The sequence below is a fragment of the Phragmites australis genome, chromosome 9, assembly GCF_958298935.1.
Source record: "Phragmites australis chromosome 9, lpPhrAust1.1, whole genome shotgun sequence".
Taxonomy (NCBI): Eukaryota; Viridiplantae; Streptophyta; class Magnoliopsida; order Poales; family Poaceae; genus Phragmites; species Phragmites australis.
In genome coordinates, this window is record NC_084929.1 from 3,332,284 (window position 1) to 3,473,791 (window position 141,508).

General features: G+C 43.1%; 11 protein-coding genes across 15 annotated transcripts; 6 read left to right on the forward strand and 5 right to left on the reverse strand.

The window, feature by feature from the left end:
- Positions 1–16,464: 16,464 nt before the first annotated feature.
- Positions 16,465–20,546, forward strand: LOC133928415 (uncharacterized). Its single transcript, XM_062374737.1, has 10 exons — positions 16,465–16,693; positions 17,165–17,234; positions 17,427–17,558; positions 17,642–17,705; positions 17,957–18,035; positions 18,136–18,220; positions 19,021–19,077; positions 19,321–19,437; positions 19,603–19,673; positions 20,155–20,546. The coding sequence occupies exons 1-10, from the start codon at positions 16,593–16,595 to the stop codon at positions 20,474–20,476; spliced, it is 1,098 nt and encodes a 365-aa protein (XP_062230721.1). The 5' UTR covers positions 16,465–16,592; the 3' UTR covers positions 20,477–20,546.
- Positions 20,547–20,783: 237 nt separating this feature from the next.
- On the reverse strand, positions 20,784–25,364 carry LOC133928414 (uncharacterized). Its single transcript, XM_062374735.1, has 5 exons — positions 25,094–25,364; positions 24,740–24,962; positions 22,981–23,431; positions 22,215–22,286; positions 20,784–21,561 (listed from the first exon to the last, which is right to left on the reverse strand). The coding sequence occupies exons 1-5, from the start codon at positions 25,157–25,159 to the stop codon at positions 21,066–21,068; spliced, it is 1,308 nt and encodes a 435-aa protein (XP_062230719.1). The 5' UTR covers positions 25,160–25,364; the 3' UTR covers positions 20,784–21,065.
- A 2,049-nt stretch (positions 25,365–27,413) lies between these two features.
- Positions 27,414–31,230, forward strand: LOC133928416 (DNA replication complex GINS protein SLD5-like). Its single transcript, XM_062374738.1, has 6 exons — positions 27,414–27,779; positions 27,890–28,012; positions 28,113–28,195; positions 28,300–28,409; positions 30,686–30,761; positions 30,841–31,230. Exons 1-6 carry the CDS (start codon positions 27,429–27,431, stop codon positions 30,938–30,940), a joined length of 843 nt encoding a protein of 280 aa, XP_062230722.1. The 5' UTR covers positions 27,414–27,428; the 3' UTR covers positions 30,941–31,230.
- A 15,219-nt stretch (positions 31,231–46,449) lies between these two features.
- On the forward strand, positions 46,450–51,460 carry LOC133928417 (mitogen-activated protein kinase 14-like). Of its 2 annotated transcripts, none has more exons than XM_062374739.1 (10): positions 46,450–46,829; positions 47,210–47,618; positions 47,814–47,941; positions 48,028–48,087; positions 49,024–49,173; positions 49,257–49,412; positions 49,519–49,730; positions 50,213–50,314; positions 50,418–50,557; positions 51,008–51,460. In XM_062374739.1, exons 1-10 carry the CDS (start codon positions 46,806–46,808, stop codon positions 51,286–51,288), a joined length of 1,662 nt encoding a protein of 553 aa, XP_062230723.1. In that variant the 5' UTR covers positions 46,450–46,805; the 3' UTR covers positions 51,289–51,460. The 2 variants fall into 2 exon arrangements, with proteins under 2 accessions (XP_062230723.1, XP_062230724.1); XM_062374740.1 differs by having other exon boundaries at positions 46,450–46,683.
- A 4,484-nt stretch (positions 51,461–55,944) lies between these two features.
- On the reverse strand, positions 55,945–56,698 carry LOC133929622 (uncharacterized; the record flags this gene model as incomplete). Its single annotated transcript, XM_062376417.1, has 2 exons — positions 55,945–56,167; positions 56,250–56,698. Coding segments are annotated over 2 exons (528 nt in total), but the record flags the coding sequence as incomplete, so codon positions are not given.
- On the reverse strand, positions 56,583–60,247 carry LOC133928420 (membrane-bound O-acyltransferase gup1-like). The gene is made up of 5 exons (XM_062374746.1): positions 59,473–60,247; positions 59,344–59,392; positions 58,774–58,877; positions 58,614–58,678; positions 56,583–56,721 (listed from the first exon to the last, which is right to left on the reverse strand). Exons 1-5 carry the CDS (start codon positions 59,592–59,594, stop codon positions 56,705–56,707), a joined length of 357 nt encoding a protein of 118 aa, XP_062230730.1. The 5' UTR covers positions 59,595–60,247; the 3' UTR covers positions 56,583–56,704.
- Positions 60,248–60,292: 45 nt separating this feature from the next.
- Positions 60,293–70,671, forward strand: LOC133928418 (LEC14B homolog). 3 transcript variants are annotated; one of them, XM_062374742.1, is made up of 10 exons: positions 60,293–60,423; positions 60,642–61,150; positions 61,276–61,395; positions 65,713–65,790; positions 65,927–66,109; positions 66,907–66,984; positions 68,195–68,367; positions 68,463–68,618; positions 69,677–69,737; positions 70,120–70,669. In XM_062374742.1, the coding sequence occupies exons 2-10, from the start codon at positions 60,794–60,796 to the stop codon at positions 70,336–70,338; spliced, it is 1,425 nt and encodes a 474-aa protein (XP_062230726.1). In that variant the 5' UTR covers positions 60,293–60,423; positions 60,642–60,793; the 3' UTR covers positions 70,339–70,669. The 3 variants fall into 3 exon arrangements, with proteins under 3 accessions (XP_062230726.1, XP_062230727.1, XP_062230725.1); XM_062374743.1 differs by lacking the exon at positions 61,276–61,395 and having other exon boundaries at positions 60,323–60,423; positions 60,535–60,647; positions 70,120–70,671; XM_062374741.1 differs by lacking the exon at positions 60,293–60,423 and having other exon boundaries at positions 60,621–61,150.
- Positions 70,672–70,777: 106 nt separating this feature from the next.
- On the reverse strand, positions 70,778–75,710 carry LOC133928419 (ribosome biogenesis protein NOP53). The gene is made up of 11 exons (XM_062374744.1): positions 75,370–75,710; positions 74,734–74,912; positions 74,576–74,647; positions 74,326–74,412; positions 73,872–73,982; positions 73,409–73,491; positions 72,481–72,600; positions 72,267–72,389; positions 71,955–72,021; positions 71,810–71,886; positions 70,778–71,164 (listed from the first exon to the last, which is right to left on the reverse strand). The coding sequence occupies exons 1-11, from the start codon at positions 75,587–75,589 to the stop codon at positions 71,152–71,154; spliced, it is 1,152 nt and encodes a 383-aa protein (XP_062230728.1). The 5' UTR covers positions 75,590–75,710; the 3' UTR covers positions 70,778–71,151.
- Positions 75,711–79,093: 3,383 nt separating this feature from the next.
- On the reverse strand, positions 79,094–92,678 carry LOC133928421 (probable ATP-dependent DNA helicase CHR719). The gene is made up of 13 exons (XM_062374747.1): positions 92,189–92,678; positions 91,337–91,472; positions 90,428–90,492; positions 87,511–87,705; positions 87,272–87,421; positions 86,342–86,737; positions 85,273–85,532; positions 84,953–85,171; positions 83,459–83,660; positions 83,093–83,246; positions 82,233–82,832; positions 81,304–82,136; positions 79,094–79,430 (listed from the first exon to the last, which is right to left on the reverse strand). The coding sequence occupies exons 1-12, from the start codon at positions 92,468–92,470 to the stop codon at positions 81,460–81,462; spliced, it is 3,336 nt and encodes a 1,111-aa protein (XP_062230731.1). The 5' UTR covers positions 92,471–92,678; the 3' UTR covers positions 79,094–79,430; positions 81,304–81,459.
- Positions 92,679–110,445: 17,767 nt separating this feature from the next.
- Positions 110,446–117,343, forward strand: LOC133928423 (serine/threonine-protein phosphatase BSL1 homolog). 2 transcript variants are annotated; one of them, XM_062374749.1, is made up of 14 exons: positions 110,447–110,871; positions 110,975–111,035; positions 111,750–111,828; positions 111,904–111,983; positions 112,093–112,187; positions 112,643–112,742; positions 113,312–113,381; positions 114,791–114,892; positions 115,115–115,196; positions 115,273–115,440; positions 115,992–116,175; positions 116,253–116,478; positions 116,951–117,121; positions 117,191–117,343. In XM_062374749.1, exons 1-14 carry the CDS (start codon positions 110,658–110,660, stop codon positions 117,341–117,343), a joined length of 1,785 nt encoding a protein of 594 aa, XP_062230733.1. In that variant the 5' UTR covers positions 110,447–110,657. The 2 variants fall into 2 exon arrangements, with proteins under 2 accessions (XP_062230734.1, XP_062230733.1); XM_062374750.1 differs by lacking the exons at positions 116,951–117,121; positions 117,191–117,343 and having other exon boundaries at positions 110,446–110,871; positions 115,992–116,158; positions 116,253–116,415.
- A 2,818-nt stretch (positions 117,344–120,161) lies between these two features.
- Positions 120,162–124,336, forward strand: LOC133929624 (uncharacterized). The gene is made up of 14 exons (XM_062376418.1): positions 120,162–120,390; positions 120,504–120,626; positions 120,713–120,840; positions 120,955–121,230; positions 121,449–121,524; positions 121,939–121,993; positions 122,128–122,195; positions 122,505–122,576; positions 122,673–122,810; positions 122,891–123,015; positions 123,089–123,370; positions 123,465–123,598; positions 123,814–123,852; positions 124,010–124,336. Exons 1-14 carry the CDS (start codon positions 120,162–120,164, stop codon positions 124,068–124,070), a joined length of 1,806 nt encoding a protein of 601 aa, XP_062232402.1. The 3' UTR covers positions 124,071–124,336.
- The last annotated feature ends 17,172 nt before the right edge of the window (positions 124,337–141,508 follow it).

The window sequence follows — 141,508 nt, forward strand, 5'->3', positions numbered from 1 at the left end:
ATCTGACACCAAGAACCTTGCTCTCACAAGGAAGCAAGCTCATTGCCAACACATGAAGGCAAGGATGATGAGACAAGAGCAAAAGTCAAGCTCAAGCGAAGATGTTGATGATCAAGATGAAGAGAGCTATGAAGAGGATGATCAAAGTAGATCAAGTGATGAAGAAATTATTCATAAAATGGCCAAGCTCTTCTCAAAGTTATAGAAGAACATGAAGAATGCCAAGGTTGATCATCCTATCTCTATTGAAGACTTGGTCAACACAATTGATCATATCAAGAAGGAGAAGAAGAAGACCAAGAAGAAGAGGGAGACAAATGGAAGAGCCAAGACACTTGCTAGCATAGAAAGATGGGTGAGTGATGATGACGATTCAAGCTCAAGTGATGAGATCATCACCATCCATTCCTCCAAGAGAAGCTCTTCCTCAAGTTCGTCATCGTGTAAGTCATCACACAAGTGTCTCATGGCCAAAGGTATGGTTAGCAACGTAAGTGATGATGAATCTGATGAGAATTCTCTCTCCTATGATGAACTCATTCATTTGATCAATGAGCAACAAAGGGCCCTTAAGAAACAATCAAAAGAGCTTAATAGATTCAATGCACTTAATGACATTAATGCTACCTTTGCTTCTAATTATGAAAAATTATTGTACAAATTCAATTTGTTAAACAAAGAGCATAAATAGATCAAAGCTAAATTTGAGTGCATTGAATCTCAAACTAAGGTCCCTTTAAAGCAATCTACCTCTCTATTTAATTACAATCATAAGGTAAATGCTTCCACTTCTTGTGATGATTTAATCGATTTATCATGCTCACCCCTTTGCAATGAGAAATGCATTAAGAATATTTTTGTAGAACCATCTAATGACCTCATTGCACAAGAGAATGATGAGCTTAAGCAAGAAGTGGAGAAGCTCAAGAAGGACTTGGCGAGTTTAAAGGGCAAACATGGTAAAGAAGCTTGCGGAGGGCAAACATGTCCAACGTCCTCAAGATAATCGTGCTTTCATGGTGAAGAAGCTTGCGGAGAAGTTCACCGTGATATGCTTAAAATGCCATCAAGAAGGCCACAAGTGAAGAAAGAGACGAAGGAGAAGAAGAAGAAGATAGCGAACCTCTCCAACAAGATCTCCAACCTCTACACCAAGCTCAACTATAAGATCAAGACCAAGAGCAACCACTACAAGCTCAAGAAGAAGGACAATGGCAAAGTGATTGCACACGTGGTTGGGAGAAAGGACCGGAGGTGGAACCAACCTATTTGGGTGCCCAAGAAAGTCATCACCAACATAAAGGGGCCCTAATCGATTTGGTTCTAAATAAGACTTGAAGCCCGAAGTAGCTTTGGGGATTTGGAGGCTTGGCTTACAAAATGAAGTGAAGATTCAAGCAAAGAAGGCAAGTATATAAGATGAGGTATTGATGAAGATCATGATCACCACATACCCAAATCCCCATCTAAATGTAAAAGAGGTAAATGGTAGCTAGACTTATGTTCATGCGTTTTTGCTTTGCATCTAGCTCATTTACCTTGTCTAGGATTGCATATGCTTACTTCAATCTATTGCAATGCCTAGTGTAGGTTTTCATATGGTAGGTTGCTTGTGTTTATCTCCAACCCATGAGCAACCTACATGGTTTCTTAGTTATAGGTTCATTTCATGGCACTAGTTTTTACATTTAGTATATTTTATGTGCCATGATCCAATCTATAGAATAAATCCTCATTGTTATCGATAACAAATGCATATATATATACATATATATATATATATATACACACACATCTCACAAGTATAACACTTTTATGCTTATATTTATGGGGAGTATATCCTATATGTTGTGATTTTGAGACTAACATATGTTTCTAGTGACATCTTTTGTAGTCTTATGGAGCAATCAACATGTCCCTAGAGGTATGCAATACTTAAATGCTTAAATTGGTATCATTATCAAATCTTTTATTTATTTAAGCTATCTTCATATATAATATAGCTTAAACTTGCTATCTTTACATATTGTCTAGTTGTGCATATGTTTCTTTCTCATCATATGTATGCACACATATAGGGGGAGTTCAGACTATATTATATGAGTTTTATAAATTATGATCCATGTACTTTCTTAGCCTACAATTAGCATCATTCTTTTGTAGTAATATCCATACAATTGGTATCCTTTTATTGGATCATGATTTGTAAAACTCTCTCCCATGTGCTCTAATATTTTTCCCTTGAGTTCAACATGTGTTTATAGCCCTTTTTGGGAGATTGTTGACAAAGAGGGAGAAGTTTGATGACCAAAGCAAGATGAACAATGCGATGAGATTGTAGCGGCAAACAAGACATCTAGGAATGACAAAGTTCACAAAGGGAGAGCCACAACAAAGGGGGACTAAGTGGTAAGAACATGCATCGAAGCAATGTGGTAAGACTTTATGCTTGCTTATGATCTTTACATTTGGTATCATTTATTATTCGCCACTTGCTTTGGTTGTGTTGTCATCAATCACTAAAAGGGGAGATTATAGCAAAAATGACCCTATTAGGCTGTGATTGTGATTTTGGTGATTAATGACAATATAGTCAATGGGACTAACATGTTTGTCAAGAATATATGTTAGTAGGTCTCATGGATGCAATACATGAAGAAGCCACCTCAGTCGGGACAAAGTTGGACTGAATTGGAGAAGTCCAGGAAGATTTGTCTCACCGGATGGTCAGGTGCTCTGTGTGTTGAACTCATCGGAGCTTTGGTTGCTTATCAAGATAGAAAGAGGATAACTTCACCGGATGCTCCGATGTATAAGTTGATGATATCACTGGATGAATTCTTGGGTGACACGTGGCCAAAATTGTTAGAAGTGCTACAACGGATGGTCTAGTGCTAGTGTTGAAAGTGCACCAGAGCATATTTAGCAAAGGGGAGAGAGGCCTGAAGACCTCACCGGAAGGTTTGGTGATCAGAGAAGAAACGCATCGGACTAATTTCAGCAGAGGTGGAATTGCCCAAGAAATAGTGAAGTTTAACTCACTGGATTATCTGGTGATGCAAAGATGACTGCACTGGTCTAATTATTCCAGAGGCAATTCCAAGGCAAGAATTTTGAAGCTCAGTTCACCGGATGGTCAGGTGAAAATGGTATGTACATCGGACCAATTCTTGCAGAGAACAATTTCTTGTGGCAGAACAAACTTCACTCACCGGATGGTCCTGAGATCAATGTGTTGCACACACCGAACAATAAACAGTACAAAGAGGCAGAACAAAGTTCAATGCAACGGATAGTCCAGTGATGAAGATTGTGCACACCGGAGCATTATTTCCAGAGAGGGTTGCATTGGCTTGGTTGGCTGAAGCTAACTCACCGGATAGTCTGGTGATGAAGTGATGTGCACTAGATACTTACACCAGAGCAAATTACACAAAGAAGAAGTGAAGGCTCAGATGGATGAAGTTAACTCACCGGATAGTCCAGTGATGAAGTGATGTGCATCGGATACTTACAACGTAGCAATTTACACATATAAGAAGAAAAGGCTCGGATGCCTCAGGATAACTCACCGGATAGTTCGGTGATGGAGATGAAGTATACACCAATGTGCCCGGTGTTCACAGAGGCTTGAGTGGGGTTCCCACAGCTAGTTTGTGGGGGTGTACTCATCGGATGATCCGGTGTTAGTACTATTGTTCTCACTGGATCATCCGGTGTTAACAACTTTTCTGAGATATTGGGTTAACGGCTAGTGCGTGGGTTTGAGGCTATAAATACCCCTCCACTCGGCCATTTGAAGTGAGTGGCATGCTACTGGAGTCTAGAGTAGTTCATGTACACCTGAGAAGACATTCAAGCCACCAAAGTGCTTAAAGTGATTATCCAAGGTGATTAAGCACAAGATTAGTGAGTGATTAGTGCTTATAGGCCTAGAGAGAGTGTTTCTAGGTGATTGCTGCATAGAGAGTGGATCAAGAAGTGATCCAATCTTGTACCAAGTGGTACGTCGACACCTTGGAGCCTTGGTGACTCGTCAGCAAGCTTGTTGACCCTCTGGCTTGGTGTGGAGCGGCGGCAAGGTGATTGTGCGGGGATGCGAAAACCCTTACCTTGGTGGCTCAAGTTTCGAAGTGATCACGGTGGCAAGGAACCAGAAGAGAGGCTAGCGATGGGACCTTGCCTTGGTGGCTTGGTGGCTCATCCGGGTGGAGGCCTTGTCTTTGTGACTTGGTGGCTCAGAGTTGTGACCAGGTGCCGATCGGGAGCATATCCTTTGTGGAGCTCCAACGTGGACTAGTGGTGGCATTCATGCCATCGATACCACGGAAAAAATCTTTGTGCCAAGTTTACTCTCTCTACCTTATTTATGTTTCCGCATTTACATTCTTGCAATTTACCTTCTTAGATATGTTGCAAGCGCTTTGATCGGTAGAGTAGATACACTATATAAACCTAGAGCACATTTAGATAGAAATTGATATAGGTTTATCTTGTGTTGTTTTGGAGCTGAAATAGTTCTGAGTGTCCTAATTCACCCTCTCCCCCTCTTAAGATGTCACTGATCCCTTCAGGCTTGTCTGCCTCTTTTGACCACTCAAACTTATCATGTTATCGTAGTAGTTTGAAGAAAGGAAGTCCTCGATCTTCGAGTTAGAAAATAAAATTACTAAGGGCTACCATGCACCCGGTTAGTCTTTGAACATCTCACACTAACCTAGGAGGTTGCATCTCTCCAATTCCTCCATGACATGCCCATTGTCCTCAAAGAATGTTGATGAACAGCTTCAAGGGAACCTTGAGTGAACTCAAATTTTCCTTGAAGCATCCTCCACAACATATATTTCATTTCGGGGTCCAGCCGATCCACCTATCTAATAAAATATAGTGATGGGACATGGTCCTTAGAAATTACCCTGCACTGAGTCTGTTATGTATCAATATCGTTCCCAGGTTGCTTTGGCCGTTGGATAAGCAACGATATCATGATGTACTTCTGCTTTATACACAACCAATGAGGTAGGTTATAAATAATGAGAACAACTGGCCAAGTGTTGTGCCGATTGCTCATGTTGCCAAAAGGATTCGTTACATTCATGCTCAATGCGAACCATATATTCCTTAGTTCCGCATAGAAGTCTTCGAAGATGATCATGTATTCCTTAGTTTCTTAAGGTCAATGCTAATTATTTAAATAACCAAAAAGAGCCACATTACTCTACATTTTGAGCTTCATACCTAGATCTATATCTCAAGCATCATACATAGAACAATTATAGATCATTATGAAAAAAATATAGATCTAAACTAAAATAGAACATAATGCTCACCTTAGACTAACAAATACCAATGAATATTCGAGTTTCCACTAAAATCTACCAATAGTTTGGTCAAAATCGTCGGCCCCTTCTCCAAACAGCATAATACAGACAAGCTCCTCTATTTTGCTCGAGCTTTAGGTGGGGAACTGGTATAGACACACTATAGATAGTTCCTGTTTGGAACGATTTGTATAGTTCCTTTTGTACAAATAATTATAAATAGAAATTGTTTGTACTATTACTAATTGCGTACAAATAGTTTTAGTTTGGAACTATTTATACTATTACTATCTTATAGTACAGACTATTCCTGCTGGGAACCGTCTGCAATAGAGCATCTCACTTTATTAGAACTGCTCGTTGTCATTGTTTCAGATAGTTCTAGTTTGGAGCCATCTGTGATATCTTTTGTACAGATGCCTTCATAGATTTTTCTGTATAGGGACATCCTAATAAATAGAATATGTAGTGGTAGTATATATTGTTAATTAATCCGTAAAGTAGACACGTTATATATTTCATGCATGCAACGCGTGCTCATCATCATCTTCTCAGAAGCTGGGATAAAGCAAGCATGCTGCACGCTCCTTGCTAAATAATTCAAAAAAGCGAAAACTATATAAGCATCTCGAATCTAGCTAGCCGGACTCACAAAAGGAAAAGTTTGGATGTAGTCCATGCTCCTTGCTAAATAATTCAAAAAAGCGAACACTATATAAGCATCTCGAATCTAGCTAGCCGGACTCACAAAAGGAAAAGTTTGGATGTAGTCCATGCATGTCCCAGATCACCTTGATATAAGGTAGCCGGGTAGGTTTACCCTAAATATATTCCTCTCCACATATGTGTACAAACGTATTGGGTTCCCATAGGTTGTCAAGAATGTTCATTAGCATGTGTGATGAACTGGGTTCACGCCAAGTAAACAGAGTAGTCGAAGAGAAAGGGCACAACTTATAAATGTGTGAGAGTACTGGCTTGTTATAATAGCTTTTTTGGAAAATGGCTCAAGTATTACTTCGTTGTTGCCCCCTTTCTTTTTGCGAACCTCTTGTTGCCTTGTTGCTGGATTGGCTTATGCATCACAACGAAAACCTGAAAACAATACAATTATTTAGTTCGATTGGACCAAAACACTCATTTAATTTAATAGTTCAAATGTACTTATTCAGTTGGATTCGAACAAAATGCTCATTTGATAGTCCGAATACGCATGTCTCAACGCACGCAGCGTAAGCTATAACTGGTATGAGAGCCTAGGTATTCTTTTACATAACTCCTATGGTTCCCAAGCCATCTCCACTTAGGGGATATCAAGGTTGGGATAATCTCACGCTTATGTTTGGAAGCTAAAACGTGGTTGGATGGACTCTAAACTTGATGGGCACATTCGAGCGCTTCGGTGTGGTCAGATAGTTCGAAGGTTGGTTGATTAGAGCACCAAATTTGTTAGAGGTTTAGCCAGCTCAGCTTGCAGTGAGCAGAGGTGCGCATTCAGTCTTGATTGATGATTAGTTTGAGGAGTAGAGCCTATAACACCAAACTAGTTTCCTTTTTGCCAGCAAGCTGAAACAAACTGTTGATAATAATTAATTACGGGTCTGTTTGGCAGGGCTTTCATAAAACGGGTCATTTCTAACTTTAGAAATTTTTGAAGTTGAAGCTATGGATAGATTGAAGGTATTTGATTTAAACATCTTATTCTTATTTTAGATTGAAAATAGAGATTCAAACTACTTTATTTTTATCTATAAACTTCAAATTTTACACACACATATATATATATATATATAAGACCTTGAGCTCTATCAAACAGAATCTACATAAAAAAATAGAAGCATCGTACAAGTATACATTATTGGAAGATATTTATAAGGCCACTACTCATAGAACTGTATAAGAAAAAGAAACATGAGGTACATGACATTACTAGACAACACACTAGTTCCCCTGATCGACCACAAGTTCATGACAAATTACAAATGCACGTAGGGTATCTAATAAGTATATAACTGCATGCGGGATGGATGGATCATACTGAACATACTACTATAAAAATTATTTTTCAAAACACTCAGGAAGTTTTTTTCATAGGCATATCATATAGTAAACTGTCTGAGCGATTTTCAGAGACGGACAATAAGAAGCTGCTTGTGTAAAGATCATTTCTATAAATGAGATGATTAATATAGGTAGTTCACATAAGAAACCACATCAGTCATTTTCAAAGTCGGTTCTTTATATGAACCGTAGGTAAAAATAGGGTGTCATTTTCAGAGGTGGTTCACACTAAAAATGGATGAGAGGTTATTTTAAAAAATTTATAATTTTTTCATACGAATTCGGATGGAGACAAACTTTATATGAAAATTATAGCCCTCGACGAGATCTACAACTTTATAGTTGAAAACTTTTTTATTTAAAGTAATTTAGGTGTCAAAATAATCAGTTAAAGTTTTATACATAAGTTTCAAATGCTATTGTTACCACAAGTCCTTAATACAAGTAAACTCAAGGAGAAAAAAAATACTACCAACTCAAACATCTCCAACAAAATTAACAAGAAGAAGATCAAAGACCTCCACTATCAACAACAAGATATTACAAAAGTACTAATGATAACAATAGCAAATACACTCATTTTGATCGATATCTTATGTTAAAATTTTAAATAATTATTCTGATACCTAAATGACTTCAAATAAAAAAAATCAATAACATAGCTGTAGATCTTGTTGAGAGCTATAATTTTCATATAAAGTTTTTTACCATCCGAGTTTGTATGAAAAAGTTATGAATTTTTAAGATAAACTGACATCTATTTTCAGAGACGATTCCTTATGACCTCTATTTCCACATAAGGTTTCTTATGTGAACCGTATATGATATTGGATTATATTTTATATTAAAAACTTAATAACTTTTTCATAAGAAGTCGGATGATGATAAACTTTATATGAAAATTATGATCAGTAGTAGTTCTATGGTGGAATGGTAGGAGGGTTCGCGCGAGCTGAGGGATTTCAAGTTCAAGTACCAAGAACCGCACACATGTGTATTTCGCGTGAAAAGCACATGACTTGTGACTTACGATACCATGACTGCGGGAGTGCCTGGTTGGTCCAAAAAAAGTCATTTTTTTTTTGCCAAAAAATGTCGATTTGGGGACCGATTATTGCAGGCGGTCCGCTTAAGGAATGCATGTGGAAACTTATTTTCGCATGTGGTTCCTTAAGTGAACCGTCTGTGGTAATAGGTTTTCACATGTGGTCTCTTTTGTGCCTGTGAAAATCGTTTATTTTCACATGCCTTCGATCACAGGTGGGTGCGCTAAACGCCTGTGAATACAGGTGCTCTAAAAATAGTTTTTATAGTAGTGACGCTATGTCCTATATATTGGCATGAGATTTGGATGCCCACACACACGCATACCATAATCAAATGCTCACAACCTTTTGACCTTGATCGCCAGTGCCCACACTACTACAGAACTAGCCATACGCTCACGGCCTTTTGACCTTGATTGCTTGTACCTACGCTAATATAGAACCAGTCATAGATGATGGTTCATCATTGCCAGTTGTGCAGGAATCGACAGTGAAAATATATCACTGCTGGTTGTTAATCTACCAGGCCCGAACCATGATGGAGCCGTTAAGAACCGACACTGATAGTTGGTATTAGTGCATGTTCGTGTTACACACTGGCATTAGGTACTAATACTGACTATCAGTGCCGATTCTAACCACAAACTACCACTGATAGTCCGTTCGGACTCAGAATTTTGATCAAGTCTAGCTTTGGCTCGGCCTCACATCCAGCTTCAGAGATTTTTCACAACGGTGAGCACCTCTGTCTTATCTCCTCCACCATGCGTCTCTCTCTCTCTCCCTCCCTCTCTCTCTCTCTCTCTCTCTCTCTCTCTCTCTCTCTCTCTTATCACCTCTCCTGCCACCTCCCCCACCAGCCTCCTCCTCCCCTCGCGAGATCCACGGCGGGATCCAATGGGGATCCACAGTCGGATATAGCTATGGATCTCGCTAGCACCAAATTACAATACAATCCATGTTTCCAACAAACTTCATATAACAAACTCACTAGCACCAAAGCTAATACAATCCAGTTCGATCGTAGCCTAATAGTTTACCACCGGGTCGGACAAGTCCTCCTGTCATGACCGGATTGCTTGCATATTTTGCACCTACGTAGTCCATCAACAGCATCTGTTGTATCCATGTCACCTTCAAGCCTCGTGGCTCTAGGCCTTCCAGGATTCATGCGTTTGGCCCTGGGATAAGGTACCCACTGAGGCCCCTCAATTGCTTTGTAGCTGGATCCAATGTTAAACGAACGCATCTTTGGAAGCCATGTGCTCCTCAGTGCATCGATCGTGAAATAGGGTGATACGTATTGTGATCCGTCGTTCCCGCCCATGTCCTTGCAAGCGGCCAAGACATGGGAGCACGGGATATGATGCAGTTTTGACTTATTGCATGTGCACTTCATCTCGTGAGGACCAATTTGATATTGTTGCACGGTGTCCCCCGCACTGTATCCAGAAGTGTACCGACGATGACACATGATCTCAAATTCATTATTGGTCCGGTTGTAGATCCTAGTCCAATGAAAGTGTGCCTTACTCCTCCTTCTGGATAAGATTTCCTCCACCTTAGGTGCGAACCGCGTGCTACACTCCATTGCAGCTATACCACGGTCTCGAAAGTAGTCAACCGTCCTATAGAATGTGAGCTCAATTATGGCACACAATGGGAGGCCGCGTACACCCTTTAGGACATTGTTGAACGCCCCAGCTATATTTGCTGTCATGATCGTATACCTATTATAAGAGACAAAAATTTTAGATACGATATTTTCGTAACCAAAAGGAAAATACGATCTTTCAAACGCTATGTTCTCACCTGGAACCGTGAGTATCATGGAATAGGGCCCAACGCTCCGCCAACTTTCCCGCTATCCACTGGCTAAACGTACCACGTGAACGACTAATGATGATTTGGCCCCCCACCATTTGTGTCTGCATATGGTCCTCATGTGCTTCTTGCTGTGCCATCATCTTATGAGTGGTCTCATTTAACTCTCACCATATCTCGTTGAACTTCGCCTGCTGAATCTGAAGACATAACCCTTTAAACCTCTTCACAAGACCCTTGTTGTGGTACCTTAAGTAAAGGTTCGCACCTAAGTGTCGCATGCACCACCTTCTCTCCACATCAGGCCAAGCAATGGAGGGGTTCATGCTATCATGCAGCACATCCAACGCATGCAAGAGGCCCTTATTGCGGTCTGATATGATGCAGACTCGTTCCCTATTGCCAACGACATGTGTCCTCACCAAGGTGAGGAACCACAACCAACTATCATTGTTCTCACTCTCAACCAATACATACGCGAGAGGAATGATCTAATTATTTGCATCCGCCGCCATCGCTGTCATTAGGTTACCATGGTACTTGCCGCTAAGAAATGTGGCATCCACACATACCACCGGCTTGCAATACCTGAAAGCTTCGATGCATTGGCCAAAGGACCAGAAAAACCTAATGAGGTATCGATCAGTGTTGCTGTATGACCCATCATCCAGCCTGATCGGCTCATCCGCCATGGCCCACTGGGTCCCGGGGTTGGTCATGGCAATCTTCTGCAGCAACCTCGGTGCATAGTGGTACAAGTCTTCGAAACTTCCAAACAACATCTCCAATGCCTTCTGCTTCGCTCGCCACGCGGTGTTGTAATTGATCAGCATACCCGTCTTAGTCTGCACCTCCTCCATAATGGATTTTGGTGACAAACATATGTTTGTGCCAACAAGGGTGATGAGTAGTTGGGCTATGAACCTCGCATCAACCGTGTGGCTCACATTCCTAACAGCCTCTTCGCTGCATGTATGTGGGGTGTGTCTACTCAGCACAAAATAGTTCTCGTGCTTTGGCTTATGGGCTCGTACGAAGTAAGGACAAGTCGGGTGCTTCGTACACCTAACCTCATACTCTGTATGGTTAGATTGGGCATACTTGTGGTCCCTTCTTGTGATTACAGCATAGTTGCTGATAAAGTGGATGACCTCTTCCCTGTTCCGAAACCGTTGCCCCACCTGGATGTCGCTATTCTGGTATCCCCAATTAGACAGGGTGTTATACTCACTGATGGTACAATTTAGCAGCCCAGCACCATGAAAGTACTGGATCGCCGGCACCGGTTCATCATTGTCAGCACCTTCTTCGTCGCCACTACCCACCAGCTTCATCATCCATGCATCGTGCATCTACCTCACCATGGTCCACTTCGGGTCCATCCGTACCCAAAGTGTCCTCCCCGACATTCCCTCCCGCCTCATCATGCATCACATTATGGTCTGATCCTTCCACGGTAGCCACCTCTTCACCATGCACCGGTGGTGATACTATGTTTACGTACACTCCCATTTCAAAGTTCTCATCTAATGCCTTGCATGAGTACAAGGCCCATGTGTTGTTCCTTCTCAAATCGAACAACATATGGACAATGAGCGAGCTGTTTGGTACAGGCCGTGACCTAACACCCTCTAGGACAACATTGTAGGACTGCTGGTTTAGACGCAAAAGGCTCATAACATGTGTTTGTAAGCATTCTGGATCAATTGGTAGCTCAACCGTACTCTCTACGTGCTGGCAGTTCTGAATGGACACGAGTCTCCCATGCAAAACAGCGGGACGTTCTCCATAATAAATATAGATAGTCATAGCGTCTTTGCTAAACAAACGTAAATGGTCAAATAACTAATTAGATGTATGTTACATACCTACTCTATTTTAGCCAATGTATTAGTACGGAATAAATACTATACTTGCTCTAATTATATTTTCTAATCTAAATATTACGATTAATATTACACTATAGTTGCTTCTGTTGCGCAATCATACAATATGCAAATATTGTACCTACTCTATTTTTCCATCTTAATATTATTTATCCAATGTATTCGAACAAAATAAATACTAAACTTGCTCTAATTATATTTTTTAATCTAAGTATTACGATTAATGTTACACTATAGTTGCTTCTGTTGCGAGATCATAGAATATGCAAATATTATACCTACTCTATCTTACCAACTTAATATCATTTATCTAATGTATTCGAACGAAATAAATACTCTACTTGCTCTAATTACATTTTCTAATCTAAATATTACGATTACTATTACACTATAGTACCATCTATTACGAGATCATACAATATGCAAGTATTACACTACTCTATTTTAGCAACTTAATATCTACATGCTATAATTATATTTTCTAATCTAAATATAAGTACATACATAATCTATGATCCAAATAACTAGCTGATTCTGTTACGACATCATAAAATATGCAAATATTATACATACTATATTTTATCAACTTAATAAATATAAGTATTTACTACTAAGAAAGGCTATCCTGCTGCACCGCAGCTCCTCGTGCTCGACTCGCTTGCGCTAATCTGCTGCTCTGCTCGCCGTCGTGCTCTGCTCTGCTCGCAGCTCCAAACGCAGCAGCTACACTACCATTTATATAGCGCGCTACCATTTATATAGCGCGGCCGGTAGCATACAAACTATGCGGGAAGACATGAAAAAGCGAAAAGCAAAAGGGAAAGTAAAAAGGAAAGCGACAAGAAAAAGAAAAAGTAAAGTGCGACGCGACACGACGTGACGCAAAAGCGTATTTCGGCACACGGTACTCCGAAAATTTGTTTTCGGCACACCGTGCACCGAATACATGTGCTAAATTCGTAAATACAAAAAATAATTATCTATTTCAGTAAATACGGTCACGTATATTATACAAAATCGTATTTTTTTCCCTATAGAAACGTATACGTACTTAGGCACGAAGTTGCTGAGAAGTCAAGAGAGTCGTTTGGTTTCCGAGTGACAGAAAAAGGAGTGGTTGGAAATGTTGGCTTTGTTGAATTAGCGGACCCAGCTAGCTCGGAAAATATGTTCGACTTTGATCGGTTCCTTCCTCTCGGGAGAAATGTCTCGAGCGAGTTTCAGGCTTTCAGCTCTTCATACATTGCGGCCGGAAGATGTACTGGCTGAATGCCGATTTCCCGGCAAATGGAAATGGTACCCGTTTTTCATCTGATGGTGGCGTTGGATTTCTCATAGTTATACCTTTCATCAGCATTTTCTTCGCGCGCTTGATGTGGATACGGATCTACACAAGTATAATAGGATCTTTCAGGTCCTGATCGACCCGAAGGCTAAGAAAGGACCGACGGAGGCAAAAGAATTTTTTTTTGTTGGAAAAAACCTTAATCAGCCACCTTTAAAAGGACACAAGTCATGTTTTAATTCTCAAATTCAGGGAAATTACATTCTTCCCCTACAATGAGTACAAAAGAAAAGGCCCATGCCTCGTCTTTGAGGGGAGGGGGTTACATCTTTGCCCCATATAAAGAGGGGTAGTTCTATCACTAACTCATCAATAATATCTCAGGGACTATAACAAGCTCGGAATATCACTATAACCAACCTACAAGGCTTACGAAGCTTAAAGGAAAATTTTCAGCAGCACCTCCATTGTGTATTGAGGTATAGTTGACGAAGCATCACATAGAGAGATAATCAAATATCATCACACTAGTAGCAATAAACATCCTATCATGATAGGTCAACTATACAATAAAAGCGTCTAAAGCACGCTAAAAAGATATCACAATAGATAAATCAAATATGAAGGTGTTTGTGCAAACGACGTGTAGCTACGCATCCCGTATGCTCTCCATCAACTCAATGTGCACCTGCAAAGATAGCAAGAATGAGATTCGAAAATCTCATCAAGCGAATTTCTTTAACAAGTTATTTAGTTACAGTTGATTAAGTATTCATCTTTAACAAATATAATAAACGGAATAGGGTAACAATATATGAAAAACATGATTAAGCTTGACAATACAATAACGACCATATGCTATCATCTGCTAGCTATGTTTCACCATAGCAGTAACAACCTAAAACAGTATTAAAGACTTCCTTGTAACATAAAAACAACGTCAAAGCGATTAAAGTAAAGTCATCCGCAACATAAAAATGACATAAAAAAATTAAACTAAAGATATCCATATAAATGCATATGTGTGCATATGATATGCTCTTACTCACCCTTACCCCTCCTCGAGTAACGTAAAAGTGAGTGTCGTACCTCTCCACGAGCAACGTACGACGCTATACCGGAACGGTCACGACTATAACATGATAAAAAAAACTTTCAATGTAAGATGCTATGCTTATGATATGCTTCATACATAATCAATAACATAACTTCTAAGACATGTATAATGTAATAAATAGGCAACTTTAATGCGACAAATCTCGCTTACTTCACTTCTTACTTTAAGAATTCAAGTAAACCTTAGAAAGTAAATATTAAGACATCATGCATAATCGAAAAACATAATTTCAAAATGGGTATATACATCATGCTTCGCATTTGAGGAATATAAATAACTACAAGAGAGAAGACATATCTCACATCCTTTATCTCATAATCCATGGAAAACATCAAACCTTCATAAGGTGGAATGTAAGTGACATGCTCATATTTTATTTGATAAATTATTAGTGATTGCGGTAATTAAAAGATGTAGGTAACCAAATAATAAGTTAAAACATAGTCATCTGCTGCATTCACTTATCTTCATCGACAATGAAGGCAGGCACTAGCTGCGACCTGAAGCAGCACCACCTGAACAAACATGTCATTAGCACCAAGACGCCGCAACAACAAAACAAAAGATGGTACACGCTTCTATGACTCAAAACCCCGCAAACCCAACAACCGAAGGCTACAGAAAGATATTCACCAACTAGCTCGCTAGACGTCGAGCAAAAACTTCCACTAGCTTGATCGAAGACTGAAGAACAAGACACAACGTACGGACTAATCCTCGGCAGGCACCAACACCAATTAGCCAAATGCGCCTAAACCGCTTACCCAAAAAGAACAACACCAACACCATCAGAAAGCTTATGACAAGAACTACAACTTCTATTATAATCCTACGATCGAAACCAACACCAATTAGGCCTTAAATTGAATTGATATGCTACTCGCTAACTGGACAAACAACGCATCCAACCAACGACGTGGATGACCGATCTCAACCTCCTACAAGCATCTAAGGACTACGGAGAAGTCACCTTTAGAGTGGAGTCACGAATTGGCGAAAAAAACCGGTGAACTCACAGAAGCCCTCCTCCTACCTTCTTTTTCCTATTTCCTCCCTTCCCTCTTTCTCCTTCCTCCTCTTCCTTCTTTCCTCTTCTTATTTCCTCTTTTTTTCTTTCCTTTCTTCTTTCCTCTTCCCTTTCTTTTCTTTCCTTCCTCTTTTCTTTCTTTTCTTTCTTTTCTCCTCTTGGCCAGCCGGCCAACTCCTCTGCTTCTCCCCCCCCCATACACACACACCCTTTGCCTGGCCTCCCCTAGCGAGCAGCGCATCGACAACAACCAGCGACGACCAGGTAGGTGCAGCACACAAGAGGCCGACGAGCGCAGCACGGAGGAGGCCAGGGCCAAGCGACGGCGATGGTCGGGTGGCAACAGCCTGTGGCGACCAAGCGGCTAAGGCTAGAGGAGGCGGCAAATGGGGGTAGGTCGGGTTAAGCAAGCTAATGCGAGGTGGGATCGGATGGGACCCAAACCCGATCCCACCTAGCTTTACTTTTTTTCAATTTATCTAGCGATCTAAATTCATCGAACTTGCTACGAACTCACCAAATGCCCAAACGTGACGTTAGATAGTAAAATGAAATCATCTCGATAAGATCTACACATCTTGCTGCCCGATCGTTTATCTGAGCAACGTTTCAAAATGTTAAAATTCGTACTACTCACGGGTCCCACAGTCACAACTGAAAAATAACATTTTTCGTGTATTACAATTGCCCTTCCTAATTCTAGTTGCAGGGGCCTAGCAAACCTTAACCCTAATAACAAATCCCATTCTAAACCCATAAGCGGTAAAATCAACGGGTTCCTGAACTTTTTGTAATTCCGTTTTTGGAATTGTCTATTTTTCAAAAAAAAAAAGAGAATAAAATAGAAAATAGAAAGGCGCCAAACGGCCCAGTCTTTTTCTTCTTGAGAGAAAACGGCCCAGTCTGTGTTGTTTCCCTTCACCCTTGCAAATCGGCTGTCCGCCGCCGGCTGCTCCTCCCGTGCGTGTGCAGCTTTGCCATCCGCGCGCAAATCTGAAAAACAGCAGGAGCCTATCGGGTTGCCGATGGCTGCCGCGGCGGCGCAGGACGCCCACGAGCAGCTGCTACACCTGAAGCTCGCGTTCCTCGCCGGGGAGCCGCCCGCCTGCGTCCTCGCTCTCGCCAGGTACGCGCCACTGTTAGCAATCAGAATCGCAGCTGCACCCAAAGATCTCATGCTCTGCAGAGTTCGCTCCCGATTGGTTGACATTTCAGAAAGTAGTGGCGATCGATTGGTACAGCGTTTGGTCAGATACTGGAAAGGCTGCCTGCTATGCTAGTATTGGTGGGGGTGGCTGCTCGTTTCTCACCTGGTCTAGGTTGAACTGCAGTTGAAATGGACTAGTGGATATCCAATAAACCTGCAAATCATGCAATTGTAGAGGTCATGGCCTCTTTAATTGGTAGACACACTTTTTTCCACTGATAGGGGACATCCACAGTTGTGGTGTGTCACACTTCCTTAGCACTGCACACCTATCTTAGATGCAAATCCTTACCAAGTTTAGGAGATATTGTTCTTTGTTTCCATTTTTTTTAATAAAAAATGACTGTTGATATATATGTATTCAAGTTCCTTATATTTGATTTTATGCAGGAAAGCTGGGGGAGGTTCTGTCACACCAGACGTTCAAAATTTTCTTTTGGAGAGTTGCATTGGAAATAAAGTAAATGCTTTACTTTGTACTCATATATCTCACCAAATTTACAACTAACATAACCAGTATATTCCGCAAGCTACGGAACTACAAGAGAATGGATATGTAATTTACTTGAGGATAGTGCTCTTTTAAGTTTCCCGTTAATCAGTCTGTTCTCATCTTATTGGCTATGGCCTTTCCAATTGTGTACTAATGCAGGCAGATGGACGTCAAAACTGTACTTATGCAACAACTATTCTTAAAAAGATTATAGCTGAGGTTGAATTATCGTCGAGTGTTGTTATTGATGGACTTTATGAGGAATTTGTAGAGCGGATGTTATCAAAAGCAGTATGTGGATTTTTTTTTGTACTATGTCTCAATAGTTGGTAATAGTTGACACTGTATACTCAAATAATTCATGTTGCGTGCAGAAAGATTCTTTGCTAAATAGGGCAGATCATATCTATAAAGATATATCTTTTCTTTCTTCTACACGTGAGTTGTCAATTCAAACTCTTTCCTCAGAAAAATATCCTCATCATGTTGTTAATTATAAGGGGCATCTGCAAATACCTCCCTGGTTTTTTATTTTTTGCAAAGATGCCACTTGAATGACAGTTTTAATGGTATTTTTGCAATTTTCTAATGGTAAGCTTGCAATAACACCAGGAGTAGTGATTTCTTTGCAATTATCCCTAACTATAATGGTCTATATTTTGTAGTGACAACTTTGTTTATATATGTAGATGATAATAATTCCCCAAGGTTACTAAGTGTGGTTGCTCGATTATCATGCTCTTCTAATATGCTTGAAGGTGATACAGGGTATGATGCCATTATTCACTTAAGTGATGTGTGCCATAATATTCAATTCAGCTGTTTTCATAAGTTATTGATTCATTTAGTGGACATTTTACTATTTCAGGTGCTCTCTTTGGCCAGCAAGTCTATTCTTGTCTGAGTTTATTCTTTCATACCCAAAAGTTTTCTCCAAAAAATGTTGCTTTGAGGTAAAAAAATTAATTTTGGTATTGAAGTGAGATATATGGACACGTTAGACTCATGCTAGAATATTTACATAAATATGTTCAGTCTTGCATAGGCACTCCGAGAACGCGCTTCTAGCGCAGAGGTAGTGCATCCAGTTGAGACGCCGCCGGCCTGGGCTCGAACCCCGACTCTCGCAAAAAAAGGCATCGCGTTGTGTGTGGCCTCTAGTGTGGTCCTGGACCACCTTGAAGCGGCTTTCAGCGATGCCCCTAGGCCGCCTACCTTCTGCGCCTTTTCTCGACCTATAGCTGACTAGCTGACAATGCCTTCAGGACGTCTCTCCCCTAGGGTCTAGGGTTTTTTTTTTTGCATAGGCACTTCTTCCAATAATTTAGTTCTATAAAATAATAATATATATTTATTCAACCCTATACTTATTGTAACTATTTATTTTCCTTTCATTTGGTATGAGTCTAACTGTGATTTTATAGGAGTGTTAGTATTTGTATATGTGTCATTATATGTTGTTTGATCCTTTTATCTGTAAACATGCGTTAAATGGGCTTACACCTCATGAAACCAATTTTATATTCCTTTCATATTTTATAGTAGTACACGATACATGATAATAGTGGCAAGCTACTTGAGAAACAAACTTGTATTTTTACCTTGGAATTAGATAGGTGGTGATGTTTGTCATTGTTAATTTAGTGTGTGTTCATGTACCTGAATTGATTTGGGGCACACTTACTCGTTGAGCCTTTTAGATAAAAGTAATTCTTAAATGGGATTATTTCTCTAATGTTTGTGTGATAAGCAGCTAGGTTCTGGTGTTGGTTTGGTCGGTGTTTGTCTTAACTATGTCGGTGCCTCTAAGGTATGTAAGTTTATAATGCTACTCTCCATTCAAATAAATGATTATCAGATTATCTATGTGCCAAAAAGTGAATCATATATTCATTCCTAGTGAATTAACTTGGTGAAGTTGAAACGCTTTTATGTACTTATTTAACTGTTCAATTTTGACTATCTGTGGAGCAACTATGTTCACAAATTTCTTCAGAAGTCAAAGATTAGTTGGAAAATAAATGTCATGCGGAGTTCATGTATGGTGATGCAGGTTATTCTTACTGATGGTGATGCATCTACACTAACAAACATGAAGGCAAACATGGAACTGAATAACTTATGCATTGAGCAGGAAGATTCTACAATATTAAAAGAAAGCACGAATAAGGTTTGTCACTTTCCTCGTATAACTCAGCGTATTGTGTGCAGATGTTCTCTTTCTTTACAGGCGGTACATAGCCAACATGCAACAGTTGAATCAGATGGCTTTCGTTGAGCTTTCAATCAATGCATTGTTAGATAGAAATTAATGATAATATATTCTGGCACGCAGGTAGAGTGCAAATATCTTTCTTGGGAAGAAGTGTCTGAAAGAGATTTGTGGGGCTACCAGCTAGACATAGTGTGAGTATAGAAATATACTTTTGCAATATTATTTTGTTAAGCTGTGAATTTATGAAAATATTTCGATATGTTTTACACCTGAAAATAATTAAAGTTCATGCTGCGCAATATTAGGCACTCCCTCCAATATTAGGCAGGAACATATCTTTGTTTGATATGTTTTGGTTGTATATTTCTTAGCTCAGTTGCTATTTTTCTATTTTCCTGTTAAATGTTAAGCATCCCATAAACTTGTTTTGGCTTGACCAGTGTGTTAGTTGTCCGTTCAATGGTTTTGCACTTGTTGGAAACTAGATGTTGAATTCATGCAAGTCTTGTGTTGTGTCGTTAGTGGCTTCCCACTCCTGCGGAAGGCAAGGTAACAGGACATTTTAAACTGCAGTAGCCTGTTTAATCAAGAATTATCTTGCAAAGTGGGTAACAGAACGCATCACTGCTGTTCATGCTGTTTCTTTCATCTAACATATGTCTCCTTTGCAAGTCTTGGCGCAGATATCATTTATGATCCAGTCTGTGTGCCACACCTTGTTCGAGTACTCTCAATGCTGTTAAGAAGAGACGGTAAACATGGGAAAACCAACGCGAAAACTGGTGATGAATTTGTAACAGAAGCTCCGGTCGCCTACATTGCCACAGTTGTTCGAAACGTGGACACTTTCAATTGCTTTGCCAAAGCAGCTGCTGATGCCAAGTTGTCCATTGTGAATGTTACAAGCAGTGCGGCTCCTTCAAATTTTCTCCCTTACATGCTGTCATATGACAGATCAAGTGTACAACTTCTTAAAATTTCATTATTGTCATAGAACATTGACAAAGTTCATATACTCTTTTGAAGTATTCATCACTGGACTCTCATCGTGAGGACATCAATCATATCGTTTGCATGTCAAATGTTCCCTCAATGTTCTTTTCTACTTTGTTTCGATGTGGAGTCACTCTTGAAGAAAAAAAGTAGTGCGGAAATACAATCACATTGGTTTTCTTTTTCTTTTATGCTATGAAGTATACTGCGAAATGGAATTCTTTAAATTTCAAAACGACAACAGAAATTTTTTATGGCATCAAACAACAAATAATCAGGAAAACAGGTGAAGCAGCTAGGATATAACTCTCTGACAGAAATATAAATATGATCTGGACAATCACATTATTCAACGTTCACATAGATAAGCAAAATCCATCTTCAATATACACTGAGCTCCCCGCAAAATTCTGTACAATTTACAACTTAGCTCATTTTCTACAACATCAATGAGAAATGAGAATCATGATTCCGGCATTTTGAACTAAGTCCTACAGAAGCAGTACTGCAGCAATACTCTCTCCTGAACCAAAAAGGTGAATTATATATCACAGATGGGTCGGGAAAACTAAAAATAGCACGGTGACAGCTCATGCAAACTTCAATGCAGTGATAGCCAAGAGAGTTACAGCTGTGAAGAGAACTTCGTTCGTGCTTTTTTGTATTCTCACTGCTACCTCATCCTCAAAGTTCATGTTACTTGGGCTTCTGAAAATGCTGGCGATGGTGTCTCGCAATCTGTTGACTGCCCAGGAGAGCCAAAAGAGCCCAAATCCAACACTGGTGCTCAGCAGTCCAGCTGAAGCAAAAGGTGTCCTCATGCCGGTAGCCATCTTGCACACAACTGATAGAAGAATAGCCAAGCCAGTTCCAGCAATACCAATAGAGCATTGTGCCAAAAGTTCAGTGATCTCCGGACCAGACTTTTTCAGTGAGAGAATTGTTGAGCTGTTTTTGTCCTTGTCCAGTAGGATGGATAAAAATGCTTCGCTAGCGTGTATATAGTTCTTCTGATACAAGTCACGTTCTTTGATGTTTTTCCCTTTCTGTTTCTTCTTTGATGAAGATTTTGACTTCACATCAGTGCTGCACATATAAAAATAACTATATTAATATGTGAAAATGATCTTGGCTCCTGTTTGATAAGATGCAAACAGTAATTTGATTGTAGCATAGCATAAGTTGAATGTCCAAGAGTTCCTGGATGTATATTTAAAGAATTCATTCTGAACGTGCCAGATTTAAGGTTAAATGGTGGCCTTCCAGCTAAGGTTTTAACACAATCGGTTAGCCCCAAAACAATGTCCAAATGACCGGACATCCGGGCCTGGGGCACAAGAGATGAGTTGGCACAATGTCTTTCACATACCACTGGCATAATGACCATACTAGTTGGTGCATGAAACAAAACCATGGTACTCGCTAGTACAATATAGTAATAGATAAAGAAGAGTAGATTTTTAAAATACTTGGTTCATTTTATAACCTCTTACAAATGTTTAAACAACAACATTGAATGTCTGCTTGTAACGTGCAGCACAAAGATTATTAAAAAATGCCAGATACTCTTTGTGCCTAGTCTATGGTGCAAATGATTAGATTATATCTTTTAAATAGTAACCCAAGTGAGAAAGTAGCACGGAAGTTGCCATAATACCTATGTTTAGAAAGCAGAAACATGAAATAACATACAACTAAAGAAAAAGACTCCAGCAAAGGGAGAAAAATTAATGCAGTACCTTTTTGAAGCATCAGCTGTGGTTAGTAATTTTGAATGGGATACTTGGCTGTTAACCCGGGCACGCCTTTTCCTGTTTATGTAAAAAGACGCATGTCATGTAAGTGACACAAAAGAAAATGGTACTAGTAACGATAAGGATAGCTGCATTAGTCAAAAAATGAACCATAAGGTTTAAAGATGACAACTGAAACAATGCATGCTAGTTTGTTAGTTACAAACATATCATTGGAAGGTAAAGGAAATGCATCCTTTGCGTCAGAGAAAGAAAGGGGAAATGCATCCTCTAGGATGAAGGGTAATACTAAGATATTTTCGTATTCCGCGTGTATTTTACTACCTACTTCTGTATTGCTACTTTCCATGCTTCTTGCTTGCCAATTGATGCAGGGATCTATAATGCTATACTAATCCATACATGGGTTTGTTAAAAAGAGAATAGATATATCATGTAATCATGTATCCTATAAACCAGACGTGGTTGAAAATGCCCAGTTACTAAAATGCCACTTGTGCAGCTGACCAAGGAAGATTTAGCATACAACATAGTTGCTATCCTGTCATAATTAATGGGCAAGCTGCAGCAAGATAATAGTTCACACTGTATATCTTTGACAGAAAAAAGCTCTTGCAACAAATCACAAGCAGAGTCACCAACAATACTCTGCATTTGCAATCTTACTGACATTATGTGTATGCATGAAACTAGGCAAACTCTTAAATAACAGTTCAAGGATAAACATAGTGATGATGCTTCACAGTATTACCTGCCAAAGTATGGAACTAGAAATGCAGCCTTGCAGCCAGTTGGTTCTCGTTTAGACATGTTGAACTCTAGGAAAACTGAGAGTAAGTCTCTCATCTCATCGCCATTGCCAGTGAATAGGACCCAGCCATTTTGATCGAAAGTAAGAGCCGAACCATGGGACTGAACAAAGTCAACAAGAGGATCAGGGATGACAAGTTGTTTCTCCGGCAGATACTGTTGGGGCTCATCCATATCCAACCCAAATTCATAGATAGATAACTTATCATCCGGTACATATGGTTGACTTCCCATGTTCATTGCCAGAGTCTGATGTCCTGTGAATTCAGCTAGCAAAGATTCATCAAGTTCTTTCACATCAGACCCTGACACTAGAAACTTCAGGATTTTCTCTTGCCTTGCACATTGCTCAGCAATCCCAAGGCTAAGTCGAACTGAGTCAGGGTGAGAATCTGTTCCAAAGACATTAAGATGAGAAAATGAGTGTCTCAAGAGGCCGTAACATAACTTTAAACATGCTACTCGTTACTCCTAAACTTTGAATTGTGCAACGAAGAATTGAAGGAATGTGACATGTGAGTGTTCAGAAAGTAAGCGTGGCATAGCATGGGCAACTGTCGTACGAGTACCTTATTTGTGCAGTATGGAAGACATCAAGAGAGCCATTTTTGTGTAAACCAATAGCTTTTATCCCCTTTTGTAGAGTCAAGCTAAGCCTAAAGCATGTTGCTTCTATTTCTATCAATGAGCAAACAGCAACCTAAGTTTCACCGATACGTGATACGCCGATACGGACACAGGTACGGCGATACGGCGATCATCCAAAAACAAGGATACGCCGATACGGCGAGTATATATAAATATATATTTAATTTTACTAAAATGTAAATAACTGAATACGCTGATACCTCTCTCCCTCCTTTCCCTTTCTTTTCTCCAAGCCCGAGCTCACTAAACCAAGGCCGGCCTGCTCTCCTTCTCTTCTACAGGCCCAACTGGCCCCTACTTTCTCCCCCTGCACAGCAAGCCCAGCTGGCCCACACGCCCTTCTCCTTCCTCCAGCCGAACCGCACAGGAGCCCCTCCTCTATCTCCATGACTGAAACGAACCAAGCATCCGGCGCAGAGCTAGGCATCCGATGGGTGCGGCTCGCGTGGGCAAGCGGAGTCGGGTGGCGTGGGCCAGAGGCCCTGGTGGTGGAGTGCTCGCATCTGCAGGCAGTCGACCTGTCCCACTGCGTGGTCGCCGGGGGCTGGGAGTTAGAGATGGCCGCCCTAGCCATGGCGGCGGGGCTCAGGGAGCTGGTGTTGGACAAGTGTTTGGCCGTGATAGATGTCAGGCTGGCGAAGGTGGCCGTGGGGTGCCCGGGGCTAGAGTCTAAACATCAAGTGGTACTGCAAGATCTCTGACATTGGCGTCGAGCTGGGCCCAAAGTATCGAAAGGAGGTATCAGCAAGTTGACGAGCGTATCGCGAATTATTTTTTTATTTTTAGATCGTAATTTCCCGATACTCCCCAATACCCGTATCGGATCGTATCACGCCGTATCCGCGTATCGCGACGTATCGGATACGGGTACGTCGGCCTCTACCAAGTATCGGTGATACTTAGGCAGCAACCTTTCAAAACTCTTTTCATGGCTTTCACTAAAGCAGGTTTCTTTGCAGAATAGAAAGCGCGGGTCTTTAATCAAAGTTCTTGGCTCATAACAAGGCAACGCCAGCTGCCGCAAGAAACCATGAGAATCACAATCCACAAACCTTGCACGTCTACTAGTGTCGCCTTGTCGGGCACTGCGAAGGCCTGGTAGGCAGCCGGAAGGGGCCGGCCCTGATGGCCGGTCACCATAATCTGCACGGGCAGCCCCTGGAAAGGCAGCCCCTCGAGATGCTGTTGCTGATGCTGCAACGGCGCGCAGAGTTGCCTCGCGGAGGCGGCGTCCTGCGGCCTCTTCCCCTGGAACGGCAGCACGCCATGGAGCTCCTGCATCGTCACAACAGAACACCGCAACACGTCACGCAGGCAGGCACCATACATTGACCATCCGCCGCAACGATTGCACACAACCCGGAGCCAATTCCGCGCAGGAGGAGGTCGGGGCTAAGCGTGTGTACCTTGGATGGCGGGAAGACGACGGGGGAGGCGGAGGCGACGGCGAGGAGGGACAGGTCGCCCACCATCCAGGCTCGCTGCGGCGAGAGGAGACAGGGGCGACGAGGAGGCAGGCGAGCGAGAGGTGAGAGAGGGTGGGGGCACGGATAAACGGGGCGTTACCGGGGCGAACGGGTGGAGGCGGCGGTGCCGGGGCGGCGTGGAGCGACGGGGGCGTCGGAAAAACAGAGGGAAACCGGGTGGTTTCGCCCGTCCGCGGCAGGGGAAAAGGGGGATTTTGGACCTTTTTTTTTTGTCTGTGTTGTGGGAGGAAGATTCGCGAACCGGTCTCACGTGTAGATCTGTGAGGCGTCACACGTGTCCTCACCAGTTAGGTACACATCGTTGGATAAGAATAAATAGTACGAAATCTTTCTTAGACGGGTTATATAAAATTTGTTTCTGTCATCCGGACTCCTTCTGGAGCGTGGGCCCAAAGGTGCGGCAGCCCAACCGTAGACTACAGGATGTGGGACGCCGGGGCGCCTGACACGCACTATGCTAAAAGGGGCTATCCCCACCATACCATTATAGAATTTGTATTTTATTAAGATACCACTGAGTATATCAATAATACGTGAGGATGTTCGAATACCAGGAGGAGGCTGGAGACAACGACGAGGATGTCCTTGGTGTGCTCCTGCACAAACGAGGTGGCTTACACGGAGGAGAGGCGACGGGAAGGGCCTCGCGGTGGCGGATCTGGAGCAGCTGGTGCGGCCGAGGCGGCAGATGTGGAGAACAGTGACAACGGTGGTGGTGAAGGGGGGAGGGGGATGGAGTTGGTAGGGTCGGGTTTGGGCCTGGAAACGAAGGAGGAGATGAAATGCGTCTGTGCGTGGTCGTACGGACACCAGGGGCGGCAGTGATGAGGGACATTGTCGCGACGACAACGAGGAGGAGAAGGCTAGAGACGGAGGTGATGGACTTCGTGGTAGATTTGAGGAGAATGGGAGGGTGTCGTGGTACGCCCTGTTTGATGAGGTAGAGCTAATAGTTATGTGCTAAAATTAGCTCTAACTGATTTAAACAAATTTATTAATATGGTAGTTAACTATTAGTTAATATTTTAGCTAATAGTTATCTCATTAGCGGATCTAATATAGCTAATTATAGCTGATAGATGATAAAAATATAGTATTATTCTCTCATCTGACCCTATCTTTTTAAAAGAGTAGTACTACACAAGTATAAAGCAGTCATTTAGGACTTGTTTGTTTCAGTTGGAGATTCTGAAAAGCAATTTATAGAAGCTAGATTGTGAAAAGCTGGATTGTAAAAAGCTGGATTGTGAAAAGCTTTTAGATTGTAGATTCTAAAAAACTTTGATGGACTGTTTAGTAAAATGGACTTTCACAATCTATCAAAAGCTGAGAAAAACTAGCTTCTCAGATTCCCACAATCCAACCAGCAGATTTTAAAAAGCTATAAAAAAAACTATCTGTTTGTTTCAGCTTCGAATTGTGACTCTTACTCGCAACCCAACCATCTATTAGCTAATATATCTAAACAGGTTCTTAGCTAACTATTAGCTAGCTAACAATTCACTCTAGTTATTAATCAGCTAACTATTAGTTCTAACTCATTCAAAGAGGGCCTTAGTTAGGAAAAGAAAAATACGCATGGGAGGATCGCGGAATGTGGATGGGAGAGTGGCAGGGCTAAGCACGGGAGGATGAGGCATTGGGCAGCCGGCCGCTAGCGCGTGGGACTTGGATAGGGGATGAGAGAGAATTTTTGATCCTGGATTGCTTGATTGTGCATTATATACTATAAAAGATCATCCGATTCTATTCTAACTCATATATTTAGTACCCACTCCGTTTCGTAATATTAGTTTATGATCTTGAAAATATCTGTCTCAAATTATTTATCCATTACAGTAAATAAGGATATTTTATAGTTTATTTTTCTGCTATATCTTTAAATGTATATATGTATTTACTCCAATGCTAATGAATTACTTGCTATTATCCTTGTATTGATTAGGGATATCATGATCATTTCAATGCATTTTTTTACTTGATTTTAGTATTTTTTGATTTATACGTAATGGTATATGTGGATAAATATTACAAAACAGAGAGTATATTTTATAAAAGTAGTCACGTCATAAATTGAGTTGAGAACGCATGAGACCGGATCTCGTGAGATTATTTTCCCACGTGCATCCGTCTCACGGGGCACAAGGACTGATTGTGAGTTTGGGCTCATCCGCTTGTGCGCGGGCCGAAGGTCGGATCACGGGCCGAAGCTGATGGGTCGGACCAGGCAGGAGTACACCGTTCTCAGTGAGCAATGGAAGTCGCGTCTGCTTTCGCAGAAGTTATCGCCAGTTTCCCGCGGTTTCCCCGCGAACGCAGCCCAAAATCCCGCCAAAAACCGCGCGTGCTGAGAAGAGACAGGCAGCGCCACCGCCGCCGAGAGCCGAGTAGTCGGCACCCCACACGAGCCAGTAGCGAGCGAGAGGGTGAGGGGAAGATGTCTTCTTGGGACGACGACGACGACTCCGCGGCGTCGGCAGCGGATGCGGCGACCACGGACGTGGAGCTGCTGAAGCGCGCGTGGCGCAACGAGAAGGCGGCGCCGGAGATCCTCCGCTTCGACTCCCCCCTCGTCTCCCGCGTCCGCGAGCAGATCCAGCTCCTCGTACGTCCATTACTTCTTCTCCCCGTCCCCGCTCCTCTCTCGATTCTTTGCCGCAGTCGATCAATCCTTGGTGTTTGATGCGAGCACGCCCTCGTTCGTGATGTGACAAGGAGGAGACGCTTGACGACTTCGCTGACAGCGGCGTCGACGACCTGGTGGTCTCGCTCTACCAGATGGACCTCGACCGCACGCTCTTCCTCCTCCGCTCCTACCTCCGCCTCCGGCTACAAAAGGTCGGATCAAAACCCAATCTTTGTACGCTGCCTGCAGGGGACCGATTTTAGTTACCGGATTCTTGCCATGGTCTTCACCTGATTGCGTTGCTGGCTGCAGATCGAGAAGTACACGATGCACATCTCCAGGTCCGACGACCTCCTGAGCCGGTTGTCGCAGCAAGAGCAGCGGTTCGCCAAGAGGTGTCATCTGCGCGGCTAGGCCGTTTGCCCCAATTGTTTCTGCTAGCTTATGAACTTTGGTGGTTCTGATGGGAACGAATTTCTTGTGTTTGTTTCGTTGCAAGTTGTGCGGATATCATGGAGAAGCATCTGGAGCAGTCAGTGCTGTCGAAGCTGCCGTACGGGTATGACTCAGTGACGAGGCAGTCGCTGTCAAGCTCTGAGGATGATATGGGTATACCCTTCGCTTGATCTTCCAAATTCCGGTTTTCTTTTTGCGGTGCTATGCTGCTTTTGTTGATTGCAGCTTCAGTCATTACATATATTGCACAGGCTGCTGAATGTGAATGGTTGGTAGAAAGTTTCGCCATTTTAATTCAAGTGGGCGGCCTGATATATATCTTTGGGGATTCTGGTCATTATATATAGTCAAAAGTTGAGTTCCTACATGACAACATTTCGTTATTAAATTCATAGCATCTCTGGTATAAGCATGTCTTCTGCACTTCTCATGTGATGATTCTTGTTAGACAGACTGTAATGCTACATAAACCGCGTCTTGTGACTTTCATCCCCAAATTATGCCTATGCTCCCACCAGGTTGCTATTGGAACATGAATCATGGCGGTATTGTTTAATTTAGAGCTATTTTACAGTACCTTCTACACCTAGGAAAGATGGGAGTATAAACTAAATCTAACCCCTGATTTTTCATGGGTATTTTATAGAATTTTCTCTGTCTAAAGTATTTTTGGTAGGACTAGCCGGGTAGGGCCTTTTGTTCGTAGTCTACTGCAAATCCCGTTCCCTTATGTTGCGTTGCCGCCGCCGCTCGCACCACACAGGATCAACGGCACAACAAATAAAGGCTTGGGCTAACAAAATCCGTCATCTCCTCTCATATCCTGCCTCGTTTAACCCTGCTGTGGCCATAGCCGTACTGCACGACCACACAACTGTGGCCGTCATAGCCACAGGAGTCGGCGTCCTCAGGCGTTGGCCACGGAAAGTTGACATCCCTTTACAACAACAGCAGCAACAGCTTTTGTCCCAAGCAAGTTGGGTAGGCTAGAGATGAACCCATAAGATCCAGCTAAAAAGATGAAGTCGGCATCAAAATAGCTTAGAGCTTGAACAACCATTGATGCTTTAGAACCATCCAGAGGTCCATGCACAGGCATATGAATAAATCGTCCGTTACATTCTTAATTGTTAGGTGGCAGAAAAGTGATGCGTACCTGAGACATCAATGGCGTTAACTTTATCTATGGCAAGCTATGATAGGAAGAACTCGATCTTTTGTTCGTTTTGAAGAACTCGATCTTTATCTAGACATATTTTTTGTTTCATCTCCGTTTCAATATTCATCAAAGTGATCCCACACCACCCTCATCCGGATCAGAGGGCATCATAACCTGATGGTCGCGAGGAATGGGGGGTAGTTGTTGGGATTAAGGATATATTTACCTTTTAAAAATTCTTAGTTACAAGTTTGCCCTCAGACTTCGTTACTCCCTGCTACTTTGTGGTGGAGTAATGTGTATCTGATCCGTTGGATTGAAACAAAATGGGCGATCCACAGTAATCTAAAGGTACTGTAAAGCAGCTCTTAATTTAGAATCTTGGACTGTTCCACACCCGAATCAGGTTGAAATTTGCCCTTCTAGCAGTGTGTTTATCATTCTCTTCCATGGATGCATAAAAAGTAATGCTGTTATGGGCAACCTATTTTGAAGGTCTACCAAGTTGTTTTCTTTTTGGTCTCCAGCTTAGTCTTTCGATCACTACTTAGAAATGCATTTCTGCTGGATTCATCACATTTGGAAGCTTATAATATTGGATTTTAATAGTCTAATGGATTAAGAAATGAAATGGAAGTCCGCGATGATGCCACAATTTGGAATCTGCAAAAGCGCAAGGTACACTCCAGAGGGTGACAACTGACAAGGAGTTGACCTAGGACAAATGTCAGTAGTGCATCACTGCATCTTTCTAGAATAATAACTAGGTTCCCATGAGCCCCCATTGCAGCCAAAGATCCATGTTCGTAATGTTTTAATCTGTAAATTTGTTAGCTGTTTGCATGATGAAGATCCCCAATCCTCGAATGAACTTTGGTGCATTCGGTCAAGAATTAACTTATCTTTCTTAGCAAAGAAGTGGAATTAACCTATCTATAATAACAAATAATTAATGCAGAGCTTCTGGCGCTGATCAATACTCAACAAAGGCATTAGCTGCAGCAGCAACCTTAGCTTCACTTTTTTATAGACTAGCCTTTAGCATCACTTTAGCCAAGGTTCAGGAGTAAAGAAAGCTCGAAAAGTATGATTTTCTATGTTGATAGCAAATGCAGGGACATATTTATGGATTATTCATTCACATGCTTCTTATTTCTGAAAAAATGAATGCTTTTGAATGGCAAAGATGTGGAATAAATGTGCTTTTAGGCATGTTCATGTAATTGACCAGTAGGCACCATCTGATTCGGTTTTCAAATGCTTTGTTCAGTTCCAGAGCCTCAGCTTGACACATTTGTCTTCTGCAAGACTAAGAGCGACGTAGGAGCATTCCAGCTAGATGACATGTAAGTGCCCAAGCACACTTCAATTCTTGCTCTGCACTTGTTCAAGCTCTGCTGACCTGTGATGCTTACTTCCATGTAGAGGAGAGGAGGTTGTGGACTTGGTTGCTGACGACTTGTATGTTCTTCGGTACAAGTCCATCAAGGGACTTGTGGAGGGCGGCCGGATCGACCTTATCTGACGTCAATCACAAGTCAGGGCCCGCAAGAAAGCGTTGAAGATGTAACAGCTAAGGCTTAGAACATATTATGAACATTTTGGTCCAAGATTCTTCTGTTTTCCTGGAAAGGAAGGAACCAAGGGTAATTTGCTTAGTACCATCGCAAAGATAACTTGAACTGAAAAATATCGTCTTGTGTCATTGGCATGTGGCCTAGGCACCATATATAAGCCTCACATTGGATGGTATGTTGTAATTTGTACGCATGATTGTGATGGTATTGAATTGAGTTTCTCTATTTTCATTTTTTACTCAAATCAGCATCAATCAATCATACATTTTTGCAATTGGATGCCACTGAGTGAGCTTTTAGAATTGTTTTGGTAGTGCACAATTTCATCTCCTTTTTTTTTTGGAAAGAGAGTTTTATTAACTTTTATCATTATATCAAGTCGTTGGTCTCTGCATTACTAAGATGTACATGACAAGACACAAAAGGACTCACCCATATTGTTACATAAGGCCCATTTCATCTGTAGTCTGTATTTTATTTGGACAATAAAATACATGGGAAAGAGATATTGTATTGGACATCTCTTTGCTTTAGTAGACGACATGATAATCAGGCTGTCAATGGCATCTGTCACCATGTATTAGTGAGAGATCACAGCCACATAATGTAATTCCCACTTAACTTTGTCCTAAGGCTCTTATAACTTCAGGTATTTGCTTTTGTGAAAAAAGTAAATTCAAAGTACCATCAGAAAAAAATAATAATAAAAGAATGCATACTCAGTTCAATCAGCTATGCATACTCAATTATTGTCCGCCCATAAATCTTTCATTTTGCAGTCCATCGCCCATTCGCCCACATTCTCATGGTCAGCATGTGGAGGAAATAGGTAATAATCGAAGTAGATGCCTTCATGGTCATAATTGTGTGATTTTTTATATCTTTGGGAGGTATCATTATGTATTGGTACCTTTCCATCAAAATAGAGGTACCTTTCAATTCCAACCGTAGATTTACATGGGTAGAGTCGATATTACACAACTAATGAGTAATGATATCATCAGGTACTGGTATCTTTCCATCAAAATAGGTAATTAATTAAAGTAGATGCCTTTGTGATCATAATTGAGCAACCTTTAGGAGATATCATCATAATTGAGCAACCTTTAGAGTCCTTAGGAGTAAAGGAGCAAACGGTTTAAAAACCACAGGTTTGGAAGGCTATCTGGTTGGTGCCATGATGGCATAAAAAGCCAATCATTTTAAATGGAAGGAGTCTATTTTTGGTCCTTGAATTATCACCAAAGTCCGATTTTAGCCCTCGAACTCTAAAACCGGATTTTTTTTCTCTCGAACGTGTAGAAGAGCTGCGTGTCATTATATTAAGAAAAGAGCAAAGTCAAATTCGAATACAAAGCCGTACCCATGGATGGATTAGTTTTCAGAACACACACGCGCCTGAGACTAAACTACGACCAAGGCCTAAAAGACTCAACCCAACAAGGAGCGCAATGGTGTCACCCCTCCGAGACACCAAAGGCGTGCCTCCTCGTTGATCTCTCTTAGCAGTCATGCGACCGAGGGGCGATCACCGTCAAACACGCATCGGTTGCGGTGCTTCCAAATGGACCAAGCCACTAGGATCATCCAAGAGTTCATCCCCTTACGGAATTCCTTGGATACTCTACGCTGAACACGCCGCCACCAGTCTTGGAAGATGGTGTTGGAAGGCCCCAGAGCCAGGACATGCAGCCCAACTCGTTGGAGGGCCTTGAACCACACCTCCCTCATGAAGACACAATCCGTAAGAAGATGTTGTACCGTTTCCTACGCCTGATCGCATAGCAGGCACCTCTGCGAATGTTGCAAGCCCCAGCGCGTGAGACGGTCTGCAGTCCAACATCTATTCAATGTGGCCAACCAAATGAAGAAATTAGCATGTAGTGGCGCTCGTGTCTTCCACATTCTCTTGTAGGTCTCAAAGCGGATAGCACCGGTGAAGAAACGATGGTACGCAGAACGAGTGGAGAATGTGCCAGAGGCCGAAGGTGCCCACACATGCTGATTAGGACCTCTTGGATGCAAAGTCATGCCATCCACTGTGTCCCATACCTGAAGGTACTCCACCATCGCACACGCGGTCAGATTGCCACTGATATCTTGAATCCAAGCCCAGTTTTGCAAGGCTTCAAACACCGTCTGTCGAGTGACAACCCTCTTCGCGACGAATGGAAGCGAAGCCGGCGCCATATCCTTCAAAGAGCAACCAAGCAGCCACCTATCAGACCAAAACAAAGTCAAACGTCCATCTCCCACCTCAGACGTCATAGAAATCACAAGCATCACCTGAACGTAGAAATCACAAACATCACCTAAACGTTGGCTTGAATTGGAAAAGAAGCTGATGCCCAAGGGCGGTCCGGTTGCGTTTTCAGCAGCCAGAGCCATCGCATCTGAAGCAACCAACCGAGGAGCTCGAGGTTGTGGATACCAAGCCCTCCAAGGTCTATTGGCCGACACACGCGCCTCCAAGCAACGACGCAGTGCCCTCCATTGACTTGATTTCTTCCCTTCCAAAGAAACACTCTCCGTCTCCTATCGAGGGCTTTGATCAGCCACTTCAGCGCGTCCACTGCCAGGAGGGTATAGATAGGCAAAGCCATGAGCGTGACCCTCACTAGGATGGATCTCCCCCGGAGGATAGCAACCCTGCTTTCCATCCTGGTAACATGTCATCAAATTTGTCCACGAGCGGCTGCAGATCAGCTTTGCAGAGTTTGTGGATGGACAAAGGCAAGCCGAGGTATTTGCACGGGAAACTAGCGATCGTGCACGGCAGCACCGAGCTCACCAGCTCCAGGTCAATGTCACGGCACTGGATTGGAACAATTGAGCTCTTTTGCATGTTGGTTTGCAGGCCAGACGCATCACTAAAGGAATGGAGAATGGCCATGGTCATTGAAAGATCCCTTTCCGTGGGCTGGATAAATAAGACGACATCATCCGCATACATAGAAAGATGGTGATTGATGTTCCTATTAGCCAGCGGGCACAACAGACTTTCTTCAACAGCCTTGAGAAACAACACATTCAACACATCCATTACAAGGGTAAAAAGCATCGGGGAGAGAGGATCGCCCTGACGGAGACCACACTGATGTTCAATAATTTCCCTTGGGTAGCCATTGAGAAGGACACGTGTTGAGGAAGATCCCAATAGCAAACAAATCATGGACCTCCATCTAGGCCCGAAACCCAGATGAACAAGCACCTCCAACACGAATGACCATGAGACCGAATCAAAGGCCTTTGTGATGTCAAGCTTGAAAAGAATCTGTGGCAACTTTCGATTGTGGAGGAACTTTGCCATTCACTGGATTAGAAGAAAATTATCATGAATGCATCGCCCTTTGATGAATGCGCTTTGATTCACATACACCATAGATGAGAGTCTCGGCGCAAGACGATTAGCCAAAATCTTGGTGACAAGCTTTATAAAGCTGTGGACCAAACTGATTGGTTTGAAGTCCCGCACCTGTTCATTGTCCGGCACCTTGGGAATTAACACTATGAAAGCTGAGTTCATGAGATGAAGCTTCCTGCCATCACCGTCGTGCAAAGCATGCATCGCCTCTATGATATCATCTTTGATCAAAGGCCAGCACTCTTTATAGAGCCAACCCATGAAGCCATCTGGACCCGGAGCCTTATCCGGCGGCAGCTGCTTTATGGTTTGCCACACCTCAGCCTCGGTGAACGGCAAGTCTAAGGCATCGAGATCGTAGGATGCAACATGGAATGCTTGGAGGTTCAGAGTGTTATTTTGAGGATGTGGGGATCCCAACAACTCGCTATAAAAATTCCACATGGCCTGTGCTTTATCCTGCTGGGATGTCAAGAATTGATCATCAACCTTGAGCCTAGCCACGAAATTTTTTCGCTTCCGATATCTGGCATGCAGATTGAAGAAGGAAGTGTTGGCATCTCCATCCCGCAACCAAGAAATCCGCGACCTAGAGCGAGCAATTATGCGCTGGAGGGAGGCCAAAGCGAGGCCAATGCTTCTTCAGACGCTGTCGCAGCCAATCTTCTAAAGGAGATAATGGCCGTCCATCCTGCGCAATGTCTAGGCGATGAAGAAGTTCCCGAGCCAAGGTGAGCTGAGAGTTCACATTACCAATCTTCCTTTGACTCCCAGCCCGCAACCCCCGGGCGAGACCAGCAAAATTCAGAGTGAGGCGGTGGATAGGACAAACGACATCCACAGGCGATGACCAAGCTTGCAGTACCGCTTCCTGGAAACCCTTGATAGTCGGCCAAAAACTTTTGAAATGAAAGCGTGCCTTACCCCTGGCATTATTGCTAAGCCCCAGGTACAGAGGGCAGTGATCCGAAATCCCTGCGGCGGAGCTCTGCAATAGACAATCTAGAAAGAGATCCTCCCAGTCGACTGTGCAAAATACCTGGTCAAGCCGAACCAGAGTCGGTGAGGAGCATTCGTTCAACCAGGTGAACCGTCTACCTAGAAGGTCGATCTCATGGAGCTCAAGGTCGTCCAAAAGGCGACGGAATCGGCCCATCATGGCACAGTCCACATTGGAATTGTTTTTGTCAGCTGTTCTATAAATCAAGTTGAAATCCCCGACCATAGCCCACGGCCCTGAGCAACCTGCGCAGACATCACAGAGTTCCTGAAGAAAAAGGAGCTTATCTACATCTTGCTGTAGGCCATAAACACATGTGAGCCACCAGAGCCGACCGTCAACACTTGCAAACTGAACCGCACAGAGTGGGAATCCACCCGGGAGGAAATAGTAGTGCACACACTCGCCCTTCAAGCCACCAAGATCCCCCCACACGATCCATTGGCTGAAAGCACAACATGGTGGCTGAATTCGGGGCCTAGGGTGGAAAGGAGAATTCTGATCGACATAACCACAACCTTTGTCTCCTGAAAACAGACGACGTCAGGTCTTGCAGCGACCACAACCACATGAACCGAATCACGGTGCGAAAGCTTATTCAAACCGTGTACATTCCAGATGAGTATATTTGCAACTTTCATAGGTAAACATTCATAAAAGGCGACCACAGACCAGCAAAGCGAGCGATCGAACTCCTCAACATCTGGCGTGGCCCACCAAACAACACGGCCAGAGCAACAAGGTGGGCACGAGAGAGGGGTATCTCAAAAGACTTGCGTAAACGTCTTGTGCCTCAAGGTCAATGCACTCCCCATACGGGATGGTCCCCAATTTTTTCATGAGAATAGCTTGCGCCCGACAGACGGCGTGAGACTGGGGCGCACAACCAGAGGAAACCGTTTACTCCTCCTAGAATGGACCGTAATCAAAATAGAAGTCTTCAGCCAGTGCTTGGGCAAAGATGGTGCCTGGAGCACCGAGGCTGTGGGCGATGTCACGCGATCAAGGAAAGCCGCCTACACCACCTTGGAAGGCGACGGCTGCACGGGTGGAACAAGCGATGGTGATGAATTATTAGTTGTGGGCAGAGCGGGTGCATGTGGCGCACACAAACAATGCCTTCTGTATACCAGACAACATGATTTTGAGGGGTAAATGCAGAGCGAAGAGGGGAAAGGGGCGTCCGCACGGCGGCCATGCACGATGCTACAAGGTATGTAGGCCTTGACCACGGAGAGCTGAAGGGCCAGTAGAGGTGTTTCCAACTCAATATTCCCTGATGAGACATAAGGCCCAGGCCGGTCCACGCCATGGGGCAGGCCTGGATGGGAGTCAGCGGAAGCCCCGTTCACTCCTCGAGCACTTGACGCCACCTCAACAGTAGTCACACACAAGGGCGCCAAAGGAAGTGGAGGCATGAGGGGAGCGCATATTACCCCTGAGAGATTTGAATCAAGCGCGGGAGCGTTGTCTATCCACAGCAGGGCCCCCCAGCAACCTTCTCAGAGGCGGCCGAGTATGGGCAATGCAAGATTCCCGCCGGCTTGGGAGTCAGTAGGGACGTGCAGAATAGATTCACAACGCGAGTCCCTAGTGCCAGGACCGCCAAGAAGCTCTCCAGCACCATCAGATCAATGACCAACGGCCAAGGGGCAACATGGCGACCGCACGTGGGCTCTAGCTCCAAGGATATCGTGCGGCCCAAAGGCCAGGAGGTGAGGGAGCCCTCCGTGACCATGGGGTCATGAACAAATGGAGGTAGAGACCGATGGACCAAGAGATCATAGTCCTGGGGCACCTTTTGATGTGCCCTGGTACGCCCATGACACTCGGCACGCAACCTGATGCTCAGACGTCCGAAGCGCAGAGGGGCCAGCTGGGACCAGGCGAGCAACGTCACGGGCGAGCGACCAAGCTGTACTAGCCACGCCGATGGTGAGGATGGGGACCCAGTAATGCCAGTGAAGGGAGACATGGAGGCTCCACCCATAGTATCGAGGCCACCACCTCCTGCACCGCCGGCAGCATCCCCTGCTGGCATATCTTGGAATCTTGTGCGTTTCGGCCAGGGATTGGACTGACTGTGCTGCTCGAACCTGGGATACTCATCGTCATCACTGTTCCAATTGTCCGATGATGTTGCACCGTCAGAGGAATTGAACGGCGAGTGCCAATCCTGGATTTCCATGAGATGAATGATGACCTTATAGAGAAGGAACGGCTGCTTGGAGTGGACGATTTCCTCTGGACGCAGAAAGATCCCACACTCCACGTACTCCTCCGTTGGCTCGGGCACAATCAGGGTGACCTCCGTCGGGATGAGCTCTGAATCAACACACCACGTGACCATGCAGAAACAACCCATGTCTTCCATGGCGATAGTGGCCAGAGTTGGTTGAAGGACGGAACTTGAAGAGCTCAAAATGTGCTCCACCGTGGAGAGACGCCAAGCATGAGCTGTGATCCCATGGAGCTAGGATGTGAAATAGCATTGACCCCCAGCCGCCGAGGATTGGCGCGTCCACAGCCTAAAACGTAGTTGAAATGGCAACTCCTCAGGCAGGGTGGAGTGAAGGACGAGGTCACGAGTTCTCATCTCACGTAAGGTGATTAGAAAGTCCTCTAGATAGCCACGTCGAACCGAGAAATCGCCATCCACAATATTGAAGGAAGCCACCAGGAGTGACTGCACTTGATCCATGTTGACAGATAGCCTAGTACCCATAACCATTGCCACCAACGCACGGGAAAGATCAGCCTCATCCCGAGTGAGGTCTGATGAACGGGGAATGAGACAAAGTTGATGGCTCGGTCGATGCTCAAGAGGCCCAGGATTCAACCCAGGAGGCGAAGGAGTATCCCCAAAGAACGACGGTGTCGATGATGGTGACAGAGCCACACAAATAGAAGGTGGAGAGAAGGTGTGGTGGTAGACTTAAATGTAGCCGACGGCGTGGTAGAGGGCGCTCGTGGCACAACCGCTGTTGCCGGAGGAGGAGGGCGAGCGCCAGGAGGCACCCGGGACGCTCGCCCTGGTGTGGGCAACCGGGAAAGGTGTGACCTTGGGACAGCTCCAAGCTGGGCACGGGGCCTTCTACAATGACGTGCCTGGTGCCCTTCCTGTCGACACCTCAAATAGTGGGACGGATTCCGGCAAGCTACCACAACGTGGTCATTGGTGAGGCAGTTGAAACACCTGCTCACCAAGTCGTCCAGCACTGAACGTGATGACAGAGGCGGTTGGGGTCATGGGGCATGAGGCCTTCGTCGCTTCCGCTTGATAACCTCTTTCCAGCCATCATTGTCAGTGACCATGCGATGTGATTCCCTGTCCCCGGCAGCAGAGATGCCAGAACGCAACACCTGAGGCTGAGCGCTTGGTGGTGTCGGCGCCCGGGGCAAGGGGCGAAGATGCTCCGCCCATCGGGCCGTTGCAAGAAGACTAGGGGACGACAGGGATGGCTGAGGCGACGGAGGAGTGCCTCCTTTTGCAGCGACCAGGAAGGATGACGGCATACTCGACGAAGGCCCGCCGAAGAGGGTGGTTGAGGCGGACGAAGGACTAAACAACAACCACTCTGGCAAGTCCGTCGCATGGAGAGATGGGTCAATTACTGGGCTAAACGGGGCTGCGAGAGGGTTGAGAGTGGACGGTGAGGCCGGAGAGGACGACGTTGGGGGAGTGGAGAGAATGGAGAGGCGGATCTCGGGACCGCCAGGCGGGGACACCGTACGGAACGAGAGCCCTCCCCCCGCTCCATTTACTAGGTTTTGTTCTGAATCTTGTGAGGGGTAAAAAAACCGTTTACTTTTCACCCTTTTGTTGGTTTTATAGGTTGTTTTAGATGACGTGGTGGCGGTTTCACACACCTGGCAGGCTAGTCATAAAAAAAATGAAGAAAAAATTAGAAAAAATAAGGAAAATAGAACAAAAACCGAAGAAAAAATTAAAATTAGAAAAAATAGAAAATAGGGAAGACAGAAAAAATAGAAAAAATAGAAAAATATCTGTGGTCATTCAACTGTCACAAAAGTCTAACTGTCAAGCGACTAAATTTAGCCATTGTTACAATTGATCACTAGGGTTAGGGTTTCGAGATTAGGTGGTTAGGGATTGAGGAGTTTCCATGGATATCAAGCTTAGAGGGAGGTTATTAGAAGGCAGTCAGCCTGACGAGGGAGGGGGACAAATGTACGTATAACTCGCAGATATCAGTATGTACAATATTAAATAATACAAATATACATGCCAGAAAGAATAATAATTTAAAGAGTACATACGATGTGTTACATGTGGTCTAGTGACATATGCTATACTGCCAGTTAGCAATAGAGTCACTCGTAGGTTCCTTCCTAACTCTTTTTCTGATTTTCTTCTTTTTCACTTTCCTGATTTCCCCCACTTTTCTTGATTTTTTTTTTCTAATTTTCTATTCTTTTTACTAATTTTTCTTTTTTCTGATTTTTAATATTTCTGAAAGTTTCTATTATTATTATTATTTTTAAAAAATATGTTTTTTATTTTCCTGATTTTTTTCTATTTCCTGATTTTTTTTTCTTTATTTTTTGCTGACTGGTCTGCCATGTGTGTGAAACCGCCACCACGTCATCAAAAACAGCATATAGAACCAGCAAAAGGGTGAAAATTAAACGGTTTTGGAAGTTTGAGGTGTAAAATTTCCTGTTTTAGAGTTTGAGGGCTAAAATCAAACTTTGGTGATAGTTTGAGGACCAAAAATAGACTTCTTCCTTTTTTAGAACCGAGTAGTTCGAATCTAAACTCCTATAAAATGCACGAGTTGTGGCATATTTGATCGATCATTACCATCCACCCGAGTTGATCAAACGATCACCTTGCAAAGTTAGGTATTGTTTCTCCTTCTAAAAATACATTTAATCTTGAAAAAAGTTTATTTTTCGTCCCTCAACTATTGACACGGTTTAATTTTCGTCCCTGAACTCTAATACCAAAAATCTTTCATCCTCCAACTTTTAAAACTGTTCAGTTTCGGTCCCTAGTCTTGTTTTAGAGTGATTTTGCACACATGACGTTGTTGAATCAGTTATCTCATTGCTTGGGGACCACCCGTCGGCCTTATCAGCTCATTCCTCCCTTGCTATTTGTTTCCCCTCATATTTCCATGGGGGATGTCACTATGAGTGAAAGGACAATGATGTCGCCTAGAGGGGGGGTGAATAGACGTTTTTCTAAAAATTCGTCCTTTTTTACCGTTGGTCTAAACTTGCAGCGGAATATAAACTAACGGATTTTTCACAAACGAAAAACCTAAATATGTTAGGCTCAACTAGTGCACAATCAACCTAAATAAGTGTGAAAGTTACAATTCTAGGGTGACAAAAATTATTCAATTTTAACAAAAGATATGCAAGAAAATATTAATTGAAAAATGCTGAAAACACTATTCACCAGAGTATCCGAGTTGATCCGGATACTCCGGGTTGTATAGTTCTGGAATCTCCAGGTAAATACGAAATCTCCGAGATCTGAACAGAAACTAGCTCGAAACTAAATTAAACAGCACCTAAAGAGTTCTAGTTCAAACCAAATGAAGTCGTGTGTTTCAAGTGATAATTCCAAGTAGGTCCATGGAGAACCTACAATCAAATTCACACATGCAAGTAGATCAAGCAATATGTATAAATATTGAGTAAGAACACAAGAATAAGGAAACAAAAGAGGAGACACAATGTTTGTTTCCCGAAGTTCGGACACCTCCTCTAGAGGTTTCTACGTCTTCGTTAAGGGGCTCGGTCACACTTGAGCCGGGTCTCTCTCAACCCTTTTCCTCTCCAAGCTCGATCACAATTGAGCTTAGCTTTCACTCTTGATTTCTTCCCTTGTGGAGATGAAATCGAAGCCTTCACAAACTTCCCGCGGCACACCACAGCCTTGGGCGCTCGCCGGCGACGTCTAGCCGCCTAGGAGCTCAAAGCTCCATGAGTAACAAACGCGACGATGAACTTCTTACCGATGAACTCGAGTGCTCAAGAATGGATTTTAGCTCACTTGTACTCAATCTTTCAATCTCTCAACCCAACTCACTTTTTTTCTCAAATCTCACACTAAAATATAGTGGGAGGGATTTCTTTTGGCTCTAAAAAAGTTCTCTTTCGTGCCCTTGCAGCAGCCCCAAAGGATGGGAGTGAGGGGCTATTTATAGCCCACCGCAAAAAACTAGCCGTTACAGACTTTTCTGTACTGACCCGGAGTATCCGGGTCAACTCGGAGTATCCGGGTTGGCATAGGAATGCTAAACCAAGAACCCCCTGTTCGGAACTCAACCCAGAGACTCCGGAACCCGGAGTACCCGGATACTCCGGGTGAACTAAACAGCCCCAAACTGAGACCTCCCCTCGTAGCCTTACTCGGAGACTCCGGACAACACGGAGAATCCGGGTCAACCCGGAGTATTTGGGTTTAGCACAGCTGACCCTCTAAAAATGGTCATCAGTTTTGATCCAGAAATCCGATTTCGACGATTTTAGACTCTATGGAAAGATTATTCAGAGGGCTATACATCCCAACTGAATTCATGACCTCAAACACATTGGATCAAAATAGGAACACTCCAACCCAATTCGGTCACTTCCACACTTTCAACATCGGGATTTCTAAAAAGAACTCTCACTTGGGTTTGGTTAGAAACTCTTGAGCACTGAGACACGATAATTAGGTCTACATTGCATCCCTCTTAATAGTGCAGCATACCTATACTCAAATTCAAAGATAAAACTCATTTGAATCACTTTGAGCATTTGAATAACTTTCAAGTACCGCTTCTTTCATTCAAACTTTGAGGGTTGCCAACTTTCATATATTCTTCACTCCATCTTTTCTTGATTCTTCTTATGATTGATGCGAATCACTCATAGCTTCCCATGGACTCACATGGTCCATTGGCGCAAAGCCTTCACTTGATCTTCACCACCACCTTGGTTCTTCGGCGCCAAGCTATTTGCTTCCCTTCACCACCGGATGGTCCATCGTTGCCGTGTCTTGCTTACCCTTCACCGTCTTATCATAGAAAACCACTTTGTATTTGACATTTTCAAGGAATTAAATTTATCAAATATAGAGTCCATTCTTGTTCTTTATTCTTGGCATATATGATTTCAATTCAACTTATGCCTTCTTATGGATCCTAACCTCAACTCACTCTCAAGCACAAAACACATAGGTTAGTCCATAAAACCTAATTAATAACTTTTGTATCTTAAGTTACTTGATCTTCGCACGTAACTTATTAGCCTTCATGCATATTGTCAATCTTCATATAGAATCTAACCCCACTCATTCTTAAGCACATAGAACACGGGTTAGTCCATAAAACTCTATTGACAATATCATACATTTAGTTACTTGATCTCCACAAGTAACTTAGTCTTCAAGTTTATTGCCAATCTTATTGAGTTATTGCCAAGTCTATGCGTCGGTGGCACACCCACAGAGCAACGAACATGTCGAAATGACTAATGGGATGATACTGCAAGGGATCAAAACCCAAGTCTTTGATCGGCTTAAAAGCTATTCAAGACGCTGGGTGAACGAACTACCCACAATACTCTAGTCGCTGCGAACAACTCCCAGTAGGGCTACGGCCGAAACCCCTTTCTTGCTTGTTTTTGGCGCAGAGGCAATGCTTCCCTCCGAGATCGCCTTTCAATCGCCTCGAGTGGCCAACTACTCAGACGACGACCAGGTGGCGTGACGAGAGGATGATGTAAACCTGATCAAAGAGTTTCATGAGTGTGCTCTAATTCGAGCTACCCGATATCAGCAAAGCCTCAGATGCTATCACAACTGCAAGGTGCGGGAGCGGAGACTGGTCGTATGCGACCTCATCCTTAGGCAAATTCAGAATAAGGCCGGTCGAAATAAACTCTCCCCCAAGTGAGAAGGGCCCTACAGAGTGGTCGATGTCACTTGACCTGGTGCAGTCAAGCTAGCCATGAAGGATGACCGTGAATTATACAAATCCTGAAACATCGCCCTGCTGCGCGAGTTCTATGTGCGGGTTTGCTCGGAGATGAGCATGTTTCTCTATTTTGCATAACCTTCCGGACGAGCGTGGAATATAACTTGTAAGTTTTTAAAGTTCAAAATACCAGACTATCTGTTTTGCAGGATTTACTACCAACAATGGATCCCCATCAGATTGGCTCTCTAACCACAGCACGCGACAACGCTCGATGGCCACTACGGGACCTGGCGACCAGGAGGTTAAAATGACTAGATGGTCGAGGGCTCTTGAACAGCGTGGGATCGCTGCTCGTGCAATGTCAAAGGTACAAACGGCTCGAGATAACGACCACAAGGCCACAAGTCCCCACTCGGGTCGGGCACTGGTCACCACCGAGGGACTTGTCGTGCTAAGAGCTTTCCCACACTTTGAAAGCCTAACTAACGAGCAGGGCGGAACAGTCAGAGCCTACTCATCAAGACAGCATAGGGAAAACTCTCTGAACACTCCAAACAGTGGTTCGGACCAGATGGTCCAAAACCCGTGAGGCTTCCATATGGTCAACCAGCCATCGGCGAGGCCATCAGAATGGGTCGGAACATTTTCATTCATGGAAAAGATAGGTTACAGACAGGCTGATTACATTCAATTGGGCTAACTATCCTATTACATGCTTGTTCTTTCCCTCCCGACTCAAGTGACTAATCCAAAGGTTCCGTCTAACTCTTGCAGATTATAAAGATTCCCCACCTTCAAGAATTCAGAAGTATATGGACCCCTACTTGCCCTTGAACGAGTCGAGAAACCTCTTATACTCTTCCTTGGGGCAGCAGCTGGTCGCCCAGGGAGGGTGGCTGGCACGAAGACCCTGCTGGAGCTGCTGACGGTGCTGGCGAACCCAGCTGACCCCTCTTTCTACTCCTCCTCCGTCTTCTCCTCTTCATCGGTCTCCTTCTTTAGAAGGTCCCAGTCGATCTCCTCCTCATCGTCGGAGATGTCGATAACCTCGACCGGAGATCGAGCGAGAGCAGCAGGGGAGACCCTCTCTGTAACGAGGGGATCACAATGGTGACCAGCTCCAACCCTGCGAGCAGGACCTTCAGATCGTCTGTCCCCCGGGGGCACCATAGCAAGCAGAGCCGACGTCAGAAGTGACTTGGCCCTTGCCAAATCCTCCAAAATCATTGACCTTCTTGACGAAGAATGGGAGGAGGACGCTATGATCCACGAGAAGAGTAGCCTTCTTGCCTTGCAGAAAGCATCGATGAGTGGCCGATTGGGTAAACTCCTGCTTTTATAACTTGGCCAGCCATTGATTTACGCCTGGGGTGGAAGGCAGAACTGCCGTGGAAAATGTCCCCGATCCTATCATCTACTACCCAGGGGGCTCATGGCCGCTTTTCGGTCAAAATCATGCATATGTGGCTACGTCTGGACACCAACACCTTCGTTTTTTATACATATCTCGTCATGACACATCACTCTCGGAAGTACTGAGAAACCCTAACCGGTGTGGCATCCGAATCGCTCGAAATCTAAGGGGCGTGCATGGGGAATCGAAAGTCCCTCGGGCCTGGCGACAATCAATGTTTTTGTCTCTCTCTTTTTTCATGACGCTTAACCTCCCCATGTGACGTGAAGTTCATAGTCAAACTCTAAAAGCTAATGGTGTCGACGACCACTCTCTGGGTGGACTATGTTCCCTCGGGGCTCAAGTGGTGCGACCAGACCTAACCACGACAACGGGGAAGCTTGGTGGCTACTATCAGAGTATTAAGCAAGGGGGCATCCTGGCTAACAGGCCCCACGAGGGATATGGCGACTAACGGGGGATATTTACTGAACCCTGACCTATTGCGTGACCAGGTCAAGGCTCGCACGACCAGCACGAGGCTTACGCAACTAGCCTCCTTGTAGTATAATGTGATCCCGCGACTAGCTCTTGCTGATCACGGGACATCCATACCTAACCCGTCTAATCATATTTATTGATATCTACTCAAGTGTTTTCTTCCTAAGGCACCTCCTTCAGCGAACAAAGTCATGAGCAGCGCAGATGGGCAGTGCCCTATCCCGTAGCATTAATTGCTATGGAGTGGGGTGTTGTGGACCGACTTAACGTCATGTGACAGATGGGTCAGGGTCTGCAGAATGACCAGGCAAATGGACGAGTTTGCAGGCGGACTCACGGAGGGCTGGGACGGAACGGCTTAGCAGATGAGCTTGCGGCGCATGGCGAGGGGATAGGTAGGGCTACCGAGGTAAGGTAAGAGTGGAGGTGTTCAAAAGGATGGGATGGGTCCCGTAGTACCATCGACCAAGGTGCAGCGTGCATGCTCGCGTGATGATAACCTGAGAAAAGTATATCTAACTAGATATGGGTCAGCGAAAAAGGGGTTCACTTGTAAGTTCTCCTTCTCTTGTATATAAAGAGGAGAACGGGTCTAATATAGGGGGACTGATTTTTAACCAGTTCATAAACACTGATAACAAAATACACAGGATATATGGTTGCTATCTTTTGGGAGGCTTGAACCTGGATAACCTCTGTGTTCTTGAGTTTATCACAAACATACGTACACCGCAAGCGTTGTTCACGCGTCCATCGACCAATACACCTAAAATCATTATAAGAAACTAACCCTCGACAATACCTATCTTATCCAAGCACTCACTCACAGCTAGCAAAAAAACTTATCCAACTTTATAAGGAAAGATCATAGTCTGCACGTGTAACAAAGATGCTCAATGCACAGTCTAAATTTGGTAAAATTAGATGGATATCATCGAAAAATATCCATATTCAAAAATTATATTGGCAAATTGCCCCTCCTAAATTACCATCGATATTATTTTTTAACTTTTATGATTTTTATTTTTATGGTACTTAATCAATTATCCCTCAGAAATTAATTTACTCACGGAAAGAAGCAGCTGGCTGGCACAACTGTGCAAGATGGGGACAGTTCCAGGTGGCCCCACGTGCTCCAATCCTTTTGCCATTGCTCCCTCAGGATCACACCAGCCAAGCAAATCCTGGTGAAATTGACAAGAAAAGGAAAGAAACCTGCAGTAAAACAGCTATTGGCAGCTGAAATCCCAGTATAATTGGAAAACCAGGGGGCACTGGTGGTGGTCTCCCTCACATGACTCCTCAGCTACCACCTGCTTCCCCTCCCCCCTCCATTTTTTTCGAAAAGGCCCCTCCCTCTCCATGTGGGTGGCCTTGAGCTTTGCTTAGATCACAGCTGTGTTCATTGGTTGATCCCCACCTTGTTCCAGCTCTGAGCTTTGGAGGATCCGTGCTGTCACCACCTGGGGATATCTGTGTGTGGACGCTGAGTAGTGAGCTCCTTTCATCAGCTTTGTTACCCCCTTCTTGCTGGATCTGGCTTACAAGATCCAACCTTTCTTGCCCCCTTTTGCAAAGATCCTCGCTTTGGTGGTTCTTGGATATTGCTGGGAGGATGCAGCACGACCAGAAGAAGAAGGTCGGAGTCTTCTGTCTGATTTCGTGGTGGTGTTGGTCCTTCTTGCTTTCTCGGCTCGAAATCTTGGTGTTTAGGATTCTCTGTAAATTTATACTGTTCTGTATTTGGTTCTGTTTGCTAGGTTTGTCCTTGCTTTGATTTTCTGATGTTTTGGTGATTAGAATAGTTTTGCATTATAGAAATCTCCATGATCTTTAGTATCTGATGTAGCCATTTTCTTTCCTGATCTATGGACGATTAAAGAATACTCCTTGTCACCCACAAAATGTGGTCTTTAGTTCTTTCCCCCCTCTCTCTTCAGGTGTCATCGTTGTCATCCTAGAAATCCTCTGGACACCACATTTCCCAGCCTAAGTCATTTGATATCTTTTGTGATACAGGCACCTTCGGAAATGGATTTTTTCACAGAGTATGGTGAGGGAAGCAGGTACAAGATAGAAGAGGTCATAGGAAAGGGGAGTTACGGTGTGGTTTGCTCTGCGCTAGACACTCATACTGGTGAAAAGGTTGCTATAAAGAAGATAAATGACATCTTTGAACATGTGTCTGATGCAACACGGATACTTCGTGAGATCAAGTTGCTTAGACTCCTGCGGCATCCCGATATTGTGGAAATAAAGCATATTCTACTTCCTCCATCAAGGAGAGAATTCAGGGATATATATGTTGTTTTTGAACTCATGGAGTCTGATTTGCACCAAGTTATAAAGGCTAACGATGACTTGACCCCAGAGCATCATCAGTTTTTCCTGTATCAGTTGCTTCGAGGATTGAAATATATACATACAGGTAATTGATTTGTTTTCACAGGAAATATGGTTCCTGTTGGATATTCCAACAGGCAATAGCTTGCTGGTTGTTCTCCATTTACAAAAAAAAAAACCTACAATTACCATGAGCAAATTGTATTGTTTTTCAGAGAGTCCTATTTGTGAAACTAACATGCCTGATATGACTGATGCATATTTCAATAGCCTATTGCAGCAAATGTATTTCATCGAGATCTCAAACCAAAAAATATTCTGGCGAATGCTGATTGTAAGCTCAAAATATGCGATTTCGGCTTAGCAAGAGTGGCTTTCCACGATACTCCAACTGCCATCTTTTGGACGGTGTACCACCTTTTCTCCACTATGTTGTTCAACTATTGTAGCTAGTCAAGCTCTAGCATCGGCTAATTTCTTACTCTGTTTTTTAGGATTATGTTGCAACTAGGTGGTACCGAGCGCCTGAGCTGTGTGGATCTTTTTTCTCCAAGGTTGGTGGTCTTCTGAACATATGTTGGATTTTATAAGAATCATGATACCGGCAAGAATATTCATTAATGCCTTTTCTCTTTATTGTTCCAGTAATATGATTTAATGTGGTCAATGGTTACTTTTTAGTAATGCTGTAACTTTGGGTCAGAAAAAAACAATCATGTATAACATTTCCTTAGTAGTTCAATTCCAATAGATTTATATTCAAAGATTTAGTTGGTTTAGGATAAACCAGTACTAGTCAGATATCATCGCTAATAAGTAATAAATGATAATTAAAGACAAGTTCCTACATGGTTCTTATTTATCTCGTCTGCTGCACTTAGCTTTGGATCATAAACTGATCAAATGAAACATTAGTTGGCTAACCAAGCTGTCATGGTATTTATGGTGCTTCAATGCCATACTGTATTAATCGACTTCCTAGCTGTGCGCCTGGTGCCTATTTCTTTTGTTATTTGGCTGCGGACAAAACTCTACTTGGCTGAAGCAATAGTTGAGTTTGATGAACCTAACGATTAAACAGACACAGAGAAAAGAAGGTAGAAGGCCCATATGTCTAGGATGGATAAGTCAACATAGATTGGGAGTTGGAACGTAAACACCTTGTCTGACCACCTGACAATTAGAAGTGTATGTAACTCATCAGATGGTTCATGTATGAAACTCAGAATAAGAGTGAATATTTTTAATTCCGAGTTTTATACATGGACCATCTGATAAGTTGAGTTACATACAAATCTGCTTTCTTTAACCTTTTCTTTTTTCCTGATGTAACATCATGTGGTTTTAGTTCTGTAACTATTACTATAGCATGTTCTTTGTTCATAGAATGGAATGGTGCATATTTCCCTCTCTCTCACTTGTTCCATGGGCTTATATATTTTGCAATCTCTGGAGCACTGTTGAACATTATGTGTTTTGATGTGTTGCAGTATACACCTGCGATAGATATATGGAGTATTGGCTGTATATTTGCAGAACTATTAACGGGGAAACCTCTTTTCCCTGGGAAAAATGTGGTACATCAACTTGATATAATTACAGATCTCCTGGGAACACCTTCTCCAGAAGCAATATCTAGGGTAGGTATGGTTTGACATTGAAATAAGTATTATATTGCAATAAAATGGTCTAATGCTTCTAGCTACATGTACTTATCCTGTAGATTCGAAATGAGAAGGCCAGGCGCTACTTGAGCAGTATGAGGCGGAAAAAGCCTATAGCGTTTACGCAGAAGTTCCCAAATGCAGATCCACTTGCACTAAGTTTGTTAGAGCGAATGCTAGCTTTTGAGCCAAAAGACCGGCCAGGTGCTGAAGAGGTGATTTTACAAACATGCTTTTTAGTACTGTATTATAGTGTTATCAACTTCTCAAGCTAGTAACCTGAAGTGCCAGCACCACCAGCTAATGTCTACACATTGCCAGGCTCTTGCTGATCCGTATTTCAAGAATATAGCCAGTGTGGATAGAGAACCTTCTGCACAGCCTGTCACAAAGCTGGAATTTGAGTTTGAGAGGCGGAGAGTTACAAAGGAAGACATAAGAGAGCTCATATATAGGGAAATTCTGGAGTATCATCCGAATATGTTGAGAGAATTTGTTGAGGGAACCGAGTCAAGTGGTTTCATGTATCCAAGGTTTGTATCTTTATCATTCTTGTTCGACTGCCTGTGTAGGTTTATGAATCAAAAATCATATTTTTATGCATATTATTGTCTTTTCATTTTGACTGCCGTGTTAATGCTGATTAGTACATAAAGTATGGGATAAATGGTTTTGTTCGGTGTGTATTGAGTAATGATTACTTGTTTATTTGTTTTGTTTTGTGGAATGGGAACCAATGTTGATTAGCCTAAGGCCCTGTTTGTCTCCCCCTGGATTCTGGATTATGGATTGTGGATTGTAGAAGCTCACCTTGAGTGTATTGTGGATTGTACTATAATCCAAGCATATATTTGCAGAATCTACTTCCAGAATCTAGCCGTTTATTTGCAGAATTCACAATCCAGAATATCACAATCCAGGGACAAACAAACAGGGCCTAAGCGGTCAGGCACTAAATAAACTTGAAGACTACATTTTCAAATAACTGAAATGAATTTCTCAATTATGTTTTCAGTGCAGTAGACCATTTTAAAAAGCAGTTTGCATACCTTGAAGAACATTATGCCAAGGGATCTACAGGAACTCCACCTGAGAGGCAACACAGTTCATTGCCACGGTGAGATATCACTCTTTGTTCTCCATGTCTTGAATTAACTGACAACACTTTTAGGCACGAGAGAATATCTGGTTCCCGACTATCTACTTGTTTGTTATAACAGGCCTTCTGTTATCCATTCGGATAGTCGACCGCAAAGCACAGCCAACATCACTGAGGATCTTTCCAAGTGTTTAATCAGGGAAAATACACAACATTCTTTTTCAGTTGGTTCAAATAAATTTCCACTCCACGTTCCTCAAGGTAAACACCCGCAATTCCCAAGAAGAGGTTCTTCTTTTTGACGGAAAAACTCCCCAAAAGTCTTTTTTCTTTACCGAAAAACTCCCAAGAAGACATTGTGTTAAGTGGTTAACTGTATAAACTGATGTGTTGTTACTATACCTCAATCTAGTCCACAAATACTTCCATTGGAATCAGTGACAAAGATGCATTGTATAATAAATTTCAGCTAAGCAGCAAGTTTTTGGTTTACTATCTGTTTTTGTCAATTAATGTCTGGTTATTTTGTACAACTGATACCTGGCAATCTGGAATTGATGTTGTTGGGCAACAATGGTTTTGATTTTGGTTTGTCTGCAGGCAAGCCTACTCTTTCTGCCAGATAATAAACCTTTGAACCATCCTTATTTAGTTTTCCTGCATATTCTTAACTGGTAACTGTAGACTAATTGTACGCATCCCTTCTGACAGGTGCTGCTGCGAGGCCTGGTAAAGCGGTTGGTTCAGTGCTGCAGTACAACTCCTGTCCAACATCTGCTGCTGAGCAATATGAGCAACGAAGGGCTGCTAGACACCCAGCAGTTGCTCCAAACAATGTCCCTTCTGGAAGTTCATTCCCCAGAAGAAATCAGACATGCAAGAGTGAGACAGGGGACGCTGAAAGGATTGACGCGAACCAAGCTAGGCAGCCAAAGCCGTATGCAGCAAACAAACTACCTGCTACAGTCGATGGCCGTGGTGGCCATTGGTAGATTTCCACAGTGCACCATAAAACCCTTTCTTAACATGGCATCAACATGGGTTACTTATGCTAAGTCCTACATTCTGACAAATTCAGAGATGTAGTTCTGTACAGACCTGTATTCTTTCCCTAGATTCCTAAATTCTTAAAGGCGGTAAAACTGTACTTGAATTTGCATGGTTTGCACTTCTCATCGTGGTTAAATCACTAAAAGACCTGGTACAGAAGATTCATTATACTGAACTGAATATATTCAGTTCAAGGATTATAGTGGAAACTCTGTACCACTGGAGACATGGGGACCTGATTCATGCTGTTAACGAATTTATTCTTGAATCCGGTAACTTGTACCACTGAAGAGTTCATAGCTGCTGATCATTTACACGTCAGGTGTTGAATATTGTTCTCCTTGGAGAGCTATGAGCTGCAAGTATGTACACTATCAAAATATTTGATGGTCGATGTAATCTGCAAGTTATTGAGTTAGAAGCATGTTACTCTTGCTAGTATTTTCTATATTTAACTGTAATATTGAAGTATTTATTTACATTTGTATCAACACATCAAGAAGAAACTATTATCTTGAGAGTACTTTTCATTACATTAGTCCATCGATCCGTCCAACTGCAGGGTGATTACACTAGTCCATCAACCCGTGCACCGTAGGAGAAAACTTCCAGCAAACAATGAAAACTAGGACAACTCTAGTTTACTAGCTACATAAAACAGGACTGATATCATGTCAAACATTAGAATAAGACCATAACAACAAGCTTTGTAGGAACAAGAATACTATTAAACCAATTTAGGTCCATGTTGCGGTATCTTGCAAACTAGAAAGTAATAGATCATTATACACAGGAAAGACTTAGTGAACCTGTTGGCCATCAAAATAGGAAACAAGATGTTCCATGGTATAAGAACCAGAGAGATGTTACAAGTTGAAACCATCTAGACTTAGAACCCTATTATAATTTTTAGTTACTTAGTGTGGGTGGAGGGAGGAGGCCACCCTTATTTATACTTGTCCTTTGGTGCAAGACATTTGGAATGTTGCCATGTGATACATTCCATACACTTTTTACAAAATATCCAAAAAAATTAAATGCATAAATATAGAGAAATCACTAAATAAGTTTTGTATATGATATATTTATGACATGTTACCTTTTAACACTATATGGTGAAACCATCTAGACTTAGAGCTCTATTCTAATTTTTAGTTAATTAGTGCTGGTGGGGGAGGAGGCCACCCCTATTTATATTTGTCCTTTGGTGCAAGACATTTGGAATGTTACCATGTGATACATTCCACATAGTTTTTACAAAATATCTAATTTTTTTAAATGCATATATACGGAGAAATCACTAAATAAGTTTTCTATCTGATACATTTATGATACGTTACCTTTTAGCAGTACATGGTAAAACCATATAGACTTAGAGCTCTATTCTAATTTTTAGTTACTTAGTGCTGGTGGGGGAGAAGCCCACCCCTATTTATAATTGTCCTTTGGTGCAAGACATTTGGAATGCTTCATATGATACATTCCACATAGCTTTTACAAAATATCTAATTTTTTAAATGAATATATACGGAGAAATCACTAAATAAGTTTTCTATCCGATACAATTATGGCACGTTATGAAAATATCTAGACTTAGACCCATATTCTAATTTTTAGTTACTTACTGCTGTGGGGGGAGGAGGCCACCCCTATTTATACTTGTTCTTTGGTGATATTGCTATGTGATACAATCCACACACTTGTTACAAAATATCCAAATTCTAGAATTTTTTCATTTATTTAATCTAAAATCTAGGTATTTCCTACCATGTAAAATATCTATGTTCTACACATCTATTTACTTTGCCATGAAGCATGGCAACTCTAGTCTCTTGTAGTCTCCAAACTATTTTAAAGAATTTCATAATGCATTGCTACTTCAATAATCCTAAGTTGAATATAAACTAGATTGCAATTGTAATGAAAAAATTGTTGTGTGTTTAAGTAATAAGCTTGACGATGTAGAGCTGAATATGTTGTTGTAATGAAAAGTCGCATGAAGATATGATCGCTCTTCTTGCACTGAGGGAACTATACAGCTTTTTTTTGGACTTTTGCAATGAGAATACAAAATCTTTTTCATTCCAAGTGCGTGTGCCCCCATGATACGAATGTTAGTTCATTAGCCAAAGTGCGGATATTGGGTTCAAAAATATAGTGCGGAGTTCAAAATTGGTTGTATTTTTTTTATAAAAAACTGAAAAAAATATTCTAGGAACTTCGAAAGCGAAAATGAATATAAAGCAACATAATCGTTGCAATAAGAGCCATCAGATCTGTGATGAAGGGCAGAGATGTAGATGAATTTTCCTTTCATCGCCTACCCTCATGACGTCTAGAAATTTTGCAAAGACACCCTGTGCCCTCAGCTTGAAGCTCACCAGCCTCACGGGTCGTGACCATGTCATCCCTTCTTCAACTTGGCAATTCTCCATCGGTTACCTCCACCTCAATCTAGGGTTTGGGTGGCCCCGTCTCCTACCCTCATCTTGCTCACCGTGACGCTTACCGCCTCGGGCTAGAAAAGTATACTTCTTATTTGAAAACATTCTTTCGTTCCATTAACAATGATCCCTCCTAATTCATGAAGTATTTGAGTTCCTGCCTATATGCGATTTAAAGTTGTTTTTCTTGTTGAAAGTGCATGATCCTGAAATGGAATGCCTGGGATGTTTATGATAACAAAACACACGATCTGGACAAACTTTGATAGTGTAGTAGTCAAATTCTTTTGTTAATTTTAGCTTTGCTAATTTATGCCAATTATTTGTTGGTATGTCCTTCGAGGATGACTTGATCATTTTAACGGGAAGGCTTGTGATCCGTGGCTGGTATTTTCGATGCCTCCTGCTATAGAAGCCACAAACAGGTGGCAGGCTCATTGCAAAAGGTTCCTGCTTTGAATCAAAGAATATTGTCATCCATGTCTCGGAGATCTGTTTCAACTTTCAACACATCCTTGGCATGATCTGGAGATTTGTATTCTACTCATCTTGACAAGTTGTCAATTTTATGTTGCGGTGAAAACTTGTATTCTTGACTTTCTGTAGGACCTGGCGCACCAATTGAGCTGGCTATCTCAGCAGGAGCAGCAATCTGGAGCTGTTGAAACTGTCGTTCCTGTTCGACATTTGTGAAATTTCGATGTTGGTGACTTGGTTGCTCAAGACTTGTATGTTCTTCAATACAAGTCCATTAAGGGACTTGTGAAGGGCGGCAGAATCGACCTTATCTAATGTCTATCACAAGTCAGTACATGCAAGAGAGCATTGGAGATGTAATAGCTAATGCTTGGATCATATTATGGTCCAAGATTCTTCTGAATTAATGGAAAGGAATAAGTCAAGGAAATAAAAATTCTTAGTACCACCGCAAAGGTAACCTGAATTGGAAAATACCGTCTATGTATCATTGACATGGCTAGGCTCCATATGAAAGTCTCGCATTGGATGATATTTTTTTCTAATTTGTACATGATTGTGATGGTACTGAACTTTGGGTCAGGATTATCGTTTCGTGCAAGCTGTAAAGGTGTAAACTCTTTTTGGTCTATTATTGTGATTTGTGTGTCGAATGCCATCTAACTTGAAGGGTCAGAATGTTTCACTAATCCTTCATATTTGTTTTGAATCTTACCATATACTCGAGTATATTCTTTTGTTTTGTAAAGTCAAGATTACACCCTGTCCAGTAACATATATGCTTTGCGATCAGAATGGTTTCTCCGTTAAACATGATTTTTGTTATGGAGCATATTGATGACTAGTGAATGGAAAAAAACAACCCATGGACAAGAAATGAAGTTATATGTACAATCATATTCTCTGTAGCGGTGCAAATGATACATCACCACAAATAAGTAGCTGTGACGTGTCAAGGTTTTTGTCGCCACTTGCAGTCAACAGCTGCAAAAACAAAAACAAAAAAAAAAATCGATCGTGTCTCCTTCAGAACATGCTCTTTCTGAAATATTCGCCAAAAAAATCACGAAATTTGCCTCCATAACAATTAGAAGGAAGCAGTTTTCAGCAAACAATAATTGATCCAGCAACATTGCCTATTGGTATATAATGTACCACTATTTTAATCTTCTGCAACTATACCACTCACATTTATACATACAGAAAGTTTTGCATGATACTGAATCTACCAGGCTAGCCATAGATCTTTATGGGATTCTCCAATACAGAAAGCTCTTTCCTTTTGTGGAGTCAAAATTACACCAGTGTAGTAGTATTATGCTTTATGAGAGACTTAGTGAATCTGTTGTCCATAAAAATAGGAAACGAGATGTTCTATGGTTTAAGAACCAAACAAATGTTACATCCGGCAGAACATACCCTTTATTAAATGAAAAACCAAAAACTACGTCAATGATGAATTGGACAATAAAAGTTACAAAATAACATTAGAGATTGTGCAACAAAGGCGGTCAGATCGTGCTGCTCATCATGGATCTGAAGGTAACATCCAAAATAGCGGACGCAGTGAGTCCACAAAATCTTTTAAGGGCCGCTGCATTTCTTCAGTCCCGTTCTCCAAATTGAAAATATGCAGAAAGTTGTCGTTGGTTGCAATGTAATTCAGAAAGTATATGCAATTGCCGGTCAACCCAAGTTCAGAAGTGTAGCTTGATGCTCCAAAATTCGAAACCCCAATCTGATCTCCACCCAGAAGAAACACCCTATCTTGTCCACCTTGCACCAAGCTGGCGTTGAGAAATCCATCTTGTACACCACAACCTAGGCGATCTTGTGCGTGTTCTGGCCGTCGAAGAAGACGAAGACCAGAAATAGCTCGCCGCAGGACTTGACCAGGTACCTGGACCACATCGGTGTGCTATCAGGGGTGTCGACCATGTCGACTTGTATTTGTTTTTAATAGTGGAATCTATTTCCACGACCTTTTTTTTAAGGCAGGATCGAGCGAGGCCGTTTCATACGCGTCCACTCCATACATGTCCGTGCAAGCGTTCAGGCTTGTACGCCGTGCGAGCGTCGTCCTTGCCAACCGAGCTAGCGCCCGGATGCGTGTCGACTTGTAGTAATTGAAGGTTCGGCTCGGCATCGACGGGGTTGAACTTGTAGTAGAGACCTTGCCTCCAAGAGCAGCAATGCCATTGCGCCGGGCCATACGCCTCTCCACGGACAGGTCCTTGGCGTTGTACATGGTCAGAGTGTAGCCATGCATGGCGTTCCCACTTGCTTCCCTGATCGGGCAGAGCCAGTAATCGAAGCCATCCAGATTAAGGACCATCACGGCGCAAGAGCTGGTGCTAAGCTTGTCAGAGAGAAGGCACTTGTAGTGCATGGGGAAGTCCTTCTCTCCATGGACGGCAGGGCAATCCACTGGTCGTCTTCAGGCTGCCTTTGCAGCTAGCATGTATAATATGGTATTTAGAGAAGATGTTTATAAAAAAATAGGTTTTTTTTAACTGCTCTAGTATAGGTGAAGCACAACTACTTATATTAGTACTAACAAGATAGTTAAATATGTTTAAGCACCTATAGTTTTTCTTAGCATTAGATATTATAATTTTTATGTAGGTGTTATGTTAAAATATATAGGCTTGGCTCATTATATTTATATAATTTCAAATAAATCTTAAAAGCACAACCATGTAGAGGTAAGTGTGTAACTTTTAGTGCCACCTTACTAGTGGGGGTGGAGGACAACCAACATAAAAGTGTTTCTCTCCTCCATCCATATAGCATGTGTAGAAGAGAGGACTATAAGAACACATGTGTGCGCTCACGCGCCTCGCCTCGTCGGGCCATGGTGGTGGCGGTGAGCGCAAGGCCACGACACCTGCGTGAATGGTCCGTCAAAATCGAGTCCAATTGCTAGCACATGTGTGGCCTCTTTTTACAGTTTTATACTTTTGCCCACAGGTATGGTCTCTTTTTGTAGTTTTATATTTTTACTGCGTGGATAAACAGATAAATATATAGAAATCATGTCGGTTAAGAGTTCCTTACCACCTTAGCTATCACATGTTTATGATGGAAACCGGATATGATATCCTTTTAAACTTCGCTACCAAAGCTCATAGGTGACAGGTCATAACTATAACCTGTCACTTATGCAAGTCATAGGTGACGGGTCACAGTTATGACCCGTCACCGATGACGTTTTTGTTGAAATATTGATCCAAAGTGCGTTTAGTAAAAAGGGTATAACTTTTGTATAAGAACTCCGATTTCGACGTTTTTTGACTCTACGGATATCTACATAAAAAGTTACATCCGTTTCTCCCTAATTTTGTTGGGTTCTGAGAATTTTTAGAAATCAAAATCAACCAGAATGAAACAGTGGTCATTGACATATCTCACGAAGTTCAGTAACTTCGGTTTGTTACTTCAATGGTTTTAAAGTTTTAATGGGGGTTATGATCAAGGGCGGATCTGGGCCTGGGACAACTAGGTCCATGGCCCTAGTCGCAGCCTAAGTTACCTATGTTTATCAGGCTCAACCAAGAGTCCCATGGGCCAGCCCCAGGTAGGCAACGCAGCCCACAACGCACCACTGCACAAGTCCAGGTCTTCATGGTGGTGTGGCCCATGCAGGCATGCTGCGTGCAGCACTACAGTGGCATTTTCTTGTGCCATGGCAGCAGCACCGGCCAAGTATTAGGTAGTTATCTAGTTCAGTTTAAGACTAATTCGATATAAATTTGAAATCGTAGAATTATCCTATTAGCAATCATTACATACCGAACACAAAACATTTGCATTTCATTTTGTAGAATTACATAATGAAATGGTCCAACACATTGTCGTCTTATTTTGCTGTTGCAATATAAGACGACCAATCTCCTCAAGAAACGTTAGTATGAACTGCTTTATATTTTGCAATTTTCATTTATTTAGTTGTACTATTGAGCTTGGAGTTGACGTATCATATCAACTGTTCGCTTAATTTTATTATATCTCGGTGTGTGTACTGATATGGGTAATTTAGTCACTTAGTTCTTGGCCCTAGGTTTGGCGAAACCCTAGATCCGCTACTGGTTATGATATTTTGGGGTTTTTTTTTCTGGTTGATTGTGGAACAACAATCTTCAAAAATATGTGAAGGCACTAATTTCCATTTATTTTCCCCCACTTTTCAAATTTAAAATTAAAAGACTCCAGAATACAAGTCCTTTCGTCACCTCCAAAGAATCTGAAGAGAAACTAATTCGAAACGATATAAGCTTCTATAAAAAAACAGCTCAATGTGTAAACATTATTGCCATCAAACAAAGCCAACGTAAGGAGAAACATACCAAAATTGAAGCATATGAGCCATCGAAATGTACCCCGATAGTTGTCTAGAAATGCCAGCTTATGCCTATTTGGATAAGAAAGTAAAATCTCATAAAAAACAAAAAGGAAATGGAAAAGACATCTTAGTAAAATGCAGCACAGTATCATCAAAAGTCTCACCAGAACAATGAGAATGAATAGCCTTCATAGACTCGGTTAAGAATAAGAACAGATAAGTTGAAGGTCCAAATGAAGCCAGTGCAGTACTTATATCGAGCAAATAGCCACAAAAGAGAAAATGGTGATCAACAATAAAACTGTAACCACCAATAATCAAAATTTGAACAGCAAAATTGATTCAGACTCAAGAACTTTTATGATTGCTTTCAAATGATGGTGTCACTTATTGGTTAGTGATGATCACATAACCCAGGCACCATTGGGAACAGGAATGACGACTTAAAGATTCACAGATTTAGCAACATCTAAACAATGTCTTCTGCATGCTCAATATTGTATGTACAATTACTGGAACAGTTTCCTGCTATTGAGATCATGTTCAGACCCCAAAATTTTCAAAAAGGGGTCCATCCTGATGGCTGGTTTTGTTGACAACATGAACAATGCTAGCGTGCAATGAACTGAGAGGCAGATTAGATTCCTCCACGTATGTGTGCTTTTAACAAAATAAGAAGAAAGATTAACACATATTGAAGTTAAACAGCAGTGAGGCAACATGCAACCACTGACCTTAACAATGGAGTAATTAATCCACGATATTGAAAGGATGAAACCAACACTGCAACAGAGACGAACAACTTAGAAAAATTACAAACAATGGAGAGAAGGCAAATCAAAATGAGCTCCTCGGTCACATACCAAGCACCGTGAAGATAACACAAATAGCTCAAGGACAGTATAAGCCACAACAAAGCAGTCCCTTGTCCCTTCAAGCCATAGCAATATCGCAATGCGTTAACTAAAACCAGAAATGCTCCCATTACAACAGTCAGAATCGGCAAGTTTCCGCGGAAGTTTCTCCATTGCGGATCGGACAGGTCCTGAAACAGAAGGCAAGGAAATCAAATGGGCAGCTCCTCAGTCTTCAGGTGATACAGAACACTGACAAAAACAGGCGAAATTTCAGAGGCAACTGCTACAGCCAGTCCGATGCGTGCACGCTCGGCGTTGGCGCCCGCTCGAGGGATCGCCGTCGGCCGCCACTCCCGTTAGGAGAGCTCAGGGATGAAGAGGAGAGTCGGGGAATGGGTCGGAGCTCCGAGCTCGCGCGGCACGGCGGCTGCCCAGCCCTCCGTCAAACGCCTCCCTCGCGGACTCCGACCAGGCGACTGCCGTCTCCAATCCGAGCCTCCGAATCTCCGATACAGTTTTTGGGTACGGACGGCCGGCCGGCCACCCGCCGCTGCAACGCTCCAGATCTCGGCCAGTTCTCTCCCGCCTCAGGGCTGGGCTGGGCCTGGGCCTGGTCCTGGACTGGAAGGTTGGAGTAGAGCAACTGGGCCATGGCCCGGGCCCAGGTCACTCGAGTGACGTAACGCCACACGCCACGTGCCGGGAGAAACAGCCACCTCGCCGACCGCCACGTGTTCGCGTCCTCCTCCTCCGGTCACTGGACGGGCCACGGCACACCGTGGGGCCCGCAGCTCAGTGAGCCTGGCAGAAGAAACGCATGGTCGCAGTTTTACGGAAACACCCTTCGAACCAGCACGATTTGCAGCCCAGTGCCCCCCTCTTCTCCTCCCCGCTCCCTTTCTCACTTCCAAGGAGACGCGGCCAAAACCCCTCCGGCCTCCGCGGATTCACTCCCCGGTACGGTTGCAGCGATCTCTCCTTCGATTCCTTAGCCCGCGAATGTAGTATAATTCTGGTCTCTGCAATCTCTAGTTGTTTTTACTGAATTCTTTTCTTGAGTTTTTGAAGGGATAAGAAAACCCTGTGTACTCCCCGCAACAAAAAAAAAGAAACCCTGTGTGCCTGCTTCAACAGCACCGCCTAATCTTGTCTTCGTTTCCAACAATTGGATGCAGGATTCTGTACGTTTTACCTGGATTTATCTCTTCTCTGAATCCTGTCGTTACAGAGAATAATTGCAAGTGCGAATTACATCAAGCTCTAGAAAAATCGGTTCTTTAGTAGTAGGATTTTTGGCTGATTAAAAGTAGCACCAGTAATACCAAGAATGCGAAGAGTACGGTGGAGTGCTCGCGGGGAATCGTCTCGGGAGGTGGACCGCGAGTTCGAGCGGTTCACCATCTCCGATGGGATCTCCCACCTCACTAGTACCAGGTCGGAGCCGTGTAGCAGGACTCGTGGTGCCGTTACCGCCAGCCGGATGAGGCCCTTCTCGACGTTTGAGCTGCTGTCGGCGAGGGAGTCAGGCCGCTCAGGCGGCTCTGGATTCTCTTCGGCCGATCGCGCCTATGTTGGCAGCAAACACATCCCAGCGAAAGGGCCATGGAGCGTCGACGACATGGACAGCGAGGCCTACGTCTCGCAGTTCTCTGCTGATGGGTCATTGCTCGTTGCTGGGTTTCGGGTAGGTGATTTTGCTGTTACAAGGGATAATTTGGCCATAGATGTTTTTTGTGCTTTTGTTTGTGAAAAGTTGCACATATGTAAGTTGTCTAGTGACTAACGATTCATTGCAAATGTGGTGATAAGGGAAGCCGCATCAAAGTTTACAATGCCGATAAAGGGTGGAAGGTTCATAAGGATATATGCTGCAGAAGTCTGCGGTGGACAGTTTCAGATATTGCTCTCTCACCTGACCAACGATTCCTTGTGAGTCTCTTATGCAACAAAATTTCATTTTATTCCCTCAAAAACAATCCATTTTGGAATGGATCTTGGACCTTTTGCCTTCTGTTTTTGAGGGAATAAATGTTTTAAAAAATGTTATTAATGATTATTTCTTCGTCTAAATAATAATGATCATTTCTCTGGGGCACTAATTGCACTGCTTGGTTATGGACAAACGGTTGGTACTGACATTTATGCACACCGAAAAACTAGTTGCCGTGCAACAATCCATTTCCCATTGTGTTTGGTGAGACCATGATCTATACAAGATTCTGTATCAAGTAATCTAGTTACTACCTATTTTGATGCATTTAACCTCTACTGGGATTAAATTTCCCAAAGCTTCTTTTAAGGCATATTTTCTTTGCTACTTGTTCTATAGCATAAGTTTGGTGTCAAAACTACAGAGCTTCATCCTTTCTTAAATTGTATCCATAACAATACTTTTTTAAACTGTGAGTTGGATTTCAAATTTGCAATGTGTTCAGTGTGTCAAGCATGGCCATATTAGCTGGCTGCCTGTATCACAAATGAATCTCTTAGTACTAGAGCTACTCATTTGTCTGAATATCGGTCCATACCCTTCCTTATTTTAAACTAACAAAGCAGCTCTATCAATAGTTCTTTATCCCTAGTATGTATTCCTTCTTCAAAATTTACTGCATCTATGCTTTCTATAAAAGCAGGGCCAAAAGCCTTTGGTCTAAAAAAAAGTTACTGCATCTTCAATCTTGTATGCTTTCTGTGACGACAAACTGAGTAAGGGCCAGTTTATGGTTGTTGTGATGTGTTATGCACATGGTTACGGCGGTATGGCGAGGCGCGGCGACCCACCACCTTCACAACTTTACAGCGCCTTTTGTGCGACGCCATACACACGTGGCGAATACACACATTATAGTCTAGGATATTAACAAATAACAATGTAAATGTAGCTTAACAGTTATAATCTACGATATTAGAAAATGTAAATGTAGCACAAAAGGCAAATAACAATGTAAATGTAGCACAAAAGACATATAACTCTCTCATGTCTCAAAGTTGTACTGTTGTGTCATTGTGTGCTAATGTGCTTAAGCTACTGTTATGTGTGCTAATTGCTTAGTGTGGTACTTTGCTATGTGTGCTACAGCTTAGAGTATAGCTACTGCCTACTCCCTACTGTTATGTGTGCCTAGTGTAGCAGTGCTTGAGCTGTGTGCTACACTGTTACGGGCCTACTGCTACGTGTCAATGTGTGCTTGAGCTGTGTGCGTGCTAAGTGCTCAAGTGTGCTACACTGCTACTGCTAGTGTGTGTGTGCTACTGGCATACTGCTACTCTGCTAGTGTGCGTGTGCTCATAGTGTGATACTGGCCTGCTGGCTGCTAGTGTGCGTGAGAGTTGAAACAGAACAAAAAAAACACAATAGAAGAGGAGCCGAGGAGCTACTCGATGGAGGGCGGCTGGGGGTGGCCGGCTCGAGAGATGTCAACTCGAGGGTGAGGGCGGCCGACGAGGGAGACATCGAGGGCAAGGCCGACGGAGGGCGAGGGCGGCCGAAGATCCGAGGCGGGGGCGGCGAACACAGCGGGTGCAGGGGCGGGCGGAGATCGACTGTCCCACCTCCGCCGCTGGCGGCTCAAGCTAGGATTCCTCAGTCCTTGCGGGCTCTCGATGGATGCGGATAGAATGGTGCGGGTGAATTCCTCAATCCTTAACTGGATTACCAGGTAAGTCACCACCAACCTAACCTTCTATTGCGCCCGCCACAGAGCCGTCATGTGCCACAGGACGCCATACAGGCGCCACGGGGACGCCACGGTGAGCTGCCATGTGCCATAGGACGCCATACAGGCGCCACGGGGACGCCACGGCGATATGGCGGACGCCATACACGGCGGAGTCGTGGCGTCCCTGTGGCGACAAGCGGATTTCCGCCACGACGACATATCGTCGTTATGGGGACGATATCTCGACGCCATAACAACTATGGTTATGCACCTAGGCTACCCTATGGAGTACAGCTACTTACATTGTTACAAGGACCTTCACCAGGTCCAGTGAGATTTTATTGGTATAGCTCCAACTCTACCGATGGGGAAAAGCTTGCTCTTAAGTAATCATTATATCCCAAAAAAATGAAAAAAAGGAAGGTATTTTTGAGAAGCCACTACATGAGTGTTGGGACTAGTCTAAGGACAGCTCAATACCCTTGCCGTATATTGAGCCAGGAATCAATCTCAATATACGAAGACTTCACAGATGATAACAAAATACAATGTCATTAACTTAACGTGCAAAGATTGTTCTTACAGAGAGGACCTCCGAGGGTCAAAAGGCGAATAAACACTACAGCTAGCGCAGTCTTCTCATCCGCATCTTCCACAGGCAAGTCGATGTAGAGCACCATCTTAAATTTCCCCATCCTCAGAGTAATCTTCAGAGACTTTCCCGACTGAGCATAATTAATTACTATTTTTCAGAATTAAAAACATTATAGAAAACCTTTTAAAACATTAAAACTATTATTCTTGATTTTCTAAATCATTTTCAGAATTAAAACATTTATTTATCACTAAAAAATTTAAAACATTTTTATAAAATTTATTCTTCTGGAATTTCATTCTAAAACAGTTATCAAATTTATTAAGGAATTTACATAATTTTTATATTAAAGAAACCCTTTTTCCAGATTTTATTAGATTTTCAGAATTATTTTTCTAAAGAAAAAGAGTTTTTATTGCGCAAGATGACGTTAGCCTGCTAACTGGGTGGATGGGCTGATGTGGCTTGCCACGTAGGACAAACATGCCCACGTGGCATGCTGATGGGGATTGTGTGCGCTGACTGGGCAAAGCGAAGGGGTACGTGATGGATCTAATCCTAGTCGTTGGCTACGGATCGGACGGTGGATGGGCGTTACCTGGACTCCGACGAATGGCCAGTGATGGCAATGGGTTTCCGCGGCGGCACTCTTGTCGGAGAAGCGTGGAACGGCGCTGCGCAGCCTGGTCTTCGACGGTGAGCGGCGGAGGAGGATGCGGAGGTGATGGCGAGTCCTCCTAGGGGACACGTCGACGTCGGGGCGGCTCGTGGTGGACTGGCGGCGGCGAGGCACCGCGATGGAGGCGGAAGTTGGCTGGAGAGGACTCGAATCAGCGCGGATGTCGACGGTGAGCAGGGGAGGAGCATCCTGGGATCTCAATGACTCCGTTTGAGGGGCGTGTTGGTGCAACGGCGACAGATCTTGGTGGTGGCTAGAACTCGATGAGGAGGCTACTAGGGTGGCGCTGGAGCTCTGGAGAGAGAGGGAAAGGGATGCGGGGGAGCTTGTGATGCTTTGGGCGTCTCGGAAGGGGAGGGGTTCCTTTTATAGGCTGGGGAGGTGAGGGCGCGCTTGGGTTTGGTTCGGCGGCCAGCGAGATCTCCGTGGGTCTTTCCTTGCGCTTGTGCTTCAATTATGGGTGCAATTGCCTTCTCTTTCCTTTCTTCATCAGCGGATTCCAAAAAACGTGCTCACACGGTGGACTCCTTCCATTTCCCGGCGCGGGATTGATGGGATTTGAGCTCAACGCTGGCGGAGAGAAAAAGGAAGGGGAGAGCAAGAGGAGGAAGGTGGTGCTAACAGGCGAGCCCAGGCGGCAGAGAGCGGGCGCGACCGGGTGAGCACGGGCAAGGTTGGGCCGGCTCGGCGCTAAGCGGCCTAGCGCGGGGAGGGAGAGCAGGCCGACGCTCGGCTGGGCCAGAGGAAGGCCGGGGAGATCGGGCCGAGAGAGAAAAAGAGAGAGAGGGTTGGGCTAGGCTGGGAGAGGGAGATTGGGCCTGGGAGGGATTTTGTTTTTCTTTTCTTCCTTTTCTTTTTCTCATTTCTTGTATTTCTTTTATTTTATTTATTTCTTTTGAGAAAAAATTATTTTGCAAAAAAACGGGTTGTCGCAATGTGCCAAGTTGTAGGCTGCTTGCATCATTTTATTAGTAGCACAGACTTGATCTCAAGGTTTGTTATTTATTTCACCCGAAAAAATACCACATAGCAGAAACTAGGTGATTTTGTAGTATGAAGAAAATAGGCATCTAAATTCGAATAGAAGATAACTGCAACTTGGGTCCTTAGGGCGTGCACCCATGCCTCCCACCATCTGAACTATGTTCAGTTCCTGTTGTTCTAATTTACCATTTTAAAGTTCAATGTTGAATCAATTTTTACATGCACTGCTTACTTCTTTTCTGGAAAAGAACCTGTCTTGTGGTGTATTAGGCATTTCATGTTTATTTGCATGCCTGTTTTTTCATCAAGCTCATTTGATCACTTCGCAGGCCTATTCAAGTTTGTCGCCTATTGTTCACATTGTGAATGTGCAGAGTGCTGGAAAGGAATCACATGCTAATATTACAGTATGCTCTGTTTCCGAACATTTTCAATTGTGTGTCCCTGTCAAAAACTTTTAGTTTCATGCTCGTGCTGAATTCATAAAACTTCAGTAATGTGCTTGTAATTCATGTTTATATCCTTCTTCCTCTTTTTCTGCAGGAAATTCATGAGGGTTTGGATTTCTCTGGTGGTGGTGATGATGATGATCTAGTAGACTTTGGAATATTTTCTGTAAAATTCTCAAAAGATGGTAGAGAAGTAGTTGTTGGGAACAATGAAAGATCAATATTTGTTTATGATCTTGGAGCAAATAAAGTATCAGTCCACATCCATGCTCATACGGTATAGCATCATCTGACTAGCACTATTTTGTTTGATTTAATTTGATGTGTTTGTTAAATGAAACTTAGTTTTTTGGCTGGCTTCATTTTCTCTTGCTTCGTTCGTTTTCTGTGGTGTCTTAGCTGCCTGATCCATTGCATGCTCGTCATCTTTGTGTCTCAGTGTATGATGAAAACAATTAATTGTTTGTGTCAAAGTTTATCAACCATGAATAAAATGTCAAAACAATTAATTGTTTGTGTCAAAGTTTATCAACCATGAATAAAATGTCAAAACAAACAGCTACTTTGTCACAGTGCTTCATCATAGAACCATAGAAGTGTCTGATAGCTTGAGAATTTCATGGATTCAATCGGAAGTACTCTCATGATGTCATAGAATGTTAGTACCTTATAGTGGCACACTTCAGAATGAAATATAATGGGACAGTGAAACAACACTAGTTTCAAGTGTAGTAGGTTTAAAGTAGACTAGACATCAGCATGCCAAGCCTACGTCAGTCCATTGCATCAACAGCTTAATCATTCAATATATTTGCCCTAGGACAATTTTTTTCAAATATCATGGTACGATTGGAATTTGGAAAAGCTGAGAAGTATAAGGTTCATGGTACTTGATGGTGGAAGAGCCAGAACCATGTTTGAGCTAAGCAGTATAAGTTCATGGTACAGTTGGATGCCTTAGGTTTGGAATGTCGGCTAGGAGCAAATAGATATTTATCATCTTCTAGGTATTGTGTTAGGAAAATACAATATTTGTTTTTGTGATCTCATTTTCTTTTCCACTGTTTCTCCAAGTCTGATGTCAATGCGGTCACCTTCGCTGATGAAAGTGGTAATGTGTTGTACTCTGGAAGTGATGATAGTCTTTGTAAGGTTAGTATTGTTTGGATATATTTCCTTTTTGCTTTCCTTAATCTTGCTTCCTTAGGATCATCTACTTTATCTATTCCAATTGCAAATGTAAGTTGTTTTAGAATTCTCAACTCTTCCCTAAATGTATGTTATCCTATAATCCTATCACACCTGGTTTTAAGACCAAATCGAATGTAAACTACATATATGACAAGATCAAGCTACATAGATGTAGTAATATCATAAGTGAGTAGCAGACATAATATCTATTATTACAACGTATTTTATTACATCAACGACCCAAGGGTCTAAAAGGAAATAAAATTACAAAGTAGCGGAAATAAACTCAGCGCGGCGCTCAACCCCACAAGAAATCAACCGAAAAATCGTCTACCTAGAACTTAACTCCATCTTCCGGGAAATCCTCGTAGTCTTCACCTTCTGAACAGCAACAAGATTATGGAAGAGAGCAAGCGTGAGTATATGGAATACTCAGTAAGTGTGGGAAAATATGACATGTAGGCCAAAGTCAAGATAAGCTTAACTCAGGGGTTTATTTGCATAAATATCGTTTTGTAGTCAAACTTTTATAAAGGCAACCTATTTACTAGGTGAAATATTCTTTAAAACCTGAGCCAAGGTTCCAACCATCTTGCTTCACAATCGAGGTTCCAACCACCTCTAAACAAAGCTAACTCGAATCACAGTTCCCGCCACTGTAATCCACCATGTCCAACCCAAAAACAAACCCGAAAACTCACCCAAATAATCATGTGAGAAGTTCATGCCGCTTATGAATAAATGAGCCATATTTCCCCATGTATAAATGAAGGGCAAAAGGTCATTGATCTACTTTCTAAATACTTGTGCACAACTCTAAAATGACATACATTTGCAATTGGAGGGAGTAATAGATAATGCAACTAGCACAATCTATATGATAAATATAATTAGAGCTGAATAGGCGATGCATTGGCTTTATGGTACAGCTTTGAAACTTCTTGAACCAAACAAGCAAGTTTAAAATGGCACAATGGGGTACTTACCATCTAGATTCTAGAAGGTAAGGATGAGAAACTACAGAAAAAGTAAATTCAGTGAAGAGACTGTCAGATCGTCCCTTCATGTTCTTTTTTGTTTGGAGGGAAAGTCCCTTCATGTATTCATCACTTGTCATCCATTTATCCAGTCTTACCTTGGCTGACATTTTTTTGCAAATTACAACCCTCAGGTGTGGGATAGGCGTTGCCTTATTGGGGAAAAACCATCAGGTGTTTTGACAGGTCATTTAGATGGGATCACATTTATCGATAGCCGTGGTGATGGGCGTTATTTCATCTCCAATTGCAAGGATCAGACAATCAAACTTTGGGATATTAGAAAGATGACCTCCGCCGTGAGGGCGTATGGCTTTTGTTCTATACTTCTATAGCCATTTATTATGTTTATATGTTGACTCCAAGTTCTATTTTTATAATTTGCTACTGTTGTTTTCACAGTCGCCCACTGAGAATAGTGGATTGGGACTATAGGTGGATGTCATTCCCATCAGAAGCCCATCATTTTAGGCATCCACATGATCTGTCTCTGGCCACATACAGAGGTCATTCTGTTCTGCGAACACTTGTCCGTTGCTACTTCTCCCCTATGCACAGGTCAGGAGGGAATTGCGGATTATTTTTTTGTCTCTTGCATATTGAAACTTTAATTTTAACTACTTTAGCTAGGTTACATATGTTACCAGAAAGGTTATCATAGACTCAAACCTGGATTGTAGGGTCTACCATATTATCCTATTGGACTGTTGATATAATGATATCTGGACATTGGTAGAGTATTTATGAGCCACATTAAGATCTGATCACTTGCAAAACAAAAATCAATGATAATATGACATGTTGAGTTTGTTTCACTCACTATGATGTCGTCTGCAGGTCGCTCCTCTTTGTCCTTGAAAGTTCAGTAATTTAGTATCGCATGGCACCTTATTACCAATGGTATAAGGCCAACATGGCATATTTGGCCCTAAGCAAGATTTTCAGGCTGATGATCCTAAGAAAGATTTATCAGATTTTTAGAAGCACGTTTTTAGTACAGAAATTTAATATTATACAATACTTAAATCTGCATGTGCATTTTGAAGTACTTAATAAAACTTTGTAGATCTGGGTGCACTTATTCAGACTTTTTAAACATTGTGTAATTCAATTAACTTACTTGAATATCGTATGCATCCAATTAAGTTTTTTTAAACATTGTGTAATTCAACTTTTGTCTAAGTTTGTCATATAGAAGTCCAATATGTGAATGATAAATTGGTAATACCTTGCTAAGTTAGAATAGCATGTAGAGAGGGAAAACAAGACAAATTGAACTTAAAAAGTAACTTAACAAATGGCAATATCCACAGTTTGTTGTTAGAAATGTTTTAGTTCACGTAAAAATGTATTGAGTAGTCATGTGAAAAGCCTTTTTGACACGTGTAAAGTATTTAATCCAGTCATCTCTAGGTTTATTGCAACCTTGGTTGCTGTAGTCTGTAGGTGCAAAGTGCCAAAGTATTAAGTTTGCTTTCTGTAACAACATGAGTAAAAAAAGGTAAAGAATGTGCTTTGTTTTCCCTATTGTGTTTAAATTAACATAAATTATGTGTGGTAACACTGACAAATCTCTATTCATTTCTTTTCCTCCATTGTTGTGTTTTTGGTCACAGCACGGGCCAGAGGTACATATACACAGGATCCAGTGACAAGTCTGTATATATTTATGATGTGGTATGTAGCTTCCATCTTCTCCTTGAAGGCTTGAACAACTTTGTCTATACTTAAATTTTGATTAAATTTTAATATTTTCCAAATTATTGCCTGCTGAAGTCTGGCACAGTGTTTGGATACCCAGTATTAACTATCAAGTATCAAACACTACAAGTAAGAGCATAATGCTCTCAGCTATACTCCCTGATGTGATTTTGACCCAACACGACTAGATGGAAGTTTTGGGTTGGCAAAAATACAGAATGTTGTGTTCTACATTCGCTGGTCACCCATTCTGCCTATATAACAGTAGCCTCATATCCCATGAGCATCGCAGCGACATTTGATCTTTCGGCACAAGCATTGTTTCTGACCGCTTGCTCTGAACCTGCTGCTCATGCAGGTAACCGGAAAGACTCTGGAGAAGCTCTCATGGCATGGATCAATCATCAGAGACTGTACCTGGCATCCGCACTATCCAACGCTCGTCAGCTCCTCCTGGGATGGCTATCTGGCCCGGTGGGAGGCCTCAGGTGACGAGGACGACCCTTCCATGGTCACCACCGAAGAGCAGAGGACAAGTCCTTACCTTACTGCGTACAGTGACTCCTTCCTGTTGTAGACAAGTTTGGTGCTTGAGAACCCGACGTGCACGATCAAGTTTCTGCTGTCTGTAAAGTGCGTGATCCAAATGGTAATGGCATGGTGTTTCGCATTGTAGTTTCCGGTTTGCGAGTAACACCGCAATTTGTACAGGGTTGGCTGCTTGTTTGGCAGCATAAGCACTCATGATGTGACATCGGGAAGGGGGAAGGGAGTGAGGTGATAAGGTGATAGTAGTTTATAAATTTGTTTAAAGCATGTTGAGTAAGTAATAGATTTGATAAATTTCTGTAACACCTATAATTATGATACATGGGATTTTTTTTGGTTTAACGAAAGATCCAGCAAAGCTCTGGCGTTATAGTCGTAATGGAAGGGCAAAGTATAGCAAGTGGATATCCAACGCAAGCAGCAGAACAGCGATAACAGGAATTCTTTCGGCAAATTCACCCACCAGGTTAAATCATGATTCCCATCTTGTTTTAATACGCAAATTATTTTGGCAAAACAAAGGACGAAAATTATTTCGTCAGCACTGGATCAAAATTACCTCAGGTTCATAACATATCGTCTTCCCACTGGCGAGGCATATCAATCATTGCAAGGACGAAACATAGCCCTAGTGAACACTGAACATGTAAAAAAATGCGAGTCCGGTAAAACATGCTCTTGGTCTACAATGGGCACTTTAGGAAGGCTTATCAGCACCATTTGACGAGAGCAACTTCTTTTAGGCCTCTGATGCTTCACCAGCGCCTTTTCATCAACATTGTTTGAGGACCCCCCGAGATTAAGATAACTGGGCCACCCATCATACTGGAACTTGGCTCTTCTAGCGACGTTTGCTGCACATGAATAAGTGCGTCAAGACTGGATATTTTTCCTAAATTGTTAGCTTTTTCACCAAGCACATAATGGTCTCCTGATGGTGAAACGAAAAGTTTTCACGTCTAGCATGAAAGTATGCCAAGCTGGACAAAGTTTCCATACCCCTAATGCTTGTCTCTTGAAGTCAGAGGGAATATAACTTAATAAAGACCTTAGCACAACCTCAAAAAGCAACATTTTTTCCAGAGTAATTATTTACCCAGAGCAAGTTTCTCATAATTAAAGGTGAACATCAATCCTTCAGGATTTTACTTAATGAGATGGTTCACTTGATTGTCCTTTGGAGAAAAAAACAGTTACAAGCTTGGCCAAGGGTATACTGTTTCCAAAGCCTGAGAAGATATCACCAAAATTATCAACAGCCATACGCAAGATGCCATGACATAAATATGAAGCACTGGAGTATTATACTAAAGACAACACGAAATTAAATGCATGCAGAAAAGGAGATACTGCAATGCATGAAGACCGTGTCAGTCAAATTTGTAATAAAGGCTAAAGCCCAATATACGCAAATTTCTCAGCCAAGGATTGCAGTACTGAGACATTCAACACTCCCAACTTTTATTAACTTCTCTTTATGAGGAAAAACATAGACAAACCTCATTCTCTTGTTTGGTGCAAGCATTCCACGTTTCTCAATGCTCTTGTAGCGATCCCTTGCTAGATTACAACAGCCCTGCACGAATATGATAGTTAACTCCTGTAGAATAACTAGACAGAAACAACGCACGAAGTAATTGTTACCTTTAGATTTCTAAGAGAGCCACTAATCTCTTCAGTCAATAGAACTTGCACAGGGGCTGGTTCAAATCTGTTAGATCAGAAAACAAAAAACTCATCACCAAGTATTTAGGACAATATCTTGATATAATCCTTCTCTATGAAAACATCCTCCATAATCTACTACCACATCATTATAGACAAAATATAAATGAACTAGTGGTTTGCAAGATCTCTAGAATAGCATAGCCATTTTCACCATAATTCATGAAAAAAAATATAAGAATCACTGACAGAAAATATAAATCAACTAATCAGTTAGTTTTAGAAATGTACTTGTGTCTGCCCAGACGAGGAGGGCCTGATTTGAGCCTTTCCTCTTTGGTCACAGTTCGCCGTATGCGCTTCTTCAACTTTTCATCATCCTCTTTAGCTATCTCATCTATTATATTTGGCAAGCTGCAAAAATACAATAGCATAAGAACACTTTTGTACAGGAAAAAAAAAACTATTCTTCAAAGCTTGATGATCTGAGAATATAAAAAATTACCTGTCGATTTCCTTTGAAAGATTTTCTATTTTCTTTGCCTCCACTTCTGCTCTTAACCTGTCCTTACGACGAGCTCTTCTGTTCAGTTCTACTCTTGTAACTCTTTTTGTTTTGTTCTTCCTGAAAAGGAATAAATCAAAAGATAAAAATACAAAAACATCTTCAAATATAAATGGGCCACAACAGTGGATATCGTGACTCAATTACTTTTTGTGAATAAACACCTGAAACTTAAATAGTAAACACAGTGTTTTTCCTCATAAAGCACATCATATCTCCAAAATTCTCTAATCAGATTAAAAAATAATGGTCTAGTTTGTCATGGTCATTTTAAAAAATACTGCAAACTTCAATTCTTATATAATTAGTTAATTACTTTAAGTGCATAATTTAGATGAACATCACATGCCTTGCTTTGTTAGCTTCTAATGGTAGCAATGGAGGAACATATATAACGTCACCAAATTTTCTAAAATACAACAAACTTTGAAGAACAAACAAATTTACACGAAAAAAAAACACACTAGGTGACACTAACTTTTTGCAATCATTAATGTTGTGACCATGAAAGATTTGAGAATAGAACCATGTACCAAGTCAAAATTTTACAGCATAATTTAATTCATATTACAAATTAATACTCCATCCAGTCAAAGTAAGTGATATTTGGGACAAGTAATTAAGCATTTAAACTATTAAACTTTGTTGTCCAATATTTTCATGAATGTTAAGATTGCCCATACGAAAACTATATGCATATATTTGCCCAAAAACTACTTACATGATAATATAATTAACTAGCTTTTTGTAAATATTACAAAAGAAACCAATGTTCCAAGTTGGTTTTGTAGACCATCTCAACTATCAATGTTCAAAACAACGTTTATTTGTGACCGGGGTACTGTGGAGTATAGACCAAGTGTTTAACCTCTGTCCAGCCGCATCAGCATCCTGATCTCCATCACCCACTGAAACATCTTCATCTGCATCGTCAGCATCAAGAAAGAATTTCTGCAGGCAATGTGAAAGAAGGTAATGATCAAACATTACACAGAGAAGTTTGTAACATCATAAAGTACACAATCTGTACATAGGGTGCCATAATATTTTATTTCAATATTCAACATCGGACGATCAACCTGAAACGATTTTGAGAAAAAAATCCAACAAACATAAATGTCATCTTTAAAGGAAGTGCTCAACTGCTCACTTGCCATTGATGAATTGTTTTAAATATGTATAGATCAGAATTTCTGCATTTATATTTCAAGGATTTGACAAATCCAAACACACATGCAGTTAGAAGTAGGCCTTCTAATAGAAAGATAGGGCAATGTTGAAAGCTCAACGTCACAAGATGAAGCAGTATAAGCCTCAACCATAAAACTTACATCTTCTTCAGTAATAGCTTCACCAGGAACTATAAGTGGCACAGGTTTAGGCCCCAATTCTTTTGTGTAGATTTTACGCATTTCATCTGCAACTGCTTGAGCAAGGGAATCCTACAGATACCAACACAAACTGTGTGAGTAGAATAATTTTCCCTTTTTAGTGAAAACAACAGTAGGGTCCTCCTCTACTGTCATCATAAAAAATAAAAGAATGCAGGATATGGCACTCAATTCAGTGTCGGTTCAGGATTTGTGACCTTGTCTCACTGACATATGGCCCACGAACCCCACATGTCAGTGAGACATAAGCCAAATCCTGAATTGCCACTGAATCGACTGTCATATCCAGAAATATTCCTAACAAAAGATATTCACTAGCCTAAGAATTAGAAAGTACTAAGAAAATGGTAAAATTGCTCGTCTAGAACTTTAGAATAAAAACTATAACACATACCTGATGTGCTTCAAATGGAGGATTAAATGAACATCCTGGGGGCTCAACTTCAACAGCAGGAATCACCGATGCCGTTGTAGTAGATCTCTGCCAGTAGAAATACAAACAAAAAAAGACATTTTAGTAAGATTATGTTTCGCAGAAGTGACCAAATTCAGAATTTCATAAACAGTACACCAAAGATCTGCAAATAAAAAAAATACATTCTGTAGATACAAACAGTAGAGTAGGTTGTGGAGCCTTAAATCACCTTTTTTGCCTTAGTATCTCCTTTACAATCCCCACCCCATATGTCAAGGTTCTTTTCAGTGGAATCATCATCCTGTACCAAAGACAAACCACCAGTTAGCAAGCTAGGCCTCAAAGGAAAACGAGTTACACTCATTTCAGATAGTCAATAGTCAATACCATGGGGACACTTTTCTCTTTGTGTGTCTCCTGCAACTCCTTCTTCTTTGCCTTCTTCTTCTCCTTCTTGGTCACCACAGAGGATGGGACTGGCTGTACAAACGGGTTCCGCTTCAGCACACTCTCATGGTAAAGAACCTTCTCTCTCTTCTTCTCAATCTTCCTTTTGACAGGAATATCTAGAAGCAGTAATCAACAGTTCAGCTATGCTAGAAGATGCATTAGCAGGAAAACCACTGAGTTATAAATGTGGAAACATAAACAGTAATGACACCAACTTTTAGTGGGTATATATGCTTTAAACACCAATTCAAAACTACTATGACAACCCCATCACTAGTATGAACTATGAAGATCAAAGGGAGCTGGTAAAGTATTAGGCCCTCCGATCCCAAATTGAAGATTAGCAAGTTATCACGACAACAACCAGACAAGTAGCAATTAAGTAGCACAACAGAAACACCCGTCGACATGAATTCTTTGGATGTGTTACTCTAGCAAGCAAACTTAACTAAGTACCATATAATTCTGAACATCAAGCCTAACACATTCCGTCTCTCAAGCCCGACCACCGGAGTAACAAAACAGAAGAGGTCTACGAGAAGTTAGTGGCGGCGTAGGGGGGGCGGTGTTGACCTTTGGTAGTTGTGCCGGAGGCGCTGGCGGCCGAAGCGGACGCAGAGGCGGCGGGCTTGTCGACGTAGAAGAGGGAATCGGAGGAGAGCGATGGGATGGCGGCGGCGCCGGCGTGGGAGTCCCGCGTCTGCTTCTCGAAGAATTCGTCGATGTCGTCGGTGCTGATGTTGGCGCGCCACGCCTTCTTCCCCTTCCGCGAGCCCTTCGACGCCTTCCCCATCGCCGCCGCCGCTCTCGTTCGCTCGCGGTGGTGGGAAGCGGCGAGGTGAAGGAGGCCGCGGGTGTTTGAGGAGGAGGTAGGGTAGGGGACGAGGAGTTTTGGTGGCGAGTTAGGGTTTCTGGGATCTAGGTGGGTCACTGGCAGGTGGGGTCTCTAGGTTTGGGGCAAATGCAATGAAATTGTTCAATTTGTTGCTTGTTTCACTAAAACTAAAAGGAAATTGCATGTTTGTGTGTGTGTTTGGTTCCCCGAATCTCTATTATTTTAGCTCAAAGGGTGCGGAGAATTTTAAAAAGAAAGTTTGTTTTGTTGCATGTATTAATTGTTGTAGTTTGGACCGATGAGTAAAAATATATGGTATCATTCTAGCCTATGAATAAAGCTCGAATAGAGCTCTACATCCGTTTATATAGGTAGACTTATTATCAGTATCATAAAATCTTCTTCACAAGAATAATCAATAATAATTTTTAATTCTTGCATATGTTCCTTTGATCTTAGATTTAATCAATCAAATAAAAATTCAGCTCAACCTATCTAGATAAATATAATCAACTAAATACTCTTTTTTAATAAATATAACTCTTCTCAACCTATTTTATCTCAAACTATTTATAGGTACCGCTCTACAAAACCTCATTTGAGAAACCAACGCACCCTTTAAGATCCTCTAATTTTTTGTGTTTTTTCTGCATCACAAATTCACATATGGATGTTGCATATATCACCATGTGTAACAATAGTGCTTTCACTAGCACACACCTTCTAGAGTATAGGATACGCATCCACGCAAAAGTGACAGTCAAAATTTGTACCGTCATCTATCGTACATCCACATATCTTGCAACCTTGTAACAGTCGGTTCCCTTCAATTTAGCCATCATGTTGGTTGAGTGATGTTCATGATTAAAGTAGGTACTTTTTAATGTGCAAATGTATCTCATGTTGCAAACAAATACTACATGTTTACTCATCGAATTTGATTTGCCTAAGGTAATCGCTTCCATTTAGCCATACTATCAGACATATTATACCACTTGCATACCAAGGACAAATATTGGCAGGTACTACAACTACTTCACCCTCATGAACATGTATTTTGAAACAAACACTTCAAAAAAAAAGATTTATATTGCCAACAGAGTAATGTTACTCATTACATTTCACACATGTATTGGGCATTACTTCCTCCAATCACAAAGGGCCTTTTAGAATATAAATGCAATTGTAAATACAGGTTTGACCAAAAATTATTGTAACAACATGATCTCCTCTCTCTCTCCCTCTCTCTCTCTGTCCATGGGGCCCACCTATCGTTTCCTTCCTCCCCACCAAATTTCCCCCTTCCATAATAGCGCCAGACGTCTATTTTGAAATCCCGCCAAGCTTGCGCACATTCAAGACCAATTGTACGCGTATATGGAAACCATAAGCCTCCAATTGCAACAAGGCATCAAATTCGCAATGGAAACATGGAAAGTGACGCCAAATTTCTGCCGCCACATTAAAACTTAGCCGGCGATTCAATCCGCACCTCCCGTCTATTTAAGCAGCCTCAAGCCCCTTTACGCTCCACCACACCCATGCCCTCAATCCCCGTCGTGAGTTAGCCTCCTGAGAACTCCTGCAACGCCACCGCACCTTTCTAACCTTAGTGCATAGACATATCTCTTTCTGTTAGAGCGCGGTAGAACCGCGACCATTGAGGCTATCCACGTCGCTCAGAAACACACGCCATCCGATTTTGATCGTGTGGTCGTCACATCTCCTTCCTTATCATATCATATTAGGAGCCACCAAAGGAATCGAGAATAAGGGTCTGTTTAGCATAGAGTAGCTTCCCGGCTGGAATCAGGAAGAGCTCTGTCAAACAGCAGCTTTCAGCTTTTAGCTCACTAAGTGGAATCCGTGAGAGCGATTCTCTGAAATAAACTATAAGCTGGGAAGCTTAAAAAAACAGCTTCTCCCGATGACAATATATAGAGTCGATCCTCATGGGTCAATATGATCTATTATAATATGTTACCATATATACTTAACAGTGTTGACAATGAATCAGGATGGAGAATAATGGCCATAGCAGCAGCAGCAATATCCTTGAAAGGATGATATCTAAGAAGTCCCAAGAGTTGTGAACCATAAATATATCTCATGTTTTCGTCAGTTTAGTTCTCACCATTCTTCTTAGCTATTCTTTTTTGTAGTTCATATTCAATGCTGGTGTTTTGTCTTTAGTTTTATTTGGAGCATGGCCCCAGCTGGTTGAAGAAACAGTCCATTGTTTGTAGTGTCCAGTTAAAGTACTCTAACAAGATGCAGTGAACAGTTGCATATATTTTCTTTCATCTGCTTAGACTGTTTATTCAGAGGTGTTTTGGGCAGCAACGGTGGTAAGTATGTCTTCTCCATCTCCCACAACGAACATTTTTTGTTTATTTCACATTTTCTTTACTGGTTTAAGTAACCTGATTTGACAAAAAAAAAAAAAACACTGAAACTACAATTGTGTCTCGAACATCATGTTCTATATGGTAAAAGGATATTTCTAAATGGTCGCAAAGAGTTTTGATGCAAGAAGGCTTTCATGTTTAAAACAAAAGTCAAATGGAATATATTTACTGCACCAATATACACTTGCCATAGCATACCTCGAAATAACTACAAAGCAACCGTTTACACACCAACTACAGAAGCAACTGTTTAGTACACCATAGACCAATAGGATACTCCATTGGAAAAACATACACACACTGCAATTGAAAATATTGCACCTACTATCAATGCTGCTGAAAAGAGAGCAGCAAAAAGCGCTCTTGAAGCCATCCAAACTATAAAGGATATTCACATAAATGATTTCAACTACACAATGTTGCCTGGCTTAAAAAGAAATGTTCACTCCCTATCTAAATAGCGATGAAAACAGGATCAAAACGCATATGTTTCTCAGAGTGTGGACAAGTATGGCACATCAGCTAGATTCACTGGAAGATACTTGCCTCAGTTCAATACTACCACAATTTCCAAATAGTGAGGAAACACCAACTAATTTCATTATTCCCTATATATTCAGTCAAGTGAACCAACTTGTCCAATGGTTCGAAGATTTAGCCACTACTTCACATCAGAGTCTAAAATTGTTCTATCCTAAAGCAAACGGTATCCATACAGACTTCAACAGTCTCATGAACAAAACCCATGGCGCTAATGCAAGGTATTTTCCACATTAAACATAACAATCATTACAAGTGTTTCACACACACATTTAATATTATTAATTTTATCTTCCCTTTATTTTACAGGGCATCATGAGGCTACACACAAAGTTAAAATAGCACTCAAGCTGATATTTGATGAAATTCTGAAGCAGCTGAACCTACCATCAGCTACCAATTACCATGACTGGGCAAATGAAGATATATGCATTGCATCAGTTTCATTCTACCTACATCACGATGATTTATACACCACCGATGAAATCGATGACATATATGGTTTACCATCAACTACAGTGAACACAACTGAAGATGATGCTGCTATAGAAGCTATAAAGTATCTCTAAACAACACACAGCATAGAACTCTAGGATTACAATTATCAAACAACTCTACTCCAGCAACACCATAAACTACAACTTCTCACCCAGGTACAACAACAAGGTATGCTGTTAAATGAAATTGCAAGGTCCTGGGGGCGTATATTACAAGAGCTCTATCATGTTCACAATAGTTGTCGGAAGCAAATTATCAACAAAATACAATTTGGTGTGTAAGCAGATACGAGATGCAACACAAATTACATATTCTTAGCTTTGCAGACAGTGTCCAAGCAAATTGAAGATCTCCTGCATAAATCAACCAAATTGTTAGTACCATATAACTTCAATGCTACTTTTATATCAGAAGGTCAAGAATGAGGATCTCCAATCTTACCTACTACTTTACTGCATCAGTATAAGTTCCTGTGAATGTATCTTATTTATCTAGCTTATCATTGCTTAAAACTTTTTTCTAATTTCATACACATCACCTAATTATCTACTATCGTAATATATTCTTTACTATCATCTATTATAGTTCTATTATTTTTCATGATCTGTGTTCTACTATTTTTCATGATCTGTGCAAATATAGCAATTTATCAACGCTAAACAATATTAGAATTACACACGGTATTGTAATACTATGTCATATATTACAAGTAAGAAAAATAATAAATATGCGGTCCAAACGATACTAAAATTAGTTACACTATATGATACATACATGGAATATGTATTATCAAGCGAGACTAGTAAAATGAGTGTTAACAATTGAAGGTCGCCAGGCGTATAATATCAAGTACGGCAAAGCCGCACCCTTCTTCTAGTGGAACTTAGGGTCTGGACAGGTGTTGGCAAGATGGTTGGCATGTGGATGTGTTCCAGGCATTGTTGGCTTTGAATGGATAATGGTGATTGCCATGTTGATTGATTGGCGGTGGTCTTGCCCAGATCATGTTAAGGACCGGTTCATAGAGCAATCATCCATAACAACAGTACAACGATGAGACTTATATAGGTACGGCTTGATCAAGTAACTAGATGTTCTCCTAATAATACATGAGGCAGATGTATGTGTAGGAAATGAAAGGTTACTTCCCGGAGCTACCAGGCACAAGAGGAGGCTTCTAGAGTGGAGGGTTACTCCCACAACATTGAAACCTCAGTGAGCGATTACATGCTAGGAGACTCTTTGGAAATGCTTGTAGTGGCACACACCTCAGAAGTGTATAAGAGTTATCCATCGGCCAAAGGATACTCATCAGAAGAATTGATCACGACTCATGGGTAAAGTGTATAACATCTGCCGAGTGAAAACTAACAGTCATGCTCATGGTTATGAGTGACATGTACCCTCCCATGATTAATCGGGTGGTTTTGGATGATTTTGGATTGGTTCTAGTGGATCACAACGGATAGTAACGCTTACTCTCTCCCCTCAACATATTTCTGATCAGAAGGCGAAGATTTTGAGGAGTACCCCAAAGATGATGTTGTGTTCTAGATATGCGAGTTTTTTGGTCGATGTCTGTGAAGTGTGGACACCTCGCGATTCTACCACTGCTATGTGTTTTCTTTTAGACCCTTGAAGTTGTTGATGTAATAAGTTAAACGTTGTACTAAAATATATTGTTCTGTTATTTCAATTACGATATCACTATATTTACGTAATTTAATCCTGACATACATATAGCTACATTCAGTTTGGTCTTAAAACTGGACATGACAATTATTTATACATATTATTTGTAAAACTAAAAAAATATACTCTTTATATTAAGCCACTTTTCAAAACAAACCTACCCATGTAGTTATCATGTGGCATTACCGCACAAATTGCAAAATAGCATTGACGGTTTTATATACAAGTAAAAACCTGGATAGGCATTGTCCGAGGTACGATCACCAAAAAATTTAGGCAATCTAGCAGAATGGAAGGACAAACAGCCACCAATTATTTACCAATGATCGCAACTCCCAACGCATGCTTCTACTTCATATCAGAAATGTCTAACGAAATAAAGTTTAGATGGAGTTACAACTTCATGCCAACAAGTCCATACAGTATACTACTTTTCCTAAAGTCCATAAAAGAACTCGATCAACCTAAGAGGAACTAGATAACATTATATTAAAAAGAAATAGACATTTAAATTCGGATTGAAGAGGCTCAAACCTGAGTAGTGAGGGTGTACAGTCCATAAGCTTGAATGTACTCTAAGATGTGACCCTGTTAGTTTGTCTACAGAGGTACTATATTCTCAAAGGACGACTTCGAACAAATGCATCAAGGCAACAGGGGTACTATATTCTCAAAAGACGTACGCTGACATTAGAATGACGGGCGTCCTTTTGAGTCCGATGAAGAATTGAAGTGGTTTGACCTTTTTCTTCCAAGGGTCTTCCATGTGAAACTGCTTCCCTTCTGTAAACCGCTGGTAATGACTTCATCATCACCATCTTCTTCATTCTCGTCCTTGCTGTAGGATGAAATTCCAGCCCTTCCTTTTTCAGGTGTCCACGTTGGTTTGCTTGCACCATCTGCGCTGTTTTCAAGAGATCTGGGCCTTTCCCTCCTTTCACTAAACTCAACTACATGTACGTCAGATGAATAAGCAGTCCTCTTCGCTCTTGGAGTCATCTTAGGAATGTCTTCAAATCCATCCTCGGATTTCATCCACTGATCAACAAAAGAGTCTGAATAGACAACCTCCTTCCTACGTCTCTTCGAACCAACCATAATATTCTGGAATTCATCTGCCACGGTCTTCTTGGTTAAGGTTTCATTATTGTTGGCAAACACCCAGTATGGAATCTCATTTAGGTCCATAAGCCTAGATTTGTAGTTTTCTCTTTGCCTCCTCTCTTCATCCATCTTCTCGAACAACCAGAATTCATCTTCATTTCGAGCAGCCAAACGATTTATCTCACGCTCACTGGGGATATCAGTACCCAGTGAGCTTGTTCCTCTCCTGAGGATCTCCTGCAGCATTGCTCGTCTGTCCTGTGCTGCAGTGGGAATTGACATGAAAATTTCCATGAGTTGCAATACAATGTACATGCACAGAAAATGAAATGTGTAGGAAATAGAGCATTTAAACTAGCCTGTGGAAGTTGTGTTGAACAACCCAGCCTGGATAACTTTTGCATCAATACCCATTTTCTGTTTTGCGCGATTCAAGATCTCTTCTTCAATTGAGCCAACACTAACGAGAACAAATATGCGCACTTCCTTTTTCTGTCCTATACGATGGGCACGGTCTTCAGCTTGCTGGTCCATTTGAGGATTCCAGTCACTATCAAACATAATAACAGTGTCTGCAGTCTGCAAGTTCAATCCAAGGCCTCCAGCTCGTGTGCTGAGGAGAAACAAGAAATATTCTGAATCCTTCTTATTAAAATCTGCCAATAACCTCCCTCGTTCTTCAGTCTTTGTGGATCCATCAAGCCTCATGTACTTGAAATTGTACATTTGCAAATATACTTCCAAAATGTCAAGCAGTTTTGTCATCTGGGAGAAAAGTAGAACCCTGTGATCAGCTCTATGCAGTTTCGGAAGTAGCCGATCAAGCAATTCAAACTTCCCTGATGCTCTAACAATTTCCTCCCGCTGATACATGTTATAATGCTCTACAAATAGGTAAGGGTGGTTGCAACACTTCCTAAGCTGCATTGACAGATTTTGCAGAGCCTTTGATCCGTTCCCTGCACACACAAGTATAACAATAGGCACATTACTTGCACAAACCATGAGGAAAATGGAAATTTAAGACTGACGCAAGGATAAAATTAAGTATTAAATAAACCAACAACACAAACAGATTTGCAATGATATTATAGCAGAAGACCAGAAGTTTGTAACTGTATGCACTGTCCCATCAAGGTCCGGTAAAAAATTACAAATTTTATTCTCTAAGAATATTTGCTCTAGGGGAAAAAGGATTGGTAGTACTAGAAGGACATACCCGATCCTAGTGCAACCCTTTCCTTGCTTGTGACTTGTTCGTAGTATGTTTTTTGCCAAGCAGACATGTCACACTTGAGAATTACTTGTGTTTTCACAGGAAGATATTTTTCCACTTCATCTTTCTTCCTCCTCAGCAAAAATGGACGCAAAACCTGGGCAAAAAAGAAGGGTGCAATGAACAAATCTAAATATTCCAAATATCATACTTAGCCATCAGCTTATGTTTCACCGCACTGTACGTGCTGCCATCCCACCAGATGGTTGCATTCAACCAAAAAGATGAGGATGCAAGTGAACTAGTGGAGATATCGCATGACAACATATAAATGACTGGAGGTGGTGGGTTGGGGGCAGCATTACTCACTTGATGCAAACGATGTATGATTAGTAGCTGTTCCTCGTCATTAAGACTGACATCACATGTAAATGGTGCATTAAACCATTCCTCAAAATTGTGGGAAGAATTAAAAATATTGGGCAGAATAAAGTTAAGCAAAGACCACAGCTCTTGTAGGCTGTTTTGGATTGGAGTGCCAGTCAAAAGTAGTCTGCGACGGATCTGATATCTGCAATATAAGTATCAGCGATCAGAAAATCTAATTGGCAAATGGTCCAAACAAACTAAATTACTAAAACAATGAAGAATGAACAAGGGTGCTAAAAAAAATGGCACAATGAGAGTAGGCAACTAGCCATGAAGAAAACCAGCACTGAAATATGATGGAAAACCTCCCGCAACTACAAATTTGGTGAACTTCAAAGGGTATTATACCTATCTTAATTATGATTTTAAAAGTTGGTAATAAAATCAGCATTTCCAATATACAGTATGATGAGTATTTAATCAAGTATGAGTTGGCACTATACCCTTGATATGAATTATGGCATGTATTAACATATTTAGTATGCTAAGGAATGAATAAATGTCACTTGTGATGGACTAGATCCCAACAGAAGCCATTAAGCTTCTTTATGCAGTTACATCTCACAGGCTCTCTTTTCAGAATCACTTTTCCAACCTTTTCTTTGCTCAAAATATAAAGATCAAAGCTTGCGGCCAAAAAATGGCCTTGCCCTTTGTGCAGACATGTGAAGAAGACATAATGCATTTCTACAAAGATTAAAGGCAAGGCTATTTGAGAAGTTCATACTTCATAAAGAAGAAGTACCTCACAACTCCCTTAATTGTGCTCTTAGTTATTAAGACTGAATAACCTATCTGGTGTTCTGGGAAAACAAAAAAAGGTCATGCCAATTATTTTAGTGCAGGTTGCACTGAACAAAACCACAAACTCTGTTATGGAAGTCTTTTAAGCTCTCCCACTTTCTTAGCCGAGAATAAAGATATCCTTAGGTGTTTATTACAAGTAGAGAACTAAACATGAAGACAACAAAAAGTAGCTGGTAAAGCAGCAAAAAGTAAGGTATAACAACACTATAGCATCCACATATTTACTCAGCTTCCATTATTTTTTAAAATATCAAGAACAAACCCTACAGTTTATTCTTTAAAGAAGGCAGATGGTATGGTCTATGTCATAAACTGCCAAGATAAGGTGTCTGAGATCCATCTGTGAAATGCTATAAGGTGTATACCTATTGTCACCAGAAAATTTATGTGATAACTAGGCAACAAAACAATGATTGTAAACCAACAAATCCATAAGGTTTTGAGACCTAGTAAAATATAAGCTTGAAGCTTTTCACTTTTCGAGTGGCTGATATTTCAGGTGATTTATAGGCCAGCCAGCCAGTGTGTCAAGAAGGCATTACTAGCAACATCCTCAGGTAATAATTGCGAGTATTATTCAATCAAAGCTTTAATAGAGTAAGAAAAAAATACAAATAAAGCATATACCCAGAAACTAGTGTGCGAGCAAGAGCACATTCATGGTTTTTCAAACGATGTCCTTCATCAACTATCAAATAATGCCAGAGAACCTTCTTTAGGAATTTCTTATCTTTCAGTATTAAGTCATAATGTGTGAGCAAAACATTAAATTGTACTCCTTTAAATTTTGCTTCCCTTAGAGCCCTCCTCTCATCTGGACGACCATCATACAGAATTGCCCCAATGCTGCAACAGACAAAAGTATGTTGAGTGGGTGGCTTTGATACATAGTGGAATGGAAAATGTACACAGGGATTTTGATCATGCACACTCCAGTGAAACAGTACCTGGGAGCCCAAGTTTTGAATTCATTAGACCAATTTGGTAATACTGCTTTTGGAGCTATTATTAAGTGCGGCCCTGTGACCTCCTTCTTTTCCAACAGATAAGCGATCAAAGCTATGGTCTGAATTGTTTTCCCCAAACCCATTTCATCAGCCAGAATGCCATTCAAATTGTTGTTGAATAAAGAAAGCATCCATTGGAGACCCTCTAATTGATATGGTCTTAACTCCCCACCTTCAAGAGCTGATGGCTGTTCTGTTACCTGCAAATACAAAGAACACAAAGAAACATTGGTTTCACCACAACTACAGAGCATCACAGATTGTACTATAATTTTGCAAAAACTAAAGGGCAAAGTCAAATTAACAAACAAGGATAGCACAAACTGTAAGGGACATATCTGGTGAAAATGGGCTAAGTGTTGGAAACTTGGAAATTTTGTTGCAAACGGTATTTGCGAATACTGCGAAGGCTGAATGTTGCAGCTGTTGCCGCAACATTCAGTCTTAGCAACATCCAGTCTTCGCAACATTTGCAGACACCGTTTGCAACAAATCAAAACAATGTTTGCAACAAAATTTCCAAGCTTCCAACACTTAGCCCATCTTCACCGGATATGTCTTCAAACTATAAAGTCCAATACAGATACGGATTCAATTAGCACCGGAAATTTCCATGTTAAACCAGAAAGAAACAATCACCATCAGTTAATGAAAAAAGAAAGAATAGCCCTTCATACAATATTCCCACTTTACATGAGATTGAGGATGAGGTAGTAATTACGGGCAGTTGAATCCTATAGAACCAAGGATTGCCATATAATTTATTTAAATCACCACATTATCTACTAGAGCGGCACTCTCCCTGCTGTATTCCCAAAAGAACACCACCTAACATCAGTGCACCCCAAGAGTTGGCGTTGAAATTTATGTCAAAAATGGAATCCCCTAGCTGCCAAGTTTGTGACATTAGTAGTTTAATAATTACCAATATGATGGTCAACAAAACCGCGCTAATTCTAAACTGTGGGAGCAAAAAGTTCAATATATGGCTATTGAAACTTTGTTCTACCTTCTCTTCAATGGAATGGACAGTAGAATCAAGTCTTCGCCCTGCATTAAATTTACTTTCATCGGCAGAACCAGGAAGATCTGCATCGTCATCTGATGGAGACCCCCCATGTGATTCACTCTTGATGTCTGAGATTTGAGAACAATCCTCAGATTCTGACCCTTTTGGCACTTCAAACCCTTCAGGCTGACCAACATGCTCAGCATCTTTTTGTTGCTGTACAGCTTTCCCAATTCCTTCAAGAAGCTCATTTGTTTTGTCAAGGAGCATTTTCAGGCGTTCATTCTTGCTCTCCTCTACCATCCTCATATACGCTTCTTGATCACCATTTTTCAGAAGTAGCAATCTATTTTTCTCAAGTCGTGTGATACGTTGGCGTGCCCGAACATGCCATGCCTACATTTAGCAAGTAAAAAGGCTCACACTGAAGTAGCACATCCAGAACATAAATATCTAGGATAAAATCATATTCTAACATAGGAAATGTAATATACTGTGAAAAAATGCAATGATGTGCTAACAAAGTAGAAAATAAGACAGTAAGCATATTTTCTAAATACTTGCTAGGGTTAAAAATAGTGTTAAGACGCAAGCTATAGTTAACTGAGGCAATACCATTTCAGATAGACCAACAGATAGTGTCAAAAACAAATTTTAGAGCTATACTAAAAAAATATTTGGCAACATGGGAGGGTCATCAAAAGGTATATAGACAGATCAGTAGAGTGTCGGCCTGTCAGGGTAGTGGAGAAAATCAAGAAAGCAACTTTTTTCTCAAGTTAGGAATTAATTGGTGCTTTGCTTGCATCTACCAGAAGCAGACCATATCAGACTATCACTATTGGCATAGAACATATATTTCAACAATATCACAAGATACAGCAGAGTACTGTTTGCTAGATTCTAAAGATAAGTTATACCAAATCATACCAGAACTCCATCATTCCGCTGCTTTCTTTGTTTGTATGTAGTTGCTAATTGAACCTGATGTTCCCTAAAAGCGTTGAGAATTTCTGTAAAGAATTTCCTCTTCCTGATATCTGCCTGGTTCTTTTCCTCCTCTTCAAGTCTTGAGATTCTCTTAAGTTCAAAAGTACCAAAACTGTAATCATGATTTTCAACTTTATATAAACTGCCAAGCCTAATTATCAGAAGATATTGGCACAAACCTCTGTGAACCTCTTTTTGCGCTGAACATCATCAGCATCCATTGAAAAATTATCTCCTATCCCATACATGGTAAAAGGATATCGTATTCGCATCATCCCCCAGTCAAACAACTGTCTCTCAGGATATGCACATTTCTTGTGTAGCCAATATTCTGAACTAATATCGGACCGCACTTTCTTCTGTAAGTCTAACAACTGCATGAGTATTATATGAATAATCAGCAAGCATCAATAAAATAAGATCACTGCTGATGTTATACTCCTAATTATAGAGCTGTCACCTGTGAAAGTCGTATAGTTTCAAATAGATATGGTGTCTAACAAAATAGATAATAGCTGGCTAACGGATACTCTGCAGTTGATACTACTACCTCCCATACATATTACTTCGTTTTAGCACCCAAGATTTGGTGCGTAAAGTACTTTCAATCTAAAAGTTTAAGGAAACTTAATCCTAAAATGGCTGTTAAGTATTAACTATAAATGTCCTCCATACAAATTACCAACTTCCCAATTGTTTGGTTGTTTGGGGGGTGCAGTTGAATGCCAGCTCCTTTTGGATATGTAGAAACAACTGAAGTACTTGATTAACTATGCACAGCCATGGTCCAGTTTGAGTGAGCAGTGGATTTGTTACAGGCTAGTGGTGGTGGATGGGAAAACGTTGAGTTTCTGGGAGCAGCAGCAATGGTGCTGTACGCAGGGAGGCGCCTGGTGATGCAAGGAAAAAGGCGGGAGGAAGGCACTTGTTATTTCTTAATGAGAATTATAACAGCGGCGGGCTTATATTGCCGGCCAAAGGGGAATAAAGGAAACCAATCTAATAGATTCAATCTGAAGGATAGGATCATGACATAACTAATTAAGATAATCTCCTAACAAACTGAGTCCCTCCTTGCTTAGCGGCCAAGTCATCTTAGCAACTTGCAGCAGGGGTGAGGCGCGGATGTGGACGTGCCCTCCTGTTAGTGCGCCACATTTGGCCTGTTGTTTGTAGTAGAGTGAGCCCCACCATGACAGGGTTCTTTTGTGAAGTGCTTAGGCGCTGTACTCAAACCAAGCTCTAGCCATACATTTTTTTCAGAAAAAAACTGCTTTTTTTCTTTGCTTTCAATGGTAGGTTACCAGCTAGTTGCGAAACCTTACGTTGGCACAAAAAGGGAAATATAATTAATAGAAACATGCATCACATGCCCCACGTGGTTTTTCTAAACGTAAGTTCATCTAAACATAATTTGTGTTCATGCACTTGTACACTCCAAAAAAAGTCACAAAATTCATGCATGTACATCATGTCAAAACATGCACGTCTGCAAAAATATGATTCTATAAACACTGTGCCAAATGGCAAAAAATAACACAAAATATAATCACTCTCTTGTTATTTTGCACAGTACACATTGAAACATTTTTACACAAGTTTCTGCAGCTGCACATGTTTTGACATAACGTACGTGTATGAATTTTTAGAAGTATCCAAGTTCACAAACACAACAGGTTTAGATGAACGTAAGTTTAGAATTGCATTTCCCATCTAAAAACGGCGTATGAATAGTCATCAAGTATCAATAGTAGCCACTGCCAATTTTGTACTTTTAAATATAAACCTGTGAAGTCATAAACTTATTAAGCTTCACTTTATTTGTGATAATTTCAAATAGATATAGTTGGAGCATAAATACTTGCCATGTAACACCTTAGGGTAACTTATTGCTAAAACGACCTTGCTAAGTATTCACTGTTATAGATTGTGATGACCGTCACCATCAAGAAGCTTGCCGGCGAATGGGATCACATGTTCCAAAGGGGAATCGGGATAGGGGAGCAGAGACGGAAGGGGGGAGGAAACAGCAGATAGTTGGGAAGGGGAATTTTCATTTTTCATTCGATGGTTCTTCTGTTACAACGGGACTCTCATTTATCCCCTCTCATTTCTCACTTATAGCTTGGACCCACTAGACCCCTGTTTCTCTAGAATTACAAGATTGCAACCTGGCAACACACATGGTCAAAATTAGACACCAGATATTTTCTCGCCTTGTTCTGGTGTGGTCACCGTGTCCACCACAGGCACAACATAGATGTACTCCATACCAAATTACTAACTGCTCAATTGTTTGATTGCTAGGGGGTGCAATTGAATCCCAGCTCCTTATGTTTATGTAGAAACAACTGAAATACTTCATTAAGTATGCACTTCTTTGGTCCAGTTTAAGTAGTCACTGGATTCTTTGTTGAAATGCCTAGGCACTGCAGTCGAACCCAGCTCTAGCCAAATAATCAAAGCCTTTAGTCCCAAGCAAGTTGGGGTTAGGCTAGAGCCTAGAGGTGAAACTAGTTCTAGCCATATACTTTTTTGAGAAATTGTAGTTTTGTTTTTATTCCTGTTGAGATTTGAGAATACGGTCTGTCAAAAAAATTGCGAATACACCACCACGGCTAATGCAATACACACTGCCATCCATAAATTTCCCCCACATAGTGACACGCCAATCACTGCCTTGGTTTGTGTCCTAAGAGCTAAAACAACTTCATACCAGAGGTAATTACTTTTACACACGTGGTTACCTGTTTCCACAGAAATGGAACTTGGAGCAAAAAAAATTTGCATGGTTATTCAAGTACATTGTCCACAATGATTTCGCTACATGGTCACCACATCAAACACTACAACTGATTCAATGAACTTGCATGTATATATAGGTCCAATCCATGAAGATGTGATGTTTTAAAGTTGTTTGATAGAATAAATGAATAACGCAAGCACTGTGATATATAATCAATAGACTTCAGATTGTAACATTTATCGGTGTTAGAACCATTATAAGCACAACAAGGGTCAGGGCAAAAAAGAAATCATAACAAATGAGCAGCCACCAAGAACAAAATAATCTTATGTTCTTGATACCCCATTTACCTTTAGCCCGTACAATTCAAGCAAACACTTCATTTGCAAATCTTCACCCCTAGTAGAAGGTAACCCTGAATTACATAAAAAGAAATAAGGATGAGGCTGATGCAGGTCAAAATGACGATGATCAAACAACTCTTTAAAGAAGTCAAGCAGTAAAGAAGCTCTAAAGGATCCTGCCAGGAAAATAAATGCAAGCATAGGCAAACTGTAATCGACATATGCTCAACATTGAAGAACAAGTGGATATAATCAAACACAAAAAAAAGGCATTCTAAATTTGCAGTTTATCCACCTTTTGAAGAGTACAATTATAAATGAGATAATTCCTTGTATGCTATCGAAAAATTTCGAAATCTTCGATTTGCCACCAAAAAAACTCTTGTCCCTCATGTGCCACTGCTTGAATTTTTCCTTTCCCTGTGTATCACTGTTGTCATAACGGAGCTGACGGTAGTGGCACATAAGGGAAGGGAAATTAAGTGTTTTCATCTCCTGTGTGCCATTAGAATTAACACCATTATGAAATCAGTGGCATATAAGGTAAGGACAATTTCAAGTAGTGGCACATGAGGGACGAGAACCTTTTTGGTGGCATACAAGGAATTGTCTCATTATAAATTCAAAATTTTCTTCATAATCGAACTTAGAAATAGAAGCAAAAGAAAGGCCAGGCCAAGCCACAGAACCGAAAGAAAGCCTAAGACCAGTGCCAGACCAGGGACCATCATAAGACTGGAGATGTAGACATGTAGTTGGCACGGAAGACCAAGAAAAAAAGGCAACCCAACAAGGTTTTATGTGACCAAAAAGACAAAACCGGGATAGAAAGCTAAAAGAAAGTATTTAAAAAAACTAATGTAACTCAGAGAATCAATAAGCTAACAAAGCATCAAAAAGGGGTTCTTGTAGGACCTTCTAGTTCAGCTAGCCGATGCTGGATGGATGCATTGAATCGTCCTTCTTTTAGCGCAGCCAATTCTGAGTAGGATATGGGTATCCTTTGATTCTTGAACATTGCATCTTCAAGCTCTTCAATCAAGGTGGCGCCCTGTAGGGTAACAGATTTACTCTCAGTCGAAACATAGAGGAAAAGACCAGTCCAAAGCTAAATAGCAAGCACTTCACCCCAACCAAAACAAAGAGGTAACAAAGAGCTTCTGTCCAATTATCACAATGACAATGAACTTTACAGCTACATCACAAACAAAAAATTATTAGCGAACACCTAAAAACATAAGATAAGCAGTTTATATCATTGTTTCTGAGATAATCATATTTTTCTAGACCAGAATAAATCTTTTTCAATCACAAAATTGCGACCTGATGGAAAACTGAATAAGTCAAGCCATCCACCGAGGGCAAATCATCGCCTTAGAGCACTGCTAATTAAGTCTTAGTCAAACTTCACAGAGATCCATCTCACAGAAAACTGAGACCATATCCACAGAGAAATTTGCAGGACCTCACAGAGATGCATGTGCCCAACGCGAGCCATGAAAGCTAATGCAAAAGTAGAAACCCAATTGTGCACCAAAACATGCGCTCCAAGTGCAGCCCACAATCCCCACGGCCCCACCACGAATCACGCTCGAATCCAGAAATACTATCGAAATCCCAGCTAAATCTCGTCGAATTCTACAAACCCTAAGCGAATCCCGAACCAAACCGGCCTCAACATCACAGCACCAATCCAGTACACGACCCCGGCGCATCCGACAAAAAGGGAGAAAGCGCCACACAAACCAAAGAACCACCGGCACGCACCTCGGCCGCACCGTCAGCGACGGCGTCCCTCTCGCCGCCCCCATCCACTACAGCCATCTCCTCTTCCCCTTCCTCCTCCTCGTCCTCCTCCTCCTCACCGGCACCGCCGTCGTGGCAGATGGACGAGACCGCCCGCAGGACGGCGGGAGGCAGCGGGAGGTTGCGGGAGAGCAGGTTGAGCGCGCCGACGAGCGTCCTGGCCTGCTCCACCGCGTCGCCGGCCTCCTCCACCGCGGCCACCGCGGCGGGCGCCGCCGCGGCCTCCACGGACCCCGCCGCCATCGCTGGCTAGGGTTTCGCGCCTCCGCGAGGAGAGGCGAGGCGGCGCCGCCGCGTGCCTCCCTCCCGCCGGGTTCAAACCGGCGCGCGGCAACGGTCTGATGGCTTTTGAGCGCGGGCGTTTTCGCGCCGGCCCGTGGTGTACTGGTGTGTCAGGGGAGGAAGCCGAAGCTTCGATCGGGGGAGGCGGGCGGGCGGGCGGGCGCCGCGACTGCCTGGGCTGCGGGTGGGGAAAATTTGGGATTTTCTTCTCTCTCTTTTTTTTAACTGCTTTTGCGATATATATATATATATATATACTGGGTCGGGTTGGGGTGGACGGGTGGGATCCGGTTATGTCGTGAGATGCGGATCGGATGGTGTGCGTTGATATGGGCCGGTCCTGAACCGAGAAGGCCCGGCCCATGAACCTGACCACTCGACCTACCGTGCTTGGGATACTTTCGGTTTTCGCAGCATCTTTCAAGAATATAGTCTGATTGGCACGTTTATCGTGCCCATTTTATTTTGTTGTATACAGCACGATGAAAGAAAACTAAAAAGTTAGGTTCACAAATTTTTGTACATTTTAATATTAATTATAAAATTATTAATATTAAACACATTCAATTAATTATAGAGAAAACAATAGTACTCTTATGCATGCACATAGTTTTAACATGTAGGTGGAAGTAATATTAACCTAAAAAAATTTGTTTCATATTTTTTTGAGTTTTAGATATTTTTCTTTGCATTTTAGATTTTTTTCAGCCAATTTATTAATGTAACTAATATTCATTTCGATATTTTTCTAGAATTTTTTGAAAAAGAAAATTACATATATATGTATACGTATATATACATATGTATATACGTGTACATATATATCTATATGTACATGTATACATATATACATAGAGCCTGTTGCTACAGTAGCTATAGTAGCTGGGGCACTTTAGTATATAGTAGTTGATTAGCTAAGTTTCTGCACTTGTAACAAGAACATAAATATTAAACATAGTAATATCAAGTATAAATATAAAATATATATATATATATATGATATGGGAGCGTCGACGAATTAATACGTCGGGAGCGATGCTGTAGTTTGATTTTATATGAGATCCATAAAAGAAGAAGATTATCTGCTATTTTTTCTCATAATTTCTTTACTTATTTTCATTAGTAACACGGGTCACATATTTATAGTCGGTAATAAGATGAGAAGGCTGGAGGACAATGTTAGATAGCAAAAGTGGATAAATTATTCGAATTTTAGTAATTTTTTTATTAGATGGAAGAGAAGTAGGGGGGAAACTAACGCGGGAACCGATTCGTGCTTCATATAGTACAACTATATGCCAAGTCAAGAATATATATCACAACATCTAAAAAAATCAAGAATACAGAGTTCAGTCCAAATTTAGCCATGCCAAATTCGTGGCAGTCAAATTGGTTGCTCCACTTGTGATCACCTTTAGCTTCAAAAATAAGGAGGATGTCTTGTCTACTTTTTTGCAGTCAAGAGAAAAAGAAAAGGTTAGATCTGCATCATGAAATGTTATACTAATTATCATGTTTTCAATCATTCAAGAAAACATGTGTGCAAGCTGTGATACTTAAAAAAATTAAGTAATATATGAAATGTACGAGATATCGTCTAGAAAGGGGTGAATAGACGATTCCTAAAATTTAAAAACTTTACAGCGAATTACTGAATCCGGATACTCCGAGTTATACAGAACCCGGATACTCCGACTTTATCCGGATAGTCTAAATTATAGGAAATTGAAACTTATGAACTTTCGAGTAAATCTAAGTGATTCTATAAGTTACCATAGATTCTAAAAGAAGTCTAAATAACTTATCACCAACAAACTGCAGTCACACGCACACAAAAAAGTAGATCGAAAAAATCCCCAAATATTAACTAAAATAAGTAAATGTGCAACAAAGTAAAAGAGACAAGGATTTGTTCCCAAAGTTCGGCCACTTCACAAATAGGTGCCTACGTCTCCGTTGAGGAGCTCACAAAGAGCAGGATCTTTTTCAACCCTTTTCTCTCCCAAACGACCACAAAGATCAAGCGATAGTTCTTACTCAAATCAAAGAGGGTAATACAAAACTTTCCGGAGCACTTCACAAATTCGGGTGCTCTCCGGGTGACGCATTGCCGTCTAGGAGCTCAAAGCTCCAAGAGAAAAGAATACGAATCGAAAGCTTGACGATGACCTCAAGTGCTGAGAGTGGATTTTTGCTTTCTAGCACTCAATCTCACTTCCCAAAACCTAATCTACAAATCTTGCACAAATTAAAGCTCTAGAGGAGTTAGGAGGCTATTGAATGGCTTTGAATGTATTTGTCCACAAGTTGGTTCAGCAGCTACTCAAGAGGGGGTTGTGGGGTATTTATAGCTCACTTAAAAAAACTAGCCGTTACAGTGTATTTTGAAGTGACCTAGAGTATCCGGATTCACCTCGAGACTCCAGGTAACACATGGTAGCACATGCAAAAAAATTATCCGAAGTCTCACCGGAAGGTCCGGAAACACTAGAACCCCCCGAGACTCTCTGGCGGAGTCTCACTCGGAGACTCCGGCTTCAAACAGAACTCCAGAGTATCCGGACTAACCCAAAGACTCCGAGTTAAGCATACAAGGCTTACCCGAGATTCTCTGATGAAGTCTCACACGGAGACTCCAGCCACATACCAGACACCGGAGTATCTGGGCTAACCCGGAGATTCCGGGTTGAGCTTCTCAAACTCAAATCAAGACTCTCTATCGGAGTCTCATTCGGAGGCTCCGACCAACTGAACAGAGTCTGGAGTCCGCGGGTGATTGTGTCTCTCAACTTTTAGTTCTAAAAGGATATTTTGAGCACTGAGACACCTTCAAGGCTATCAATATGTATCCCTCTTGATAGTACGGCTATCATTAACTCAAATTCAAAATAAAATGAATTAAAGCCTATTGAGTAACTACATGACGCTTCTCTTTTCTTTTTGAGGGACGCCAACATCTCTTAACTTAAGCAATGGGACTTAAAACCTGTTCATAACTTTAGTAAACCCATTAGTCCCTTAATTATTTGTCATCAATAAGCCAAAACCTACATAGACTGCCTAAATGCACTTTCAATATGTCTCTTCTCTACTGATATAATGCACCAATTTCATCGTGCGTCCTCGCATCCATCCCCTATTTCTGATCCATCGATCCCCCCAACGAAAGAGGAAAAAACAAAAAAAAAATCTCTGAGAAGCTAGCCTGACCAAGGTCCGCAGCACTCACGCTCCCGTCCGTAACCGCAACTCCATCCATAGCTCCCACTCCCCTGTTTTCCCACCATCCTCCACAAACTGTTGCCCCCATCCGCCACGCGCCCTCCTCACCGGCGGAAGAAAGAAGCAATCATGGTGCCGCTGCGTGCATCCTGAGTCCTGACGCCCTTTCATCCCGGCTGCGCCCCGACCTCACCTCTGACGTGTTCGGCCGGATTGGATTCTACAGCACTTATGCCCTCCCTGCTGAATTCAGTCAGATTGGCTTCCTAGACAGTGCACATTCTGAGGGAGTTAATCGATGGCCTCTCCCACGACATCGACTAGAGGACCATGATGCTATCAAGTGCTCCTCTTCCCATTCGTGGCCACCTCTTCTCTCCCCTCACTAGCCATCACAACCACCCGTGCTGTCCCGCCTCCCTGCCCTGCTACGTAGACATCACGAATGCGGAGCGGAGAGGCTTTGCTACGGTAGAGCATTGGTGTAACATCCTGAGTTTTAAAACATGTTAATTAATTGTAAATTTCACTCCTAATTAAAACTTTTTTATGATTAATTAGGCTAACTAAAATCAAGAAAATATGTATATGAATGTATATATATATACTAGTATGTATATATTAAATGTATTAAGTTAACCATGTATTCTAAAATGCACTAAAATTGTTTCCAAAATAATCTCCACATTAAATTGGTTCATATGTGTTGGTTTATGATTTTTATGGTTTTTTGTGTGGAGATTTGAAATTGAATGTCTCTCAATTTCAAATCTATTCTTAGTTTCTATTCAGCCCAAACCCAAATTGAATTTGAATCCTCCCTCAAGAATCAAGATCCAAGGCCGAATCAAGATCCAAGTCCAAATCAAGATCCAAATATGTTTAATTGAATTGATATTAATCTAAAGTCAAATCCAAATTCAAATACCTCAATTTGAATTTAAACCTAATTCCTTATTCTATTTTCCTTTTTCTCTCTTCCCGGGCCGAACCTCTTTCCCTTCTCTCTCTCGTGCGGCCCACGGCAACCGACCCGACCTTCCTTTCTTCCCTGCGCTAGGCCGCGACCACATCGCTCGACCCACTCGGCCTGCTCGCCCTCGCGCTGGACAGCCCGCCTGTGCGCGCGTCCTCACGAGCATGGCCATCTATGCGTCGCACATCGGTCGGCGGCCCGCCCGACCTCCTTCTCCTCCTTCCTAAAGTGCGACGCCGCACCAACCGCCGTTTTCCCCTACGGGAAAATATCCTCTCCTGGCCTTCGCGCCCTCGCCCTCTCCATTCTCTCTCTCCGTCCATACTCGTGCGATCATGCCTCTGCACCGCGTGACTTTCACGCCCGCGCACCCACATGGTCGACGTAGAGCGCCCGTACCATGGGAAAAATGGTGGGCGCCACCCCACCACCTCACCGTTGTGCTACCCGCTGACGTCCGCCCGACATCACGCGCGCACCGCCTCTTTGTGTGTTTCCTCCCCTCTATAAATAGCCCCCCCCAGTCTCTCTCTCTCTCTCTCTCTCTCTCTCCCTCCGTTTTACCACGCCACCGTACCTCCGCCATCGCGAATCCGTCATCCACGTGTTCCTCAGGAGCTTGAGGTGGACGTCACCGTCCCTGTGCCACTCTCCATTGGCTAAAAGCCCGATGGGAGCCCACCCGCACCAGTAGCCGAGCCGCCTCCGCTGCCACCGCTCCCTCGCATCGCCGGCCGCCAGCCAACTTCTCGCCGGCCTTGAGCTCAGTAAGCATCCTCGTCCCCTCGTGTATCCTCTTAGCTACCGTATAGTCATCCCCGTCTTTTTGCATAGTTGCGTGCAACTGTGAGTTTTCCCTGTCGCCATAGAAATTCCTCACCGCCGGTGACCCTTAGCCCTCTCCTGAGCCGGCCTTCGCACCGTGTTAGTCACGTGGACCTAGCCATAGGATTGCAGGTGGCCCAGAGCGTGTTAGGGCGAGGAAGGTGCTGCCCAGATTTCTTGCACTACTGCCATCAACTCCGGCCGCCATCTGGCGTTGTCCCGGTCCCAACCCGCCATCAATGAGCCCCCAGTCGAGTCCGTCGTGTTTGTGTAGAAGCCTGGCGACCACTCCTCTTAGAGAACCCCCGGACGGAGCATGGATCCAGCGAGCTCGCCGGCACGGCTCTACCGTGATTCCTCATCGCCGGTCGATCCTTTTCGCTGCTCAGCCGTGTCGCGCGTCGCACGCCCGCGCCCGCCCACGCGCTGCACGTGGTCAGGCCGCATACAGCTCGGCCCAGCCGCCCGCTAGCCACACCCCAATAGGCCAGCCCAGCTCCGCAGCCCAGCTCCGCAGCCTGCTAGCCACAAGCCCAAACCCAAGCAGGTATGTACTGTACAGCCCAACACTCTGTATCCCAAGCCCAGCTCGACCCTTCCAGGCTCGGACCTGGCCCAATCCAAGACCATATCAGCTCATCTAGTATTGTTCATATGGGTCCCACCGAGTCACTGTTCACGTGGGCCCAAACCACTGTTCAGTGGGTCCCACCCATAAGCCCTACTCATGAATAGTGTAATTTCATAATTTTCTAATTTAATTTAGATTAAATCTTTGGGAGTCATAACTTCTCCGTTATGGCTCCGATTCCGGTGATTCTTTCGCTGAACTTCATCTAAATTCGAGATTTATCTATCCATCATAATGTGATATCCATTAGGGCTCATTTGACTTTCTATTTGGTGTTATTTGATTTTTCCCAAGTATAACCCGTCAATGATCGTAATCACAATTGCAGAATCGCTAGAATTCTGCAAGTGTTGTGCGGGAAGCATCAGGAGGGAGGAAGATCCTGACAACAACCAAGCCTTTGAAGAAAACCTTGGAGAAGGCAAGTCCTATCTTCTTGATCATATTGAACATATGTTTTCAACTAATCTACATGATCAACTAAAATTGGACTTATATCACATGTGCTATGTATTTCGCTTTTACAAATTGCTTGTAGTAGTTAATCCTATTAAACACTTGTGATGCCATAAAGGTTGTCATCCAAAGTAAATATCACCCTAGAATTACCTGTTGTTATCTATATTAATGACAGATAATGTCTTGATATCTAGCATGCTTATGATTGAATACGTCTCCTCGGAGACGTCGCCTTTAAAACACCTCTCCTCGAAGATAAGAATCATTGTTGTCAATGTTAAACTCATATACCCTGAATCTTTGATGGTTATGAATTCTGTTATGGTTGTGAAATCCTAGATGTCATATTGGATATGGTGGGGGGTGTGTAAAAATAGGTGAAAACTGTTTGGCGGGAGCAGGTGGAGTAGTACTCTGGATGAGGATGCTCCTAGGGGTTTGAGTCACCTATGTGGTGTTCATGGCCAGAAGATACCTACCCTGGCCACTTAAGGACTAAGTCTTGTGCCGTCATACTTAGCCACCCCCGTGAAACAATACGTCCTGAATAGGCAGGACTTGACTTTTCTTCACCGAACTGAGTTGGATATCATATTAGGAGGCTAAGAGTAGTGAACAGTTAAGTGACTATGTGGCTCTCTGTTTGAACGTGCAAAGACCGACAGATGCTTAAAAAGGGAACATGGCGTTCAGTACAATACCACTAGTACTTAGGGGTAAATCTCGTAGAAAAGCCCGACATGAAAGGTGAATGAAGTATCTCGGTATGATTCGTTCCTCCACTTCCAATGGTTGGAGGCTGAGCATATCGTATGGGTAAAACTGTACAACCTCTGCAGAGTGTAAACCTATTCGAATAGCCGTGTTCATGGTCATGGACATGCGAATGCATGGTCACGCTTGAATAGACTACGAGTGCGTGTGTCTTGATGGATGAATGTGTGGACTATATGTCCGTGTGATGAGGTTCTTGACTTGATCCGTCAGAAGCTATATGGTACTAGAGGTACACCAGATGTGATGATAGGGACTGTGGAGTGAGGTGTAGTCCCTCACAGGACCGAAAAACCCTAGATATAGCTTGTTACCTGATTTTGAACTACTTAAACTATTTTAAAGCCAATCATAGATGAGCTGCATAAACTGTTTTACGCTTAAAACTAAACCGTAAAGCCTTATCCTTAAATTACCCCTTTATGCATCTATCAATACCTTAAAGTAGTATGGGGCTTGCTGAGTACCTTTCGTACTCACTTTTGTTGTTATTCAGATGAGAAAGTTGACGCCAACTTCGCCGGAGGTGAAGGCGGAGATGAAGAGTAGTCTTAGCAGTCATGTTCGCACCCTAAGCTACTTGTGACTTGGGTTTTTGCTTTCCGCTATGTTTTGTTGGCCTCTCGACCAGATTTGTAATATACAGTATGGGTTGTAACCTTTTATATTCTAAACCTTAGTAACTACGTACGAAGTTTGTCTGTGATACTACAACTGTTGTACTATGCTGTCGGTGAATCAGGAACCGGGGGTCCCCGAACCCCGAGGCCAGGCCAGCAATCCGCCACGTGGCGCCGTCCCGCGGAGTCTCCTCCGCAAGGTAAGAAAGATTAAGTCCCGGGAGAGGGCGCTTGGGACCACAGTCAGTGGTCCCCAAATACCCAAGTTCCCCGATGATCTGCGAAGTCTAAGTGCCGGGAAGAAAGTGCTCGGGGAGGTATACGGTGACCCCCGAGCACCCGAATCCCCCGACGATCAGGAAAGCTAAGTACCGGGAGAAGTGTGCCCGGGGCCGCGAGCGGTGGCCCCCTGGGCACCCAAGTACCCCGAGGACCCACTGAAGGAAGTTTCGGGAGAGAGTGCTCGGGGCTGCGAGCAGCGGCCCCCGAGCACTCGGTCCCCCGAAGTTCCGTACAAGTGTGCCCGGGAGAGAGTGCTCAGGGAGGTGAACAGTACCCCCGAGCACTCGGTTCCCCGAGGATCAAGAAAGGGCATTCTCGGGAGAGAGTGCTCGGGGAGGTGAACAGTGACCCCCGAGCACTCGGTTCCCCGACGACTCAGAGAGCCTCCTGACAGTGGCCCCTGCAGGGGCCCACTGATGAGGTGTCAGCCAGTCAAAAGCCCAAGGCCGCATTTAAAGAGCGTGCGTGGCCTGTCACCCCCAACTGCTCCCGCCACGCTCGGTGTCAGTTCCTGCCACATTTTGGCAGAAGGGCGTGGGGTCATTAAATGCACGGGTTCCATCCCGTGCCATCCGGCCCGTCTTGGGATAACGTCGTAAGGGCCGAGGCGTTCCGTCTGCCGTGCTGCTGTGGCAGGAGAACAAGACAGGGCGAGCACGCCGGGCCACTTTGCGGCTGCCCGGTGGGCCCTCTCCACGGCGCTCGTTGCCAGTGCATTTATGGTGACGGATGACCGGGCGTGGGACGCATTTTTCACCCCCGATCACTTCGCACAGAGGCTATGATGACGCCCTTTCCATTTATGGTACCTTGGAACTCGTGCCCTCCCGTTCGGGGCACGCTGCTGCCGGCGGGTATTTAAAGCAGCCGGCAGCACGGACAAAGACAAGTTTTTTTGAAACTTTGAAATCTCTGAGCAAGCTAGACAAGTGAAGAAAGGTTGGAAAATCCCAGAGGAAGTAAGTAGCGAAGAGAAGAGAAGAGAAGATCGAGAGCACCCAAAGCCAACAGATACACGCAGACCGAAGAACAAGGAGCCTCGGGCTCTAGGATAGACAAACATTCTTGTAACCAGCAACATCCTTGAGGGACATTCTCAGGGCATTTATAGTATCCATACAGAAGTAGGGTGTTACGGCTCTGTGCGGACCGAATCTGTCTAAACACCAGCGCATTTACTTCGTTCTGCACTAGATCATTTCACCCCACCGGCCATCGCATTTATACCCATTTATTTCTCCGGCGAACATATTCAGGATCATCCCCCCGACCGAATCTCTAAAAAGGGGTCCCTCAGGATCCCTGCGACAGGAGTTAACCCTCCGACATATGCGTATCAGCTACTTGATCCAGTGACTAATACGGATTGCATAGGAGATCCCAGGTTGGGGTCTTACAATTGGGGGTGGCCCAGTGATAATGACGCAGTGGGCGGCGTGGCACCGAGCAGCCCAGCAAGCAGTAGTGGCTGAGCATAGGGCTTGCTTCCTCCATCTGAAGCAACTCTCTAGAGATCCCTTCCGCGTATCTTCGTCGGTACCATCAGTGGCAAATTTGGGTGGAAACCAGATGCAACAACATGGTGAGTCTCTCTTTTCCTCTCCCTCAACATAGCCTGCACGCTCATGTTGTTTCAGATGTGAGTTTTAAATTTCTCGTGTTGTTGCACTAACTACGCCAAAGAAAACGTTTGCATATTGTTTCTCTTGCGGCCGGAGTCCATGGTAGGTAATGAGGGTGGCAAAAGTTGAGGCATGCAATCGTTGAGGCTACGATTGTGCTTGTGGATGAAGCATACGTGTACAACACTGGCTTATGTACACATGCTTGGACCACACCGCTGAGTGTTGAGGCACCCTTCCAGTTCCTGGTTCCTCCATCTTCTACTTTATAATGGGATAAGCTAACTGTTTCTGATTTGCATCAATCATGATCCATGCATGCCAAGTGTTCAGCTAATTGTTTAGGAGAAATTCATTACTAACTTGAGTTCCTGGTTTAACAAATGGAGGTTTCATAATCAAGTAATATTTATTTGTGTTAACATGGTTTTCCTAAATTTAGTGTACAAGGCATTTGATATGTTTGGTGTTTCTTATATAGCCAAAGTTACCAAATTCAAATATTATCTAACCTTCACTTCTGTCCTCAGAAATGGATACAACCTACTTGTGGAGGTGTCATTGCGAGAATTAAGTATGTTTATTCGGCGGTGTGTGAAAGCCATGCATCTACACTTTGTGTTTAAGTGAGCTAATGGAAAATTCTTTCATAATGTGGATACTATGTTCAATATTTTTTATTTCACTAACTAGGTAGCAATACTAAGACACGCCTAGATCTCTAGTTAATAATCAATACTACAATCTAGAAAAAAATTATTCAGGTAATATGTTCTCTTTTGGTTAGATATGGAAAAATACACATTTTGTTTTTTAGCAGTGAACTATTTGCAATTTGATCCTACTATTAGTTCTTATCACACATTATCAGTTTTCAAGTTATGCTAATTATCTTCTAATTTATAGGCATTGGATGCATTCGGTTCAGCAGCCATTATTTCTCCTATAATTATGTAATCGTGACCCTTACAACAGTGGCTACTAGAGTAATGTTCAAGGTAAAATGAATTTTTCAATGTTTTGTTAATTAGTGTGGAGTTACTATCGCATAGGCCAAGTTTGCAGCTTATTTTGCTTAATGGAAAGTTGAGAACTGGGTTGGTCGAACCGTAAGTTGTGTTGCTTTTGAATTATGCTTCATAATAACCATTTCTATTCCGAAGGCATAGTCACTTAACTCTGTTTTCTGGCTATAGCTACATGAGGTAATTCTTTTAAAATATATCTTATTCTGTTGAGTTGTGTTAATGAATTTGTAATACCTCCTACTTCATAAAAGAGTATATCAAAAAGCTTAAGCTTCCCTACAAGGACTTAAAAAATTATACCGCCCCAAAATACCTAAGTGATGTGCTTAATTAATTTGTAGTGTTATCAAATTTTCCCTAAGAAATACCAGCTCTATGGTAGCATTTTATTCCCTCAGAAATTCTATAAGTCAGACATGTTTTTTTTTTAACTTTATCCATGAGCTTATTGAGTTGATCTCCCTCTCCCACTCTAGCATATTTTGGTTGCCAAATTTTGGTAAGATACGGTTTAAATTGAGGACACTTTCTGGGTTGTACATCATAGATTTGCGGTCCTTATGCATTTTAATCTTATGCTTTTGGGCATAAGAGCAAGCTACAGTCTATTTTTAATCAGCCTTGCTATTAGTTGGTTAATTCAAAGATTAAATCATAATTTTGTGTCTTTTCAAAACATGTGGTATTGACTAGTAGAGATAATTACTTGAAAGCATTCTTCTAGTTACAAGATTATTGCTTTACTATGCACACAATCAAATTAACAAGCTGCAAAGGCAAGGGGTATGAGGTGGACTTCGGGCCACGATTAGAAGTCGTTTGCTTTGAGGTCGTTAGAAGTTCAAGTTGTTGCCTTCCGCACCACGACAACCTCGTTGTGAGACCATGTGTTATCTCTGGTTCTGATTATATCCATGATGCTATCAATGTAAGCCATATCAATGTGTTATCTTCATTGACTTTAACACTCTTTTTAATTTAGTTCTGTCATTTTAATAATTCAAAGCAAATAATTTGTGATAAGGAAAAAAATAGAGAGGAAGAAGTAGCTTATCAAAAGTATTGTTTGCATTGGCTCAATGTAGGTCTTACTTTCCTGCTTTGTACATATTCTGATGTGTTTCTTAACTTCTTTTTTTTACTTTTAGTAGAATAGTGGAGAAGAAGATGGTGACAATTGACAAAACAGTAACTAGAACAATGCAAATTGAGTTGAGTGGCCAAGGATGATAATTCATTTGCTAAAGAAAATGGAATGACTAAAAAAGCGGAGGCCAAAGAGTGTACCATGATGATGATTCACTTGTCAATCGTTTCAGAGTTAGTGTTAGGTTAGCTGCTCATTAGGTAAAATATTCTTGATTTTGATCAGATTCATCATATTATTCTCCGCAACTGTTTTTGCATTCAGAGGGAACTCTCAAATATTTTTGGTGCTTCTCAAATGCATTTGATTGAAAATCTTATTCATGAGTAGCTATTTCCTCTGGAACATGTAAATCATAATATTTACTTGATTACGTTGTGAACCTGAATTATCATGTATTTGTGTGTTCATTCTCTTTGTTTCCAGATAAGTGCACGCATGTTCCACTGTGGATAAATATTTTGTTAGGAAAAAATCTGCATTGGAGTTGGCATCATTGTTGGCAACTCTATACAATATGAAAGGTTTACAATTGATAACCGTTGCAACACACGGGCACCTTACTATCATTCTATGAAACACTAGTGACCCAATCAAGTCGTAAGTACATACAAACAATGTTTCATAAACACTCACTCTCTCTTCTTCTTGGCATTGTTGTCACAATCTCCCCATGAGAATCTACTACATCCAACACCCACTATCCAGAGCACCAGAAACCAACTCTCATCTACTGCCACAACTCACACCATCCAAGGTATTTAAGGCATGTTTGGTTGCTTACCACAACATTGCAGAAATTTTGGCTTGACACAATTTTTGTGGCAAACAAATCATTCTCACGCAACTATGACAATATTTTGCAAGAAATCAAGTCCCTCACATCTAGCCCCAACGAACATAAAATTTGGCACGCCAAAGGTCTAGCAGCAAATCAAACAACAACTGTAGTTGGTCAAACATGCCTGCCAATGGAGGATCCAAGCCATCAAGTAAGGGCCTCACTCTTACTCTTCCTCCTCCTCTTCTTCTTCTCTTATTCCTCTTGCATGCCCAAAAATTAAGGAGGGGTCTTAGGGGCCTCCCATGTGCGCCCAGAGATAAGGGGCTTGAGCCCCCTTCGCCCCCATCGATGGATCCACCACTGCTCTGCCACAAGTGTGGCAAAATGTGGTCATGAACCAAACAACTCCTTAACACACCATCAATAACACCTTGTCACAAGAAATTGGCCAAACTCTCATCCATAGCTAGCTGGCCACATCAACGATAATAAATCCATATCCCCACCCAAACTCACCAAATGGAAAAAAGAATACTAGTCAAAAACCAACCTAATTTAATCCTTGGAGCCCCTAGAAATCTCATGCCATCTCTTATGAGGCAATGAAGCTTGAAAAATAAACAAGCATTAGCACAGAGCACATATATGATAGAACCCGTACGTCTTCCTCACCACACAATACGACTGCCACGACAGTGATGGATGAGCTTTTGGACGATAGATGTACACATTGTCACTTGTCATAACCTCATCCTTTTTTATGGCATTTCTTTATCAAACTTTCCCTTGTCTACAATAATTAGATATATGTTGTTTATTTTTTTCTCAAATGTGCAAAAGAGTTGCATGTCATTTCATTAAAGAAGGAAGAGCAAACAAGTACAACACTAAATAAACCCAAGCCAATGAATGAAAAAAAAACACACCCAAGAAAAAGAAGAAACCTAGACTACCCAGATAATAGAGACCGGAGGTCACAAGCCCCGGCGGCACACCACAACACAACCTCATTCACGATTAACCTCATAACCGAACTCTCGTAACCTCCCCATTGAAAATACAACCATTACGGTGCTTCTATACTTCCCAAGCAATAAGGATAATGAGAGAGTTGAGCCCCTTCCAATGATGCTTTGCAACCATCTTGATGGCGCGACTCCACCAACTAGAGAACATAGATACTTCTGGTTGTGGACAAACCAAGTGCAGCCTAGCCTTCTGCAGAACATCAAACCACACTTGACATGCAAACACATTTGACACCAACAGATGTTGGATAGTTTCACCAGCTTGGTCACAAAGGGGACAAGACTCTATATGCGATAGTCCCCGCTTAGCCAACCTATTCGTCGTCTAACAACGGTTAAGGACAGTAAGCCAAATGAAGAATCTGCATTTCAGAGGCGCCCATGACCTCCACTCTCTTCCACAGCAAACACAATCGAATGAACAAAATCGCATTGTAGGTTGACTTACTTGAATAAACCCTTAAACTTGAAAACCTCCAAAGATGATGGTCCTGAACATCGGGCTGGAGGGCAAAACCATCCAATAAAATCCCAAATCTGAAGATACTCCCTAATAGCCCTCATTGAAAGGGTGCCCTTGATATCAAACACCCACCTTCTATTGTCCAAAGCCTGAAACACCAACCTTTGATTAATCCCCCTTTGAGAAACTAAGGCAGCATTTGGTTGGTTGAACGAAGTTGAATGAGATGAGATCGTCCTGGATGGGATGAGACTAAACATGATGGTTCTGGATGAGGTGGTACAAGTAGATTGTTTAGTTAGATGTATGAGATTGTACGAGAATGTATTTGGTTAGTTGTATGAAATAAGATGACTTGGTACAATATTCTGTTTGGTTGCCTATGATGATAAAAATACATATAAATAGAGCATTACAAAGGATCTTATTTTTTACTATATAGCCTAGGACTAAAAATAATTTTAGAAGTTAGTCCATCACATAAGAAAAATATTAGTAATTTTTCAGATTTTCGAGAATTTATTTAAGTCCTTAACAATTGTTAGAAGTTATAAAAGTAGCCTTTTTAAAAAGAATTTTAGTTTAAATTATACACTAGCTTTTTGGGTGAATCCAATTAAAATAGGTGCACATGGATTATGAAATACGTACAAAAAGCTTTAGGATTTTTGGAGCAATAGAAGACTAATTTTTGAATTGAAAAAAAAATTGAATACTATTCACATGAACGTTGCACAACAACGTTGTTCAACCTGAACGACTCGTCGTTCGGCCGATTTTGACGTATCGGGTGATGCAGCATTTAGGAGGAATATTTTAGGAATCTGAATTAAATCTCATCCTAGATGAGCCCTCGTACGTCCAACCAAACGTGAGGACGATATCTCATCCTGAACGATCCTGTCCAGGACGGGCCTGGTATGCCCAACCAAACATTACCTAAGGAAATAAGATTGAGAGCCAAATCAGTAACAGAATGACCATGCAACCAGCGATCAGACCAAAACTTTGTATTGTTGCCATTACCCACCAGAGAAATAATAGCCATGACAAACAAAGCACAAGCATTCAGATGAACTTGCACTTGAAAACCGGCCCATAGCCGTGTCGGTCGGTTTTTTTGAAGCCACAACCACCTCATCCTAAGAGCCTAGCCAAGGGACACCAAATTGTGGATACCTAAGTCACCAAATTGAAAAGGGCGACGCACCCATTGCCAATAAACTAAGCAGCTACCACCCTTAGCTTGGTTCTGACCCGACCAATGAAAGCCTCATCTTCGTTTATCTATTGCCTTGAGAACCCACTTGGGAAGATCCATTGCAATCATTTGATAAATGGGAGTCGTCGTGAGAACCACGCGCACCAGAATGAGCCTACTGACTTGATTTAACATAGAGGCCTTCTACCCAGGGAGATTGTCAGAGACTTTGTCAACGAGAGGTTAGAGGACGGCTTTGGAAGGCTTACAGACCACCAGAGGGAGGCCAAGATAAGAACATGGAAAATGCCTTACCTCACAAGGTAGAAAGTCCCTTATGACCACCATATCCTCCTCTTGGCAATGAATTGGAGTTACAAAACATTTGAGGATGTTAGTCTTGAGATCCGAAACCTCACTGAAAAATTGTAGAACTTGCTTGATCAAGTACAGAGCTGAAGCAACCGATGAAGGAAAAGAACCAAATCATCCGCATATATGTTGTTTCTATTAAAACCAACAATAAAATTGAGTGGAACAATTTGGTCGATTAACTTTTAAAGTAGGCAAAAGTGACTAAGGAGCTAATTTTCACTTCTGGACTTTAAATCTTAATATTTTCTTAAGTCTATCGTGGGCCTCACAGCTAAGATTTTGTGCATGTTGACTTCTTTAATTATTTTTGAAGTGGTGCAAGATGGAGTCATGAGTTTATTATTACTTTCCTATGTAAATAAATTTCTCGGACGTGTTACATAGATAGTGAATAGATAAACTCAAATGACATGGCATGCCATGTTAATAAGATATAGAGTACTAACCGCATCTAGCAGAATCAGTTGTGAAAAAAGATGGCGCAAAAAAGATCAACAATGGAAGTTGTAGGATTCTCACTATTTTTCTAAATATTTGGCCTTGTTAATAAGATATAGAAATAGAGATAGTGATTGTGGCATTGATCACAAGGCCCAAAAAATGGATATAGCTGGCACAAATGGGGAGCAACATGAAAATATGGAGGGCCACAATTGCGAAGAACTAGGTGGTAGATTCTAATAGAGCGGTAAGGAGGGTAGCATAGAGGAGGGATGTGGTAGTAAGATTATTTAACACCATATACTTTTCAAATATGGCAGTGCTACATGGGAGCATGAAAAAGAAGGTGTCAAAAATCATACTAACTTGAAAACCTTGAGAGACATGTGTGTGGTTTCGTGACTAATAAACCCAAGAATGAGTAATGTCTTGTCGAAAGAGATAAATATAAGGTTTCTTGTGGGTGTCATGCTTACATCGGATAGGGTCCAAACTCATATTCACATCAAAAATTATAAATGGGATAAACGTGAGCGTTACCATCACGTAGGAGCGCGCCTATAAAAGCATTTTATTTTCCTACATGTTTGTGGAAGTACAGAGAAAGAGCGATGGGCAGTAAAATGTATTTAACACCAGATACTTTTCAAGTATGGCAGCACTGCGTGGGAGTATGAAAAAGAAGGTGTCAAAGATCATACTAACTAGAAAAGCTTGAGAGCCATGTGTGTATTTTTGTGACTAATAATCCCAAGAATGAGTAATGTCTCATCGAAAGAGATAAAGTATAGTGGTTTCTTGTGGGTGTCATGCTTACATTAGATAGGGCCCAGACTCATATTCACAACAATGATTATAAAATGAGATAAATATGAGTATTACCATCATGTAGGAGCATGCCTATAAAAGCATTTTATTTTCCTACATGTGTGTAGAAGTACAAAGAAGGAGCGATGGGACATAACACCCCTCCTTTTCTCTTCTCTCTTTCATATCTCACAACCTTACACCCAGTGGCGGATGAAGAAAGTGAAACTAGGGGGAGCCAATCTTCTCCTTTTCCTTCTCCAGCCCCCTCTTCCTCCTCCTCCTGCTCCTCCTCCTCCCCCTCTTCTTCTTATTCTTCTTCTTCGCTCCATGGAGCACCAGCGGGTAGGAGGGTTTGAGCCCCTTGTATCCGCCACTGCTTAAACCTGTAACACACTTTCATTTCTTCTTCGTCGCTAACCACTTCTTGTAGAGTGGTGTCTCCATTGTTGTTTCTCCTCTTCTCCTCACCCTTATCCAAAATGTAAATAGATTGCTTAATATTTTGCTTGTCTTTCTATACTTATCATCACGTCATAAAAACCTGATTGTGACGGAGGGATCATAGAGATAAAACTCTAATGACAAGCAACAATGACAATTGGTAGCAACAACGGTGTTATAAACATGCATTTCTCTCATGCTTGAAGATGACAAGCTAGAAATACAATTCCAACCATCAAGATAGCTAGAAATACATGGACCGAGCTATGTAGCTCGATGGTTGGAGCGCTCGTTGTGGCCTCATGCGTCCGAGCTCAAATCCGGATATCGCACCTTCTTCTTATAAAAAAATGTGGTGGGGCATCTCCCTTTCCATCAGAAAAAGAGAGAGCTAGAAATACAAATTCAATAGCTGATAAGTTAGCCATACAGGCTAGACTAGACACGTGCCCAATGCTTTGCCATGTTCTTTTTCATGCGAGGCACTACAAACATTTAAAAAACATTCTAATGGGGAACATAGCACCCATCTCTCTAATGTGCTCATACTAAAAGAGAGACGGAACAAAAAAAAAAGCAAAAAAGATTCCCTGCTGGAAGCTTGGAAGTTGGAACTGCACCTATCAAAAACGGCAACTAGTGAAGCCCAGCCAGTGGGCCCCACACCGCAGACAGTACCCCCCTCATCCGTACTCGTCCTCCCCACTCCTGACTCCTGCTGAGCTGTCGCTAACACCCATCTCTGCAAGGCGCGTGCCCCCGACACTACGGGCCCACCATTTAAACCCCTCCCACCGCCATCCGGGCCCCACCGCATTCCCCTCCCTACTGCCTCCCCCATCCATCGTCTCCGAATTCCACTGCGCTGTCCCGCTCTCTTCTCGTCTCCTCTTCACTCCCTCTCCACCTCCTCGGATCCCAAGCTGCGGCGGCGGCGGCGGCGGCGGCGGCGGCGGTTGGGGAGCTAGGGTTTAGCGCGGGGAGGAGCTAGGGTTTTGGGCCGCGGCGACGAGGAAGGGATGGGGACGGCGGGGAAGGGCGCGTGGGTGGTGCCGGCGCCGGCGTACAGGGAGGTGAAGGGGTGGGAGGGCGTGGGGGACGACGCGCCGGGGTTCAGGTGCGGCCACTCGCTCACCGCCGTCGCGCCCACCAAGGGGCACGGCCCGCGGCTCATCCTCTTCGGCGGCGCCACCGCCATCGAGGCCGGCGCGTCCTCGGGCCTTCCGGGCATCAGTTCGGTGCTCCCGTCTTCGCATCAGCTAAGCTTTTAGTTTCGCCTTCTGAGTTTGCTGGCTTTGTGATCTAATGGTGGCGTTGTTTGGGTCTGTAACTGAAGGGCTTGCTGGGGTGACGAACTCGGTGCACTCGTATTATGTGGAGAAGCGAAGGTGGACAAGGTACGGGCGACTGCTGTTCTTAGATTTTATGCCGATGTCTTCCTAGAAGACGGAAACTGAGTTCAATTTCGAGTTCTCCTCTTTGTTTGGTGCTTGTTGGAGGACAATTTTGTAGGTTCTGTCTGGTGGGTTGTGATTTTTTATTTCACAGAGGAGGCCCACACCCCCCAGCCACAAAGGAGCTGAGGGGCATCTCCGGGTGGGAGCGCTGGGGGCGCTGGGGATCGAACCCAGATCTCCCCCTGGGGGCTGCCCTCAGGAACCAACTCGGCTCGGCAGCCCCTCTACTTTATAGGAAATACTATAGGAAATGTGTTGATTATCAAGTTAGTGCGTTGAACTCTCTACGTTATTTTTTTTATCCTGCTCGCAATATGTGTCACCCGGACACCAGTGTCCAAATTTTTTTCCGAGTCGGACACTCACACACCTGTGTCACATTCCAAGTGGTATTTGGCGTGTTCCAATCTTTTTTGCCGAATTGGACGCCCCGGCACGAGTCAGACTCCGACACCCGCACCTATATCCATGTAACACAGCTCGCAATTGTGTAGAATTGTATGCTTTCCATCCATTCGGCGCTCATTATTGCTTGCTTGTCTGTGATGCCACCCTGTTGTAACTACTAACGTGCTGCTACTTTGCTTAACATCATTTGTTGTGAAATGGACGAAATGGATTCTAATACTTGGGTTAAATTCTACATTTCTTCAGGTTACATCCTGCTGGAGAGCCTCCATCACCGAGGGCCGCACATGCTGCAGCTACTGTGGGCACCATGGTTGTTTTCCAGGTACGAACCTGGGATCTTTGAATTCCGTTTTGGCGCCAACTTAGTTCAGTTGGGAGTGATGCAGTGTTGGTGTAGGGTGGGATTGGGCCAGCAGGGCACTCGACGGACGATCTCTATGTCCTTGACCTGACAAATGACAAGTTTAAATGGCACAGGTTAGGTTAATGCCAAATATACTATTTTTATTTGTTTTTTGTATGCTTTCCAGTTTTGGCTGCTTGTCGGATTGTGATTTGATGTTATCATTTTTGTCACTTGATGCAGGGTCGTTGTTCAAGGTGCTGGGCCTGGTCCTCGCTATGGTCATTGCATGGATTTGGTAGCTCAGCGTTATCTTGTCTCAGTTTCGGCAAATGACGGTTAGCTCTTACATGCAAAGCTCCCTTAAATGTATTTCTGCTATAATTACTATGACGTTACACTTATCATTTCTGGAAGGCCGTTTTACTTTACTAGTAACACTCTTTTAACTTTTCTTTTCCATAACAAGTCATTGAATTAGATTAATGAGATAATAACGTTTCATTAGCACATGTTTAGTTTCCAAATGTTTTTTTAGAAGAAAAGGCACTTTCTTAGAAAATAGATACACAACGTTTCAATATTCTGCTTGTCAGTAATAAACTATGATTGTCACTCATGATTATAATTCAGCCAAATGGTGTTACTCTGTTATCTATTTACTTATGAAGTAGCCTGAAGTTCTGAACCATTCTAAGATGTTCTGCGAGTTGCTTATTTCTTGCTTCTCAAGGGCTTGTGGTCAGCAGTTCTTTATATAATTTGCTTCCTTGTGATGCAACTTCTGGTACAGGAAAGCGGGTCCTGTCAGATGCTTGGGTTTTGGATACAGCACAGAAACCATATAGGTGGCAGAAACTTAACTCTGAAGGCGATAGACCTTCAGCGAGAATGTAAGTTGACCCATGAACACCGGAGAGATGGATGATGAACTCCACATTCTTTGCCCTGTATATTATCTTTTTTCATATTCTTCTGTTACAATTTTTGTTGTCCTTTTGCCACTTCCTCCGAGTCTATCCGTCCACATTGTTAGTTGATTGACAGAATGAGATCCTACCATAGGATATTTATTGCAGATTTATGGCTTTAGTTTGTGCATACTTCAAATTTCTCTACCTTCCAGCACTACTCCCTTTTGGAAATTGTTGAATCTTTGTTGGACTTGCTTTCTGACTGTATAGATGAACCCTCCAAGAAAAAAGGGAAGGAAAGAAAACTGTATAGGCGAGCCAGTGTGATACTTATTTCTTTCTAAAAGAGTTGTATAGTACTTGTTGAGGGAAGTCACATCTCCCTTGGAACATATGCAGAATGCAATATGTGATTGCTACAGCTACATGCAATAAATGTGGCATTATACTGGCGCATATGGTCTATTAGGCATTGCGACTGAACTGAATTTCAAAATTTTCTATAAGTATGCAATGCCTCACTTTTAGCTGATTTTAAATCACTACAGGTATGCTACTGCTAGTGCACGCTCTGATGGCATGCTTTTACTTTGTGGTGGAAGGGATGCTTCTGGAATGGTACACTCGTATGCTTTCGTTATTGTTTGATAGATCCGAAAGATTGTATCCTTTAACCTATTTTGTTTGTTATGATGTTGACTGCAATATTTAGCTCTTCTCTGCTAACATGAGAAACCTGTATGTTTATATGGTAAAAATGAAGATCACCAATAAAGGCCTATGTGATGTTTTCATATAATTAAAAAAATCGCCCCTTCATTAGGTTTCGTGCATATTTTCAGCTTACCTTGTCCAATTTTCTGTAGTAATGATCTAACTTTGTATTTTGGAGGGGAAAGCATTTGGAATGTGAAATTTGCTCAGACATCGCAAAGAATTGAAATTAGAGAAATACCATTGCAAGGGAGTTCGATTGCTAAATTACATCACGATATCTGTTTTTTGTGGAAAAGAACATGTGCATAAAACAATGTTTTTGCCCTGCTTGTTGTGGGATTGGCCCTGCACTGAGTTTGGTAAGGCATGGTATCGTAGCATGTGCTGTTCACATTTGATTTTGTAGCACATCAATGTAGTGGGTTCCATGAAGGTTTTATCTTGTTAATCAAATTAGCTAGTTCTCTAAACATTTCTTTAATTTCCCAGAACAACTGGAAAAGCATTAATGATCTGGAATATCAATTACTTTGAAGATAAGGTAGTTTCTTATTAGTCCATCACTCCATCCGCTGTGTATGGATGAGCATCCTAAGCATCAGATTCAAGGAGGAATGTATTGAAAATTTCTCCACTCTATATCCCTTTCTGTTTTCCTGGAGCCTCTTCCCTTCAAGGCTTCAAGCCATGACGCTTGGCCTCTTTTCACATGGTATTGATCTGATTAACTAAAGTTCCACTCCTGGTGTTTTGGAGGCCTGGCATGGAAATGATCATGGTGGTGGAGGGGCTCGGAGAGCCGCAGCTTGACAGGGAGATTGGCAGGGAAGGACGATATAGGGCGGGCTCTTTGTGTTATTTTAAAAAATTCTGTAGAATATTTTTTGCATTGTTATCTGCCGTAATAAACATTAAAAAGTGACTGTAATGTCATTTAGCAGCCAAGCTCCTCTTCGCCATTACTAGGATTTCTCAAATGCACTTCTTTGTGATGTTATTAAGCTAAGTAACATATCTATAACAACTGTTAAATCACAAAACAAATTGCAGCTATGCAAATAATACCTAGCTCAGTGGAATAGCATGCATGTTGTTGTATCTCAATATCAAGCTGGGTTAATTGTAAAAGTCAATGTCGTTATCTTTCTGGACATTCTTGGTGACCACTGGAATTCTAGAATCGTGAAATCGAAATCCCTTTGGGGTTGCCCGATGATTCTTAATTTTGATTTATGCGGTTGAATAGGAGGTTCTATTTTTATTTTGTATCTGTTGAGATTGTTTTGACGATAATTTCAATGCATTTGCAGCCACTTTCTGATGCTTATGGACTACTAATGCATACAACTGGCCAGTGGGAGTGGACTCTAGCTCCAGGGATATCTCCATCTCCAAGATATCAGCATGCAGCTGTAAGTTACCTATATCATATGTGCAAGCTTTATTACTTGTTTTGTTTATGACAAAATTACTTTGAGCTGGTTCACATAATTTGCTCCTGATAGAACCACCTGTTGATCTCGGCAGTGTATTTGTTTGTTCTTTAAAATGCTACCTTCCTTATTACTGTAGTTTGTTCACTTAAGTTCGGCATGTTAGTTTGCTTTGTGTCTCCTGATGTTCTTAAGCTCTAGGTTTTTGTTGGTGTTCGGTTGCATGTTACTGGAGGTGTCCTTAGAGGAGGGAGAGCTATTGAAAAAGAGGGTGCAATAGCAGGTGAGCTTATCCTTCTGCTCCTACTTTCAGATACATCTATTTATCTCTTGATCTGACCAAACCACACTTTCTGAAGTCCTGGACACGGCTGCTGGAGTTTGGTTGGATAGAAATGGTATTGTGACTTCTCGCACTTTAAAGTCATCCAATGAGCATGATGCTTCTTCAGATCTACTTCGTCGCTGTCGTCATGCAGCTGCCTCTGTTGGTTCCCAGATATACATTTATGGTGGACTAAGGGGAGGTAACTGACAATGGATATCATTTTTGGTGCTTCTCTGCCTCGTTTTGTTTTGGTTCATCTGGAAATCAGAAAACCTTTTTCCAATTGACACCGTGGCAAAAGACACCATGGCAATTATTGTCTGATCTGTAGTTTCCTTTTGTTGTCAGTAGATGGAATTTTCGTACTGATGTTTGTTTTTAGATGGAGTGGCTTGTCACTTCAATGTGTTTACTGTAGACAGCACATGCATATTCAGATAATCAGATTCATAATCTGGCTGATTCTCACAGAAATTGGTAGATTTCATTTAAATTACTGCAGTATTATTGTAGCAAATGCCTGAGTTCCTGATATTAGGTAATGATAGGATCTCCTATGTTTAGCAAGCCACTGATCTTTTTGAGCGAATGGTTGAGCAGATGGGCAAATGGCATGCTCCTTATTTCCATTAGTTTGTGTTGTTACATTTCTGGCCTGGTCTGGGTTGTCCCTAGTGCAATTTGTGCGTGATGATTGATTTACCATCATATTTGTGCTGCTGAAATCTGATACACATTCTTTTCCCACAGATATCCTCCTCGATGATTTCCTTGTTGCTGAGAATGCACCTTTCCAATCAGAAATTACTTCCTCTATGTACAATGCTGATAGAGTCCCGAGGGCGGAAAATCAAAATAGAAATCATAACTTTCATTCAGATTCTCCTGTTCAGCAATCTGCAAATAACAGACAAGAGGTAGCTTCTGGTTTCAGGTTTCTAATTCATCATCTCCAGTGCTTTTAGATTTTTTATGTTTTTGTGAAAGCTAAATAAGTCACATCATTTTCAGCACGGACAAGAGGTCAATTGACATGTTGACAGAGGCCTCAGCTGCCGAAGCTGAAGCTGTTAGCGCTGTATGGCGAGCTGCTAGGGAAGCATCTGCAGCATCTTCAGAAGACAGTCTTTCAGAGGGAATAGGTTCTGAGTCCCCACTGAGTGAAACTTCACCAATGCCTGAAGATTTAGATGATGGGGGCTCCCTAGAGCCAGATGTGAAACTACATTCTAGAGCAGTACGTATTTTGACGAAGATTCTTTCCATTTCCATTCTTAAATTTAACATCGGCCTTTCCTTAGCATGAAGGCAACTATCCAATGGCTGTGAAGTTTATTATTCCACCTGCAAAATTTTGGCGGGAATAGTTGGCTAACTTGTCAGTACAAATTGCAGCAATTAGAAGAGCAAATTACCTAAGGAGAAATAAGTTCAATCCTATGGTAGTAATATGCCCTCTGTAATCTACTAAGCTTGTATTCCCTCTGCTAATGTCCTCCCCTACTTAAATGTTATATGTGATTTATTTCCTCAATTGTCGGCTTTAACAATATCTTGAATGAGATTTCATGGTTGACTGTTTTATCTAAAGGTTTCTGTGTGGTTTCCTTACAAATGCAGTTGTTTTTTCTTCATCCAAGCTGTACATTTTCTCAAATTTTGGTCAATACTAGTTAGTGATCCAGAACTCCTGATCTTCAATTTTGAAGGTTGTAGTTGCTAGAGAAGCAGTAGGAGATTTAGGATGTTTGGTCCGTCAACTTTCACTGGATCAATTTGAGAATGAAAGCAGACGAATGCACCCTTCAAGCAATGACCAATCATATCCTGGCAGGAGAGCATTAAATAGACAAAGATCACCACAAGGTTTGCATAAGAAGGTATGTGCCATATTGAATTTCTCTGAGTTTGTGGGAGGAACTATTTGTTCTTACACTCTTTTGTTACAGGTTATTTCCTTCTTACTTAAGCCAAGGAACTGGAAAGCTCCTGCTGATAGGACCTTTTTTCTTGACTCCTACGAAGTTGGCGAGCTATGCTATGCTGCTGAGCAGATTTTTATGCAAGAACCAACTGTTATCTTCAGCCAACTGAGCCAATAAAGCATTTGGTCTCAAACCCTCGACACTATCATTCTCTGTAGGATCAGACCTGCATACAAGAAAAAAGTACTCATAATCATGTTATAAATGAATGTAAAGAAGACTAAAAAAGGGCCTGCAAATACCATAGAAGGTCCATGAGGATAATGGAGGCAACATCCATTGTGATAGGCCTTTCAAGTTTCTCGATTTGCTCCACAATGTTTATTGACCTTCCAATACCACCATGCATGCAAATTATTTTCTTTTCTATCATGGCAGCAAGTGGTAGATAATTAAACAGCTGATTGAATCTTGTCCAAGCCCATATCCCGTCACTTTCACCCTGCATAAAAGGGATCATTAAACTCATGCACCCAATATTTCATTTCAGACAAATATATGCAGCATTGTCATTCATGCCTACCATTCTCTCAATGCATTCAAGGCGGAAGCCAAAAAGAGCGTTGATATCAGCAGCTTCATGATTTCCCCTGATCAAGTGTTTGCTCAAGTAACCTAAGTAAGGACCGGTTCGTGGAGCGACAACTCAAGAAGTAACGTACCAACCACGAGGTTGATATGGGTAAGACGTGACATACTAATTAGAGTCTATCCAGTGTGTGTTGGGTCAGCACAAAAGAGGGCTTCTGGGTAGGAGCTTAGCTTGCGTAAAGCCTGGCGGTGAAACCTAGTGGGCAGACACATACTGGATTAGTCTCTGGTTAGTGGAAAGTGTCATACAGTGATTCTTGGCGGCACACTACTGACGTGTGTTAAGTGTTTCGCGAACACGGCAACATGGAATTCACTGACTCGTGGGGAAAGCTGGACAACCTCTGCAGAGTGTAAAACTGTTATAACAGCCGTGCTCACGGATATGAGATACTTGGATCCTCACATGATTAGTGGGTTGTGGTTATGGTTCTGGTACAGGGAGTACTAGATGGTTGTGGTTATGGTTCTGGTACATGGAGTACTAGATGATTTTGGTTATAGTACATGGAGTACTAGACGGTTATGGTATGCAAGGTGGGGAGCCTTGTATGCTGGGTGTTGGACCGTATGTGTTACATTCACTTAATAATTTCTTAATGTTTTTTGAGTCCAAATATGTTTTCATTACTCGCATTTACGCAAATATACCATGTGTTAGCCTATTCTTGGTATAAGCCTGCATATCATTACTTTTCCTCACTTGCTGAGTACTCTATGTGCTCACACTTGCTATTTTTCCTATACCATGCGATATGTATGCTGCTGCTCAGTGAGTGAAGCTGTTGAAGACTATCAAGACGAGGTTGTGACGTTCTAGGCGCGTGTCTCCCGGTCAGTTGCCTGCGGTGTTGTTAGGTACCAGTGCTTCTGTTTCGCTGCAGATATCTTCATAGAAGACAATATATGTCAATTGCTGTAAGAGTTTAACGTTTACTTAATAAAAGTATTGCTTTTGTTACATCACCTGTGACGTCCTTATGTGTGTTGAACATCCTGGGCACACATAAACCGTATCTGGTTTTGGTCGTTAAAATCGGGTGTGACATTATGATTTTCCTACAGAATTATTGATAACACCTCCATACCGCTCGGTAATCGCTCAAAATCGATCAGTTTTCGCTGCAAATCGGTCGGTTACTCGCAGCTCGGTTATCGTGTAAACCGCTCGGTTACTCGCAGCTCGGTTATCGCGTAAACCGCTTGGTTTATTGCAAAAACCGCTCATTAATTGGTCCAATTCGACCGGTTACCGAGAGCTCAATTTCACGAATTTTTTTTCTAAATTTTATTAGAATTTCGAACGGTTATTGCAGTTATCACCAATTTTCAATAATAGCTTGACCTCGGTAGCCGTTTCGCAAACGGTAACTTGAACCTATTTAAGGAAGCACCCGTCACATCCGTGCGCTCCCATCCTCGCCGCCGCTGACCCAGCCGGTGAGGCCTTCTTCCCGAGCGCAGGAGCACCTTACTTCGCTGAAGCCGTTCCTAACCCTGGTTCCTCGCCGGCGACTATCTTTTATCATTTGAGCTGCTACCCGATCTAGTTCATGCATTGGTGTTCTCGTACCATGCCGTGACACTTTATCAATTACTTACCTGCTGAAGACCTACGGCCTCCTAGTGGCCGGATACCACGACAGAGACCGTCGAGGACGCGTTCCCCGGCCTCTCGGTGTTCGGCGGACGTGGAAAGCGCCTTCTCGTCAAGAGGCGGTTTGATCCCGTGGCGGTGGCCTTCGAGGGCACAGTGGATCGTTTAGGTGTCGCCAGATCTTTGGTTCGTCGGGTTGCTTTTCCAGCGGTTCGAATTTGTTAGATATCAGGGCTTGTTCGTGTACGAATTCAATATTTAGATCATTAGCTTCTAGGATTGGGTTGTGCGCGCATGTAGTGCCTTCGCTTTTTTTTTCTACTATCGGATGTACCTCATGCTTTTGCTGTTTCGGTTGCTCATGTTACGAATTCGACGACGAATTGTAGATCTTACATGGAAGCCAAATATTTTGCACTTATTTTGGGCACTTATTTGTTTACTCTTTTATCACAATACATACTGATCGATAATTTTGTTTGATAAGTGAGAAACTAACAGTTAACGAATTGGTGTTTCAGCTGCTCTCCCCCTATCTTGCCAATAACTATTTTTTCTAGCTTAGCCCTAATTAATTACGGGGATTACAATATAGGCTTATATGAGGTCAAGAACCATCAGCTTTGATGTAAACCTGTAGTAACAACCTTTTAAGAATTTGGCGTGATCGTTTTTACAACCTTGCTTTACTGGCTAGCATTACTCAATATTTTGCATTAATTTTGTTTTGTGTCAGGATTTGGAAAGATGCTGACAGTTGATAGAGGTGGTGACGACCTCACAAGGAGCTGGAATGAGGAGCAAAGGACTAGCAAGGGTGGTGGAGAGATGATTGGTTATCTTCGCACAAGGTTGCATAAGAAGCGAAGGACTAGGAAGCGTGGGGGAGAAGCAATTGGTTATCATCTCACAAGGTCAGATAAGAAGCAAAAGACTTGCGAGGGTGCAGGAGAGACAATTGGTTCATTGACTTCAGGTCTGCTGGCCATTCCTTTTTTCGGGCATACCTTTTACAACTCAATTGGAATATTCACAGTTGAGGTGTATCATTTTTCTTTAACTAATGGAATGATCAAATACAAATACAAGATGCTGATTATGCTGGGCTACTTGGTGGCTCTAGTGGTTCTGATCAAGATGTCTGTGATTGGCTTAGTGAAGAAGTTGCGTTAAAAATGGCCAGAAATGTCGTCTCGCTTATCTTGTTTGATGGTGATTATGCTGTCTTATCCTTCTGAATTTTCCAAATACGCATTTGAACATCAGCAACTAACTATTGGAATTATGATCTTTTGTAGGATCCATTAATATATTAGTATGCTCAGGCATCCCTATAGAAAGCAAAAAACCTGTTACAAGATTATTGACTTCAGGAAGTCTGGGTAGAATTTTTGTAGAAAAACGAAATTCTGGTTGTGACATGAAGGTTGGTGCTGCTAATCATCCTGTACTTACTTTGCTTGTTCATTCATTTACATAACTGTGGTAATTCTGTATTCTTTTCTCGCTTATATTCTCTTTTGCTTTATTGCCATTTTAGATTCAAGTGTGCGATGCATCCAATAATGTTGCCACAGGGTGGTTGGAACAGCATGTCTTGGATCGTGGATTTACTCTTGTCAACGTCAAACAACCCCTTGATGTTCGTGCAGTACATCTTGATCATGAGGTGGAAATTCTACCTGACAGTAACCTGGTAGGCGTAGAGCTTATTGATTCTGCCGGACCAACGGCCATAAGAGGGATCCTGACTAAAGATTCAAGCGCTTCTGAAGATGGCGTAGAGCTTTCATACTCCACTTGTAAAATCTCTAAGGTACGCTTTTGGTATCACTCTTAATTCTCTACATGGTTGTACTGTAAATGAATAGTGCATCATGATATGAGTGGTTAATGTATTAATATATGCACTGAAATATTTCTCTGATGCATAAAAAATTACATATCTCCCCTATGTAACTCCTGTCCCAATCGGTGCCACTTTCTTTTGTTCCTATGTGACCCTTGTTGCCTATCACTTTATTTTTGTGCTAGGCTGGTGATGGTGGACCACTTTTTGATGGTGATGGGAACTTTGTTGGCATGAACCTGTTTTTTGATACTGAAAGAGGTGCTTTCATGTAAAGGAGTGTAATTATTGAAAAATTGGAGCAATTTGAGAAAAAAATTGAATTGCTTGCACGCAGAAGGTTTCGGTATGTCTCGTTTATTTCCAGAATATATCAGCCGTAGCTTTCCCAATGTGCTTGTCTCTCATTGGTTCTGTTGGTTGCAATTGTGAGCCACTGTAGGACGAGGCCGAACATTAGCTGTTTGTTCCTTTTGTAGCTTTTTTGGCATTTGTAATTTCTTCGAAGTCGTGAATGTTTCTCCTCATTAACTACTTGATTTCTTTGCTATGCCTTGCACCTGTATAACCTGTCGCAGTTGCTCTGTGCTATGATTAGTGATATTGCTTTAGCGTTGAAGCCAGTGTGTTTGTCTAATTGAAAGAAAGTAAATTCGCATTTAGGCTAAAATATAGAGAATTCAACTCAGATTTATAACATCTCCCAAATCGAGGCATTTATGACTCTTAGGTCCGTTTCCCTATCTTTAATGCAATTCTGTTCTTGAAGGTGTTTCATATGTTCATGTTTTGGTTTGATCCGTATTACTTGTATTATAGTGTGGATTATATTTAGTATAATGAGTTCTCTATGTTCTGCTGCAGGTCTAGAAGAATACGCGCACCTGGGCCTCTGAAACAAAACGAAAAACACTATACCTCCTATCCAGAAGGTGACAGAACCACTTCTTAAGACCACAAATTATAGCATTTTTATGCAATTCATAACGATTTCAACGGAATACTATTTGTAAGCTCCTCACAAGTGGTGCTAGTTTTTTTTTTTTTTCGTTGTGCTCTTATAATAAGTATACTACCATAGGGTCAGTGCCAATCGGTTAACCTTACTACGTTATGTTCATGGTATGCTCAACCAATGTGGGTGCTACTCATCCTTAGTTTTATATGAGTGCCATTTATCATGATTATTATATCAGTGCTAGCATATGAACTGTGCTAATCACTTGAGCTTGTTGCACCAGGAAATGAACTTACAAACCAGGATCTGTTGGAGGAGGATCTAAACTCCTTGGGTTATCCCAAGTCAGTGGATTGTAAGTCAATGTTTTCGATTTTACCGACTTCTCCAGCATAGCACTTTAGTTTCAGCCCAGGCACTGACGCCTTTTTTGTCATGTATCTTTAACCAGGTGGCATGGTTTTGGTTAATACTTTTGAAGACACTTTTGGTGACTCATATGATTCTGGTGAAGGTGTCTGGGGTATAGTCAGTGAAACAGTTTCAAAAGATTTGTCTCAGAGTGTTGTCTCCCTTGCTTCATACAAAGGTGATTTTACAGTAACATACTCTTGGTTCCATATTTGTATTTGATCATTATTAGCTAACGATAAAAATTATGGTATGCAGGAGAAACGAGGTCTTTTGCTTGTTCAGGCATAGTTACAGAATGGAATGGATGCACCACTATTCTGACTTCGGCAAGCTTGGTTAGAGATCGTCTTGATGAAGACAAGATCGATAAAAACCTCAGGGTTGGTGTTCTTAATCGTCCAGTGCTTCTTGTCCCTTGAGATATTGCTTAAGTCTCTAATTTTACATTTGCAGATTGACGTGTTGCTTACAAACAAACAACGCACCGAAGGGACATTGCAACATTACAACTTGCACTATAATATAGCTATTGTCAGTTTCAAGGGTTCCTGTGCTCTTTCTACAGCAAATATTTATGATCGGGCACTTAATACTACCCAAGTGGTAGCTGTAGGGCGTTGCTTTGAATCAGGCACGTTAATGGCCACGAGAGGGAAACTGACAAGGTGGCAAAAGCACTGGCGGAGCAGATTTGATTGCAATGTTATCCAATACTCCACTTGTGAAATCACTAAGGTACACTGTTGATTTTTCTTGCCTTTTTTACATGGTAGAAGTAGATAAGTTTCTTCAGAACGAGGTGACGAGTCCTGGTTTATTATTTTGTTAGGCTGGGATTGGAGGACCTGTTGTTGATTTTGAAGGAAAATTTGTTGGCATGAACTTCTATGATGAGAAAGAAGGGACCCCGTTCCTACCACAAGCTATGATTCTCCTAGTCCTGGCACATTTCGAGAAGAGAAGGTATTTCTGGTAGTATATTCTTTCGTGGGTTTGCAAATGCTTGTCATGTGGCATAGATTAAGTTTTATGTTTTGGGAAGTACTTTTGTGGATCAAGTAGGCCTGCAAGTCCTGTTAGCAGGTTCAGTTGTTAGTGTAGTTATTATATTTTTTTGCGGAATATTAGTGTAGTTATTCCATTGGATTTAATCTGTTTTTTTTGTGTGTGTTGGATAGGATTGTTGCTGAAGCTGACGATGATGGTTACACGAATAGGTACATTTCTATTACGTGCATTACTTGGTTTCAATGTTCTGCATAAATCCGGTCGAGTTATTTTGGAGGAAAGACAGTTGACCTGTGTGGCTCTTGTTCGGTTTCTTCTCTAGCCTGGGACTGAAGGCCTGGTTGTTGTTTTTGTTGTTGTTGACAGATGGCCTGTGCCTAAGCCATTTTGGAGTCATCCCGATCATCATCGGAATGAGGACAAATAATAGGGGGTGGTTCATGTACCCGGGAGCTCATCCGTATACAGGACACGGACACCTCTTTGGGGAGCTGATCAGTTTCCATTAGATATCATTGCATCCTTGAACTGTTATGCTCGCTCAGTCTGTCCATTGCCTTGCAAGCGGTGAACCTTTTTTTTCTCCCGAACAGTAGTGAACCTTTTGTTTCTGCTCATTATATGTGCAAAGGGTAAAACAAATTGTAATTTGGTTGGATAATGGTTGCACAATCCAATCGGATGTTGCTGTAATTGGAGTCCCATCTAGTGTAACCAAGGTTTTTAAGGCGTCGCCTAGTAATTTGGTTGGACAATGGTTGCACAATCCAATCGGATGTTGCTGTAATTGGAGTGTAACCAAGATTTTTAAGGCGACGCCTAGGCGACAAGGCGTGTTTGTGTCTCTGGGCGTCGCCATCACCATACTGAGAGAGAGCCTGGTGTGCACCTGGAAAGCGGTGGCGGTGGCTTGGTGTTGTTATCAGTGGCTTGGCGGTATCTAGCAGCTTCTGCTTTAGGTCTGGTGCGCTGTCTTTGTGTCCCCACCGGCGTCTCCTCCCCATCTCCATCACCCCGTGTCCCTGATGGTGTCCTCTACAGGGGCGACGGGGAGGAGGCGGCGGTGGCAACTGGGGAGGGGGAGGAGGCGGCGGTGGTGACTAGGGAGAGGGAGGAAAGGGTGGCAACGGGGAGGAGAGTGGAGGCGTTGGCGGCGGGGGAGGCGAGGAGGAGGCCGTAGCGAGGGGAGGCGAGAAGGAGGCTAAGGCAGCTCGGGAAAGTGAGTGAGGACTCAGGGCTCGGGAGAGGTTGAAGCCCTAGTGACAGGTAGTGGGCTTTCTTCTTTTTTATTTTTCTTTTCTATTTTTCTGTAGTTTTTGTGTAGTTGATGAAATAATAATTACCCGCTTCATAACGCCTTACCAAGTGTGTATGGCGTCGCCTAGGCGTCCGCCATACTCATCTAGGCGTTATGAAGGTAGTGGATCGCCACGGCTCAGCTTGCCGCCTTAAAAACCTTGAGTATAACATATCTCAACCTGGTAGCACGAATGACAACTAGCCCGACTTGTTTCAGTGATTTGCTTTATATGTTGCTTATTTTGTCCCGTGCTCCTTGCGTACGCGGTTGCAAGCGGGCTCAAATGTGGTGGAGGGAAGGAAAGGGGAGCAAGGATTGCTCACCTTGCCTAGCTTGTCAAAAGATCCAAACACACCCTTGTTTGCGGCCACAATGAAATCTCATTTATTTATTAGCACTGTGTTTGGAACGCTAATAGATCTTGTTTTAGATTTTGTGTTTTGATAAGTAAAAGAAGTCCACCATTTATAAGGCACGGTTCGAAAATTCATCGGTAACCAACAAAAATTCGCGATTAACGGCCATCTCGGTCTGGCTCGGTTTCAAAATTCGAGCGGTAACCGAATTTGAATTCAAAAAATTCAAACCGATTTTGAAAAAACTCAAAATATCCAAAAAAAAAATTCATAAAAAACTAGAGCTAATTTTAAGAGTATCTGTGCAAACAAAATTCGAAACAAATCTCGTTTATAGCTCCAAATTGTCGATCAAAGTTCGGAATTCAGTTAAATGGGCCGATTTGTTAATTGGGCCGAATGCACAGTATTACATGGCCCGTTTCGGCCCACGTGGAATGGATAAGGTTGTCGGCGGTATGGAGAGCGCTGTGCACAGTAGAAATTCCCCACGCCATTTCTCGTAGCCAAACTTGTTCGAAGATCTCCGTGCGGCATTCGAGAGGATGACCGATGTTAGTACTGCCGCGGAAGCACTTATTGAGGCTAAAACATATCGGACAAAGTCTCTATCGTTCGTAGGTCCGCTCGCTGCACAGATGGCTTGTGACGGCAAGGCTCATCCTGGTACGAAAACCTTTACATATCTATGTGTTGCATCATTTTATCTATTTTTCCGAGCCTCATATCACTTTACCTACTTGCAGCACAATGGTGGTCTATATTTGGTTCGTCTACACCTACACTATCAATGCTTGCCAACCGCCTAGCGTCTCAGTGCGCTTCATCTAGTGGGTGTGAGAAGAACTGGAGTACATTTGCATTTATCCACACCAAAGTTCGCAACCGTTTAAGCTAAAAGAAGCTCCATAAGTTGGTATATGTCAACTACAACCTGAGAATACAGAACAATTTGGATGCAAGTATCAGGTTGACTGTTGATGATGATCCATTTCAGCAGCATATGGAGCTCACGTTGAACGAGGAGAACAATTCTCTTCAAGACTGGATGGAGACCGGCTGATCAAATGCAGCCCCTGAGCTTGACGAGGAGGACACATATAGCGACATACTCCTGCCTACTCACCTGGTGATAGACACAGCGAACACACATGACTTATAGCAGTGGGTTGCTACAGTAGTTGGTGACACACACGGAAAAGAGGAAGAAGCAAATGATGCATACAAAGAAGAGCAAGAAGGCTAAAGGTAAGGGCAAAAGACAAGTGCAAAGCGATGAGAGCACGGATAGTGACCTAAAGATCCCAACTTACCAAGAATTGAATGACAACAGCTCAAAGACAGACAGCGGTGATGATGATGGTTAGGGCGGCGATGTTCCTCCATGCCAATCCTTTGTCGTTCCTCCCGTGCAATTCACTGGTGAGAGTCAGTTTTCGCATGCCACACAGGATCAGGACCACGGTACCCCATCCTCACAAAGACATATAATATAGGGTGGCCATGATGGACCATAAGATAGTGGGAGCTATTCCAGCAGCTATGGCATGGAGAGTAGTTCTGGATCGTATCCGTACCACTATCCTGTCCCCAATGTTCAATCAGAGCCTCCTATTCAGTGGGTCTATGAGTGGCAAGACACTGAGTTTATGTCATTTTGTAAGGACAATGGTCAACCACTTCTGCATGGATAGGACAAACTTGGGCAGAGTTTAAGATAGAGTTGCTATTGACACGACGGATAATGCTAATGTCCACCGAGAAGTACAATATAGCCAAATTTAATCGCCCCAAGCTGGTGGTTCTAAAGGTGATAAAAATTTACCTTTTGTAACTACTTTATTTCCATACCATGGTATTATACTAATTTTTTCTATCTCGTAGGTTGCACATGGCGTGGATACCATGGTAAGTAATGATGGATGGGATGTAATTGCGTTTTTAGCTTTACTATGGACAATTCGATATATATTTATTAATTTCAGGCGCTGCATATGTAATGTACGCATATATTCGATGAAACAATTATATGTTCGTGCTCGCATTGCTATTAGTATTTGTTTGTTGCCTTGGAAATTTCCAAAATATAGCAAAGGTCATGCCAATTTTTTTCTGATGTTACAAAACATACCATAGTAGTATACTATTTTCCTCTGTTTTATTGGTGATTTTTTGTGTCTTTTATGATTTTCCTACACAATTATTGATAACACGTCCATACCGCTCGGTAATCGCTCAAAATAGTTCGATTTTCACGCAAATCGGTCGGTTTTTGGACTCTCGGTTACTGTGTAAACTGAGCGGTTTACCGTAAAACCCGCTCGGTAACCGGTCCAATCGGCTAAATTCACGATTTTTTTCCCAAATTTAAATTTTTTCAAATGATTTTTTTCTGAAATTTATTCAAAATTCAAGCGGTTATCGCGGTTACCACGGTTTTTCGGTTACAGCCGCAACTCGGTTACCGAGCATCGATCGGTATCGTGAACCTTGTTATAAGGTGTATTTTGTTCCGAAAAGTAAAGCTTCATAAGTTTTGACCAAGCAACCAAATTATATGCATGTTTGTTGTACAAAAGTTGTATCAATATGTTCAAAGAATATTGTATCAATATATCGTACGTTAAAGTGCTTTTAATATGTTTTTGATATTGTAGCAGTTGATAGTATATTGTAAAAGAAATTAAGGATGAAGATATACTTTTAAAGATTATTTCACACCATTGTACGCCTGGTAAAAATGGACGGAGGGGGTACTAGCAAACTGTCATAAGTCGAGCTAGGTAGGGGCGCGCTTAATCTGACAAGACAAATAGTATTCCGAACCCAAGTTACGCTGCAGGAGATTAGAGATTACATGTCATGAATTGAAGAAGTTACTCAATGCCTACTATACGATTTCCAAACAAGAATATAGTGTGATCCCCTACGGTGCGGCAACACAGATTGAACAACAAAAATATGACAATTCACTATTAGATAAAAACATCAGTTATGCATGGTGCATAAGATAGATCACAAGATTTTGCTCTTTGAGCTGCGCGCAAACTTACAACAGAGAGATGAATGTCTGTTGTTTCATTGTCATTGGTCCATCACATGATATCACGATTATACATAAATCAGACTTGATCAAAATAATATCACGAAAGTTGCTGGTAGTTCCATGAATTGCACTTTGGCGACAACTAACTATGACCTCACTGGAATTATTGATCAGATAAAAGAAATTTAAAGACCAAGCCTGAAATGAAAAACAACTGCTAAATGTGAGCTCGCCTCATATACAATCATCATACATAGAGTTCAAAAGTACAATTGTCATATACTCTTCTCCATGTTTTGTGGGACCCTTGAAAGGTACACTGCTTGCAAGTTGCAACTATGAAAAAAATTAGCAGAGAGAAAAAAGCTAATGCTAAACTTTTATGACTGAATCACTTGATGGCAGAGGCATTATGAGATCCAAATAATTTTAGTTATATGCCTGTATGACATCCTTCGGCCTGCTTACAGATAATCAATAGCTACATGAAAGAAATGAAGAACGAAACATCAAGACGACATCAGCTAGGTCTAATAAATCTCCATTTGACAGGAAACCTTGATTCCTTGAACAATTGGCCGATAGGTAGAAACTCATTGGAAACACATATGTTTTTGTATTGCCGTATCTCGCTTCAGAAACTTTCTTTCAGATTTCAGATATACATACCATCTGGACGATTGAAGCCAACCATGCTTCAAAAAGAAAGACAAAATTAGAAGAACATATTATATTGATAGACTTAAGATTATTTGCTGAGTGCGAGGATGCCTCGGTGGGAAAGCGTCTGTCAGCGTATTAAATAAATGGGTACCCTGACTAAACGGATCCCACAAATGGTGTAAGCAACCAGGGGAACGTACTTCCAGAAAACTGGTCATTCAGCGACCAGGATAGGAGTACTGCGGCCAGGACAAGACCTCCCGCGCGGGGCCAGATTTGATACACTCATACGAGGCGCCTTTGCTGGAATGCGCTCAAATGCATTTCGTCACCAGGCGCCGGCTCTGACGGATAAAGTCGTAGGTGGTACAAGGGAGGTAGTATTGTCCCATCCCGTAGCGATAAAAGGCTACGAGGTGAGGCTTCGCAGGCCGGTGTAGCGCCAGGCGGCAGGTGGGACGTTATTGGGAACGGCGTGGAGATGGAAGTGGACGGGGATGGTGCAGAAGGGCATCGATCCATCTCGTTGCATTAAATGCTGCAAAAGAGGGCTCTTCAGGCCTGGTCACGACGGTGCATGGCGGCACGGCATACAACGCCATCTGGGCAGGTGGGCATGCCTGGTCATCCATAATGATGATTTGCGTTAGATATTAGAATGGGCAGAGGCCATCTTGTAGGGCCCACATGTAAGTCCTCCTCCATCCCTACTATATAAAGGGATGAGGACCCCATTCAAGGAGGGGAAGGCTCCGGGCAACCCTGACTAAACAGATCCCACAAAGGGTGTAAGCAACCAGGGGAACGTACTTCCAGAAAACTGGTCATTTAGCGACCAGGATAGGATTACTGCTGCAAGGACAAGACCTCCTGCGATCAGCCCCACTGGTCGTGGGGCCAGATTTGATACACCCATTCGAGGTGCCTTTGTTGGAATGTGCTCAAATGCATTTCGTCACTAGGCGTCAGCTCCGACGGATAAAGTCATGGGTGGTACAAGGGAGGTAGTATTGTCCCATCCCGTAGCGATAAAAGGCTACGAGGTGAGGCTTCGCAGGCCAGTGCAGTGCCAGGTGGCAGGTGGGACATTATTGGGAACGGCGTGGAGATGCAAGTGGACAGGGATGGTGCAGAAGGGCATCGATCCATCTCGTTGCATTAAATACTGCGAAAGAGGGCTCTTCATGCCTAGTCATGATGGTGCACGGCGCCACGGCATAAGACGCCATCCGGGCAGGTGGGTATGCCTGGCTCACATGTAAATCCTCCTCCATCGCTACTATATAAAGGGATGAAGACCCCATTCAAGGAGGGGAAGGCTCCGGACAACCATCTAGAACATCATCTGTAACCAACTGAGATCTACAATAACACAAACATAGGACGTAGGGTTGTTATCCTCCAGGAGACCCAAACCTGTATAACCCCTTGTGTCTCCGAACCCATCGCCTATATATAGACACGCCCAGTCTCTGAAACACGGTTTAGGCACCCACTATCCAGCATACCCCAAAATCACTGTCAGGGATTTACCCTCGACATTTGGCGCGCCAGGTAGGGGGTGTGTTTTCGTCGTTTCAGCAAGTTTGAAAAAACTTGATCAAGCTACCCATGGCCGAATCCACAGCAACCGCTAAGTCCCGTTCCGAGGACCCCGGCCGTAGCGATGTATTTGTCATGGGGTACCATCCGGACGAACCAGGTGTACTCCAGGCATGCGACACTGAGTCGGAATCAGGAAGCTCCGAGACCCAACACGAGGTCTGCATCGCGGCCCATTCCGCAGGGGGCGCTGGAGGGCCCCACGCCTCAAACACTGGAGGCGAATCCCCGAATTTTTGCCCATAGGGAAACCAGCCTGACGCCGGACAGGCAGGTGCTTCAAGACAGCCCCAGCATTCCCAGCATCGCCCCGGGGAGCCCCTGCACAAGGCGTTTTCTACGGTGGCGCCTTCACATAGGCCATCACGCCGCTCCAACACTGGGGGCTCCCCATCTCGTGACCTATCGCCACTCCACACCCAACATCTCGACTACGAGACCATGACGCCAGCGCAGAACCTCCAGATCCTATGGGTTCCCCTCAGCCACCCGCCGGTGGCACCATGGCTACGTGATCTCGCCCTCCTGGCCGAGACCGCCCGGTGCCAGACCATGTCGGCATGCACCGCGCTTGTCGCGAGGTCCGGTGAGGGTCACGATCGCCATGGGTCATAGCCGGGCCCGTGACGGAATAGGTCCCGTGCTCCCCCAACCACAGGGAGTACCCGTGGGCCACCACCAAGTCAGGGTGGCCAACCCTCCGACCTACGCGACTCCCTGTGCTAACGTGACCTTCGTGGAGTAATCCAGAGCCAGGTGGCCACTAGAGGGGAGGAGAACAGGGCCTGACGAGTGCTAGAAAAGTGCAAATAGCCCTACCGTACGCCTTCCCCCTACAGGGAGGCATCGGACGGCTCCACCCATCGCCAGGACCCAAAGACCGCCGTCTCTCCCCCAGGACACGCGCCACAACCCAGCAACGAGCGGTGTCCTATTACGGGACAGGGTGTAATGCCCTGTCCGCTAGGCTACGGCATCTACACCACCATGGTGCAGGCCGCCGAAAAGTATGACGGCTCGACCAACCCGAAAGAGTTCCTACAGATCTACACCACCATGGTGCAGGCCGCCAAAGGACACGGGAAGGTTATGGCCAACTACTTCCCTACTGCCTTGACCGGTTCCGCCCAGTCTTGGTTGATGAATCTCCCCTGCGGGTCGGTTCACTCCTGGGAGGACCTGTGCGACCAGTTCATCGCCAACTTCCAGGGAACCTACGCCCGACCAGGGATCATGGACGACCTATATCAGGTCCGACAATGACAAGACGAGTCATTACAAGACTATATATGGCGCTTCACTAAGCGCCGGAACACCATTCCAAGGATCACGGGAGAATCCATGGTCATAGCGTTCAAGAAGGGGGTCAAGGACCAGAAAATGGTCGAGAAGCTGGCCACCCGGGTAATTCAAAACACCACCGAGCTCTTTGAGCTCATGAACAAATGCGCACAGGTCGCCGAGGCCCGGGAGCGGCAAGCGGAAGGCCGGACCTCCCGAGGTCTTGGCAGTCGAACATGTCGGCCTTACACACCGACGCTTCGAAAAAAAGAACGGGAAAAAGGGTCGGGGCTACTACCCGATCCACCGTGCAGATGCCCACGATCTAACCAAATGCAAGGTCATACGAGGCATCATCGACCCGGAGCTCAGAGAGCACAATCACAAACGTGGCGACAACGATGAAGACAAGGCTGTCCCCGACCAGTCAGCGCTGGGGTACCAGCATGTCGATCACATGGTCCATCACATCTTCAGAGGGGCCGCGACATATTCCTCTAATAGGAAATACATGTCGGTGGTCCGGAAAGTGTTGGCAACCGCATCAGACCCGAGCCCACGCCTCAAGTGGTCGGAGGTCCCGCTCACCTTCAGCCAGGCTGACCATCCGGTATGCGTCAGACACCCTGGTCGCAACCCCATCGTAGTCGAACCCACGGTACAGAACATCCGGCTAGGCCGCGTGCTCGTCAACGGTGGGAGCTCAATCAACCTTCTCTTCACCGATGCACTAGACGCCCTGCAAATTCCGAGAAGCTCACTAAAGCCATCCCCACCTTTCTTCGGGATCACCCCGGGCTCCTTGGCCAAGCTGCTAGGACAAATTGAGCTACTCATCACCTTCGGCTCGCCGGACAACTTCAGGACCAAAAGGTCCTCTTCGACGCAGCTGACTTCGGGATTACGTATAACACGATCCTCGGGCGACTGGCAATGACCCAGTTCATGGCCATTGCTCACTATGCGTACCAGGCAATCAAGATCCCTGTGCCAACAGGGGCCATCACCGTTGTTGGCAACGTCAAGACGGCCCTACACTGCGACAAGAGGAGCCTTGACATGGTGGAGCTAACTCCCGGGTCGCAGCCCAAGACCGCTGAACCCAGCGGACGGCCAGTCCAAATGATCTACTTAAAGCAGTAAGCCTGGATGACACTAACCCGACTAAGACAGTCCAGATTGGGGTCTCACTGGACCCCAAATAGGAACTCGCGCCCATCACCTTCCTCTAGGCGAACGCAGACATCTTTTCATGGGGTCCGTCTGATATGCCTGGAGTCCCCAGGAATGTGATCGAGCATAAGCTGTCTATACGGTTGGACGCACGACCCATCAGGCAGAAGGCGCGTTGGTTCGCAACCGACGAGAAGGAAGCACTTCCACAGGAGATTGACAAGCTTCTGCAGGCAGGCTTCATTCGGGAGGTGCAGTACCCAGAATGGCTGGCTAACCCAGTCATGGTCCAAAAGCACAATGGTAAGTGGAGGATGTACGTCGACTTCACCGACCTAAACAATGCATGCCCGAAAGATCTTTTCCCCCTTCCCCGAATCGACCAGCTGGTTCACTCAACTACCGGTAGCGACCTGTTATGCTTCTTATATTCCTGGTCGGGGTACCATCAGATTGGCATGTGTAGGAGGGATGAAGAAAAAACGGCTTTTATTGCACCCTTTGGGGTCTTTTGTTATGTAAAAATGCCTTTTGGCCTAAAAAGCGCCAGCGCCACTTACCAACGATGCATTCAATTCATTCTACGACCACAACTCGGGAGAAATGTCGAGGCATATGTGGACAATGTGGTTGTCAAAAGTCAGATCAAGACAGACTTGGTCACCGATCTCCAAGAAATATTTGATAATCTCCGGAAGTATCGCATGAAGCTGAACCCGGAGAAGTGTACGTTCAGGGTTCCATCAGGAAAGCTGCTGGGATTCCTCGTATCTCATCGGGGGATTGAGATGAACCCCGACAAGATCAGAGCCATCGACCAGATGCGGCCGCCGACTAGGTTAAAGAAAGTTCATAAACTAACAGGATGCATTGCTGCTTTGAGCAGGTTCATCTCAAGGCTGGGGGAAAAGGGACTACCACTCTTTAAACTCCTGAAGACAAACGACCACTTCCTGTGGACACCGAAGGTGAAAATAGCATTCGAAGAACTCAAAAGGTACCTCTTCACCCCTCCCATACTAACCGCACCTCGGCCCAACGAGGAGCTCTTGCTCTATGTTGCCGCGACACCACAGGTCGCAAGCGCGGTCCTGATCGCCGAGCGAGAGGGCCTCTAGCGACCAGTGTACTACATCAGTGAGATCTTACACGACGCCAAGGCTCGGTACCCACAGGCTCAGAAACTGCTATACTCCATCAATCATGATAGCCTCTCGCAAGCTTAGGTCCTACTTCCAGACTCACAAAATCAAGGTGATTTCCTCATTCCCAATTAGAAAAATTCTCCATAATAGAGATGCAACAGGGAGAACAGCAAAGTGGGCAGTAGAGCTCAGGGGATTCAACCTCCAGTTCATCCCCCAAACTTCTATCAAGTCCCAGGCACTGGCCGATTTTGTAGCCGAATGGTCGTCCTTTGAGCCCAAGCAGGTGCAGCGACCGGAGGCGAATGAGCATTGGACCATGCATTTCGACAGGTCATTCACGCTAAGGGATCCGGAGCTGGGGTGGTTCTGACCTCACCCACTGGTGACATCCTCAGGTACGTCGTTCATATATATTTTCCAGCCACTAATAACACCGCTGAATATGAGGGCCTTTTGTCCGGAATGCGAGTAGCCTCCACACTTGGGATTAAAGGACTGTTAGCGATAGGGGACTCGCTATTAGTCGTAAACCAGGTGCAAAAGGAGTTTCAATTCTCTGACCCAACAATGGCGGCATACCTTGCGAAGTGAGAAAACTAGAGCGATGCTTCATCGGCTTTGAGGTCAAGCACGTCCCTCGCAAGGACAACTTCCTAGCTGATGAGCTGGCCCATCTAGCTTCTTCTCAAAAACATGTCCCGGTCAGAATCTTTGAAGAAAGGCTCTCACGGCCATCCACCGCGGCCTCAGGCTAAGGTGAAGGGGATGCTCCGCTTGAAAACGGAGCACCCGAGGCAACACCTTTGGAGGCAACGCCTCCTTCGGTGCCATCGACCTCGGGCGACCATCATGTGGTCACCCTGCTCGGTTCGGGTATGACCTGGATGGATCAGATCTTGGACTACCTTCAGAACCATGCAGTCCCTGATGATGATGCGTCAGCAGAAAAGGTCTCGTGGTGAGCCCACAGATACTCCTTGGTGGAGGGACGCCTCTACCGCCGGGGGAGCAACGGTCTTTTACTGAAGTGCATCACTTAGGAAGAGGGGAGCACAATGCTCTTCGATATCCACAGAGGCATATGTGGTAGCCACGCTTCATACCGCACCTTGGTCGAAAAAGCGTTTCAACAAGGATTTTATTGGCCCACTGCCCTCCAGGATGCCCACGAGCTAGTGAAACAGTGCGAGTCGTGTTAGTACCACAGTCGAAATACCAACCTACCTGCCCAGGCACTGCAAACCATACCACTCTCTTGGTCGTTCGCTGTTTGGGGGCTCGATATAGTGGGACCATTCCCTAAAGCCCCAGGCGGTTTTGAATTCCTGTTCGTAGCAATCGACAAGTTCACTAAGTGGATCGAGAACGAACCCGTCAGGAAGATCACAGCCGCAGCGGCGATTAAGTTCGTACGAGGACTAGTAGTGCGGTTTGGCAGTTCGAACCACATAATTATGGATAACAGAACTCACTTCACTAGTAGTGCTTTCCAAGACTACTGCAATGAAATCGGGACCAAGATTTGCTATGCGTCTGTGGCTCACCCCCAATGTAACGGACAAGTCGAGAGGGCAAATGGGATGATACGACAAGGCCTCAAAACCTGGGTGATCGACCGGCTTATGAGCTATTCGAGACGTTGGGTAGACGAGCTCCCCGTAGTACTCTAGTCGGTATGGACAACCCCCAGCCAGGCCACGACTGAAACCCCTTTCTTCTTGGTCTTTGGTGTGGAAGCCATGCTCCCCTCTGAAATCGCCCTCCTGTCAACCCGAGTCAGCAACTACTCGGATGTTGACCAGGTGGCACGACGAGAGGATGACATAAACCTGATCGAAGAGTTCCGTGACTGAGCTCTAATTCAAGCCGCCCAATATCAGCAGAGCCTCAGACGCTACCACGACCGAAAGGTGCGACAACGAACACTGGTCGTAGGTGACCTCGTCCTCAGGCAAATTCAGAATAAGGCCGGTCGGAGTAAACTCTCCGCCAAATGGGAGGGACTCTACAAAGTGGTCGATGTCACCCGACCCGGAGTGGTCAAGTTAGCCATGGAGGACGGTCATGAATTTCACAACTCCTGGAACATCGCCCTGTTGCGTATGTTCTTGGTATTGGGTTGCTCAAAAACAAGCTTGTTTCTCTGTTTTGTAGGTCCTTCCGGATGAGCGTGGAATACGACCTATAAGTTCTCAAAATAAAAAAAATTAGACTCCCTATTTTGCAGGACCTTCCTATCTGCAACAGGGCCCCGTGCAGATTGGCCCCCCGACCGCGATATGCGACCGCGCTTGAAACGACCACTACCGAACCTAGCGACCAAGGGCGCCACAAAACAAGGCTATTGGAAACACATCGACAGGACCACCAGCCCTCACTCAGATTGAGCATTGGTTGCCACCCATGGACCTATAGGGCTATGACCCGCTCTGCATGCACAGAATCTGACTGACGAGCGAGATGGGGCAAGCAGAGGCAACTCATCGCTTCAAACACTAGAAGGTTTTCCAAAAGCCTCCAAACAATGGCCCGTGCTAATCAGCCCAAGAAGCCACGGGACTCCCTTAGGATCCTCCGGCCATCGGCAAGGGCCTGAAGGGGTCCAGAACGAAGACGGACACCGTACGACCCCAGCAATTTCCATTCATGAGGAGGATAGGTTACAAACCGACTAGTTACACCCGATCGGGCTAACTATGCCAATACTTACGTACCCTATCCTCCCTAACTCTAGTAACTAGTGCGAGGTTGGCATATAAAGCCCGCCAGACTCTCACCTCTATCTGCCCCTGAACGAGTCAAGGAACCTCTTATACTCCTCCCTGGGACGGCAGCTCACCACTCCGGGGATAGGACGACGACCAGCGTAAGGGCCAGGGTGTGTGGCCGATGCAAAGGCCCTGCTGGGGCTGATGGCTGACCCCAGTGCGCCCTAAAGACCTCCCTTCCGCTTCTCCAACTCTTCCTCTTCATCGATCTCCTTCTCCGGAAGGTCCCAATCGATCCCCTCCTTGTCATCAGAAATATCGATGACATCAGCCGGGGGATCCGCCCAGGCAGGAGAGCGGGACGGCCCTGCAGAGGACAGCTTTCTGTAGAACGGCGTAAGCATGATGGTCGCGGGCACCAATCGGGTAAGTATCGGCTTCGATCTTACGATTGCGACTGCGACAAAAGCCTCGTTCGGAAGCACCGTGGTAAGTGGATCCTGGGAGGGAGGTAAATCACCCTCCACCGGTTCATCCAAAATCATCAACCTCCCCGGCGATGACGAAGGGAAATACGCCATGGCCTCGGGGTCTGCCTACACGACGAAGTCGAATACAGGACGAGATGAGGACCTGGGTCCTTGGTGCAAAAAGCTTGAGAATAAGAAGGAAGGCAAGGGGATGACTCGAAGAACCCTCTAACATCCATCCTTTAAAGGACCACACAGCACCACAACCCACAGCATTGATCGCGGGGCCTGATTTGATACACCCATCCGAGGTGCCTTTGCTGGAATGCGCTCGAATGCATTTCATCACCAGGCGTTGGCTCCGACGGATAAATTCATGGGTGGTACAAGGGAGGTCGTATTGTCCCATCTCGTAGCGATAAAAGGCTACGAGGTGAGGTTTCGTAGGCCGGCGTAGCACCAGGCGGCAGGTGGGACGTTATTGGGAACGACGTGGAGATGCAAGTGGACGGGGACGATGCAGAAGGGCATCGATCCATCTCATCGCATTAAATGTTGTGAAAGAGGACTCTTCAGGCCTGGTTACGACGGCGCAAATCGGCACGACATATGATGCCATCTAGGAAGGTGGGCATGCCTGGTCCTCCATAATGATGATTTGAGTTAGATATTAGAACGGGCAGAGGCCATCTTGTAGGGCCCACATGTAAGTCCTCCTCCATCGCTACTATATAAAGGGATGAGGACCCTATTCAAGGAGGGGAAGGCTCCGGGCAACCAGCTAGAACATCATCTGTAACCAACTGAGATCTACAATAACACAAACACAGGACGTAGGGTTGTTATCCTCCGACAGACCTGAACCTGTATAACCCCTTGTGCCTCCGAACCCATCGCCTACATATAGACACGCCAGGTCTCTGAAACACGGTTCACGCACCCACTGTCCAACATACCCCGGAATCACTATCAGGGATTTACCCTCGACAGGGCCCCACTACGCCGCCAGCCACCCGGATTCGAGCCCCGGGGCAGGCACAGGGTGTGAGACACACCCATTTAAAAAAAGACTTAAGATTATTTGAAAATGCAGATATATGAAATGAACTTTGTCTTCAGAGATGAACTAGTAAAGCATTGATATGGATCATCAAGAAAATTAGCGGCGAGGCCAAGATATATGTACCAGTAAAGTATTGTCACTCAGCTTTGGAGATATAATTCATTCTAAAGACATAAATCCAAGCTGTATGAAATATAATACAGGTCCACACAAATTGTAACTTAGAAAAGAACCACATACTTATACACGAATTGAACTGCAACCTTACAAATATTCTAAGGAATCATAATCTAAGTGAATTTCATAATACTTAGTGCATACAAAATTGATTGCAAGGACAAAGGTAAAACCAAGATCCAATCAGCCAAGCAAAATAAGAAATCTGAGAGGAAAGCAACATCAGTTATGGAGTTCCTGTTGCATGACCACAATGCGATGACTCCACTGTTGCTGGAGGTTGGGAGAAATGAGCTGATCGCAACAGCCACCTGGTATGTCTGGTGGGAGAGGAGGAAAGCTACACACGATGAACCGGTGCAAAAGCCCATCAGGTCGGCCTAGGTTATCTTTGTACTGGCTCTGAATTATGCGAAGGCAAGAAAGAAAAGTTCTGGTATTAAACGCCATGGATGGCAATTGGCTGATGAGGGTTACGTGAAGCTGAATTTCGACACTGCTTTCAGCATCGATCAAGGATCGGGTGCAACGGGAGCAGTGCTTCATGATGAGGAGGGATTCTTCATTGCTGCTAGTAGCTGTGGTATTGACTATGTTGCGGATGCAGCTACCGTTGAGGCACGAGCTCTTCGTGATGAGCTCAAATTGGCTTAACAGGTAGGTTGCAACTCGATTGTGGTTAATTCTGATTGTATGGAAGTGATCGACATTACGAAGGAGGGTGGCAACTCCATAGGTCCGGCTGCAGCTATTTATGAAGAATGCATGTTTATGTGCCGCAGATTTTCTAATGTGGTGTTTCAACACTTCCTGAGGGAAGCCAACAAGGTAGCGCATACTTTAGCTTGTAACTCAGAAGGGCCTCTGTCGATTGTTTGGCAAGAGAAACCTCCTGATTTTATTTTGGTGCTGTTAATGAATGATGTTACTGTTATTTGATTGCAATAAAGTTGCCATGATGGTTTTCCCTAAAAAAAAGAAGTGCGAGAAAAACTCATGTCACCTCTTCCTTCATGGCCTAGGAACATATTGGGCTCTCAGTCATCCATGAACAGATCTACTTTCACAACTATTCTTCCCCTCTCTCCTCTTTTGTTATCTCCTTCCTCCTACAACATCATGGCAGCAGCGTCTGTAGGTGCTGCTGTCGGTGGATGAACACCGCAAGCGGGGATCCTGAGGGACCCCCTTTGAGATTCGGCCAGGGGGCTGATTCTGGATCTACCTCGTACGTGGGGTTAATGCGAATGTATGGGACTTAGGCGGGACGAATGATCATCGGCTAGTAGGAGTAAATGCACAAGTGATTTAGACAGGTTCGGGCCGCACGGAGGCATAATACCCTACTCCTGTGTGTCTGGTGTTATTAATGCTCTTGGAATGCCTTTTTCTGGATCTCTGTGTTACAAGGTTTTTTGGTCTATCTATCAAGTCTTGAGCTTCGGTCTTCAAGTGCCGGTCTCTCTAAACTTGTGTGTAGGTGAGCTTCGATTATCCTCGTCTGTCTGAACTTCACTTAGCCCTCCTTTTCTATGAAGTGCTCCCCCCTTTTATCCTACCGGGGGGAGGCTCGGCGTGCCCAGAACGTGGTCACAAGTTCCCGTAAACCATAAATGGAAAACAACCATTATGGGTCTACAGTTTGATGTTACAGGGGTTGAAAATGCGTCCCTCGGTCGGTCCCGTCGGTCTATACACCCCAACTTTAGCAGGTGTAGGGGGGCCCACCGGCCAGCCACTGAGTATCCCCGCATGCCCGTCCGGTCAGAGTAGATCTAACACGGTCTGGCGCAACATGACGACAGGCGATGCGCCTCGAGCCCATCGACGATATCTTCAAGCTGTCTTCCTTTATGGGCCCCGCGGGGGGACGTGCGATAGGACCCGTCGCATTAAATGTTCCCACGCCTTTCTGGCAGGCGGTGGCAGGGACTGACGTACTCAGTACGACAGGCGGGGGGGGGGGGGGGGAGAGGTTGGATGTGATCGGCCACGCACCCCCTTAAATGCAGCATCGGGCCTCCCACCGTTCGACACCTCACCGTGGAGTCCCTGTGGGGTCCACTGGCAAGGGGCTTCTTAGATCCTCGGGAAACTCTGGGTACTCGGGGACCAACTATTCTTGGCCCCGAGCACCCCCTCCCGGATCTGTCTCTTCTCGGGTCCTCGGGGAACTCTGGGTACTCGGGGACCAACTGTTCTTGGCCCCGAGCACCCCCTCCCGGACTTGGCTCTTCTCGGATCCTCGGGGAACTCTGGGTACTCGGGGACCAACTGTTCTTGGCCCCGAGCACCCCCTCCCTGATCTGGCTTTTCTCGGGCCCTCGGGGAGATGGTCCCCTATGGATGGTGCCATGTGGCACTGCACTATCCAGGCCTCGGGACTCGGGAACCCCTGGTTCCCATATCACCGACAGCAGCCCCCAGGCCCATCGGCAGGCGATGGCCCAGAGACTACGGATGGGGCCCTTTTTCTTCAAGGCCGATCACAGCATTGGTGCCACATGGCTTTCTGTCGCCCGGTGTCGAAATCTTTGCGGGCCTTGCAGCCTTTTGGCCCAGGTTCCTGGTATAGCCCAAGGAGGAGCTCACAAGGCGCGTGCCCTACCGACTTTCGAGGAAAGTGATGATGAGGCAGGAGGCACCCATGGCAATCGCGTAGATCGAGGAAGATGCGCCTCGCATATTGTGTCGAGGAATGAGGCGTTTGAACACCCTGCGAAAGAAAATGGGAGGGGCAACGAACCGTTACCCCCTCATTCGCCATTCTCGCAGTTGCCACTTGTTGCCTTCGTCTTTCTTGCGCACTGGGAGCCTTCTCTCCAGCTCTCAGTGCACTTTGTCTCTAGTCTCCTCCAGCGCACTTCACACTCCCGAA

Coding starts and splice junctions, on each gene's coding strand:
- LOC133928414 (XM_062374735.1), bottom strand. CDS start 25,159: ATGGTGGGCGACCTGTCCCTCCTCGCCGTCGCCTCCGCCTCCCCCGTC. Junction 23,432..24,739: donor GACACTAGTAGACGTGCAAG/GTTTGTGGATTG, acceptor TCTTTGGAACAG/ATTCTCACCCTGACTCAGTT. Junction 21,562..22,214: donor ACAGCTGATGCTTCAAAAAG/GTACTGCATTAA, acceptor TTATATGTGCAG/CACTGATGTGAAGTCAAAAT.
- LOC133928423 (XM_062374749.1), top strand. CDS start 110,658: ATGGGGACGGCGGGGAAGGGCGCGTGGGTGGTGCCGGCGCCGGCGTAC. Junction 111,984..112,092: donor GACAAGTTTAAATGGCACAG/GTTAGGTTAATG, acceptor CACTTGATGCAG/GGTCGTTGTTCAAGGTGCTG. Junction 115,441..115,991: donor TTATGGTGGACTAAGGGGAG/GTAACTGACAAT, acceptor CTTTTCCCACAG/ATATCCTCCTCGATGATTTC.
- LOC133928421 (XM_062374747.1), bottom strand. CDS start 92,470: ATGGCGGCGGGGTCCGTGGAGGCCGCGGCGGCGCCCGCCGCGGTGGCC. Junction 87,422..87,510: donor GCAAAAAGAGGTTCACAGAG/GTTTGTGCCAAT, acceptor TTTGAACTTAAG/AGAATCTCAAGACTTGAAGA. Junction 83,247..83,458: donor TCATACATCGTTTGCATCAA/GTGAGTAATGCT, acceptor TTTTTTGCCCAG/GTTTTGCGTCCATTTTTGCT.
- LOC133929624 (XM_062376418.1), top strand. CDS start 120,162: ATGCTGACAGTTGATAGAGGTGGTGACGACCTCACAAGGAGCTGGAAT. Junction 122,577..122,672: donor TTATCCCAAGTCAGTGGATT/GTAAGTCAATGT, acceptor ATCTTTAACCAG/GTGGCATGGTTTTGGTTAAT. Junction 123,016..123,088: donor AGATCGATAAAAACCTCAGG/GTTGGTGTTCTT, acceptor TTACATTTGCAG/ATTGACGTGTTGCTTACAAA.
- LOC133928417 (XM_062374739.1), top strand. CDS start 46,806: ATGCAGCACGACCAGAAGAAGAAG. Junction 47,942..48,027: donor CAACTGCCATCTTTTGGACG/GTGTACCACCTT, acceptor TCTGTTTTTTAG/GATTATGTTGCAACTAGGTG. Junction 50,558..51,007: donor TCCACTCCACGTTCCTCAAG/GTAAACACCCGC, acceptor CCCTTCTGACAG/GTGCTGCTGCGAGGCCTGGT.
- LOC133928418 (XM_062374742.1), top strand. CDS start 60,794: ATGCGAAGAGTACGGTGGAGTGCTCGCGGGGAATCGTCTCGGGAGGTG. Junction 61,151..61,275: donor TGCTCGTTGCTGGGTTTCGG/GTAGGTGATTTT, acceptor TGTGGTGATAAG/GGAAGCCGCATCAAAGTTTA. Junction 68,619..69,676: donor TACTTCTCCCCTATGCACAG/GTCAGGAGGGAA, acceptor TTTTGGTCACAG/CACGGGCCAGAGGTACATAT.
- LOC133928419 (XM_062374744.1), bottom strand. CDS start 75,589: ATGGGGAAGGCGTCGAAGGGCTCGCGGAAGGGGAAGAAGGCGTGGCGC. Junction 74,648..74,733: donor AAGAGAAAAGTGTCCCCATG/GTATTGACTATT, acceptor TCTTTGGTACAG/GATGATGATTCCACTGAAAA. Junction 73,983..74,325: donor CTCCATTTGAAGCACATCAG/GTATGTGTTATA, acceptor TGGTATCTGTAG/GATTCCCTTGCTCAAGCAGT.
- LOC133928416 (XM_062374738.1), top strand. CDS start 27,429: ATGGAAGTCGCGTCTGCTTTCGCAGAAGTTATCGCCAGTTTCCCGCGG. Junction 27,780..27,889: donor GCGAGCAGATCCAGCTCCTC/GTACGTCCATTA, acceptor TGATGTGACAAG/GAGGAGACGCTTGACGACTT. Junction 28,196..28,299: donor GAGCAGCGGTTCGCCAAGAG/GTGTCATCTGCG, acceptor TTTCGTTGCAAG/TTGTGCGGATATCATGGAGA.
- LOC133928415 (XM_062374737.1), top strand. CDS start 16,593: ATGGCTGCCGCGGCGGCGCAGGACGCCCACGAGCAGCTGCTACACCTG. Junction 17,706..17,956: donor ATCTTTTCTTTCTTCTACAC/GTGAGTTGTCAA, acceptor TTATATATGTAG/ATGATAATAATTCCCCAAGG. Junction 18,036..18,135: donor ATGCTTGAAGGTGATACAGG/GTATGATGCCAT, acceptor TTACTATTTCAG/GTGCTCTCTTTGGCCAGCAA.
- LOC133928420 (XM_062374746.1), bottom strand. CDS start 59,594: ATGGGAGCATTTCTGGTTTTAGTTAACGCATTGCGATATTGCTATGGC. Junction 59,393..59,472: donor TGTTATCTTCACGGTGCTTG/GTATGTGACCGA, acceptor TCTCTGTTGCAG/TGTTGGTTTCATCCTTTCAA. Junction 58,878..59,343: donor TTAATTACTCCATTGTTAAG/GTCAGTGGTTGC, acceptor TCTCTTTTGTGG/CTATTTGCTCGATATAAGTA.